The sequence below is a fragment of the Rana temporaria genome, chromosome 10, assembly GCF_905171775.1.
Source record: "Rana temporaria chromosome 10, aRanTem1.1, whole genome shotgun sequence".
In the NCBI taxonomy this organism is placed as follows: Eukaryota; Metazoa; Chordata; class Amphibia; order Anura; family Ranidae; genus Rana; species Rana temporaria.
Genome location: NC_053498.1, coordinates 58414794 through 58550343, shown reverse-complemented (window position 1 = coordinate 58550343; position 135550 = coordinate 58414794). Strand labels below are relative to the sequence as shown.

Below are 135550 nucleotides of genomic sequence, written 5' to 3'. Positions count from 1 at the left end.
TGCAGTTGGCTATAGCCCAGCCACGGCCTTTTGATCCCCTGGACTAGGATACTCCGAGATTGCCAGCCAAATAGCAGCCTTGGTATGGAAAGTGATGTGTTTGCGGTTTAGGACGCAAACACAACCCGTCAGCAAAACAGCAGTGATAAACCAGTCCGATTCGCATGTAGCGGGAAAACAGAGAGGGACGCAATAGCGTGATACCGTAGGTATAACAAATTTATTTAAAACAGTAGTTTTTAGTACTGTTTTAAATAAATTTGTTATACCTACGGTATCACGCTATTGCGTCCCTCTCTGTTTTCCCGCTACATGCGAATCGGACTGGTTTATCACTGCTGTTTTGCTGACGGGTTGTGTTTGCGTCCTAAACCGCAAACACTCATCACTTTCCATACCAAGGCTGCCATTTGGCTGGCAATCTCGGAGTTTCCTAGTCCAGAGGATCAAAAGGCCGTGGCTGGGCTATAGCCAACTGCACAAAAGGCTTGCCATCTGGTAAGCTGATATATGTTTCTGGTGGTGGGATAACACAGATTGTATGCATGTCACCAGGTGCATTGAAAATCTGACAAGCTAATGTTCCTACATGCAAATCGGCCTCTGATCATTTTACTGATACTATTTGCTGGATGATTGGTTGAAATCCATTACCACTCTCATTATCTATGGACTGTCCAATGTTACATAGTTATTTGTTTTGATATTGGGCGCGGCTTTTTTATATTGTTATATTTTTGATGTTGCTACAAGCCTGGAAGGGGGAAGGGAGTCTCCTTCTTTCTCAGCATGGACTTGGGACTGGGCATGGGGGAGTTAACAAAAACATTGTATACTGAAAATGGTTCCCTCTCCTTCTTCCTTGCCATCTTTGTCCATTTTCTTTTATGCTCGAGCGTGCACCATCAGACAAGACCACTAGTTTGCACAATTACAATGACGTGCTGCTATCCATCCTCCACAGAATGGGGGTGCTCAGCCCTTTACTAGTTCCTCTTCTTCTTTTATGCTCAAGCGTGCACCAGACGGGACCACTAATTCCCAGCTTAAAGCCTCTGACTTTGGTGGCTCAGCCGATACATTCAGCTGGCTGATGTTGCTTCAAGGCTGGATTCATGACCTTTTCTCAGCCCGGACTTGGGACCGGCCATGGTGGAGTTACTCTATTAATAAAATTTTTTTTTTTTCTTCTAGCATAACATGAGGCATAGTAGCGCGAGCTACAGTATGCCTGTCTTTATTTTTTTAGTCCGGTACTCACTGTGTAATCGTAGAGACAAGATTCCGACCCCCCTCGGGGAATGGGCGTTCCTATGGAGAGGCAGCATGATTGACGGCCGGCTCTGGCACGTCACGCTTCTCCGTAAATACCCGAAATAGGACTTGGCGCTTCACGGCGCCTGCGCATAGTCTGTGCGCAGGCGCCGTATAGCGCCGTGAAGAGCCGAGACCTGTTCCGGCTGTCTTCGGGGAGCGTGACGTGCCAGAGCCAGCCGTCAATCACCTTCCCTCTCCATAGGAACGCCCATTCCCCGCAGGGAGTCGAAATCTTGTGTCTATGATTACACTGTGAGTACGGGGATAAAAAAATAAAGACAGGCATACTGTAGCTCGCGCTACTATGCCGAATTTTATGCTAAAAACATGTTAATAAGGGTGAACCACCGCTTTAAAGCCTCCGACTTTGGTGGCTCAGCTAACACTGGTTGATGCTGTGCACAATTATAATGACGTGCTGCTATCCATCCTCAGCAGAATGGGGGGTGCTCAGCACTTTAATAGATCCTGGCGAACATCTACTCCCCAAATAAGGAATCGGACAAATTTTAAGGAAAGATTTGAAAAAATTCCAGGTATTTAAAGAAGGTAAACTTATGATGGTAGGAAACTTAAACCTGAGTATAGACCCACGGATAGATACCACAGGGTGCCCCTCACGCTATACATATGAAAGACAGAAGAAGTTGGTAAAAAAAACTGCTATTAGAGTACCAGCTGGTGGACACATGGAGGGTTAGGCACCCAGTCCATGGGTCATTTTCAAGTATCCTTATAGAACATCAATTATTACCGGCCCTGAAAAGTGCAGAGATTAAAGCAATCACTCTTTCTGACTATGCCCCAGTAGTGGTTAAATTAGAAATGCCACAAGGTTTTACGGTGAGAAGGAATTGGAGATTAAATAATTCTCTTATTCAGGACGCAGTAATAATTAAGAAGATCAAGCAAGAGTTAGAGAACTTTCTTGCTTTTAACGATACACCAGAAATCTCCTGGTCAACTTTGTGGGAAACACATAAGGCTTACATAGGGGGGATACTGATAGGGGTTGGAGCAGGGAAGAAGAGAGAGAGAGAGAAGAGAAACTTAGTACTTTGTATACAGAACAAATGACAAGACCCCAAGGTATACCAGAGAGACAAGAATTAATAGCAAAAAGGGAGCAACTAGCAGAATTGCTAGAACAGGAGAAAAAGCTTGCTTTCCACACAGTTAACAAAGAGAGGTACCAATGGGGTAACAAATCCGGGAACTGGTTGGCCAGAGCAGTAAAAAAAAACAAAAAACCCTATCCTTTATTCCTAAAATTAAAAACGATGATGGGGAGATGGTGCATTCATCACCTGAAATGGCGAGTGTATTCCATGCATATTATAGTGCGTTATATAATGTGAACCAGAGAGGGGAAGATAGAGAGAAAAGAGACGCAGAAGTTTATGAGTACCTGCAGGGCCTAGACCTTCCCTCAGTGCCTAAGAAAGAGCTTGATCAACTTGAAGCTCCAATTACTCAGGAAGAAGTGGGAAGAGCAATAAAGAATATGGTCGGGGGAAAGAGCCCGGGCCCTGATGGGTTATTTTATATTATAAAAGATTCCAAAAGATCATGATCCCTAAGTTATGTGACTATCTGAATACTCTAGCACAGAGGTCTCCAAACTGCGGCCCGCGGGCCAGATGTGGCCCTTTGCTAGCCTTTATCCGGCCCTTGGGGCTTTATTCCTCCCACTGATATGAGGCACTATTCTTCCCACTGACATCATCAAGGGGGCACAATTTCTTTCACTGATACCAACGATGGGATACAATTACTTCTACTAATAGGGGCACTACTCCTTATCCTACTGACCGCAAACTCTGAGGCCATATTTATTCTCACCAATGTTGGGCCAGGGATATTTTCTACCCCGTTGGCCACAATCCGGCCCTCCTAAAGTATGAAGGACAATAAACTGGCCCTTTGTTTGAAAAGTTTGGAGACCCCTGCTCTAGCAGAAGGAGAGACCCTGCGGGAGGAATTATTATTAGTCCATATAACTTATTCCAAAAGAGATGAAAGACCCGACAGTTCCAGCGAGTTATAGGTCAATATCTTTTTTAAACACAGATATAAAGATTTTTTTTTTTAATAATTGCAGAGGGATTAAAACCACTGCTACACAATTGGGTACATAACAACCAGGTAGGGTTTTTGACAGGGAGAGAGGGAAGGGATAACTGCCTGAAGTCAATATCCCTGATCCATGAAGTAAAAGAGAAGGAGACCCCAGTCACAGAGTAGCTGCTTATGCGGATGATCTGATTTTCTATGTCTCTAACCCTAGGATAACAATCCCAATTACAACACCCCTTATTATCCACTGCACCCAAACCTTCCACCGTCAGTTCAAAGTAGCCCATCCTACTTATAGCAACCCACACTATCAACACCACACCAAGGTGACCTATTCTATCTCAACACTCCAAATCAGTCCATCATATCTAAGGCCAGTAAGATGGACAGGGGGAATGTGGGATGGACAGGAGGACTGTGGGATGGACAGGAGGACTGTGGGATGGACAGGAGGACCGTGGGATGGACAGGGGGACCACAGGATGGACAGGGGGGACTGAGGGATGGATGAGGGACCAAGGGATGGACAGGGGGACCGTAGGATGGACATGGGGGACAGAGGGATGTACAGTGATTGTAAAGAATCATTTATACTAGAAAACTGACAACTCTGGGCTGTTAGTGGCCGTGAGTTTGTTTACATGCTGGTATTGCAACAAAAATGTAATATTGTAATGGCCAGATAGTTTGCATTATAGATAGATTGCATTACATTTTTCAATATGTCAGTTGTGACAGAGAGAGGCTCTGTTACTGTAAGTATTTAGGAAAAGGTGACCCAGGAGTCTCATTGGGTGGTTAATGCGAAGCTCAGAATTACCATTTCTACAGATTCTGTGGTTCTGGATTGGAACATTCAATCATGGGTCCAGGTTTTGCTAGACACCTGCAGCCTGGCTCACTACACAGGTGTGCAGGGTGTGAAGTTGGGGGTTATTAGCTCTCGTGGTAGATGCGTTTTTGCGTAGTGAGTCGACACCAAACAGGCATGTATCATTAAGGGCCTGGTAGCCCACGTTTATTAAATGAGAAAACAAAACAAAGTCCACTCAGGAATCCCACGCAGTTGTTTAAACAATGATCAGAAATAACTGAAAAATACTAACCCACCTGGCTACTCTTCGACAGCACTGCTGCCATAGGTACTGGTCCCTTAAACCAGCAGCTCCTCCAGACCCCCAGTCTTGGGTGCACACGGCTTTGAAGCCCTTCAACGCCCACAAAGTCTGTCCGCACACAGCATCTGTCCCAACACAGAGACACCAGCAGCCACTGCTCCAACTCCACCTTCCTCTCACTTCTGCTCTCCCCAGCCCTTCATTATATAAGCTGTGTGAACCTGGGCACACAGCTTGCAGGCTGTCTTTAAAACCCGGACACAGGGTTGGAGATCCCGTCCCACCCATATCTCTGAAGGATCTCCAAGCCATAGAGCCCCATATAGAAATAGAAAAATCCAAGAAAACTGCCAGAGCAGTTTTCTCTGTTTTTAAATTTAAGCTCTGCACTCAGCCGATATGCAGACCCTGTGTCCACTTCAACACCATTTTTATTGAGACAGAGCCTCGCTCTGCCACAAGGGTCATTATATAATCACGTCTGAGCATTGCTCAGGGCTCCCATTTCAGAGACAACGTCCAGCTTGAAGACCGATCCCAGTGTGGGAGACGGAAGGTCTCACCCGGGGTCAGGGGGCCCCCAGCCAGAAGCCACAAGACAGGGTTCTCATCAAGGGGTCAGAGAAATTAGAATTAGGAAATCCGTAAGTAAAAAAGAATGAAAAACCAAAAATTTGAAAACCCGAAAATCTGAAATGATAACTTAACCATTAAATTATAGGTATTGGAATTTCCTTTCAAATTTGGCTGTTAGTGAACATAACGAATACGAATTTATCCAAAGTTATGAATTATTCAACATAAAAAATGCTGCATTTAAATGAATGGAACGTAACAATCTAATAATAATAAAAACTTTTTATTATTTGTTATTAATTTGATCCATTCCATTTGTTTAGATGTGGCATTCGTTATTTTGGATAATTCGTAACTTCAGATAAATTTTCATTTGTTACATTCACTAACAGACAAATTTGAAAGGGAATTCCACTACCTACAATTTAATAGTTAGTAATAGTTAAGTTAGTTAAGTTATTTCAGATTTTCGGGTTTTCAAATTTTTGGTTTTTCATTCTTTTTTACTTACGGATTCCCTAATTCTAATTTCTCTGACCCCTTGATGATCTTGTGGCTTCTGGCTGGGGCCCCCTGACCCCGGGTGAGACCTTCCGTCTCCCACACTGGGATCGGTCGTTAATCGGAAATTCCAAAATCTGAAAATTTGGATTTTTGAATTTCCGAAAAAAGAAAAAAAGAAAAATACACAAATGAAACTTAAACAAACACATTTTTCAGCAGTGCACAAGAGACAAAATAGCATATCCTTAGGAATGGAAATATTGGTCACCCCATGAATATAGTTGAGAACTTGGTCTCAAAAGATGGAAATAGCTGAACAGCTCCTGAAGCTATGGACCAGGTTTTGGCAAGGGCAAGAAGACAATTTTCAATGGAAAAAGGAATGAATGCCCAATGTAAAAGCCTGAATTTGGTCTCTCTACAGACCTCACTGAAACTTAGCCAGTGTACTCTAAGTTAGCTGTAAATCAGCTTGTCAGTCAAGGAATCATCCAAAAATTTGAAGGATTTCTAGATAGCTGTGGAACAGTAATTAATTAACATATTGTCCTGCTCGGAGACAGAGGAGCCTGTTTGTATAACTTGATACACTGCGGAAATCATGAAATCCTTTGGTCGAATAGCTCACAAGTTGAAGATAGTAAAACAGAGGGTGAGGAGGAAGATGAAACTCTTGTGTCAACCCTGAATAATAATTCAGCTTGCGAGTCTGTATGAAATAAGGATATTGCAGAGGTATGACCTTTTGGTGAAACATTGGGTTATCATGAATAGGAAGATATCACAATATATAATCACAAGGAATCTGTGAATGGAAAGACTACAAGTTGAATCTGCTACCTCGGGGGGACTCCCAGATTGTGCTGCCACAAATGCATTGACATCACCTCACTTGTAGTCCGTTATTTACTTCTTCCAGACCCATACAGAATGTCCGTACTGCCAAACAGTCCTGGGGCTAGGGGTAAATAATGCAGGAGATTGTGCATCACACACACGATGCACTGATCAAAGTTGCAATGCTCTGTAAGCTTCAATGCAAAAATGTAATAAATGCCATTTTTTTATTATTTTCATGCAAGTGCATTTGTTACATTTTTGCAAAAGCTGGACTATGCCTTTTGCACAGTTTATGCCACAGTAGGTGTGTCACTTTCTCATCACCCAATGAACTATTTTCCCAGGCTGACATCTGTGCTTCCATAACCACTTGCTGACGGCCGTACGACTTTGTACGGCCTCAGCGCGGCTCCCAATCTCTAACAGGCCGTCTTTTTACGGCCTCCCCTTTTCGCGTTCCCCGCGCGCGCTCCCGAGCGCGCAGCGGGGAACTGCTGTGCTGGCCGTGTCCCTTGGACACAGCCAGTCACAGATCGCCGTGAACGGCCAATCGGAGCGGCCGTTTCCTAGGCGATCTGTGCGGCCAATGAGAGATGATCTCATATGTTTACATATGAGATCATCTCTCATTCCCGGCTCTCGCAGACAGCGGTGCTGTCAGGGGAGAGAGGAGACGGATCTGTGTCTCTTGTACATAGAGACACAGATCGGTCACCCCCCCCAGTCACCCCCCCTCCCCAACAGTTAGAACACTAATTAGGGTACACATTTAACCCCTTCCTCACCCCCCTAGTGTTAACCCCTTCCCTGCCAGTCACATTTATACAGTAATTAGTGCATATTTATAGCACTGATTGCAGTATAAATGTGAATGGCGCCAAAAATGTGTCAAAAGTGTCCGATGTGTCCGCCATAACGTCGCAGTCCCAATAAAAATCGCAGATCGCCGCCATTTCTAGTAAAAAAAAAGCATTTATACAGTAATTAGTGCATATTTATAGCACTGATTGCAGTATAAATGTGAATGGCGCCAAAAATGTGTCAAAAGTGTCCGATGTGTCCGCCATAACGTCGCAGTCCCAATAAAAATCGCAGATCGCCGCCATTTCTAGTAAAAAAAAAAAAAAAAAAAAAAATAATAATATTAATTCTGTCCCTTATTTTGTAGGCGCTATAACTTTTGCGCAAACCAGTCGCTTATTGCGATTTTTTTTTTTTTTTTACTAAAAATATGTAGAATACGTATCGGCCTAGACTGAGGATAAAAAAAAAAACGTAAAAAAAAAAATTTAGCTATTTATTATAGCAACAAAGTAAAAATATTTTATTTTTTTTCAAAATTGTCGCTCTATTTTTGTTTATAGCGCAAAAAATAAAAACCGCAGAGGTGATCAAATACCACCAAAAGAAAGCTCTATTTGTGGGGGAAAAAGGACGTTAATTTTGTTTGGGAGCCACGTCGCACGACCGCGCAATTGTCAGTTAAAGCGACGCAGTGCCGAATCGCAAAAAGTCCTCTGGTCAGGAAGGGGTTTAAGTGCCCAGTAAGGAAGTGGATAAGAGTGCGCAATGGAGATGAGAATGCATGTGGTGACTGATGCGCAGATGAAAGCTTCCACTGTTCAGATGTAGGCTTGGCTACCATTATTCAAATTGAGGCTTGTTTACTATTATTCAGCTGAAGGCTTGGCTCTCATTAGTCAGATGGAGGCTTGGCTCTCATTAGTCAGATGGAGGCTTGGCTCTCATTAGTCAGATGGAGGCTTGGCTCTCATTAGTCAGATGGAGGCTTGGTTTCTACTTTCCAGATGGAGGTTTGGTTACCATTATTCAGATGGGGGCTTGGTTTGTACTCTTCAGACGGAGGTTTGGTTACCATTATTCAGATGGGGGCTTGGTTTGTACTCTCCAGATGGAGGTTTGGTTTCTGCTACTCAGATTTAGATTTAGCCACTGTGCAGGACCAGGCAGTAATGTGTATTAAATAAGAACTTCTTTCCTACCTATGTTTTTATTCCCTGGTAATTTATACTATATATACAAAATAATAAAACAAAAATACCAGTTACTCACCGGTAGCTGTTTTTCTATGAGTCTTACAGGACGGCACCTTGAGAGTAGACTGGCTTCACCTGACAGGAAACACAATCAAAAAGAGGTTTAAAAACCCCGCCCCTCCCCGTGCACCTCAGTTCGTGATAAAGTAACCACCATAAGAGCACGGGAACCAGTATATGAAAATACAAACCATACAAAGTCATCAGGGTGGGAAATAGGCCTGCCGTCCTGTAAGACTCATAGAAAAACAGCTACCGGTGAGTAACTGGTATTTTCTCGAGTCGTCTTCCAGGACGGCACCTTGAGAGATAAGCAAGTAACCCTCAGGCCTACCTTAGGGCGGGACCACTGCCTGCAGGACTCTTCTGCCAAACGTCAAGTCTTGGGGTGACAGGAGTTCCACTCGGTAGTGTTTTAGAAAGGTGTTCTGGCTTGACCACGTTGCTGATCTACAGATTTGTTCCACTGAAACTCCTGCTCTCTCTGCCCAGGAGGTTGCTATAGATCTCGTGGAATGTGCCTTCACTTTAGGTACTGTTTTGCCAGCCTTACTGTATGCTACTGAAATTGCCTGTCTTATCCATCTAGATATGGAGGCTCTAGATGCTTGGCAACCCTTTTTCTGTCCTGAAAAGTTGATTAGCAAGTGTGATGAGCGTCTGAACTCGCTCACCCTTTCTAAATAAATTAACAAACAGCGTCTTACATCCAAACAATGAAAGGTTCGTTCTCTTTCATTCTGTGGGTTTGCGCAAAAAGAAGGAAGTATAATTTCTTGTGACCTATGAAACTTCGTTGCCACCTTAGGTAGGTACAGGGGATCCTGACTTAGGATTACCCTGTCCTCGAATAAACGATAATAAGGCTCTTTGATTGAGAGCGCTTGCATGTCTCCTATTCTTTTGGCCGTGGTGATGGCCAAAAGAAAGGAGAATTTAAATACTAACAGCCTAACCGGAATGCTGTCTATCGGTTCAAACGGAGGTTTGGATAGCTGGTCTAACACCAGGGAGAGGTCCCAAGGGGGAACTCTGGATATCTGTATAGGAGACAACCTATCCCTGGCCGTCAGGAACCTCTTAATAAGAGGATCCAGAGCCAGCCTCTTGTCTAAAAAGTAGGACAAGGTGGCAACCTGTACTCTTAGGGTTCTCGTAGCTAGACCTAGATCTACCCCTTCCTGAAGGAACTCCAAGATAACTGATATTTCGGGTAGTGGAGCTTGTCTTGCCGCGCACCAGCGTGAAAACACTCCCCAGGTCTTGGCATAGATCTTCCTGGTAACTTCCTTACGACTCGCTAAGAGGGTATCTATTACCTTCTCTGAGCAACCCTTCCGCTGCAGGTTCCACCTCTCAAGTACCAGGCCGTCAGACTGAAAAAGCCTGGCTCTGGATGAAAGATCGGCCCTTGCCGCAGAAGGTCCACCCGGACCGGGAGAGGGAGGGGAGGAAGTACTGACCACTGTTCTAATATTGGAAACCAAGATCTTTTGGGCCACCAGGGAGCGATCAGGATCAGCTTCCCTTGTGAACGACTCAGTTTTTGCAATACCCTCGGGATCAGATTCAGGGGAGGGAAGGCATAGGCTAGGTAAAATGTCCAGGCCTGGGCCAACGCGTCCACACCCTCCGATCCCTGATCCCGGGAGAGGGAGAAGAACCTTTCTATCTTCTTGTTCCTCCTGTGAGCAAAGAGGTCCATTTCTGGGTTGCCGAAATGATGACATACCCAATCGAAGACCTCCTGACTTAGTTCCCACTCTCCCTGGAGAATGGGTTGGCGGCTTAGAAAGTCCGCTTCTAGGTTTAGGACTCCCCTGATGTGAACTGCTGACAGGGAGCGGACCCTCTGTTCTGCCCAGCCTAGAATTTCTAGGGACAACCTTAGGAGCGAACGGGACCTGGTGCCTCCCTGATGGTTCAGAAACGCCACCGTGGTCGCGTTGTCGGAGAGAATTTGTATTTCCTGGTTCAGGATTCTCTCCTCGAACGCTTCCAAGGCTCTTCCGACCGCTGATAATTCTCGGAAGTTGGAAGACGACTCCCTTTGGTGTCGATCCCAGGAACCCTGGGCCTGTAGGCCCGCCATGTGGGCTCCCCATCCCCAGGAGCTGGCATCCGTGGTTATCCTGAGGGGGTTTGACTGGTTCCACTGAAAGCCTCTTCCCAAGTTCCGAGGAATGAGCCACCACTCTAGAGTGTTCTTTACCGACTCTGGAATGGAGACCCTGGAGTCTAGGGATGTTTCCTTCCCGTCCCAGCAGGAGAGGAGGAAGGCCTTTAGTGGCCTGTAGTGGAGCTGGGCCCACGGAACTGCTGGGATGCATGAGGTCATAAGTCCCAACAATCTCATGATCTCCCTGAGTGAAATATCTGCTGTTCCCCTGACCACTGAGATGAGTCTCTGGACCTTGTCAACTGGTAGGAGAAGCTTTTTCTCTAAGGAATCTATTAAGAATCCCAGATAGATCTTTCTCTGTTCTGGGAGGAGAGAAGATTTTTCTCTGTTTATAATCCATCCTAAGGATTCCAGTGTAGTCAGGACGGTGGTCAGGTCCGTGAGAAGAAGTGCTCGACTGGGATTGAACAGCAGCAGATCGTCGAGGTAGGGAACAAGGGAGATGCCCTTCAGATGTCGAATGGCGACCACCTCTGCTAGCACCTTCGTGAAAACTCTTGGGCTGGAGGCAGGCCCAAAGGGAAGAGCGGTGAATTGCCAGTGTTGGATCCCCTGAGGGGAAACAATGGCGAATCTCAGGAATCTTTGATGGTCCTGGTAAATGGGGACATGGAGGTAGGCGTCCTTCAGGTCTATGGTTATCATAAATACCCCTTCTAAAAGAAGTCCTTTGAGACTATAAATGTTCTCCATGCGGAACCTCTTGTAGAGGAGATAAGTATTCAGGGGTTTTAAGTTGATAATTAGACGCAATTTTCCCGAGGGTTTTGGTACTACGAAGATGTGAGAGTACACCCCCTGACCCTGTTGGTCTACTGGAACTGGGACTATGACCCCCTGTTGTGCTAGGTCTGACACATTCCCTAGAAGGCTTGCCGCTTTGAGGGGATTTTGGGGTAAATGAGTGAGGAGGAAAATTGGTGGGGGAAGATGGCGGAATTCCAATCTGTAGCCTTCCTTCACTATCTGCAAAATATGAGGACTCCGTGTTATGCTTTCCCAAGCTGGAAGAAATCGGGAGAGCCTTCCCCCGACTCTCGAGTCACTTGGAGTCTTTCCCAGCGGGTTTAGGATCAGGGAAAAGGATTCCCCCTTTTGGTTTATCCTTTCCTGTGATCCACCTCCTATTAAAGGCCGCTCTTCGGTCTGAAGGTCGGTTTTTATTCTGGGGGCCTCGAAAAAATCTCCTCCTATTTTGTTTAGGTTTGGGAGGGAACCGTTTACCCTTTTCTGAGGCCCTAGTTAGAGCCTGGTCTAAACCTGTCCCAAAGAGGAGGGATCCCTCAAAGGGCAGGGCACAGAGACGGGATTTGGAGGCCAAATCCCCTTCCCATGTTTTGAGCCATAGTGCCCTTCTTGAGGCGTTAATAAGAGCGCCCGTTTTAGCAGAGGCTCGAGCGGACTCAATTGATGCGTCTGCTAGATAGGCGACAGCGCTACCTATGACTAAGGGAATCTCGGATATCCTTAAACTTTGAAGTCTGCGGGATATGTTCCAACATCCTGGATAGCCAGGTATCCGTATTCCTGGCAATGCAGGATGAGGCCAGGGCGGGCCCAAGGGCTGCCGCATTAGCCTCCCAGGCCCTGCGAAGGGAGGTCTCTGCCCGTCTGTCTAGTGAATCCTTTAAATTCCCAGCATCCTCAAAGGAAAGGTCAGACTGTCTAGACAGTTGAGCTAGGGAAGCGTCTAGTTGAGGGACTTTGAAAAATTTGTTTTCTAGTTCCTCCTTAAAGGGACAGCGCCTTTTCCAGGTTTTGTACCTTAGTAACTTCTTTTCAGGTTCAGCCCACTCTCTTAGAACTAAGTCCTGAAGAGATTGGTGAACTGGGATAACCTTTGGCTGGGGTTTAGCCAAACCCTGGTACATCTTATCCTGTGCTGACACTAGTTCGGCCGGCTGCTGAATCCCCTCAGAGGTATAGATAGCCGCCAGTAAACCACCCATGTCATCCGCTGAAAAAATGAATTTGCCTGATCTAGCATCTTCATCCTCCTCATCTGTCTGGCTATCAATGAGACCTTCTTCCTGAGCCTCTGAATCCTCAGAGTCTGACAGAAGAACGTCCCTAGCCCTCAACAATTTTGGAGCCGAGGTGGATAAGCTTTCCTGTGAGGAGGGTCCAGCTGCTAGGGGATCAGGTTCTTTGGTTTTTAAGACTTCCTTAAACTCCTTTAATGTGGAAAGCATCTCTGACTGAACCGTCAGGAATTCTTTCATTATTAGCGAAGTTTCCTTCCCTGTGAGCTTTTGAATGCACTTAGCACACAAAAGCTTGGAATAGTCTGTGGCTAGCTTAATGCTACAATTCCCACATCTTTTAGCTTTAGATGTATGTTTAGCAGAAACACTAGAAGCCTCCCCCTGGGCAGTAACCTCTTCCCCTGAAAGTAAAAGACAAGGCTTTAATACAAAAAGGAGTAGGGGAAGGGAAGGGGGGTGTGTGGGGAATAAGGACCCAGTCCAAGTGCCCCAATGAAGTTTTTTAGAGGTAGACTCACCCCTGGTGGATTCCTCTGCAGCAGCGGTTAGTGCCGGGCGGTCCTCACGCTCCATGGCACCGTCGAATCCGCCATTTTGGTGAAGACCGGAACTGGAAGTGCGTCATCACCATGCGCCGCCATCGACACAGCGTCGAAATGCTGGCTCCACCGAGAAACGAGCCTGGGAGAACAGCAGCCGAGTCCACAGCGCGGAGATGCGTCTTTACCCGGCCCAGCAGGTAGGAGGACGCTCGGGAGAGAGGGATTCCAGCCACCTAGGTGTTCTGAGGTAGCCACTATCCCAGATACACCTAGCAGGGGGGGGTTTCCAAACAAAGTTTTCCTTCAGCTCCCCCCCCCCCCTCAATACGGGGAGACCCTCTGGACAGGCAATAGCCTCACTGAGCTCAAGGCCTCCCAGGACCCATGGCTCACCTTCCAAGAGGGGGACCACCAGCCCCAGGCCTTAGGTCTTTTTAGAAAACAAAAAAACGTTTCGCTGGGGGAAACACAATCATGAACTGAGGTGCACGGGGAGGGGCGGGGTTTTTAAACCTCTTTTTGATTGTGTTTCCTGTCAGGTGAAGCCAGTCTACTCTCAAGGTGCCGTCCTGGAAGACGACTCGAGAAAAAATACTTACTAGTCCACAGAATCCAGCCTTGTCTTCCTTCTTTATTGTGTTCTCCTGTACTGGCATCTTGCGCAGGTGCAGACATGCATAGGGTCTCTACCAGGTCTATGGGACTAGCAGGGCCGCACGGTGGGTCTGCACACAGACAAGATTGTGTTAACCCCCACACAGACACACCACAGTGCTCTGCCAAGTCCCATAGATTGGCAGACCTTCCGCTTTCTGTCCTTGTGTGGGCTCTCCATGTGATTCCCCACGTGTAAAAAAATAATGTTTAAACCTTTTACTGACACCACCGTAAAACACTACAGAGGTGTTTTCGGGGGATTTTACACATACAGTATTCCGTTGGTTAGTGTCTGTAAATCTGAAAAGCGACTGTCAGATGGAAGTGATGCAGCTCCTGGATTACTTCCACAAAACCACAGTAACTATCGGTCCCCCCTTGTGAGCGCACCCCAGGAATGTTTCCAAGGCTGTGCATGCCCATCGGCATACCTGGGACTAGTGTGCCAGATGCTGCTGGGTAGAGACAAGGCTAGGGAAGAAACTAGTGGAATGCAATCTGCACTCAGCTAATTTCATTGGAGGGCAGGAGAGACAGAGGTCATTTAGACCCCCTTATGTCTCATTAACCACTTGCCGACCTCCCGCCGTTGTTATACATTGGCTGTTCAAAGTGGAATATCGTTGTTATGGCAGCAGCTAGCTGCCATAACCCTGGTATCCACTTCTTCAGCGGGTGCTCGGCTTACAGATAAAAGTGGTCTCAGTGGCGGATTCGCTGCAAGATCACTTTTATCGGTGGCGGGATAGGCCTCCCCCTCCCGCGGCTCTCCAGTACCCTCCGCTGTTCCCTGTGTGAAATGGAGCTGAGTGAGGGGAAGATGGCCCCCACCTGGCTCTATACCATTTTCGGGGGGCTGAAGCAACGTCAAAACGACACTTCTGCCCATAGCACTTGAAGGGACATTTAAAAAAAAAAAATACATTTCAAAACAACATTTTTTTTTTTTTTTAATTGTTATGCATTTTAGTGTAATGTGAGATCTGAGGTCTTTTTGACCACAGATCTCATATTTAAGAGGTCCTTTCATGCTTTTTTTCTATTACAAGGGATGTTTACATTGCTTGCAATAGGACTAAAAGTGACACAATTTTATTTATTTATTTTAAAAGCCCTGTCCCACTGAGCTCGCGTGCAGAACCAAACGCATACTTGAGTAGCGCCGTATATGTAAACAGTGTTCAAACCACACATGTGAGGTATCACCGCTATCATTAGAGCGAGAGCAATAATTCTAGCCCTAAACCACCTCTGTAACTCAAAACATTCAACCTGTAGAATTTTTTAATCCATCGCCCATGGAGATTTTTAAGGGTAAAAGTTTGTCGCCATTCAACGAGCAGGCGCAATTTTGAAGCGTGACATGTTGGTTATCAATTTACTGGGTGTAACATCATCTTTCACAATATAAAAATAAATAAAAAATTGGGCTAACATTACTGTTGTCTTATTATTTAACCACTTCAATACCGGCCCATTGTCATATGACGTCCACAAAGGACCTCTACCGATCCGGGTGGACGTCATATGACGTCCTGGGCTTTGCGGGTGGATATCTGAATGATGCCTGCAGCTAGAGGCATCATTCAGATATCCTTCTCTTCTGCCGGCGATTCTGTGCAACATAAGAACGATCAAAGAGGCGCCATCCCCCCTCCCGCTGCCATCCGGTGCTTCTCCGGGGTCTCCCGTGCCATCGGGGCCCGGAGAACGAATCGTCCGGCGCTGGCAGGAAGCATAGAGATGACTGGTGACCAGATGGTCACCAGTCATCTCTATGACCGTCGGAGGACCCGGGCGCGATGTGATGACATCACGCCCGGGTCCCCGTAAGTAAACAAAGCCGCAATTGCGGCAGCTAAGCAACAGTAATCATGAGATCGGTGAATTTTTTTCTTATTGACCCCGCATCTCTCCATAAAGAGTACCTGTCACACACATTCCTATTACAAGGGATGTTTACATTCCTTGTAATAGGAATAAAAGTGATAATAAGAAAGGGGGAGTGACCGGAAGATGATGGAGTAGAGACAGACACTCTCCACACGCCGCACCACGCTCCTCCACCCGACCACGAGTGAAGGAATCTCCTCTATTTTCCCCCGCTGAGACCCGCTGAGACCACCGAGATCACCGGATAGGAGTTACACACAGTGGGTACGGCACGGCACGGCAGAGACCCTATTCCGAGCGGTGCAAAAAGCCCTGACTCTGTGGCTACTACAGCGCGGCAGATTTAAGCAGGCGCTTGGATTATAAAGCAACCGGACTACGGTGGAAAGGACCCGGGTTATGAGGAGAGGTAAAGCGGCTACTAACCCACCTGGAGAGGAGCTGCGTAGGGCGCCATCGCGGGGTGAACGGTTGCTTAAACCAACGGGTGCACCAGAGCTCAGCAGGCTGACCCATCCATCCCAGCCGGTGATCCAGCGATATTTCCCCTTAACGTGGTCAGTATCAAGCAAACTCCGCGAGACCGGGTCACATGGTAGTGCGACGTCGGGGGAGATACCAGCTGCCACTCTCTCTGTATCCCCAAGTCCGTCGGAGTGTGTGGAGACACACGCGCTGCGTATAGGAGGTGGGGAGGTTGGAGAGAGCGGAGGACAGAAAGCTCTGATGGAGCAGAAGGAAAAGCAGAGGGTAAGAGATCTGCCCCAGACACAGCCCTTACAGCTTTTACAGGGAGATCATGAGACGGAACTGAGTGTCTTAAAAGCCATGCTGCTGGCTCTCCCTACAAAGGCAGATATGGAGGCGTTGGTTAAACGTATGGAGGAATCCCATCGTAAAGATCTGGAGGTCGTACGGGAAGAAGTTCAACAGATTACAGATAAGTTGGAAAAAGATGAACTGCTGTTGACTGATTTGGATGCACGGGTTACTGTAATAGAGCAGACATATAAGACAAAAATATCCCAGGTTGACTATATTCAGCTTAGGCTGGAAGAAATTGAGGACCGTGGTAGGCGCAGGAATTTAAGGTTTAGAGGGGTCCCAGAAACGGTGGAAAAAGAGAACCTACAGATAACGATAATAGAGATATGTAATCAGTTAGTGGGCTCACCGCCCCCCTCAGGATTTGAGTTCGAGAGGTTACATAGAGCACTGGGCCCCCGCTCAACGAACTTGGATAGACCGAGAGACATAATTGGGTGCTTCCACAGATACGCTCATAAAGAGTTGGTCAGTAGAGCAGCATGGGATGCAGGGGAGGTCAGGTTTGAAGGGATACAAATAAAAATCCTCCCAGATCTATCAAGGGCCACGCTACAAAGAAGAGCCATGTTGCGTCCGCTGCTGGATAAAATAAAGAGTGTGGGAGGGAGCTACAGATGGGGGTACCCAATCTCTGTTACAGTCAAACGGGGGACTGAGTCTTACCATGTGCAGCAATATGAGGACTTGCCCGGTGTGTTTAAGTTTATGGGAATAGAGCCAATTGAAGTCCCAGATTGGCTACAGCAGCTCTCAAAATTAAGAAAATAAAGCCGGGAAAAAGTAAGGAAGTAAGGAAGATCTTGGAGGGTGATCAAGGGGTGATTAAGGGGTCCCTGTCTCCCTACCCGGCTCCCCCCTCCCCTTGAAATTGTTTCTGGAAAGGAGTGGTTTTTCCTTTTTCCCCCACTACTGGCCAGGTCCCTCCACCTGAAATCACCTGAAATCACTAATAACACTATTGCACAACTGCACAAATGACACTAAATCACAAAAAAATACAAATATAGAAGAGAGAAGAGAGAAGAAGAGACAAATGTCTGGAAAAATTTAAACACGACTCACAAATTCGAAAGGAATTTTTTCCCTTTTTTTTTTTGCTGTGTTTTTTTTTTTTTTTTTTGTTATAGGGGAGGAGGGGTGGGGGGGGGAGGGAAAGTGGAAGGAGGAGGGGGGGGTATGGAATTTTGATATAATTGTTTTTTTTTTTCACAAGAGGCTCCAGTCCTATAGGACTTAAGGACTTACAAGACTCACAGGACTCATGGGGTATCATGGGGTATTATCTGCTTGATTTGAGAAATAATGGGCAGAATTATGATTAATAGAGATAAGGAGTGAGTAGAGGTATAGAGGCAGGTAGAAAGTGGCAGATATGCATACACTTTTTGTTCTTGTTTTTTCTTTCTTGCACAATATGGGGTATGTGGGAGAGGGTGGGGTGGAGGTGGCCGGGGGGGGGGATGGAGGGGCCACACCTTGAGCCTATGGGGCTGTTCAAGGTCAAGAAAGGGGGGGTAAGATAAACAACATACTTCCTCTTCTCCTTTGCTTCCCCCCTTTTTTTTTTTTCTTCTTTCCCCTTTTTTTGTAGGAGAGAGCAGAGTTATAAGCGCTTATCAGTTTAAAAGGGGTATTAGATATGAAGGAATATTAAATACTTAACAACTTGGGGAAATTAAATATAATGAATAGAATTAAGAATTAAAACTGGATAACAGGAGAGAAGGGGAAGGGGGAGGGAAGGGTAGGAAGGTGGATGGGCTGAGAGACAAGAAGGGGGTGGGAGGGGAAAGAGGGAGAGACAGAAGAAGAAAAAATTAAGGAGGGTCGGGGGAGGAGTGGAGGGGAATGGGGTGGAGCTACTCGATCGCTCAGTTAATCCCCCCAGAATAGGTATACACCCACGGTGAGTACTGGAGAGAGATACAGTCTTGGGTGTTTTTTTTTCCTTAGGGCTATAGGGGGAGGGGTGGAAATAAGGGAGGGGGAGAGGTGGAATTAAGGGAGGGGTTGTTGGGGTTTTTTTTTTTTTTTCCCTCTTCTTCCCCTTTTTTTCTCCCGAGATGGGGACAATAAAAGTAACCTCTCTGAATGCGAGAGGATTGAACATCCCTGAAAGACGTAAAATGATACTAAAGGACTTAAAGAATTGGGGCTCGGATGTAGCTTTTGTCCAGGAAACCCATTTCAGGGGCGGGAGCCTGCCATTCCTCCAGAACAGATTTTTCCCCTTTGTGTATCATTCGATGAACCAAGAGGCAAAAACCAAGGGAGTATCAATCTTGATTTCAAATCGAGTGAATTGGTCTCTACAAGATAAACGTCTGGACTCGAATGGCAGGTTCCTATTCCTGAAGGGGAGTATAGGAGGGGTTAAGGTGACGTTGGCTTCGCTGTACGCACCAAATAATAAACAAGACAGATTCGTGAAAGAAGTTCTCACAGAATTGATTGAATTTACAGAGGGTAAATTAATTGTGGGAGGTGATCTTAATATTACGCTAGATCCCAGAATGGATGCATCCACAGGGACCTCGTCGATACCAGGGAGGGTCAGAAGGGGGATAATAAAGAAACTACACGAGGTACAATTAGTGGATGTGTGGAGGATTCTACATGGAGATGAAAAAGACTACACTTTTTTCTCTAATCCACATCATGTATATACCCGTGTGGATATGTTTCTTGTTCCTCACTACCTGATTACCTCTGTAACGGAGACAATAATAGGGAACATAACGTGGTCAGATCATGCCCCGATTAGTTTATGTCTCTCCCTTTCTAACGAGGTATTTGCCCAGGATAGAACCTGGCGTTTGAACGAAAGTCTGCTGCAAAACTCAGAAGTCAGGGACGATGTCGCTAAGGAGATTGCAGCATACTTTCAGGTTAATGATATACCAGGGAGTAATATAGGTATGGTATGGGAGGCCCATAAGACAGTCATTCGGGGGATCCTGATAAAACATGGATCTTATCTGAAAAAAAAAAGGGAAAAACAGATCAGGGACAAATTAGAGGAAATTCAAAAATTAGAACTCCAACATAAAAAAAAAACAACTACCCGAGGTGGGGAGAAAGCTGGGACAATTAAGGAAGCAGATCTCAGAGATGATGCGGTTTAAAGCTAAGGCGACTATACAGAGGAAGGAAGGCCAACTATGAGCTGGGAGATAAATGCAGCAAATTACTCGCAGGGAAACTCAAGGAAAAGAACAGGTCGGTATATGTCCCATTGATTAAAGGGAAAGAAGGACAGCTTCTAAAAAAACCTAGAGAGATCGCCCAAGTATTTGGGGAATATTATGCGGCGCTATATAATTTACCAATAGAAGGCGATAAACAGGTAGAGATAGAGGAATACCTCTCTGGGGCAGGAATGCCTAGATTACCATCTTTAGTCCGAAAGAAGTTAGAGAGTCCAATAACTGTTGAAGAGGTCGGGGAAGTTCTAAAGAAGGTGAAGACAGGGAAATCTCCAGGTCCAGATGGATTTTCGGTAAGCTATTATAAGGAATTCTTAGGGTTATTAAACGGACAGATGGCTAAGTTTTTTAACGCATTGGGAAGCTCGGCGGTATTCCCCCCAGAGGCACTTTTGGCCCACATTACTGTTATTCCTAAAGAAGGGAAGGATCCGGCTGAATGTGGCAGCTATAGACCTATCTCATTGCTAAATGCAGACCTTAAACTCTTCTCCAAAATAATAGCTTCCCGGCTTCAACCATGTATATCAGAATTAGTAGATATGGACCAGGTGGGATTTATCCCAGGAAGGGAAGCTAAAGATAACTTGATTAAAATACTTAACCTGGTGCATTATGTTGGAGAAAAAAAATTCCCTGTGTGTTTTTAAATACCGACGCAGAAAAAGCGTTTGACAGGGTGAGTTGGCGTTTTTTGGAGGAAGTATTGAGACAGGTGGGGGTAGGTGAACAGATGATCAGATGGATAATGAGTATGTATATAGGCCCCCGAGCCTCAGTAAGGGTTAACGGAGTAATATCATCCCCGTTCAAAATTACAAACGGAACAAGACAGGGATGTCCGCTATCACCCTTGTTGTTTGCCCTTACACTAGAACCCCTATTGAACAGAATCAGATTAAACGGGGATATCCAGGGAATTCAGATGGGAGATCAGACTCATAAAATTGCAGCATATGCGGACGACCTGCTCTTTTCAGTGACTAACCCTCATGTATCACTCCCTAACCTTGTAAGAGAAATTGAGAAATATGGTAGGTTATCTAATCTGAAAGTAAATAACACAAAATCGGAAGCAATGAACGTGGCAATCCCTGAACCTATGGGGGATATAATAAAACAGAATTTTAGGTTCAAATGGGGGAAGGTACTAAAATACTTAGGCACATATATACCATCAGACATTAAAAATACTTATGTATTGAACTTTCCCCCATTGTACCTTGAAATAAGAAGATTGCTAGAAAAATGGAGACACGGAATGCACTCCTGGTTTGGGAGAGGAAGTAAAATCAAAATGTGTATTTTGCAAAAGGTATTGTATTTGTTCCAGGCACTGCCTATCTCCATACCAATAACCTATCTTCGACAGGTGAATTCTTTGTTTATGAAATTCATATGGGCAGGGAAAAAATCCAGAATTAAAATAGAACTGTTGAGAATGCCTAAAAGGGCTGGAGGGATGGCAGTCCCGGATATAATAAAATACTATAGAGCATCGCATTTAACTAGGTTGGTAGACTGGTGTAGACATGGGGAGTTTAAGCGCTGGGTAAGCATAGAGCAGTATGTGAGCCAGATTCCTCTGGCTAGAGCACCTTGGTGTTACGCGGTTCTCCCTAGATACCTTAAGAGACACCCTATAATAGGTCCCACATTGCAAATTTCAGCGAAAATCTGTGGAGATAAGAAATATACACCTAGTAAATCGCCACTACTACCTATAATAGGTAATCCTAATTTCATTCCAGGAATGGAAAAAAATACAAAAGAAAAGTTTAAAGGAAAGAACCTCTGTCAGGTCTCAGATTTCTTGAGGTCAAATGCATGGCCATCAATCGGGGAACTGACAGAGGAAGGAGGTAAATTTGAACTTGCATTGTGGCAGGCACTTCAGGTAAGTCATTTCCTAAGATCTTTGGGCCCGGTAACAGAATTCTGTAGGCAATTGACAACACTAGAGAGATGTTGTGATGAGGTGGAACCTCTACCGAGAGTACTATCGAAAATGTATGGGTTTCTGAACATGCCAGCTGAGGATTTTGTGATGCCAGGCATTCGGAAATGGGAAAAAGACCTGGGGAGAATTTTCACCCCAATACAGCATAAACAAATAATATACTTGGCAGTCAACTCGTCGGTATGTTCAAAAACGCAAGAAGCTAATTACAAACTCCTTGTACAATGGTATTACACCCCAGAAAGATTACACCAATTTGATAAAGAAGTAGACGAAAGGTGCTGGAGGTGTGGCAGAGAACAAGGAACTTTGTTACATATTTTTTGGTATTGCCAAAAAATAAGACATTATTGGGAGGAGGTGAGAAGAATCTCGCAAAAATTCTCGGAAGTATTGCTTCCGGACGATCCTGCTCTTTTCCTGTTACACAGCTCAGAAGTACCGGTGCAGAAGTATAGGAAGTCGGTAGTGTGCCACATGATCAATGCGGCACGGGCAGGAGTTACATTGAGGTGAAGGGATGTTTGCCCGCCATCTATTGCAGGCTGGCTTAAAAGGATTGAAGAGGTAGGTGCAATGGAAGATTTGGTGCGTACAGCGCAGAATAGGAGGATACAGTATGAAGAAATATGGTCCGGATGGAATGTATTTATGAGATCAGAAGAAGGAAAGGGGTTAATAGAGGGAAATTAAGACTCTTAGAGAGAAAGATTTAAGGTAAGGGTAGATGACTAGGAATTTAGAAGTGTAGGTCCAATATCTCGGGAGGGGAGAAGGGGAGAAGAGGGGGGGGTGGGATGGGTGGGGGGAATTTGTTGTTGTTTTTTTTTTTTTTGGAGAGGGGGGGGGGGGGGGGAGAATCAGATGGAAGGGTAATAGGAGTGAGGATGGCTTAGGGAAAATATAGTGACGGATTAAAATGTTAAAATGTATGGAATAAGTATTTATAGTTGTAAAATTTTCTGTTATCTGTGGAAAAATAAAAGATGAGTAAAAAAAAAAAAGTGATAATAAAAAAAAAAAAGTGATAATAAAAAAAAAAAAAAAAAAGTGTAAAAAAATAAATAAATATGTAAAAAAAAGAAAAGAAATAAAAAAATTTTTTTTAACGCCCCTGTCCCCAGTAGTTCGCGTGCAGAAGCGAACGCACACGCAAGTCCCGCCGACATATGTAAACGCCGTTTAAACCACATATGTGAGGTATCGCCGCGTGCGTTAGAGTGCCAGCAACAATTCTAGCACTAGATCTCCTCTGTAAATCTAAACGGGTAACCTGTAAAAAAATTCTAAGCGTTGCCTATGGAGATTTTTAAGTACCGAAGTTTGGTGCCATTCCATGAGTGTGCGCAATTTTAAAGCGTGACATGTTAGGTATCTATTTACTCGGTGTAACATCATCTTTCATATTTTACAAAAAAATTGGGCTAACTTTACTGTTTTGTTATTTTTTTAATTCATGAAACAATTTTTTTCCAAAAAAAAGGCGTTTGAAAAATTATTGCGCAAATACCGTGCAAGATAAAACGTTTCAATGACTGTCGTTTTATTCCCTAGGGTGTCTGCTAAAAAAACATATATAATGTTTGGGGGTTCTGCGTAATTTTCCAGCAAAAAAAAAAAAAATGATGATTTGTACATATAGGAGAGAAGTGCCAGAATAGGCCTGGTATGGAGGTGTGTATAAAAGCCCTGTATGGAAGTGGCTAATTCACTTTTTTTTTTTTTTCCAAAAAAGTGCACTGCATTTTATGGAAAGGGCCAGGAATTTTTTTCTGGTTTTTGATTTCATAAGCTTCAAATGGATCAAAAATGTGTATTGAAAAACGCAAAATGCACCTGGAATATGCAAACTACAACCTGCATAGCTGTGAATCAGGCCTAAAAATCCATCCCCACTCCCACATATGTATACATTTAAAACACAAGCGTCAGAGATGCCTACATGTGGAAAATGTTGATTGCGCTACACATTAGAAGGAATTGCACACACCAGAGTGAAATCAATAATTCTAGGCCCATTATTCACTGGTAACTCTAAACTGATGACCCGCGTCCTCCTCTGCCCCCCCCCCCACCTTGTCATCCTCCGGTCCCCCCGCGTTCTGCTCTGCCCTTCCATCCCTGTCATCCTATGGCCCCCTGCATCTGGCCCCCCGCATGTCCTAACCCCCCGTGTTCTCATCTGGTCCCCTGTGTTCTCCTCCGCCCCCATATCCTCCTGTCTCCCACCCCGTGTTCTCCTCCGGTCCCCCGTGTCCTTCTCCGTCCTCCTCCGGTCCCATGTGTTCTCCTCTGGTCCCCTGTGTTCTCCTCTGCCCTGTCCCCATCCTCCTCTGGTCCCATGTGTTCTCCTCTGCCCCACTTGTGTTCTCCTCCGCCCTCCCCTCCTCCTCCACCCTCGTATCCTCCTCTGGTCCCCTGTGATCTCCTCCGCCCTCCCCTCCTGTCCTCCTCCAGCCCTCTGTGTCCTCCTTCACCCTCGTATCCTCCTCTGGTCCCCTGTGTTCTCCTCCGCCCTCCCCTCCTGTCCTCCTCCGGCCCCCTCCACCCTTGTATCCTCTTCTGCCCCCCTGAATCCTCCTATGCCCTGCCCCCCCTCCAGCCCCCTGCACCCTCCTCTGGTCCCCTGTGTTCTCCTCCGCCCTCCCCTCCTGTCCTCCTCCACCCTTGTATCCTCCTCTGAACCCCTGCGTCCTCCCCCACCCCCTGCGTCCTCCTCCCACGCCCTTCCCCACCTGTCCTCCTCCACCCCCTGCGTCCAACTCTCACGCCCTTCCCCACCTGTCCTCCTCCACCCCCTGCGTCCAACTCCCACGCCCTTCGCCACCTGTCCTCCTCCACCCCCTGCGTCCTCCTCCCACGCCCTTCGCCACCTGTCCTCCTCCACCCCCCTGCGTCCTCCTCCGCCCCCCGTATCCTCCTCTGTTCTTCGCCCCCCCATGTTCTCCTCTGCCCCCTGTCCTTCTTTTATGACACTGTGCATTGCTCTACTGACACCATTCACTGGCCCCCAAAAAGCATTTTGAAAACGTGAAAAATACTAAAAAATCTAATTGTAAAACAAAATAAGAACAATAATAACTACTGACACCATGCTGCACATACTACCCATGGAAGCAATGTCTGCTATTCTCCAGCGCTGGGTGGACTGTGTACTTAGTGACCGGTAGGTACCGTGCGCGCCTGTCAGTGGGCGGTGATCACCGACGTCTCCGATAGTAAACAATGCCCGAGCACGTGACATTCCTGTAAACATTTCGTCACTTCGCCTCTGAAATGTACAAACAGAGTCTTCCCCCTCCCCTTCCGCCTGTATCCACCATCCACCCATCCAATAGCGTGCGGCTCCGCCTAGAATGTCTGCGGAGACCCCGCCCATCATTGCTGTGGTCTTCCAGCTGTACGGAGACAGTTGTGGGGACAGCGGGCAGGATAGCGGCGGAGGGGGAGGAGGATGAGGAGAGGGGAGAGGTAAGTGATCGGTAATAATCATCACACACATAGCGGGGTCATAGAGTCGGGGTCATAGAGTCGGGGGACTGAGTCAGGCTTTGTGTTGTTGTGTATGGAGGGAGGTCTACACACTCACCTGCTGGTATGATTCCTGTAGACACAGATTTCTGCTCATACATGTCCATGGTGATGATTATTCTTCTCCCCAGCCATGTCTCTGCGGGTTCTGGGTTCCCTGTATGAGGCTTTGTGCCCATTGATCGGGGGGGAGGGGGAGGAGGCTCATACACACAGCTTTGTATCAGTAACAGATTCTCTATGGATGTCATCAATGTATTGTCCTCAATGGAACACACACAGCTAATTATACTCCACCAGTATGAACTATGTGTAACCATTGTGCTGCAAACATTAGTAAATAAATAGGAAGCTATATCATATTTATGTGTTTTTTTGCATTTCTTCAGTTATTTCCTGTTTTCTGGCTAAAACCACATCCTGTGTCTTCAGGAGGGCCTTACACTGCTAAACACCCTCCTGCATGCCAGTGTTCCATCAGAATCAGCGACCCGTCAGATTAGGTAATGGAAGTGACATTCCATCCGCTGTGCATGCGTTCCTCTGCTACCAGGTTTGCTTATCTGACAGAACAGCTGCAGTGAGAAGAAGGTAGCGGACATCTTACTACACCCAGCTATGTCTTGAATTTCACATTAATTTTAGCAATGAAGTGAGCGGATAGAAATAAATCTAGAATGTTGACATCTGTGATGCTGTTTGGATGTTACATTTTGAAAGAAACTGGGTGCCAGCAGTAGGGAGGTGGCGGAGGCCATGTTGGTACACCCCGCACTGCTTAGCGTTAATCCTTTTAGCCTTTTACCCGCTTGCTGCCCAGCGCACGCAGATATATGTCTGCAGAATGGCACTGGCAGGCAGAAGGATGTGTATATATACGTCCCCTTTAGGAAGCGGTTGTTGTGAATCTCTGTGAGCCCGACCACGGGTCTCGCGGACTTGATTGCCGTGGCCATACCCGTGATTGTCTCACGGAGAGATAGAACGGGGAGATGTTAGTGTAAACACAACATCTCCCCGTTCTGCCTAGTGACACTGTCACTGATCGTGTTCCCTGTCATTGGGAACAACGATCGGTGGCGTGTCACAGCAAGTCACGTCCCCTGACGGTAAGAATTACTCCCTAGGTTACACTTAACCCCTACAGCGCCACCTAGTGGTTTACCCCTTCACTGCCAGTGTCATTATTACAGTAGTCAGTGCATTTTTATAGCACTGATCGCTGTAAAAATGACAATGGTCCCAAAAATGTCAAATGTGTCCACCATAATGTCTCAGTCACGATAAAAATCGCTGATCACCGCCATTACTAGTAAAACAATTATTATTAAAAATGCTATAAAACTATCCCCTATTTTGTAGACGCTATAACTTTTGCGCAAACCAATCAATGAACGCTTATTGCAAAAAAAAATTTACCAAAAATATGTAGAAGCATACGTATCGGCCTAAACTGAGGACATTTTTTTTTTTTGGTATATTTATTATTAGCAAAAAATAAAAAATATAGATTTTTTTTCAAAATTGTCGCTCTATTTTTGTTTATAGCGCAAAAAATAAAAACCACAGAGGTGATCAAATACCACCAAAAGAAAGCTCTATTTGTGGGGGAAAAAAAAGGACGTCCGTTTTGTTTGGGAGCCACGTCGCACGACCGCGCAATTGTCAGTTAAAGTGACGCATTGCCGAATCGCGAAAAGTGGCCCGATCATTGGGCAGCAAAATGGTCCGGGGCATAAGTGGTTAAAATTAAACATTCAAACAGCATCACAGATGTCAACATTGGTAAAATTACTATGACATTCAAGACGTAGCTGGGTGTACTAAGATGTAAAGATGAGGCCAGGCATGTTCGCAACTCCATGTGCCCGCGCCCGCCAGGAAGCTGATACTCCGCAGTGCTAATCACAGGCAGTGAGACATTTCATGATCCGTGGTGGCACAGATCAGGAAATGTCTCACTGTCTGTGATTGGCCCTTCAAAGTGTCAGCTTCCTGGCGGGCGCATTGATTTGCGAGCGCGACTCAGCTCATCCGTACTAAGTCCGCTGCCTTCTTCTCACTGTAGGTGTTTTGTCAGATGAGCAAACCTGGTAGCGGTGGACACTTCCGTTACCTAATCTGACGGAACATCTGATCTAAGAGCAGATGGATTCCAGGAAGTAAATGCTACACAAATCGTTTGCATACATACACACACTCAACATGGCTGAAGCTAGAAATGCTAGGGGGTCTTTTTCAAAGTGATTTCTCAGCACGGGACATGGATGGGGGGGAGATTTCTCTGAATAATAAATAGCATAAGTAGTGGTTTTAGATACAATTTATATCTGTACAGCGCAGATGTTCTCTAATGGAGTACAAGAGCCGCCTGTGACCTAGTCAGGTATAGGCTGTGTGCAGTAGTGTATTTAGGTTTTGTGATGCCCTAGGCCTGACTAAACTCCTGCACCCCCTAATTTAAATATGACCCACCCCTTCCTATCAAGACCACACTCCTTTCTGTTTAAGACCCGCCCTGAAATTTTCACTAGTTCTTAGGGCCTGGGGGTCCAGGACAGCCTCTGAGACTTTGGGCTCCTCCCTCTCCTGGACAGGAAACACACACACCCACTTCTTTAAAGGCGGTCCTCCAGGCCTCCCTCTTCAGTTTATTCAAGAACTACTGGAAGGCTCTGAAAGACATAATATATTAACACAACGTCAGTTCATACCTCAGATACCAGTTACATAAAACCGGGTGGGAAAAACCCCGGCTGTCCTGGAAGACTCCTAGAAACAGAGTTACCGGTAAGCCTAACTCCGGTTTTCTCAAATCGTCCTCCAGGACAGCCTCTGAGATGATAAGCAAGAAACTCACTTGTTAGGGTGGGGCAACCGCCTGGAGGACCTTCCGTCCAAACGCTTGATCTTTGTCCGACAGCAAATCTAACCGATAGTGTCTGGCAAACGTAGAGGAAGACGACCATGCCGCTGCTTTGCATATATCCTCCAGTGAAGCTCTGGCCTTCTCCGCCCAAGATACCGAGACTGCCCGGGTCGAGTGTGCTTTGACTGAAGGGGGTTGTTTACCCTCTGATTGATAAGCATCTGTGATCGCCATCATTAACCACCTAGCAATGGACGATTTAGAAGCCCCATAGCCTTTGCGAGCCCCCGCAAAATTAACAAAAAGAGACTCGGAGCGCCTAAAATTCTTAGTGGCCTCTAAATAACATAAAATACATCTTTTAACATCTAATAAACTTACTGATTCCCCCTCATCACCTTCTGAAGTGGAATGAAAAGTAGGTAAGATAATGTCTTGGGTCCTGTGAAACGTGGAAGACACTTTGGGTAAAAAGGAAGGATCCGTTTTAAGGATTACTTTATCATCCAAAACTAACAAAAAGGGCTCCTGAATTGATAGGGCCTGCAGATCACTGACCCTCCTGGCCGATGTGATTGCTACTAAGAAAATAGTTTTTAAACTTATGTATTTAAGTGACGATTTCTCCAGGGGCTCAAAAGGGACACCGGTAAGAGCTCTAAGGATAGGTCCCAAGAAGGGCAAGCTCTTACTTTCACTGGTTTGGATCTTGCTAAGGCCTTGAAATTTTTTTTTTTACGAACTGATTTTTCTGGAGTGGAACTTCAAGAAAAACACTCAAGGCCTGCCGTCTGCACCTTTAGAGTACTGGTAGAAAGACCTATATCGAAACCTGCTTGAAGGAAATCCAGAACTACCGGAATGCCGGGAAGATCAATCCCTCGTTCTGCCTGCCAGGAATTAAATTTCTTCCACACTTTGGTATAAATGGCCCTGGTTACAGGTTTGCGGCATTCTAAAAGCGTTTTGACTACCCTATCTGAGAACCCATGGGCTTTTAACAATTGTTCCTCAGATACCATGCCGTCAGTTTTAGATTCTCTATCTGTGGATGAAGAATAGGACCTAATAAAATTGGGTCTTCCCTGGCTGGAAGAGTCCAAGGAGGACCAACGGCCAGCCTCCTCAGGTTGGCAAACCACGGCCTCTTGGGCCAGAATGGCGTGACTATGATTAGGTCTGTAGTTTCGACAAGAAACCTCTGGAGGACTCTGGCTATCAGCCTTATCAGAGGAAAGGCATAAGCCAGTCTGAAGCGCCAGGGATTGGCGAAGGCATCTACCCCTATGGCTTTGTCCTGCGGGTGAATGGAAAAGAATCTCATCACTTTCTTGTTCTCTTCTGAAGCGAAGAGGTCCACTTCCGGCTCTCCCCAGTGGGACACTATCTCCCTGAATACCTCCCCATTGAGGGACCATTCGTCCTGGCTTACTGGCTGCCGACTTAGGAAGTCTGCTTGGACATTGTGGGAACCCTTCAGGTGAACCGCAGACAAGAAAGACAGGTTTATCTCTGCCCAGCTCATTATCCTGTCTGCTATAGCCTGAAGGGGAGGGCTCCTTGTGCCCCCCTGTTTGTTTATATGCGCGACAGTAGCCGCGTTGTCTGTCCTCACCTGGAGGTGTCGCCCCGTTATCAGGGGTCAGAAGGTTTCTATTGCCCTTAAGACTGCGAGAAGTTCCTTCTGATTTGAGGACCGATGGGCTTCCATCAGGGACCCTGGGCCAAGTTCCCTTCCAGGTGGGCTCCCCAATCTAGCGCACTGGCATCGGTTGTCACCACAACGGCTGTGGGAGGATCCCAGGACAACCCCTTTTCTAAATTGTGACGGTTCCACCACCACCACAAGGCTCTTTTGATTTTTGCTGAAACGTGCATGGGAAAGTCCAGACTCTCTTTCCTGCCGTCCCAATGTCTCGGCATCGAGTTCTGTATTAGGCGTTGATGATGCCTGGCCCAAGCCACTGCCGGAAAACAGGCCGACATCGGCCCCAAAACTCTCATCACGTCTCTGACTTGAGTGACCTGGTTGGTTTGCAGTAGAGCCACTGCCAGCTCTACCTTCTGAATCTTCTCCTCGGGAAGAAAAACCTTCATTTCCACCGAGGAGATTCTGTACCCCAGATACAGGACCTCCTGAGACGGAGTCAGCTGGGATTTGTCCCTGTTGACCAGCCAGCCCAGGGAACATAGGAGACACTGGGATTCCTCTAGGTCTTTTACCAATTGGGGACCGGAGGAGGCAATGAAAAGGAGATCGTCCAGGTAGGGTATCACCGTGATCGCCTTGACTCTTAAAGGTGCCAGGGCTTCCGCTAGAACCTTGGTAAAGATCCTCGGGGAGGAGGACAGGCCAAAGGGTAGTGCTCTGAACTGGTAATGTATCACCTACGAGCCTCTCTGTACCGCCAACCTCAAAATTTTTTGAAACTCCTGATGTACGGGGATGTGCAAATAAGCGTCCCTGAGGTCTATGGTTGCCAAGAAACAGCCTGGAAACAGGAAGTTCGTCACTGAAAATATTGACTCCATCCTGAATCGCTTGTACCTTACGAATTTGTTCAGGGAACGGAGATTCAGAATTAGCCTGAACTTCCCAGAAGGTTTCTTCACGACAAACACGTGAGAGTATACCCCCTGGCCTTCCTCCTGCCGGGGAACCCGAACCAAGACTCTCTGGTCTAAAAGATCCTCTAGCAACAGACCTAAAGCTTCCGCTTTTTCTCGGTCTTTTGGTAACTGGGTCAGCAGAAACATAGGGGGGGGAGTTGTATAGAACTCCAGCCTGTAACCGTTCCTGACAATATCCAGAATGAACAGGCTTGAAGTAGATGGTATCCACTGTGGAAGGAACTCCCCCAGTCTTCCTCCCACTGGGACGGAGGCGTCACTGGGGTTTGGGGGTGGATTGAGGAGGATTGAATAGGATGCCTCCTTTCCCGCGCCCCTTTTGGCCTGTCCAAGGCTTTTTGGGATGACATCCCTCTCCTTTGCACCCTGCTGTTTGAAGCCACAAAAAAAACGTTTATTCTTGTTTCTTTTCTTCCTCTCAGGAAAGGATTTCTGTCTATCCTGGGTTCTCTCTAGCGCCTCCTGAAGACCAGGCCCGAATAAGTGGTCACCTAAAAAAGGCAACCCACAAAGCTTAAGTTTAGAGCCAGAATCGCCTGGCCAAGTCTTGAGCCATACTGCCCATCTAGCAGCGTTAACCAATGACGCAGACCTGGCTGCTAGTCTGACCAACTCAGCTGAGGCATCCGCCAGAAAACCCACTGCCTTAAACAGCAAGGGAAATGAGTTCAGCAGTTGCTGCCTAGAAGTACCTGCAGAAATATGCGACTGTAATTGTGTAAGCCAGCCCTCAAGATTTCTGGCTACACAGGTAGCAGCAAGGGCTGGTTTTAATCCAATAGATGAGGCATCCCAGGCCCTTTTGAGCAACACATCTCCCCTCTTATCCATGGGATCCTTTAGTGAGCCCAAATCATCAAAGGCCAAATCTGTATTTTTAGACACCTTGGCCAATGGTGCATCCAATTTTGGAATCTTATTCCATGGATGGGAAGCGTCAGTTTCGAACAGGAACCTCCTCTTGAGGCTACCCGAGAAGAATGGTCTCCTTTCCGGATGTTCCCACTCCAGTAAAATCGACTCAATGAGTGATTTATGTATGGGAAATACCCTGGCCTTCTGAGCATTGGACCCTAAATACATCTGGTCATGCTTCGAAAGATTGACTTGCTCCTCACAAATTTCTAACGTGTCATAGATCGCTTTTAACAGATCTCCCACGTCATCTAGGGTCAATCTATATCTAGATCCCCTGGAGGAATCTTCCCCTTCCTCAGATCCGGAAGCAGAGTCCGCCTGGGACGAAGTCCACGATCTAGGAACCCCTTCTCTCTCTAGCTCCTCCTCTTGTGCTGATGGCCTATTTGTGGGGTCAGACAAGGAAGGAGTACTGGCTGCCCTGGGCAGAGGGGATGGGACCTGTACCCTATCCATCATTCCCTGAATGATGAAAAGGTGGACGCTAATTCGTCCTTAACAGAAGTCAGGATTTTGTGACACTCTGCCACTGAATCATCCACTGAATCATAATGGCTTCTTCCAGTTAGTACTCAATTTAGCCCCACACACGGCACACTTCTTCCTGGGAGTCTGTACGGGAGGCACTTTGACCTGAAAAGACAGTCCAGGCAGCCGTTAGAATGCCCCCTTGACCCGTGACACCTCTGTGCTGGAGTCAAAACTGAGTTGAGTGCCTACCCTCCACCGTAGGTTCCCCACCCCAGGAGGGTACAAGTGCTAAACACCCACAACCTCCCAGTGTAAGCGTGGTCCACCCTCACCACCTTACCTGAGAGGTACCGGAGCCTGCTGAGCATGAGTCCGTCGCATGACTTGCTTCCTACATGCTTCCGGGTAACACACGCCCTTGCCAAAGCTCTCTACCCTGCTCTGGGCCTGTAATCCACTGCTGCGCCGCGTTAAGGAGACCGGAACAGTATCTCCGCAGCGCCCTTTGATGACGTTGTTCCGCCGGAAATCCTCGTCACTTCCGTTCTTTGGAACGCATAACCCGCCCCTTTGGTGTCTCCGGAAGCTGTTGCGCGGATGATACAAACTGGTCGGTCAGCGTCCCCTGCCGCTGTCCAGCATGCCGATTAGAGGTAATGGGATACAGGGTTAGCGCCGGTCAAAGGTCCTGCTCCCTCTGAGCAAACGGGCAGCAATAGACCCGGCAACCGTGCTCTTCCCTATCAGGCCAGAGGGGTGCCCAGGCTGAGGAGAATCATTTGCCAGGTGCTCTTCTCAGGACAGTCCTGAGACCTGGAGCTCCCAAAGGTTCCTTGCGTGCTCCTTCCCATCCGGTAGGAAACACAAATAACTGAAGAGGGAGGCCTGGAGGACCGCCTTTAAAGAAGTTGGTGTATGTGTTTCCTGTCCCGGAGGGAGGAGCCCAAGGTCTCGGAGGCTGTCCTGGAAGACGATTTGAGAAAAGCGCATTATTCAAAAAATCGCCTCACACTAAGGTGTATAAGTGCATAAACATGCATAATAAATAATAGTGGTAAACAGTCCAATCCTTAAATGACACACAAGTCCATGTAAAAGTATTCTAAGGTGCTTGAGTGTGGATAAAAAAATCAATGAAAAATTCCACAGTGCTTTAGTGCACGCAATCGGTAGCAGCAATCCAAGGGTGATATATAGTACAGTTCATACAACAACACACAGCCCAGTGAGTGATCCAAAAGTCATGCCAAGGTGTAGTCACACAGGTGCTCCCCTATGGTAATGGACGCTCACCTTAGAGCGTGCGACCTTGCAACTTAGCTTGATCTGTGCACGCTTATGAACCACACCTGGGTTCTAATGGATAATCCTAGGTTCCTGGTTCCTTGGCAGGCAGCTCCAGATCATAGAATATATAAGGAAAAAAAAAAACCTGGATGGTGCAAGTAACGTTTTAACAATATTTATTTAAATATAAAGAGAGATCCCTTGCCGGGGTACTCACATACTGCAGGTGCGACAGTGCACTACTCTATAACAGGCTTGTAGCGAGATGTACAGATCGGGATATGGTAAACAGTCCTCTCAGCCTCACACAGACTCTCCTGTCCCCTCCCATATGCGTGACGATACAGGGGGTGTCGTATCTTCTTCAGGGGGAAATTTGATCTTGTGGTGCTTTTAAATCTCCATGTACAGGCCATCCATTGTTGGGCTGGGACTAATGGTGGATGGCTTTTCAATAGAAATGAATAGGGATTTTTGGTTCAGCCTAAAGACTTTGCGAAGAGACTGTGCCACTCCTTGTAGGCCCCACAGCAAAGATGTGTTAGGAGTGTGGATGCATAAGTGCAACAATATGTGTAAGGGAAATTGTGCTGTGCTAAAACTATTGAGCAAAAAAACTGAAGTGCTCGGAAGTAAAAGTTTAATACAATAATCCGGCTGGGAAAAAATTATATGAAATAATAAAAATGCCTGTAGGTACAAGACATCAACTTAAGTCAATTAAGCAAGTCCTCTTGAACTGTAACCATCCAATAATACAGTAAATCAACAGAGATTTACAGTTGGTGAGATCACGCCATTACCACCCACTTCTGTGGCCACATGTTTACCTTCTGCGTTGGACCTTGAAATCATAAAAGGTCAAAAGCACAGAGTCCCTTTAAACAGCTGGGATGGGCTCTAGTGAATGATAGAACTTTCTTTTAAGGATAGCCAGCACTAGGAAACACCCAGTAAATCAGCTCGGAAAGAAAAAAGTAAAGATAGCGCTCTCTGTTTGATTAAAATCAAGCAACAATTATTAAAAAAAAATTCACTCGCATAAGGAAATCAAAAAACTGCTCTTCTATGAAAAACGAGAGACCAGATACATTCCTCCCACCTCATCGCTTTGGCTGACGGATGCTGGCGATCAATTCATCAAAGCCAGGTGGGTGCTGCTAGAGCGTCCTCGCTCCTCTACAACACTGACAGATCTGGTATAATAGAAGTAGCCTAAATAACACCTGAAAACCGCCTCCCATTCATTTCAGTGTGTCTTTTCACACTGGGGTGGTGCACTTGTGGGACGTTAGTAAAAGTCCTGCTGGCAGCAACTTTGGGGCGGTTTGGAGCGCTGTATATGCCGCACCCAAAACACCCTGCCCATTGAAATGAATCGGCAGAGCTTCCAAAGCGCCTGAAAAGCGATTCGGAAGTGCCAGAACGCGGGCGCATTTAACCCCTTCGGCCGATAGCGGGGTTTAAATGTGCCTCTTGAACGCTGCTAAAACAAACAGCTATTTAGCACTAACGCGGCCATGGCGCAGTGTGAAAGGGATCTCTTGTTGGATGTTAACAGTGGAAGTGCAGCCACTTGGTTTGTACTTGTATAGGGTGGGGAGGATGGATCCCAGTAGGTGTGCACCCCCAGCCAATAAATGATCAATAACCGGGACTGGAGCACTAATAAATTGATATTTAATGTTCTGTTTTCATGTCTTCATAGGTAAACAGCTATCTGGTGGTGACTCAGGCATGCATTCTTTGATTACATAAGGTGTGGCATGAACTGCTGATGCTGGAAGGGCCACAGAACGGTAGGATCTCTGCACTCCTCGCTGGAGATGTTCACCCTGGGAATATGGCTGCTGTTATTGTGGTCTGCCGAGGGGGTGGATGAAGCGTCGGCCAAAGTAATCCAACAGACAACCGCTGAATTTAATAAGGAATATAATGACTCTGTGAACAGTGATGTACAAAGTATATATGCCTTCAACCATACAATGCTAAGAAACAAGGTAAGATATACTCTATAGATGTACCTTACGGTTAATATGACGCAAAGGATTGAAAATGATTGGATTATAAAATCGAACCGAATATATTGTGTTGTGCAGGTCTTTGTGAATAGTCAGTTCTCTTTGTCAGGAATGGGGCGATGAACTGAGTATTCTCCAAAACTTTCACCCTAAAATAAATTCAGTTATATGAAAGGTATATTTTTTGTTACCCTCATGCTGCTATTAATGGCTGAAACAATGCAATAAATTACAGCTAGAGAATGCATGGCAGAGAGGCATACCGTATTAAAACAGTAAAGAACAAAGCTAAAAGTCCATTCTAGCTCGGACAGATACTATTGTCTGTCTACAGGCTGCATGCATGGCATGCCAGTGTCTGGAATATAAACCAAAGGGGCTGGAGCTATTGTAGGTGTAGAGCAGGGATATGCAATTAGCGCACCTCCAGCTGTTGCAGAACTCCCATGAGGCTTAGCAAGACTCTGACAGCCAGAGGCATGATGGGACTTGTAGTTTTGCAACAGCTGAAGGTTCGCTAATTGCATATCCCTGGTGTAGGGCAATGTAGGATCAATTCTATCTCTCAGTTCTGTAAATGAAAGATACATTGAAAGGCAGTTCAGGTAAGTGAAAAATATCTTCTGTTTTACAAGGTGGATGTGGGTGTTTGATCTCCCTTTTCAGTCTAAAGCTGGTCACACATGTTACAATCTGACCATACAATCTGTACACTTGTGTAGTGTCTGAACTTACTATAATGGACATATTAGAAGGGTTCTAACCACCATCTGTTTTTTGGTATTGTTTTGCCCTCCGTGTCCCATTGGGGAGATTTCCCTTCACTTCCTGTCTCATAGCCATGACAGGAAGTTAAACGCAAATCCCTCCAAAGTGAGGGAATCCCTGATTGTCACTAATGCCCTGTACACACGATCGGTCCATCCGATGAAAACGGACTGATGGATTTTTTCATCAGTTATTCCGATGAAGCTGACTGATCAGTCGTGCCTACACACCATCGGTTAAAAAAAACGATTGTGTCAGAACGTGGTCACGTAAACCACGTACGACGGCACTATAAAGGGGAAGTTCAAATCCAATGGCGCCACCCTTGGGGCTGCTTTAGCTGATTTTGTGTTAGTAAAAAACGATTCGCGCTTTTCTGACTGTTACAGCGTGATGAATGTGCTATCTCCATAACGAACGCTAATTTTACCAGAACGAGCGCTCCTGCCACCTAATTTAGTCTGAGCATGCGTGGATTTTTAACCGATGGACGTGCCTACAGACGATCGTTTTTTTCCTATCGGTTCGTTAACCATCAGATAATTTTAAAACAAGTTCCTATTTTTTTAACCGATGGGGCCCACACAAGATCAGTGTCAATCCTGCCACGGCCGATCCACTTTCCAGTGTCAATCAATCAAAAGTTTACTAAATTGACTGAATGGAGGGTCTGCGGTTCACGATTCCTATTCAGTTCCATCATCAAATGATCCTATTAATACCTGTGTGGCCATTTATAGATTTGTACTTGGTATTGTTTTGTCAGTACAATACCCTGACTAAAGGGGAGGCCAAACGATCCCTTCACTATCACAGCCGCAACTCTAATCCTCACAATGATGACTTGTGGGTCTGTCTCTACTTTCTGGCCGGGGCAAAACAATTAATTTGAAAGTAAACAGAACACTGTGAAGCATTAAACACACATCACAAGAGGTAACTTTGTATTCCTTTTATTCATTAGTCTAAATCAGTGTTTTTCAACCTTTTTTCAACCAAGGCACCCTTTAAAATCTGTCAGAATCTCGAGGCACACCAAACCAAAAATTTGGAGAAAAAAAAATTATGCCACTTGCTATTTGCACAGTGGTTCAATTAATTAAAACAAAACACAATATAATACCCCAATTTGTGGGTATAGTGTGAAAGATGATGTTATGGCGGGTAAATAGATACCCAACATGTCATGCTTTAAAATTGCACACACTCGTGGAATGATGACAAACTTTGGTACTTCAAAATCTCCATAAGCAACACCTTAAAACACCTTGTCTTATTTATTAAACTTTTTTTTTTCACTGTCCCTTTTGGATTGTTTCTCAGGCAAGACGGTGGAAGAGGGGGGGACATCCCCTCCCGCCACTTCTGAAAGCGTTCCAGTGGCTCAAAAACCACTCTGAACGCTTTCATGAGAAAGCCAGCCACTGGTTGTAAAAAAACAATACCAAGGTTATGGCTGATATTTTCATTTTAGGGCACTTTCACATTGACTAATTCCATTGCAAGCATGGTGATTTTATTTATTTTTTATATAATATACATGGGCTATGTGGGTTATTATTGATAATGATAACTGTAAACTTCAATACTGCAGTTTGGCCGCAGCGCAGGATACCTGCGGTTTTCATGTGGTTTCTCACAAACTTCTATTATGTAGTACATTTTTGGTACATTTTCTGAAAGCACACCAAAAATAAGGGACATAATAGAAGTCAATAAAAAAACACACATAAAAATCGCAGGTACCCTTCGCTACATCTGAGCTGCGGCCAAACTGCAGGATTGAAGTATACAGTTATCATCATCAAAAATAACCCATATAGCCCATGTATATTATATTGCATTTAAAAAATTCACCATGCTTGCAATGAAAAGTGAGGCAATGAAAGTGCCAACAAGTGTTATATAGTTTATTTTTTATTTTTAGACACACCATGCCTGCAATAAAAACTAATCATGACAGGTGTAGGGAATGCCAAGGTGGCAGACACACTCCAGGTGGACATAACCTGCTATTTTGAGTTTACAGATGATTCTTTGTCTTGGCTGGCTCTATCAGATAAAACATGTACTGGATCTCTCTCTCTCCATCAGAGGAGTCTGACTGACAGGGTGACACGAGGAGAGCGGAGTGGGCAATGGAGGTGTCAGGAGGGAGACATGATATTAAAGGATCCCTCTCTTCCTCCTTCATGGCTCATCTACTACAAGTACTGTACCTGTGTCTCCTCACTGTTTTGTTTCCTACTCGTGGTGTTCTTCTTCTCCTCCCCTCAGGGAAACGTGCGCCAGCCAGCATCTATTCCCGAGGCTCACACGTCACAGATATCAGTGCGTGCGGCGTGCGCCCGACCCTCCCATAGCAACCGATGACGTAATCGGTTGGCAAGACGCGGTCATAAAGGTCCGCACAGCTTCCAAAGTGCCTGTGGCAGCGGGAAGTGAGCTTTACACAGTGGACCGGCACCACTGTAATAATAAATATTAACCAAGTGGCCATCAGATAGCTGCCTATATTGGGGGTAATTTTGCCGCGGCACACCTGGGGACTCTTCACGGCACACCAGTGTGCCGCGGCACACTGGTTGAAAAACACTGGTCTAAATGTCTGTGGCTGGGATTCAGCATCAGTTAGTCTCAGTTTACACTACGAACGGCATGTGAATCGCACAGGAACTGCACCTCGTGCGATTAAGTGCGGTGTGATTTGAGCCCAAAGTCATACATGCACCAATTTTTGAACCTCACTGCAACCGGTGCTGTGTGTTTGTGACCTGCGTTTGGGGTGTTGTTAAGATTTCACCGACACCCGCTGCAGATTGCAAGGGCAGTGTGATTTGAATGCAGTGTGGGATGCATGGATCGCAGGGTTTCCTGCACCGCATTAGTGTGAACCCAGGCTTAATGTACTCATGTATGTCAGTTTTCCGGGGCCCAGATGTGACCCTTTGTTTGCTTTTATCCGGTCCTTGGAGCAATATTTCATCCTCTAACACCAATGATGGGGCACAATTCTTCCCAGTGACACCAATGGTGGGGCATGATTTTTCCACAATTCCTCTCACTGACACTGAAAATGGGGCATCCTTTACTCCCATTGATACTGGGATATTTTCTATTTCCAATGGCCACAGTTTTATCCCCTGTAAAGTGTGAAGGCCGGTAAGCTAATCATTTGTTTATAAAGTTTGTAGAACCCTGATGTATGTTATGGTCATTGTAAGTTTGATTTATACTTCTGTATAATCATCTATAGTATACAATGAATCTAAAAAGATCTACATCCTTTGGTTGCATAAGTGTGCACACCCTCTTAGAACTGGGGATATAACTGTGTTCAAAATTAAGCAATCGCATTCAAACTCATGTTAACTATGAGCCAGTACACACCTTCCATCATTTTAATGAAAATAGTTTGGGACTTGGAGGCCACATACAGGTGAAACTCGAAAAATTTGAATATTGTGCAAAAGTTCATTTATTTCACTAACGCAACTTAAAAGGTGAAACTAATATATGAGATAGACTCATTACATGCAAAGCAAGATAATTTAAGCCGTGATTTGTCATAATTGTGATGATTATGGCTTACAGCTCATGAAAACCCCAAATCCACAATCTCAGAAAATTTGAATATTGTGAAAAGGTGCAATATTCTAGGCTCAAAGTGTCCCACTCTAATCAGCTAATTAAGCCATAATACCTGCAAAGGGTTCCTGGGCCTTTAAATGGTCTCTCAGTCTGGTTCAGTAGGAATCACAATCATGGGAAAGACTGCTGACCTGACAGTTGTGCAGAAAACCATCATTGACACTCTCCATAAGGAGGGAAAGCCCCAAAAGGTAATTGCAAAAGAAGTTGGATGTTCCCAAAGTGCTGTTTTAAAGCACATTAATAGAAAGTTATGTGGAAGGTTAAAGTGTGGAAGAAAAAGGTGCACAAGCAGCAGAGATGAGCGCAGCCTGGAGAGGATTGTCAGGAAAAGGCCATTTAAAAGTGTTGGGGACTTTCACAAGGAGTGGACTGAGGCTGGAGTCAGTGCATCAAGAGCCACCACACACAGACGGATCCTGGACATGGGCTTCAAATGTCGTATTCCTCTTGTCAAGCCACTCCTGAACAACAAACAACGTCAGAAGCGTCTTATCTGGGATAGAAAAACACACCTGGTCTGTTGCTCAGTGGTCCAAAGTCCTCTTTTATGATGGGAGTAAATTTTGCATCTCATTTGGAAACCAAGGACCCTGAGTATGGAGGAAGAATGGAGAGGCACACACTGCAAGATGCTGGGGAGCCATGTCATCTGCTGGTGTTGGTCCACTGTGCTTCTTTAAGTCCAGGGTCACCGCAGCCGTCTACCGGGAGATTTTGGAGCACTTCATGCTTCCTTCTGCAGACGAGCTCTATGGAGATGCTGACTTCATTTTCCAGCAGGACTTGGCACCTGCCCACACTGCCAAAAGCACCAAAACCTGGTTCAATGACCATGGGATTACTGTGCTTGATTGGCCAGCAAACTCGCCTGACCTGAACCCTATAGAGAATCTATAGGGCATTGCCAAGAGAAAGATGAGAGACATGAGACCGAACAATGCAGAAGAGCTGAAGGCCGCTATTGAAGCATCCTGGTCTTCCATAACACCTCAGCAGTGCCACAGGTTGATGGCTTCCATGCCACGCCGCATTGAGGCAGTAATTGCTGCAAAAGGGGCCCAAACCAAGTAATGAGTACATATGATTGCTTATACTTTTCAGAGGTCTGATATTGTTCTATGTACAATCCTTGTTTTATTGATTCCATGTGATATTCAAATTTTCTGAGATTGTGGATTTGAGGTTTTCATGAGCTGTGAGCCATAATCATCACAATTTGTGAGCCGTGATTTGTCATATCTTGCTTTGCATGTAATGAGTATCTCATATATTAGTTTCACCTTTTTAAGTTGGATTAGTGAAATAAATTTACTTTTGCACAATATTCACATTTTTCGAGTTTCACCTGTAGAAGTGTGCTTCCATCCCTGTTAATTTGCACATAGGAGACGATTTGGGACTTTGAGTGAGGTGTATAAACCATTGGTCGGTGCAGCAAACACAATCTTGGTATGAATACATATACAAGATAATGCACATGAAAAAACTATCTTTATTGGATAGTCTTTCAGTATTTATAACCATGTTGCGACATGATGTAACAGTTACTCAATAAAATTCCACAGCAAAAATACAGCAAACTTTTTCACAATAAAATCGAAACATACATTGGGTACATGATAAAACATTGGAGGGATTGCCTCACAATGTGCTCAACGGGTTTCGTGAAAACATCACTTCTTCAGGAGCAGGCGCAATCCAACTGTCTATAGGGAACACATATGTAGAATAGGCCTCGCTATACTTCAATAGTAATTAAGATTATCAGCCCAGAAACGATCAGCAACAGAAATTTTAATTGTGTATTTACTCAGGGAAATGGCTCCTATTCTTAGTGCCAGGTGCCGACAGCCAAGGCAAACCCCCATTAAAAGTCCACCATGGGGACTGAGGGGGCAATTCTCAGTACATGATCAGTTGCAGTGTATGGACCACAAGATGATTGTAGAAAGCCATAATACATTGTTATTGAAAGATTGGTCGTCCAATAGGGATTCTATTAAAGTAATAATGAATATATAAATCGTATGTATGAATATGCCACAACATTTTGTGGATTATCAATACATGAGTGGATAGTTCATTGGGGTTCTAAATGGGGATTGCTATAAATGTAATATGTATATATGGAACACACAAAATATGTGGATAGCCAATATAAAATAAGTATGTAACCCCCATATGTGGGTGGATTACAAAGTATGGGCAAATAAAAAGAAAAAAAGGTAAATGATTATAAGGGCTTGTTAAACCAAAATCAATTACCTTATTGTTAGTATAATGCTCATAGGGGAAAAAGTCACTAGAGTGAGTCCAAAAAGTTGAAAAATTGAAACTGTAGTCCTCTGCAACAGGGGGATAGATGTAATCGCCATCAGACATGTACTGGAGTGACCCCCAGCATCACGCGGGGCACTTAAGAGGGAATGCGTCATCAGCTGACCAGCCAAAGCAGATCAGACATTTGGCACCAAAGCAAGCTCCCCATAAGAGAAAACTCTGGTGGTAATCCACGTGTCGGCACACCAACATGGTGACGCTGCGGCTGTCGCTGTAGGCGTGGCCAGGTCCGCCCCCACCCCAACCAAGGGGGGGATGGGGAGGGGCAGCCGAGACGCATCTCAGTTCCCGGAGGTGGACTGACAACAGGCAGCCTGGCAATCCACACTGTGAACAAAGTGGAGCTGGCCGTGATAATGCAGCACTGGAGCTGTAGATGGATTATACAGGGTAAACACATGAGCATATGTTGCGGAACCCATTATATTATACAGCATCCTGGATGCCTATATTGTGAAGACATCCAGGATTGTGTCGCTGGTAATCGACCTTGGTAATATGCCTCCATCCCTATACGGTATACATCAGGGATATGCAATTAGCGGACCTCCAGCTGTTGCCAAACTACAAGTCCCATCATGCCTCTGCCTCTGGGATTCATGCTTGATGCTGTCAGAGTCTCGCTATGCCTCATGGGACTTGTAGTTTGGCAACAGCTGGAGGTCCGCTAATTGCATATACCTGGTATACATGAAAAGAGTTTTTGGGACTTTGAATGAGGCCACATAGAAGTGTGCCTCCATCCCTGTTAATTTATTTAAATTAACAGGGATAGAGCCACACTTCTATGTGGCCTCATTCAAAGTCCCAAACTCTCCCACAATCCTCTTGTGGTCCTCACACTGTAACTGATCATGTACTGAGATGGCCTCCTCAGTTCCTGTGCTGGACACCTAATGGGGGTTTGCCTTGGCTGTCGTCACCTAGCACTAAGAATAGGAGCGATTTCAGTGAGTAAATACACAATTAATTTCTGTTGCTCGTTTCTGGGATGATAATCTTAATTACTATTGAAGTATAGTGACACCTATTCCTATGTGTTCCCTATAGACAGTTGGATTGCGCCTGCTCCTGAGGAAGTGATGTTTTCACAAAACACGTTGTGCATATTGTGAGGCAATCCCTCTAATGTTTTATCATGTACCCAATGTATGTTTCGATTTTATTGTGAAAAAGTTTGCTGTATTTTGGTGTGGAATTTTATTGAGTAACTGTTACATCATGTTGCAACATGGTTATAAATTCCGACAGACTATCCATTAAAGATCGTTTTATCATTGTACATTATCTTGTTTTTGTATTCATACCAAGATTGTGTTTGCTGCACCGACCAATGGTTTATACACCTCACTCAAAGTCCCAAATCTTCTCCTATGTTCCATCATTTTAAAGTGTCTCTGATTAACCACAAATAAAGTTTAGCTGTTCTAGTAGGTCTTTCCTGAAATTTTTTTAGTCGAATCCTACAGCAAAAGCCATGGTCCGCAGAGAGCTTCCAAAGAATCAGACGAAACTCATTGTTAAAAGGTATCAGTCAGGAGAATGGTACAAAAGAATTTCCAAGGCATTAGATATATCATGGAACACAGTGAAGACAGTCCTCATCCAATGGAGAAAATATGGCACAAAAGTTACATTGCCAAGAACTGGACGTCCCTCCAACGTTTATGAAAAGATTAGAAGAAAACTGGTCAGGGAGGCTGTCAAGAGACCTACAGTAACATTAAAGTGGAGTTTCACCCAGAAATGTAATATCTGCTGATCGAATTCCCCCCCCCCCCTCCGGTTCCACATTTGGCACTTTTTTAGGGTGGAGGGGGGAGCAGATACCTGTCAAATCCAGGTATCTGCTCCCACTTCTGGGGAAAGATCTGACAAATACTGGCTGTTTGGTACACGTGACAACAATCTCCTGTATTCTTCATATATCTGGGCTATGGGGTAGAGTGACAAGGCGGTAGCCTTTTCTTGCAAAGAAAAAACATTTAAGCCCACTTAAACTTTGCTAAAGCACATCTGAAGTCTCTCAAAAGCATGTGGGAAAATGTGTTCTGGTCTGATGAAACCAAGATTGAACTTTTTGGCCATAATTCCAAAATATATATTTGGTGCAAAAACAACACTGCACATCACCAAAAGAACACCATACCCACTGTGAAGCATGGTGGTGGAAGTATAATGCTTTGGGGCTGTTATTCTTTAGCTGGAACAGGGGCCTTATTCAAGGTAGAGGGAATTTTATGAACCGTTCCAAATACCAGTCAAATATTTGCACAAACCCTTCAGGCTTCTGTTAGAAAGCTGAACACAAAGAGGAACTTCATCTTTCAGCATGACAACGACCCAAACCAACAAAGGAATGGCTTCACCAGAAGAAGATTAAAGTTTTGGAAGGGCCCAGCCAGAGCCCAGATCTCAGTCTGATTGAAAATCTGTGGGGTGATCTGAAGAGGGCTGTGCACAGGAGATGACTTCGCAATCTGACAGTTTTGGATTGTTTTTACAAAGAAAAGTGGGCAAAGATGTGCTATGCTGACCGACTTATTCCCGAAAAGACTGAGTGCTGTAATAAAATCAAAAGGTGCTTCAACAAAGTTTTCGTTTAAGTGTGTGCACACTTATGCAACATTATTATTATTATTATTATTATTATTATTATTATTATTATTTTTTTTTTTTTCACTTTCCTCCCATCTTCAAGATTTTAATTTGTTCAACTGAGTTGTACAGTTTTATATAAACCACAAAAAACTGTGCTTTGGTGAAAAATAAGCAAAGGCAGCAGTACTGGTGGAATAACACAAAAATAAATAACTAAGAAAAGAGTTTAGCTGCGCCAATAAATATGACCATATATCAACCTGTAGTCCAAAAAATGTACTGAAGGTTTGTCAACTAGGGGCTGATGATCCAAAAACACTACAAAGTGAACAAACCCCTAAAACATCCCATAAAAAGAACAGTGATAATAATAACAAAATCCACCTAGAAATAATAAAGTGAGGTAAAAAATGTTTTATATAATATGCGCTTCGTCACAGCAGACGTTGTCGATGGGAATAGAGCGACGTACTGACACCACTTAATATAGTCTCATTCTGAGGTGCAGGGATCGGGTCACACAACACCATATTGGATATGGGAAAAGATGCCAGTAGATACTAGGAGGAGCTACCCACAATAATTAATGGCTACAAATATTATTTTAAAACTAAAAAAGCAACTTACGACCAATACTAAGGGAATATATTACTATATTCCGCCTAAACCTTACAGGGCAGATAGACTGACACCGCCAGGACCTAAAGGGGAATAAAGCATAACACTAGGTACCCCAGATAAAAGTTTATAGATTTAATCTATATACTTTTATCTGGGGTACCTAGTGTTATGCTTTATTCCCCTTTAGGTCCTGGCGGTGTCAGTCTATCTGCCCTGTAAGGTTTAGGCGGAATATATTACTATATTCCCTTAGTATTGGTCGTAAGTTGCTTTTTTAGTTTTAAAATAATATTTGTAGCCATTAATTATTGTGGGTAGCTCCTCCGAGTATCTACTGGCATCTTTTCCCATATCCAATATGGCGTTGTGTGACCCGATCCCTGCATCTCAGAATGAGGCTTGGGCTATATTAAGTGGTGTGTCAGTACGTCGCTCTATTCCCATTGACAACATCTGCTGTGACGAAACGTGCCACGCTGTAACAGGGAGGACGGGCTTTGTACTTGCCGGCCGGCAAACTTTTTATACCGCTTCTAAACTAATAAATGTAAGTGTATTTATTTTTATCTACGGTATCACGCGATGGTCTGTGTTATTTCTTTCTCATCCTGAGCCATTGCGTATTTGTGAGCGGAAGGAATCCATTGGCTGCCTTAATCCGGGTGTAGTGAACAGATTAAAGGCCGCGGCTGGGTCACAGTCTGCTGCTTTGTACTCTTGCCTTTTGGTAAGCTTACATCTAATTACGGTGGTGGGCACCATTCAGCATTTGTGTGGCACCAGGTGTCATCCAAAGGATCGGGACCTCTTTCAGTTAAACTATCCGCAATTAACCCCTCAGAGACCCTTTTGTGGACTTATGCTGATATTTTTTGGCTGGGACTTTTGGTCAATTCACAGGGTTTAGTCACCAATTTAGGTTGTGCATTTCTTCTTATTATTTTTTGGCATCACAGTGTGTGTGTGTATGTATGTATGTATGTATGTATGTATATTATATATATATATATATATATATATATATATATATATATATATATATATATATAAAAAATTCTCGCTTTTATTATTTCTAGGTGGATTTTGTTATTATTAACACTGTTCTTTTTATGGGACGTTTTTAGGTGTTTGTTCACTTTGTCGTTTTTTTTTGGCTGATCAGCCCCTGGTTGACAAACCTTCATTATTTTTTGGACTACAGGTTGATATATGGTCATATTTATTGTACAGTTTATAGGTCACGTTAAAGTTCTGAAATTATTTATCTTAGTCTGCAAATTTATTATTTTGACATCACAGAAACCGGACATTGGGGGTGTGTAGACTTTTTATATCCACTGTACATACACTTGTTAGTGTATCTAAACCCAAAATAAAAATGCAATTTGATTCAGTTTACCAATCCTTAGATGTAGTGGCGACCATTAGTTTTCTTTCTTCTGCTTTTTACCCCTTTTATTTGCGCCTGCTAATCCTGAAAAATAACATCCTTCCTTTTCCCCACTGCACTGAGAAGCAGCATTTTCATCATAGACTACTCTGCTCATTTGGACTACAAACGCCTTCCCTTTTTTTAATCTCCCTTTTTATATAGGGAGAAGGGGTTGTATAGTTCGCAGAAGGTAGATGGGAAGGCTGATGATAATATTATTTGATATTTCAGTTCAGCTTGCAGGATGTGACAAAGGAAGGATCAGCAGGTATTTTCTGTACTTGTAGAAAATTATGTGGTCTGAAAAAGACAACAATTGCAGCCACCACATTGAAGGACCAGTAAGCTTGGTTATATTGCATTTCTGTTCTTGGGTTCAGATACAGTTTAATCAGGCCATATCTGTAGATGTGTTTTGTTTTTTGAATTATGATGGAATTAAACTTCCAGCAAAATGACCCTAGGGTTATAGTACGTTTTTATATCGGGTCATAAATCTACTTGTCCGCTTTGCCACTGCTTTAAGTTGTTTCTGGATAGTTCCTTGTTGGCTTTATTTGACTAACCTAATTGTGTTGTTATCTTTTTATTCTGATAGCTGTATGCACAGAAAGTGAAATTAAACATCCACTATTTATTTTAAATGGCCATCAGGAGCTTTGCCTGGAAAAACACCCAACAAGCAAAATCCCATTAATTTCAATGGCACCTGTTCACATCTGAGCGTTTTGTCACCTGAAGCAAAACGCCTGAAAAACGCCTTAAGCTCAAAAAAGAACATCAACAGCTTTTTTGGGGCAGATCACAGGCGTTTCTTCTGCTTATTACATTGGTGACCTGTACAAAATCGCAGTAAAAATTTGTGACTTTGAAATGCTCAGGTGTGAATGCAGCCTTAACCATAGTGTGCTAGTATGCACAGCATATTGGCACATTATTGAACACGTACCTGGCAACTGAATCCCCTATAGTACTGTGCTGTCAGCATTCCTGTCAGTCGTGGACGCTGCCATCTTCTTCTGTCATAAAAAGTGTGTGTGTGTGTGTGTGTGTATGTATATATGTGTGTGTGTGTGTGTGTGTGTGTGTGTGTGTGTGTGTATATAATATATAAATTATATTAGTCCCCACCTGTGCCCCTGTCACTTATACTGAACAGCTTGGTCTGCATTTGGAGAATTGTGTAAATTAAAGCATGGGAAAAAGAGGAAGAATTCATCTATCCCATAGGATCTTTAGAGGTCTTAAACTTATTTTTACAATATCCTTCACATTTGTGGTCCACCTAATGCCGTTTGCATACAGGACCATCTAGCTGCTGTGTGTGTCCCCCCAAGGGTAGATGCTAGGGTTGTACCGATACTAGTATTGGTATCGGCACCAATACCAAGCATTTGCCCGAGTACTTGTACTCGGGCAAATGCTCCCGATGTTTCACCCGATACCTGGACAGTCAGCGGTGATCGCTGTGTGGGGGAGTTACAAGCTTCTCCCCCTGTGGCTTTCAGCTGCTTTAGTGAAATATATACAGCGGTGATCGGTGCTTGTAACCCCCCCCCCACACACACGATCACCGCTGACTGTCCACGCATCCTCCAGTCCCCCTTGTGTCCCCCTTCATGCCCCCTCTATTCTGCTGTCCCCCTTCTTTCTTCCTCCGTGCCCCCCTCCGTTCTATTGCTGCCCCCCTCCATTCTATTGCTGCCCCCCTCCGTTCTATTGCTTCCCCCCTCCAGTTTGCCTCCGTTCTGCTGTCTCTCTCCATGTCCTCCTTTTCTGTAAGAACAGAGTCAGTGATCACTGACTGTCCATTCACATAACTGAAACTTTGTAACCTTCTGTGTTTACGATGTCTCCGTTTATGAATGGAGAGGAGCCGCTGTCTTCTCTCCATTCGTTTTCAGTGCAGCTGAGGCTGCAGAGAAAGGGACTGGGGAATCTCCATCCTCTGTCTTTTTCTCTGTCTCAAAGGGGAAATATCAGCCCCCCAACAGGGCTGATTAAAAAATTATAATAATAAAATAATAATAATAATAATAAAATAATTTAAATAAACACACACACTGTCCACCCCCCCCATAAAAAAGAAAGCATTGTAAAAAAAACTTGGGGGGGGGGGGGGGGGAAACGCTGTCACGTTGACATAAACAAAAAAAAGTATTGGTATCAGTGAGTAGTTGGGGGGGGGGGGGGGGAAGTATCAGTAATTGTACTGTCTTAAAGTGGTATCGGGACAACCCTAGTAGATGCAGCATCCAGCCCTACTGCCTGTAACCTGTCAGTCTATGGCTGGATGGAGCTGAGCTCCGTACTGAGTGGTGCCCACGTTTTGGGGCCTTGTGGGTTCTAGGACAAATGCATGTAATGCAGAAGGCCGTAAAATGGCTAGATGGCCATGTGTGCTCATTAAAGCTGATGTCCAGGTATTAAACTGCATGATAAGCAAATATTGCCTAAAAGCAGATCTGTGCAGTAATCCAATGTGAAAATTTACCATAGCCTCCTCCTAATAAAGACCGCTCACTGCTGCTTCCTCTCCTTGTGCAGGGTGACTGGTCTGGTCTCCACCCCCTCCTGTAGTTTTCTGCAGGTGTTCCATCAGATTAGGTGACTCGTCAGAATGTGTAATCAAAGTGACGTTCCGTCACTGCCATCTTGCTACACCCCGCACTCCTCCATACTAAAAATACACTGAGAAGAGGGAAAGCAGACATCTTGTTACACCCACCGGAGCTTTGAATTCTACACTTATTTTTAACAGTAAAGTGAGTTTTTATATAGTGAAATAAAGTACTTGGAACTCCTTATGAATGTTCAAATGTTGAATTTTAAAAGCAGTGAACTTCTGTCAGTTTAGTAAACCTATGAGATGAGCACGCTTGCCGCTGCTTTTAAAATTAAACATCGAACCAGTCAGGCGGAGTTCCAAGTACTTATTTCACTATATAAACTCCTTTTTGGTGTTAAAAATTCATGTAAAATGCAAAACTCCGGTGGGTGTAACAAGATGTCCGCTTTTCCCCTTCTCAGTGTATCCTTAGTATGGATAAGTGTGGGGTGTAGCAAGATGGTGGTGATGGAACGTCACTTCTGCTACCAATTCTGACGGGTCGCCTAATCTGACGAAACACAGGCAGCCTGTAGTGGGTGAAGTGGCTGGACCACTTCCACAACTCTGCTCTCTGCACAGTGATGATGTCACTGCTACTTCTACGTTAATATGTGGGTTTGCATTGGCATTTGGTGCACACAAGAGATTTTTCTCTGTTGTGGCTATTAAATATTTATAGAGAGTTTTGTTGCCTGGAGTTCAGTTTTTTTTATATTGCAACCAATTACCACTTCTTAGTGGTGGCTGTATTTGTTTTTATAGGTGTTTTTCTTTTATTTTCACCTGGTGATCTGGCCAGTAAGTCTGTTGTTGTTCAACAGAACACGCGGCCCTGCATATATAGCAGTTAAGAGGGTTGGGACAAACCATTTACCACTAACATGGGTGCTAACATTGATCAACTTTTATTTTATTTATGTAAAACCTTTATCCCAAAAGGTAAAAAAACTGTTTGCTGTAACTGATTCTAAAAGTGTTTTAGCTTGACTTTTCAGGCCTCGTACAAACGACCGGATCTGTCCGATGAAAACGGTCCGCGGACCGTTTTCATCGGACATGTCCGCTCGGAGATTTTGGTCTGATGGTTGTACACACCATCAAACCAAAATCTGCGCGGACAGAATACGCGGTGACGTGACGACGACGTGAAGGCGACGATGACGCGGCGAAGTGCGCGAACCACTTCGACGTCATGCGCGGGTTCTCGGGCCAGCGGACATGTCCGATCGGTCATACTGACCATCGGACATGTCCGGCGAACATGGTTCCAGCGGACAAGTTTCTTAGCATGCTAAGAAATTTTTGTCTGCCGGAAACCGGTCGGCTGGACAAATGTCCGCTGGAAAACGGTCCGGTCGGCCGTACAGACGACCGAACATGTCCGCGGAAACTGGTCCGCAGACCAGTTTCAGCGGACATGTTCGGTCGTGTGTACGAGGCCTAAGTCTTTTAGTACATCTAATAACCCCCCTTCCCCCAGACTGACCATACTGCTGTCCAAATGTGCTTGCTGTTTTTCTTTATCCGGAGTGGGGGGCACTCTAATACAGCAGATGTGGTACTGGCCAGATCACTAAGTGAAAATAGAGGGGAAAAAAAAGTTTAAAACGAATACCGCTTGGACCAGTGTTACAATATACCAGTCGCCTGATTCAGACTGATGGTTGTCATACCAGTTCTTGTATTTGTATAACAATGGAGAGGTTCACGGGTTTCCCCAGATAAAGGTGCGGGTTTGTTCTTCCTGTTTGTCCTGTCAGTCAGAACATAATGTATTTCAACATGTCCGTGAAGGTTTATTGTGAAATCTGGCGCCACAATGGAGTCTGTAACATCAGCCAATCATTGTGGCTTATTTATCTGATGTAAACAAAAAAGAAAGGGGATGTTTTCTCCATAAAGCAGACATCCGGTTAGAAGACTTGTGTGTGACAGATTCGGGGGAATATATTAATTTTGCTTTCTGGTATCTTATACTAAAAGCCCCACTCCAGCCAAACTGTTCATATCATTCTGGATAGAGTGGGGATGGAATGGAGCTCGGGGGCCTCGTGCAGCTCTTAGGCACTTATTGTGTGGCCCTTGGGGCCCCTGCAGACAGTAGTCTATATTTTTTTCAAACTGGCTTCTAGCTACTTTAATTTTGTGCTGTTCATCCCTTTTTCTATTGTTTTTTTTGTTTTTTTCCTTTTAATGTGTAAAGCCTTATGCACACGTGGCGGTTTGGCCCGTGTGCGTCAAATCCCAGCAATTTGCGCCTGTCAAAATTGACAACACCTTGAAATATGTGGCGGCTGGACACACATATAGAATGTCACATATCGGGTTTTCCCTAGAAAAGTAATAGAGGGGAAATCTTCCAATAGTTCTAGTGACCTGGCCTTCCCCCAAGGAATTCCCTTCATTTGCAGGCTTTTCCTCTCACTTCCTGTTTGGCTATGGGACAGGAAGTAAAGGGAATAGAACAAAAAAATCTGACTGGGGTTATAACCCTTCCTTGCTCTATAAAGTGTTGTCTATAGTTCTCCATTTGAAAGATATTTTTGTAGATTTTCTTTTACCTATTATTTATATAGTGCCTCGCATTGTCTTTATTCTTGCTTAGACTGAAGGGGTCAGAGTGTCTGTTAAAGTGCTGTCGGATCAGAAGGGAACACCATTGCTTTTTGGCGTCCGGCAGAAGGAGGCCGTTGTGTCTTTCCAAGTACCTCTTACCCTCAGGGGACTGTAAGTAAAGATTTTTATTTCCTTTAAATAAACGCACACATTTGAAATGATTTAGGGCCCGTTCACACTGAGGCGCAGTGACGTCGGCAGTAAAGCGCTGCTAGTTTTAGCATCGCTTTATCGTCGTTTTTAGAGGAGCTTTTCGGCCCCGCTGGCGGCTGAATAAAGGGTTAAAAATGCCGCTACCACGGTGCTTTACTGGAGCTTTGGCGGGGCTGCCCATTGATTTCAATGGGAAGGGGCACTTAAGTAGCCGTGTACAACACTGCACCTAAAGCGCCTCAAAGATGCTGCTTGCGGGACTTTTTTTCCCAGTCCTGTAAGCACACGGCTCCAGTGTGAAAGCACTCGGGTTTTCACACTGGAGTGACAGGAGAGGCACTTTGCAGGCGCTATTTTTAGCGCTATAGCACCTGTAAAGTGCCTCAGTGTGAAAGTAGCCTTAAAGGGGTTGTAAAGGTTTGTTTTTTATCTTCTAAATTGGTTCCTTTAAGCTAGTGCATTGTTGGTTCACCTACCTTTTTTTCCTTTTGATTTCCCTTCTAAATGTTTTTTTTCTTTGTTTTCTTTGTCTGAATTTCTCACTTCCTGTTCCTCCTCAGTAAGCAGTTCTGGCTGACTAAACACCGCTCGGATGATGGTGTGAAGTTTACTGAGGAGAAACAGGAAGTGAGAAATTCAGACAAAGAAAAAAAACATTTAGAAGGGAAATGGAAGGAAAAGGTAAGTGAACCAACAATGCACTAGCTTAAAGGAATATATTTAGAAAATAAAAAACAAACCTTTACAACCCCTTTAAGGTACCTCCAAATCTAAAAGGCTAAACTAAATTGTAAATTGTAAATCTGTAATATTTTTCGATCCCCCTGTTTTCAATACAATCATGCCTGATCTTGCCAACAAGTCCACGTGCAGGTCCTTTCCTAGGGTGACAACGATTTCTCAGTTCTACTGCAGAGTTGTCACCCTTTTATTGCTCACTCCTGAGCTGCACTATCTTTTGCAGTAATGTGCCACTCCAGAAAATGTGAACCTTCAGCCACCCATGTAGTGTGCGCACACCTGAAGGAATCTCAAATAATAGCCTAGAGCAGGGGTAGGCCACCCAGGCACTCCAGCTGTGGTGGAACCACAAATCCCATCATGCCTCTGCCTTTAGGAGTCATGCCTGTGATTGTCATGGCCTAGAGGATGTGGACAAAGTTAGGTGAATATTGTATATTTTGCACAAAAAGGTGTTTTTAGATTTAGGTTTTTGGCAGTATAGCTCTTCCCGCTTTCCAGATGTGTAAAAGCTGCAAGTCTGAAGGTTGCCTTTGTGTTTGCTTAGAGATTGCAAATGCCTAAAGTATAAAATCTGTTCTGATCAGCCATAATCTTCTAAATTTTTGAATAAGGTCGGCATATCTTCATTTTCTGTCTGTCCCTTTTCCATGAATTTCTCATGCTTTATTAACCTATACATTCGTCTGTAAACACACCTATATATACAGATTGCTATGTATTTTCTCAGATTTCAGCGTAATTACCAATACCGAGATGTTGGCCGCACATTGTGCCAACCACCAACCAGGGCAGAGTCAGAGACGGAGTCCTTCTATGTGGATGTTTCCACCCTCTCGGAGAAAAACACCACGTACCTTCTACGTGTCACTCATGTGGAGAATTTTGTACTGCGGTGAGAAGCAATATATTGTGTTTCTGTATGTGTGTATAATGATATGTCTCTGCCAGAGTGAAATTCATGGGATCTTTGTTTTTGTAGGACAAAAGAACGGTTCAGTTTTAATGCAACTCCTGCTCAGCCTCAGGTATAATGTGTAAAAGGTGGCAAGTATATGTTGTGTGTCTGTTCTAGACAAGAGTTATGTGTTTGCAGTTGCTGTTCTGTTTGTTTTAATATTGAACTTTTAATGGTCGTCTTTACACAGTGTAGAAGGTACATAGTCTAAAAGGCAAATATTTGTCAGCTACACGATTAATGTTTCCCACACTTTGCTCTATTTTATTAAAGGCGATGACGATCGTCATCATAAATTTGCAGAAAAATGGAGATTACCCATTGAGGAATATAAACACACTGGTTCAGGTTTTACCCAGGAGCTATGTTCATACATGGAAAGTGTATTAAAGTGTATGTAAAACCAGTTTTTTATTATTGGATAAAGTGGAAGGGGGCTAGGATCTCTATCTGGTCTTTTATTACTCTGAGATTCACTCAGATATTTGTCCCAGTATAGAAATTGATCAGAAATCCAAAATGTTTGCGTTGTCTTTTTATTAAACTCTTAAGTATCTTCCTGATTAGAAGTTAAAATAACCGATCTGTAGTTACTTGGTAAAGACTTTGATCTTTGACTTTTTTTAAGGCACCACATTGGCCTTATACCAATCTATTGGAAAAATCTCATCAGAGAGAAGATGCAATCCAAAGTGCCACTTAACCACTTAAGGACCGCCTCCTGCACATTTACGTCGGCAGAATGGCACGGCTGGGCACATGCACGTACAGGTACGTGCTGTGCTATTGTCCAGTCGCGGGCCCGCAACCCGGTCCGAAGCTCTGGGACCTGCGAACCCGATTGCCGCTGGAGTTCCGCGATCGATCCCCGGAGCTGAAGAACGGGGAGAGCCGTGTGTAAACACGGCTTCCCCGTTGTTAACTGTGGCGGCGTCATCGGTCAATGACTCCTGGGAGCAATGACAAAAGCTCCCAGGAGACAGTGCGGGTAAGGGAAATGACGCAATACCCGCAGACTACCCACAGTTAACATAGACGGGAAGGAGCGTGACAGATGAAGATAGGACAGGTACTGTCACAAAAAAATAAATAAAATAAAATTCAGTTTCTTCCTTCATTCGAGGCTGCAATGTAATTAAGCTCAAGTGTTAAAATAGGGTGGAGCTCCGCTTTAAATGAGCCACAGGGCTCTAGCAATGAAGAAGTACATCAGGGGCACCCAACCTTTTGAAGAGCGAGGGCCACTTAAGCAACTTGGTAACAGGTCGCGGACCACAATGAGCGGAGGTGAGAGGTGAATGGAGGGTCCAATTGGGTCAGACTGATCATGTTAAAGGGGCCTAATGGCTCGTACACACATCGTACGAAAAATGACGTCCGAGGAAGAATCGTACGATAATCGGATCGTTGGTACAGGGTTTCCGTGAGCCAATCATGACCGTTCATCCGATTTATTATTTTATGGGACATGCAAAAAAAAAATCTTCGTACGATACCAGATCGTACAATTTCCGTTTAGTCAGTGCAGTTGTCGTCTGAAAATGCAACTCAAATACATTAGAACACATGACATCACTTCCGATTTTTTATTTATTTTTTGTTTTTCTGTCGTACGAGAATTTTTGTGACTTTAGTAACCTATTTAGTTTCTGCTTGCGAATAGTAAACGAAAAAAGTCGGACGATCTGTCGTCCGATTTTCGGATCATGTGTACGTGGCATAAGTCTACTTTTTACACTGATGGTCTGCAGTCTTACCCACACCATGGGTGTAGCACAGTGCACATGTGGCTTTCCTGTGGGTTAGCTGTACTTTGAGATAGAATTCTATTATATTCTGCAGGTGTGATGCACGTTCTGAAAGCTCACCACACTCACAGGTTTAACCAGAAGTCTATGGGTCAGTGCAGGTAAGCCGCAGGTGCACTGCACTACACCTGCGGATCAGTTTGAAAGCAGCCCAGTAACCACTGCAGAACAGATATGTCCATATATACACTGTGATTTTAGTAATAAACCTGCTGTCCCATGCAGGTATCACTCATCACTCCGCCTATGACAGGAGCGGCGCTATACAGGAAGCATTGGCTTATGCGGCTCTGCTCCACAGCCGCTTGCTTTCTCTACCGCTGGCTTCTTTCACACAATCTGGGCTTGCCAGTCCACCATCCAAGACCAGGAGGCCACATCGGAGGGCCCCTGGTTGGGCACCCCTGGAGTACATAGTCATAAATGAAAAAAAATTATATAAAAAATTATATAAAGTTTATTGATGAACAACAATTCATATCAAAAACACTCAAAGAAAAATAAATTAATAAACCTTCCACCATTATAAAATAAAGACAACGTTGTCTATGAATTAAAAACATCAAAACACCACTCAGACAGCATACACATACATGCTAGAAAATTAATTTTGAGATAATCCAACAGAATTTAAATGAAAATCGCATTCAAACTGTGATGCTGGTAATGTTTAAATCAAACAGGGGGAAAATGAAGAGAGTTCTCTGATGGCTGATGAAAGCGGTGTATCCAGATGAATCAATCTGATCAGAGCACCTCACAAGCAGAATGACACCCCTTGTAGATCAAACAAAGAATCTGTTACAGCCGCTGTACGGCAAAGCATGTGAAAGCATGGAGCCAATGGCTGGCACAGGTGTATGACAGAAACTTGATCTCCAGTAATGAGCACTGAAGCTAATGAAAAAAGGCAAATGAGAAACAAAAGCAGTCATGCATATTTATCTATTCCTTGTGGGAGAAAGAAAAGTCTCCAAACATTTCAGGTAACTTGCAAGGTGGCCCCAGCTTCTCAAAGTGTTAAGCCTTGTAAACAGGCGATTAAGCAAATGCTTTGCCGGGTTGGTTGGCTTCAGTGCTAGATGTGTAACTCAGCCCTGGAGTAGGGGTTTAGGTAATTCAGTAATGAAGAGATCTTCTTTCCAAACTGTGTGGATAATTGCTTTCCTTAATCATAGCATAACTTCATGCCAAACCCAGGGGCAGCAAATGATGGCGAAGCTGCAGCGATTCAATGTCTCACTTATGAACTGCGTGCACTAAACCGCTGAACTGTCCAAGCTACAGTGGAGGCAGGCAGGAGCGTGGAGTGGTGTCAGGCGTGTGAGGACATGTGTCTACATGTTTCGCTAGGGATTCTAGCTTCATCAGGACAGGCGCTCTTTGTAGCGCAAAAAGCCTGAAAAGCACCCCAGTGTGAATGAATAGAAACATTTAAGAGGAGTTAATTAGTCCAAGAACACCTGAAGATTTAACTCCTTGTTTAACCCTTTAGGCATCAGTGAATTTAACCTATATATCCAGAATTGCTTTTAAGAAGCACTTTGTCAGTCACCTCTTCTGGCACTTATCTTTAAATGCATAAATCCCCTTAACTAGTAACCCATCGGGTTTTGACTGGCGATACAAAAGAAAATGTTGTGCCAAGGTGCTTTCAGGTTCCTTATTGGCCTGCTATTAATCCAGTGGTACTGAGCCAGGTAATAAAGAGTCTCTCAAAATTTGAAACAATGGTTCAGATATTGCGGAGCTTAGCTCTGTGAGAACCCAGTTTTCGCAGATGACAACAAGCTATGCAGTGGACAAGCCAATCTCAAGGCACTGTTTAATTGGGCAACTATGTGGCAGATGAGGTTTAATGCTGAAAGCTGTAAGGTTATGCACTTAGGGGGCTAATAATATGCATGCATCATTCATACCAAGAGGAGGAGTACAACTGGGAGAATCAATGAGTGGACAAGGATCTGGGTGTTCTGGTAGATCATAAGCTTACTAACAGCATGTAATGCCAAGCTGCGGTTTCCAAAAACGAGCCCTTTTTTGTATTTAACCACTTGCCAACAAGCCACCAATATTATACTGCGGCAGGTGCGCCCGCACACCTCTGAGACAGCTGACACCTTTCCCAGTGTTTCTTCCGGTTTCGCAGGCTCAGCCACTGTGAGTGGAGCTGCTATGACATAGCACATGCGCATGCGTGCAGGAGCTGCTGTTTAAGGCACGGGCTCTGAAGATCCGGCATGGTAAGCCGGACCTTCAGAGTGCATGTGCCGATGATGTCAAGTTTAGGAGATATTTACAGTACCTACAGGTAAGCCTTATTATAGGCTTACCTTTTTAGGTACAAGTCAAAAAAAAACGAGAGAGATCATTTTGCCCCTGTACGAATCATTAGTAAGACCTTATCTGGAATATGCAGTTCAGTTTTGGGCATTCGTTCACAAAAAGGTTATCAGGGAATTTGAAAAAGTACAGAGAAGGATAACCAAACTGATAAGAGGCATAGAGGAGCTCAGCTATGAGGAAAGATTAGAGGATCTGAATTTATTCTCTCTTGAAAAGAGGTGATTAAGGGGGGATATGATCATAATGTACAAATATATAAGGGGTCCATATAGTGAACTTGGTGTTGAGTTATTGAGTTAATCACAGAGGAGGGGGGGGGCGGCTCTTTACATCTAGAAAAAAAGAGATTTAATCTCTAAATATGGAAAGGCTTCTTCACAGTAATGCCGTGTACACACGGTCAGAATTTCCGACAACAAATGTTCCATGTGAGCTTGTTGTCGGAAAATCCAACCGTGTGTAGGCTCCATCGGACATTTTGCTGTTGCAATTTCCAACAACCAATGTTTGAGAACTGGTTCTCAATTTTTACAACAGCAAAAGTTCTTGTTGGAAATTCCGATCGTCTGTAGCCAATTCCAACGCAGAAAAAGCCTACGCATGCTCGGAATCAATTCGACGCATGCAACTTAACAAAAAAAAAATATATACCCATTTCAATTATTTATTTTTACCAGTGAAACCAATATAACATCTCAACATTCACAAATATACATTTCTGACATTCAAAAACAAAACAAAAACAAATCAGTGACCAATATAGCCACCTTTCTTTGCAAGGACACTCAAAAGCCTGCCATCCATGGATTCTGTCAGTGTTTTGATCTGTTCACCATCAACATTGCGTGCAGCAGCAACCACAGCCTCCCAGACACTGTTCAGAGAGGTGTACTGTTTTCCCTCCTTGTAAATCTCACATTTGATGATGGACCACAGGTTCTCAATGGGGTTCAGATCAGGTGAACAAGGAGGCCATGTCATTAGTTTTTCTTCTTTTATACCCTTTCTTGCCAGCCACGCTGTGGAGTACTTGGACGCGTGTGATGGAGCATTGTCCTGCATGAAAATCATGTTTTTCTTGAAGGATGCAGACTTCTTCCTGTACCACTGCTTAAAGGAGGTGACTTCCAGAAACTGTCAGTAGGACTGGGAGTTGAGCTTGACTCCATCCTCAACCCGAAAAGGCCCCACAAGCTCATCTTTGATGATACCAGCCCACCTTGCTGGCGTCTGAGTCGGACTGGAGCTCTCTGCCCTTTACCAATCCAGCCACGGGCCCATCCATCTGGCCCATCAAGACTCACTCTCATTTCAGCAGTCCATAAAACCTTAGAAAAATCATTGAGATATTTCTTGGCACAGTCTTGACGTTTCAGCTTGTGTGTCTTGTTCAGTGGTCGTCGTCTTTCAGCCTTTCTTACCTTGGCCATGTCTCTGAGTATTGCACAACTTGTGCTTTTGGGCACTCCAGTGATGTTGCAGCTCTGAAATATGGCCAAACTGGTGGCAAGTGGCATCTTGGCAGCTGCACGCTTGACTTTTCTCAGTTCATGGGCAGTTATTTTGCGCCTTGGTTTTTCCACAAGCTTCTTGCGACCCTGTTGACTATTTTGAATGAAACGCTTGATTGTTCGATGATCACGCTTCAGAAGCTTTGCAATTTTTAGAGTGCTGCATCCCTCTGCAAGATATCTCACTATTTTTGACTTTTCTGAGCCTGTCAAGTCCTTCTTTTGACCCATTTTGCCAAAGGAAAGGAAGTTGACTAATAATTATGCACACCTGATATAGGGTGTTGATGTCATTAGACCACACACCTTCTCATTACAGAGATGCACATCACCTAATATGCTTAATTGGTAGTAGGCTTTCGAGCCTATACAGCTTGGAGTAAGACAACATGCATAAAGAGGATGATGTGGTCAAAATACTCATTTGCCTAATAATTCTGCACTCCCTGTATACCTCTGTTCCAAATTGTTATTCCATCTAGCTTTCTCATCCATAGTGACTGCTGCAAAATGAAACTGCCACAAACATTTAATTTTCTTTGGATAGAATAAGGAAGATCTACAATTTTTATACTTTTTTTTTTTTTTTTTTTTTTTTACTCCCTATGGGACCAAGTGCATATAGCATTTGGTCTTGTTTGAATCCGTCCCTTCATTTCTAAGCAGCATGATCAGGCAGGTTTTCCGCCCCCGTTTGATAACACTGCTCCAAAGGAAAGGGACATGTGATTGGCAGCTCTGGTGTCCGGCAGCAGTGGTTGCCTTTCACAAAAATAGATCACTCAGCTGACAGTGCTGTGTGTCTATCAGGGATGCTTTTACACATACACCGCTCGGCCCATGAATGACACAGCACTGCAGGCCTGTGTGAGCTTTCAGTTTTATGAATGAGTGATCAACCTTGTCGGGCTGTGCTATACACAGGTACAAGCAGCCATGATAGACACACAGAGAGCCAGACATCTGAGTGATCTTTCACTTCTATTGAGTGAGCAGCGCTGCTTGTTCTTTCATTGTTTTCATTTTGTTTTTCTTTCAGAATAGTAAAAAAAATAATCAGAGTTGCAGCTCTGTATAATGTAACTGCAGGCTTGTACACACAGGGGCAAATACTTTACAATGAGCCAAACTCTGAATGATCTTTTACTATTCTGAATGAACAAGCAGCATGGATTGACTCAGTTTAGAGGGGTGCGGTACTCTGTGCTGACTGTGCCTCCCACACAAGACGCCCATAATTAGGGCTTTAAATGGGGATGGAGCAGCCAACAGATGTTTTTAGGGGACACAGATCAGAACAGGACCAAGTGCTGTATGCAGGTGTTCCCCTGAGGAGTTAAATACATAAAAAAAATATATAGTTCTCCTTTCAGGTCACCATACATGTTACAATCTATGCAATCTCCCAACTATAAAATTGCTACAGTAAGTCCTCCATATTACATAATTGTGATCCCATAAATAAGTTGTACAAACATTGTACAGTTGGTTAACGTGTATGGTGACTGTTAGGCATGCAAAAACCTGACAGAAGTTCTTTCTCCTTCTGTGGTGGTCACATGGGAGATGAGGGATAGTTGAAAACCAGATAAATTAATGGACTGTTTCTTAGCAGCACAGACATTGGTTGAAATCAGAATAAGAGTTTGCAGTACTCTGTCCAAATATTCCAAGAAATGGGATAGCTTGGGAGAGAAATCCAGAGAGTACTGTGAATGCGGTTAAGATTCTGACCTGTTTAGCTGCCCAAACTGTAGAGCAATTTGTCCTCCATGTTCACAGCAGGAACACTACAGAAGTCTTCCCCAAGTCATTATGTCAGTAGGTCATATTACCCTGCTCCCCCTCCACGCAGTTACTCAGTAGCTTTCCAGCATTCCAATCTCTAATGTAAAAACATAGCAGATACTGTTGGAGGGGAGCTGGGCTGCTAAGAGAATGACTTGAGGGACTTTAGTGCTCCTGTTGTTGTGAATTTTGAGGATAAATTGCGCCATAGTGCCTGCAGTTACGGAGGTAAGTGGGAGGTTGTTTTTAATTTGCTCCTTGTAAAATATATATGTAAATATTTGAATGCCCATAGCCTGGCAACAGTTGAAATTTAATTTGACAATATATTTCATATAGCAGTTCCATACCTGGTATGTTTATATACACAGCTAGCTGCTAGCATCACAATGCTGTGATCATGTGATGCAACTTGGATGCTACTTGGATGTGGTTAGCATGTTCTATGGGGCCAGTATAATGCTAGAATTGCATCAAAGTAGCACGGGAGCTTTTTCTAAAATTGAGCTGCACTACATTGATGTAAACGGGCACCATTTAAAACCATGTGATTTTCCTTTTGTGCCACCATTAAATTAAGTTAGATTGGTTTGCTATGCCTGCATATCAAAGTTTTTGGCACTAAGCTGCCATGTATTCAAATATAGACACCTTGGTGCTGTAATGAAACCTATATTCCCTTAGAACAAAAATGTAGAAATGTTAAGTGCCCAATGCTATAGTCCATGTACCCAGTGGCGTAATTATCAGGTGGGGGGGGGGGGGGTCAGCGGGGTTGCTATTCACACGGCTCTGAACGGAGAACGTGTCACACATGGAACGGTAGCACAGACACCGGCATTGACTTTATATTTCCCCCTCCATTCGTCCTCTCTCAGGATGACAGAGGACACAGCTGACCGACCCCTCCCCTCTCTTGTGTGTGCTCCGCGGGCAGTCAAGTGTAAAGCCAACAAGCTCACATTTCCCGCTGAGCACACACAGGAGAGGGGAGGGGGGAGAAGGGCAGAGCAGTCAGATCATCTGTGTCCTCTGTCATCCCGTGTGATAGAGGACGGACAGAGAGGAAAATAGAATGTCAATGCCGGTGTCTCTGTGCTACTGTTCCATAAGACATACTCTCCGATCAGAGCCGTGTGAATAGCAGCCCCGCTGAGCCCCCCGACAGCGACTGAGCATTCCGTCACTGCAAGTCGGCACTGATCGTCGTCACTGATGGGAGGCACTTGTGGTCACTGATGGGAGGCACTTGTGGTCACTGATGGGAGGCACTAATGAGCACAGCTAGGCCACATTGATGAGAACTGATAGGAGGCACTAATTTGCGCTGATAGGCTGCACTAATAGGTGGCATTGATGGGCAATGATAGGTGGCACTGATGGTCACTGAGGAACACTGATAGGCAGAACTCGGGCAGTAAAGGTGGCATTATTGAGCACTGATGGGTAACACTTTTGTAGGCGGCATTCATGAGCACTGATAGGCAGCATTGATGGGCACTAATAGGTGGCATTGATGAGCATTGATAGATGGCACTGATGATTGGGTCACTGATTATCAGTGTAAACAATTTACTGTCGTTCTTGACAGTAAATGGCAGTCTTTTCCGAACATAGACTCTGCGTGGGAGGAAAGGGCTGCAGATAACCAGCAATGTGTTTACATGTGATCAGCTGATCACGTGGTAAAGGGCCACTGTGATTGCACTGGATGCATGTCCCAGGGGTCATGCGGGAAGCACGGTTTTGGGAGGATGTCCATGGACACCCTCCCAAAATTGTTAGCCCGGGGGCTTGGATGGTAGGGGGGCCCATCTTGGTTTCTTGCACCAGGGCCCTGAAGGTTCTATTTTATACCTCTGCATGTGCCCATCAAGATTTACTAGGAGACAATCCTCTTCAATAACAACTCCAGGAGATCTTTCTTCACATACAGCGGGTAAAAGAAGTATTGAACACGTCACCATTTTTAACGGTACTATTGACATGAAATTTTCACCACATGTCGGCGCGCGCCCCCTAGCGGCCGCGATGCACAGGATGTCATATGACGTCCACTCTGAAGGACGGATAGTTCCTGCCGACGTCATAATATTATGGCTCGGTAGGGAACAGGTTAAAGACTGCTTGTGAGGAAGAATGGGCCAAAATCACACCTGAGCAATGCATGCGACTAGTTTCTCCATACAGAGGCGTCTTGAAGCTGTCATTACCAACAAAGAATTTTGAACAAAGTATTAAATACATTTCAGTTATCCCATTCAATACTTTTTCCCTGTGTCATGCCATTTTATTACACATAGCTTAATTTCTGAACTTATTTGTTTTGGTTTCGTTGTATGTATGGATAGCACCTTTAGAAACATATTTACTTAGAAAAATGGTGACATGTTCAATACTTATTTCACTCGCTGTATACTGTAATTCTGCTATACTACAGTCAGACCTTTTAAAATAAGCACTTGAAAATGCCTGTATGTATGCTTCACACTTTGTAGATTTCCCTGGGTATTCCAAAGACCTGGATACTCAAATATGAAAATAAAGACCTCAAAAACTGAAATTGTACTTGGCCCTGCCTTCAACTGCCCCTTACTGTTGGTCAATCACTATAGTTGACATCCTTCCAAGCCATTAATGAGGTGTGATAGATGGGCTTCAGTTCCTGAAGTTTCTCTTTGTGTTCGAGAGCTCTGTGGGGCTCATATGGTGTTCGGCAAGGTATGTGATCATACATGTAGGTATCTTCTTCCTACAGTTTAATGATGGAATGTGTAAGGCCTCGTACACACGACCGGACATGTCTGCTGAAACTGGTCCGCGGACCAGTTTCCGCGGACATGTTCGGTCGTCTGTACGGCCGACCGGACAATTTTCCGGCGGATCGGACAGGTTTCCAGCGGAAAAATGTTTCTTAGAATGCTAAGAAACATGTCCGCTGGAAGCCTGTCCGTTGGACATGTTCGGTCGTCTGTACGACTCACCGGACATGTCCGCTCGGCCGAAAGCCCTCGCATGCGTTGAAGTGATTCGACGCATGCGTGGAAGCATTGACCTTCCAGGGTCGCGCACGTCGTCGTGGCCACGTCACCGCGTTCGCTGTCCGCGGGAAATTTGGTCTGATGGTGTGTACAGCCATCAGACCAAAATCCGCCAGCGGACATATCCGATGAAAACGGTCCGTTGTGTGTACGAGGCCCAAGAGGAACCCTACCGTTTGTAAACCATACAGTGTTTTGCCTTTGCAGATCCCCTGGTGCCTCTATAAAATATTATACTTTTGAGCCAGCATGGTAAACCTTGGGTTACTTCTTTTTAAAGAAGTAACCCAAACTCTGATGAGAGAAGCCTATTGGTTGTCATTGACTCTTCTTGGACAGCCCAGTCTGACATTTTATTACAACAAATTGTGCCTTAAAACAAGCAGTTTTGTTGTGCAGTCTCTTTAGCTAAGCCACGGGGCTGTCGGAATCCTGTGGTATGTGTTGCATGTTAAGTAGCAAATAAAATCGACCCAAAACGGATCTAGTTTACTTTTAAACCTCCAGATTAAAAACAATAGTAGTATTACTTTTGCTTATTTTAAGAATCAATACTATTGATTTATTTAAAGCTTTAATTTATGTCAATGCAGGTGCCTGGCCTTGATGATTCCAAGTCTGTAGCATCTCTCACCACAGTCAGCCTAACTTGTAAATAAAGGTGATTAATCTTTGAATAGCAGTGTATTGAGGTTTATGATTAACTTTCTGCAATATAGAAACATGTAAGTATATAGATAGCCTATGTTTTCCAGCTCAGTGGCATATAGCATATTGAGGCTCTTGAACTAGAACAAATGTGTTTGGTCCCCTTCAAAATAAACATTGAACACCGTATACATTATGAGAGCTTTCAGTTTTTCATGTTTTCATGTAAAAAGTCTTATTTTATTTTTTTTTGCTGTTCCTCACCCCTTTACTTTGGCTTCTTTGCAGTATTTTAAATACGTGTTTCCTGCGGATGTGGACTCTGTGATTGTAAAGGTTTCTTCTCCGACTGCCTTCCCCTGTTCTGTCATCTCAGTTCAAGATATTCTGGTGGGTACAAACGACAACAAGCGGTTTGGTTGAGAGCATATTAGATAATTATTTAAAAAGAAAGGTGTCCTTGGATCAATATGACCCAGAACAATTTGTCCTAAGAGAAATATGTAGGGCTGCAATTGTTAACCACTTTTTGAAAAATGCTAGATGCCTGACTGCCACGCTAATCCTATGAGTCATTAGGGCTGAACAAGTATACAGCTTAGCAGTTCTGACTTTAATTGCTTTAAAACTTGTCCCAGAAAAGGTCAATCAGAAAGTATAGAATCCATAGGTTTTCTGTCACTCGGACAGCTGCAGTCTATGTATTTCTGTTGCCATTGGCCTCTTGTAAAGAGAACTTGTCACAACTGAGTTAATACAGTATGCTATATGTTAAATAATAGAGCAAACTTTATATTTAAACTCCTATTTAGGTTTATCTGTTAGCTTTAGCTTATTGACAGTCAAAGTCATTTTTAGATTTTCCACACTTTTCAAATTCTTAGAAGAACTGAGCCTTGTAGGTGATTATATGCCTCTATAATCTGCCTCTTTCCTGATACAGATTTCCCCCTCTGAGGACAGAAGTTTTTCTATACTTTTGCTCGAAGGCCTGATATGGCTATAGAGAGGTCCTAACTTACATTGTGATAACGGTAAACCTTTTGCTGTTGGACCACATTTTTTAGTGCCACACTGCCTTTATTTTTGAAGGCCAAGTATGCACCTTATGCCTCGTACACGCGATTGGTTTTCCCAACGGGAAAACTGCCATGTTTGCTTTTGGTTGGGAAAACCGGCCGTGTGTATGCTCCATAGCAGTTTTCCCGACAGGAAAACTGCGAGCAAAGAAATTAGAACTTGTTCTCTTTTTTTCCCGCCGCGATTCTCTGCGTTTTTATGCTCGGCAGTTTTCCTTTGGGAAACAATGCAGTGAAGCATACACATGGCCGGTTTTCCCGACCAAAGCTGTCATGGCAGTTTTCCTGTCGGGAAAACCGGCCATGTGTACACGGGAAAAGCAACCAAGCAGGTTCTCGGTTTTCCGGACTTTTGACCACCAGGAAAACCGATCTTGTGTACGAGGCATTATACACCGCCTCTCTATACTTTTTTAAAGTCATATAATAGGCATTTATTTTTTCCTGAAATAAAGAATGCTTGCTCTTTGCAGCGATTTTTAAAGAAATTTTACAGAGTGGTCCCTTTTTCTTTTCTTTAGTGTTTTCTTGTTGGCTCTCTCTGCATCTTCTTCCTGTGCATGCTCCCAAGCCAGGCTATGTGTGTCCATATACACACACAGCTGCTCAGCCACACCCTCTGTTCCTTTCTTCACAGGGTTTGACTGACAGCAGCAGGAGCCTTTTGATTTCTGCTGCTGCCAGTGAAGCCTGTGAATTCAGGAGGACTTTGTCAGCTGTCCCTCCTCTCCCCCGAAGCTCTTGCAGGGAGCCGATCACGTAACTTGCCTAGAGCACCACAGAAAATAAGTATATGCATCTTCCTTCTACAGGGTAGTTAGGATAGGTGTTAGGCAGGCAAGACATGATTAATTTTTATTTTTCAGTTTAACCAGCAGGTTGAATAAAAAAAAATCTTCCATCCACTCATTCGATGTGCTGGGCTGTTGTATGCTGATCAGTGTTGCCTGCTATTGCCAGTGGCACTGATCTTTTGGAGGGGAAAAGAAACAGGCTGGTTGTACACAAGTCGATCAATAGATCCAATTGTGCACAACCAGCTGGCTCATACTGAACTAGACGAATTTCGATCCATGTATCGTTGGCTTTAGAATGGGGGTGAGAGCACATTTTAGATTTAATAGTTATAGCATGAAATTCGAATTTAATGATTCTGTAGTCCAAGATAACATCTGCTTTCAATGGTATCAGACCAAAGGTGAGCAAATAAGAGAAGTTAATTATTTGAGTTTGCATACACTTTGACTAATGTGCGCTTAAGCAGTACAGGAGTTAGGAGACATTAGCGTTAGAGTGTGCAGTTACTGGCGGTAGTTGCTGGTGACTTTTTAGCACATTGGGGGAAGTGGTGGTAAAGGAGTTGCACTAGGACTAGGTTCACACCAAACCATACAAATGAATAGGCTGCAGTGCCTGCGTATCCGCAAAAGAAAGTTGCATGCATCTTTCCCTGAGGTTCCCGGCAAAAGCGATGTGGGTTGAAATGCGTCGGGCAGCCCCACACATCTCCTAAGAGCAACACATTTTCGTTGCGGGAATCACTGCGATTCTCACAGCTACGCACATGGGCCTGAGCCTAGCTTAAGGCACTGGAGAGTGACAAACACAAAGAAGAGTTGTCACATTTAGTGTTTTTGTTTTTATAAGGGGTTTCTTTTAGGCCCCATTCACACCAATGCGTTTTTTCCCAAAACATATTTTCTGGTCAACACCCGAGAGAGATCATGGCTCCTCCCAGAACAGGAAATTCCTCATCCAAAGCATTAATAGGAGGCCTCCATGCAGTTTCCTTAAGTTTCTTTTTTGTTTTTTTTGTGATTCCTCCAGCTGGAGAAACACCTCTGGTGAGAGCCATAATCTCTCGGGGCTCACCCTTCTTTTTTTTTTTTTCTTCATCTGCAGGAGATGTGATTTTCCCACTTGCTCCCACTCCCCCTTCCGTGCTCTGGGAGAGCCTGTACTGCCTGTGAAGGGCTGCCCAGTTTTCTTTGCAGATGGGCGCTGTGTGGAGGCCCCCCCCCGCATGTTGGGACAGCAGCGGTGTAGGGTTGATCAGTCGCCATTGTTCTGGTGGCCAGGGAGGGAGAGCCCTCGGCTATGTCCTGTGTAGCGCACAGGAAGAGGCGGCACTTTCGGGTCGGGTGCGTGACGCAATTTCCTGGCCGCAAAGCACAGGGGGAGAGGGCAGGGTCACCTAGTGCCTTTTTAAGCTTCTGGTTCAGCGTGGTGGCGTTTTTTGATTCCAGGAACTGGCTTTTCTTCAGCCACTCAACCACAGTGCACTCTGCAATGGAGGAAAGTGCCGTGAATATGGGGGCAACCAAAGCACCAGCAAGACTAAGGTAAGGCACTGTGGGCCAGATTCACGTAGAATCGCGGCGGCGTAACGTATCCTAGATACGCTACACCGCCGCAATTTTTCATCGCAAGTGCCTGATTCACCAAGCACTTGCGATGAAAACTACGCAGGCGGCCTCCGGCACAAGGAGGGCCAATTTAAGTGGGCGTGTGCCATTTAAATTAGGCGCGCTCCCACGCCGGACCTACTGCGCATGCTCCGTTTCTTAACTCCCGCCGTGCTTTGCGCGCCGTGACGTAATTTTTTTGAACGGCGACGCACGTAGCGTACTTCCGTATTCCCGGACGGCTTACGCAAACGACGTTAAATTTTGAATTTCGACGCGGGAACGACGGCCATACTTTAGACAGCAATACACTTGCTGACTAAAGTTAGGGCACCAAAAAAAAAGTGTAACTTTGCGACGGGAAACTAGACTAGCGACGTAGCGAACGCGAAAAACCGTCGTGGATCCGCCGTAACTCCTAATTTGCATACCTGACGCTGGTTTACGACGCAAACTCCCCCCAGCGGCGGCCGCGGTACTGCATCCTAAGATCCGACAGTGTAAAACAATTACACATGTTGGATCTTAGGGATATCTATGCGTACCTGATTCTATGAATCAGTCGCATAGATAGAAACAGAGATACGACGGCGTATCAGGAGAAACGCCGTCGCATCTCATTTGTGAATCTGGCCCTGTGTTCCTTTCTTACTGTGGTCGTTTCTCCTATAGGTTATCACCCCCCTTCCTCCACCTGGGCAGGAGTTCTACCCAGTGAATGTGGCAGTGCAGCAGCTAGAGGGTTGGCACCTTCTGCCTAGTGGTAGAGGACTCCACAAGGGTTGGTTGTGGTGGTGGGGCTTGCTTGGGCACAGGGAAGTAAGAGGTCCTTTCCTAGTGCACCTGGTTGTTTTTTATATTTGTGCCTGCTGAGCAGCAGCATTCCAGCGTGGTTTTCTATTATTTTTTTCTCTTCTATTTGTCAAGGCTAAGAGCTCTGTTCAGCCAGTAAAGAGAAGGTGTTCTGTTTGCAAAAAAAGCAAATCCTAGACAAAGCCTCTTTCTGCAGATTGTATCTCGGATTTAGTCAAGGAGGCGTCTCCATCCATTTGTGGCGATCTGTTACAACCATTAAGGATGAGCTCCGGGCCACCTTTTTTGGCTTTCAGGTCAAACCTGAGAGAAGAGCCAGGACCTTCAGGGGAACCCAGGGCTCCTCAGCCGTTATTGGAGTCTCAGGGGGCTCCTCAGATACAGATGGGAGGTCCAGCCTCCCACGATACTTCTCAAGAACCGGTTTCCCCTGCTCAAGAGAGGACAAATTCTGAGGAAGAGGAAAATGAGGCTGATGCCGCCTCCAAGTACAAGATGTCCCTGGAAGAGGTAGGGGGACGCCTGAAAGTAATCTACGCTACCTTGGGGATAGAGGAGGAGGAGAATGAGGAGCTCTCTCTGCACAACCGCATGTATGCAAGTCTAGGAGACTCCAAAGGCCGCACTTTTCCGGTCCATTCAATAATCACAGACATGATTATAAAAGAATGGCTGGAGCCAGAGAGGAAACCATTATTTTCTCGGGCCTACAAAAGAAAGATTCCCATTTGGGGAAAATCCTGACTCCATCTGGAACAAGGTCCCAAAACTTGGTTCCTCTTTCTCGCAGGTTTCAAAGTCAACCAACATCGCTTTTGAAGATATGGGCACACTAAAGGAACCATGGATAAGAGGATGGGCCTACTCCTTAAAAGAGCCTGGCAATTGGTTATGATCAGTCTGAAGCCAGGAAATGGCAACAACATGCGTTGCTAGTAATTTTGAGCACTGGATTAACCAGATGAAATCCCATATTACTGCGTATTCCTTTACAACCTTATCTGCAGCAGTGTCATACATTTCGGATGCTTCAGCAGAGTCAATGCGTATGTCAGCTAAGTCTGCAGTGTTGACAAACTCTGCTAGAAGGGCCTTCTGGCTAAAAACCTGGCCTGGAGATGCAGCATCAATAAAACAGGCTGTGTAGCATCCCCTTTGCAGGGGATTTGCTGTTATGGTTCAGAACTAGAATCCATTCTTGACCGCACAGCCAATAAGAAGAAATGGTTTCCGTTCAAGAAAAAGAAGGTACAGACACATAAGCGTTTTATTTAATTTTTTTCAGGCTCAGAAAGGCAGCAGGAAGAAAAAACGCAAGGTAAAAGGAAGCCATGGGCTTTCTAAAAGCCCAAAGGTAGGAGTGGAGTGTTCTTCAATCCTCCTGCGACTTTCGGAAAGTTGCAGTGACTCCTTCCTGCCAGTCGGAGGAAGACTCAAGGAGTTTATTCTACAGTGGAGAGGCATTACACCAAACCAGTTCATTTTACACATCCAGGTGTATGTGATCGAATTCACGGAAGAACCTCCAAGAAGATTTTGGGGACAAATGCTCCAAGGGATCTGGCCAAGGCTCTCGCCATGAAGTCCCTAATTCAGGAACTGAGATCACAGAGAGTCATTGTTCCGGTCCCTACAACGGAGTTCTTCCAGGGTTTATACTCGCATGTATTCCTCGTTCAGAAACCCTCAGGAAAAGTTCAATCTCATCCTAAATCTCAAGGTACTAAATCGCTCGGTAGAGTACAGAAGATTTCGGATGAATTCCATCTTCTCAGTCAAAAACCTCCTGAACCAAGGGTTTTACATGGCATCAATAGACTTACAGGATGCCTGCCTTCACATACCAATCGCCACCAGGTCCCAAAAATATCTGAGGTTGGCATTGAAGGTAGGGAAGAAGGTGTTACACCTGCAGTTCAAAGCACTCCAATTTGGCCTGTCATCGGCCCCAAGAGTTTTTACGAAGGTAATGGCCGAAGCATTGGCACCTTTTGCATCTAGAAGAAATCTCAGTGATTCCTTATCTGGACAATCTGCTGTTTTTCGCTCAAACCAGAGAAATGCTTAGCAGAACTTGGTCAGAGCTCTTGCTTACCTAGAGTCCATAGGATGAATCTTAAACCTCAAGTAGTCTAATCTGGTTCCCTCGCAGGAGGTGTTATTCTTGGGGTATCGTATTAACTCAGTGGAGCAAAAGATCTTTCTTCCATAAGAAAAGAAGAAAAAGCTGGTGAAAGTAGTGTTATTGTCGCAGTCCAGTCAGCTTGTGTCCGTCAGGAAGATTGTGTCGGCATTGGGAACCCTGACCTCTTCCATACCTGAAATTCAATGGGTAAGACTTCACTTCAGACCCCTGCGAAGTTTATTTTTAAAAGTCTGGGATCACAAGCAAGATTTGCTGGACTCGCTAGTGACGTTTCCCACCCTGGTGAAAAGGAGAACCAGATAAGATTTTTAGCAGGTCTGTTATGGTCCTTCCTGGTCCAAGTAAGGTTAACAACGGATGGGGGGCTCACATGAGCGGTCGATGGGCTCAGGGCTCATGGTTCGAACCGTATTGGCACCTTCCGTTGAGACAGGACCTGCTGATACAAGGTCCTCTAGCTAAAACTCACAGCTTGGCTTCTGAAGAGCAGCTTTTGAGGAAGAAGGGATTTTCGGATAGGAGGGTAGCAACCAACCTATCTAACAGAGTGTTACCAGAGCAATTTATTCCAAAGTCTGGAAAGTTTTCAACTTCTGCTGCGGCAGGTCCATAAAGGATATTTCTTCACTTCTGGAATTCTACTTTAGATAATATTTGCAGTTGGTGTTTTTATTTTAAAAAGTTTACCAGTAATGGCTTTTTTCTTATTTTCTTTTTTTTTAAAATGTTGTTTTTTTATTTACCATGCACATAATCATTGGCAAAAGTAGAGCAGCAGAACAGTATATTTCTTGCTGTAACACTAGCCAGCCAGCTATGCAGTGCAACAGCGAATGCATACAACTCAGCATAAAGTTCCAGGTCCAGATTTGAATTAGAATTATACAAAATTAATACTATGATTTCTATCATTTTTTGAACATGTATGACAACAACCTGTAGACCTATCAAAAACTTTTGCAAAAAAAATGCATAATTTATTTCTTCTGAATACCATCCCTAATCCAGTTTTGCAGTTCTGATGCTGAGCCTTTGACCACCGAATACACCATAATCCGAGTAAAAGCTAATATGGCCCTAATTCTGCGGCTGCAAAATTATCCGGCCCAACACTGTACCCTGCTTGTCGCCTTGTACTCCATCCTCTCCCAGGGTGGCCTGTTACTTTATCCACCTATACCATATTTTGATACATTTTTGGGAACATCCCATTGTTAACAGCTTTTTTATTTGTAAACGTTGTTGGCTTTTTTTTCTTGCAGTGCCCAGTATATGACCTCGATAATAATGTGGCTTTCACTGGCATGTATCAGACGATGACCAAAAAAGCTGCCATCACAGTGCAGGTGACTGAGCTTTGTATTTTAAGTCCATACTGTCTTCTCCATTTATACAAATTTGAATGTCAGTGTTTTTTCTTATTTAAACAATATCTAATTTAATCCTTTATCTGTTTTTCTATATGCTTAAAGCGGAGGTCCACTGTAAAAAAAAACTAAATTACATTAACATTCTCCTTAAAATATGTAAAAAAAAAAAAAAAGTTGTACTTACCAGAAAAGCCTGTTGCTAGGCAGTCTTCCTAATCTTAAGCTTCCTTCTCCGTGGAGCTCCTAGTTTTCTTCCTCCCTCGCGTTGCCTTTTGGGAAATGGGGTGGCTGTATTCTGGGACGTGTGTGTGTGTGTCACAGAAGACAGCCGACAATTCACAAAGTGCAGCGCAGTAGGAAATGGGCAGTGAAGCCGCAAGGCTCCACTGCCTGTTTCCCTAAGTTAGGATGGTGGTGCCGGCACCCGATGCGATGGACAGATCTGCCTTGATGGGGCTGACATCGCGGGCTCCATGGACAGGTAAGTGTCCTTATTAAAAGTCAGTAGCAACAGTGTTTGTAGCTGCTGACTTTAAAAAAATAAAAATAAATCGCAGCTGGAACACCGCTTTAAATGGTAACTCCACCTTCGTGTGGAGAAAAATTAGCAAATAAAAAAATATAGCGTGTACAATTGCGATACAAGTCATACTGTAATTGAATGTTATTACAAATTACCTTTCCAATCTGCTATCATTTTCTATAAATGCAATGCAATATGGCTACCTGGAGTTGTTCTGTAAACACAATGTGTACTGACCACCCCCCAGATACATAATTGCCTGCTTGTGTGATTGGCTCACCAATTTTCCCAAAAGTCTGTCTAAGATGCAAGTTAGATTTCAGGCATCCCCTGCAACAAGTTTCATTTTTGGTGAAATATTTCCAATAGGAAATCACTTCTAAAGGGATGCAGGCCCAGCAGCTTTCTCCATTAGTGCCCTGCAGCTGCCACAGCTGACTGATAATTATGAAACCACTCCTATTAGACCTACTGAGTACAGAGGCACAGACAAACACACAGGGATTTCTTAAAATGGAGCTCCACCTTGAAAAAAAAAGAAAATTCTAAAATGCTGCAAAAAAATAAATAAAAAATACATACCAGAAGTGCCCATTGCTAGGCCAATCGTCCTGATCTGCCACTTCCTGATCCACGGTCCATCTTCTTTCTTCTTCTCCTCGCGCTGCCTCCTGGGGAATGGGGGAGCGGTGTCATCTGGGACCTTGTGTGTGTCCCAGGAGACATTGCCCATTCACGTAGCGCCGTGTGGCTCACGCATGCATAGTAGGGAATTAGGCGGTATAGCCGCAACACTTTAGTTCCTGATTCCCTCACCGAGGATGGCAGCGGGGCAGCCGAGACCCAAGCGATTGCTCGGCTTCGGGCTGCCGTCATCGCTGGCACCCTGGACAGGTAAGTGTCCTTATTAAAAGTCAACAGCTACAGTGTTAGTAGCTGCTGACTTTTAATTATTATTTTTTTTTTTAACCGGACCTCCGTTTTTAAGAATAACAAAAGGTAGGAATCTGCAACAAAGGTTGTTAGGATCATTGCAATGTACATACATCACCCGGGGGGGGGGGGGGGGGGGGGTTCAACGAAAGTATAGTTGCGCTTTAAGGTATAGTTATCTAAAACTTCTGTTGAAAATTATTATTATTTTATTATTTAAACAGTTAGATTTTTACTAATCTTCCCTATCAATGGAACATAACATCTTATATGCAGATTTTTACTAATCTTCCCTATCAATGGAACATAACCTCTTATATGCTGATGTTAATCATCATTATAATTGACATGACATCACTTTAATGTAAATGATCAATGTATGTGATATGGCTATACTGGATGTTTGTGTTGCTGTCCCTGGTGTGTGTATGTGCTGTGATACATTTTATCAGTATGCTGTAGGCTGCCGCTTTGTTTTTCCCATTTTAAAAGCTCAAGCCTTAATGTTCTCTCATCGCCTTTCAGAAAAAGGATTTTAACCAAGGGGGTTTCTATGTTGTCGTTGTGGTAAAAACAGAGGATGAAGCCTGTGGTGGAGGCCTGCCTTATTATCCCTTAAATCCAGGTATCTCTCTCTCTCTCTCTCGCTCTGTCTCTGTCTCTCTGTCTCAAGCACAATTTTTTTTCTTTTTAATCCTAATTTTCTGAAAAACGGCCAAATAGTCATTTGTTTTCATCCATCCAGTCTTGAGAATTAAACCGCTCTGCAGTACAGCACAGGCAGCTCTACATATATTGTAGAGCTGCCTGTGCCTAGGTATATAGTGGTGGCCTTTCTCTGCTTCTAGCCTGCTGACTGGATGCTTCTCCTATCAACACGCTTTGTGTCAGAAGATTTGCATGCAGTGCACCCCATTTGTCCCAGTACTGCCTCTCCCTCTTGCAGTCTGAGTACCACTGTATAGAGGTTTGCAGGTGGCTTTTAGCAAGTAAAATTGTGGGTACTTTTACTAGCTGCATTTAAAACGTGCATTGATTTGTGTCTTTTATATCTACCTGGAGTTCAGCTTTAATACTTTTTTTACTTTGCTCCATATACTGAAGTCCTGAGTAATGTTGTTTGTTTTTTACACATTTTAAATCATTCCCCTCTAGAGCATACACACAAAATCTGCATTTTTGGCTATATAATTACTTAAAAACCAAGAACAGTTTATATTTTCTGAAAGCAGAGGCCTTAAAAAAATAAATATATATGTATGTTTTTTTTTTTATTATTTGGCACAATATTTGTGCAACATTTTATCAAATTGGTTGCTCCATAGAACAGTGGGGAGCAGGCTGAAAAAAAAATACAAGCTCATGGCTGCTACGGTTTTAAACCCACGTCCACAGAGACAAAATGGTTAAAGCTAATCTTAATGTTTCACTTAATTTTAAATGGTTCATTTGGACCTAGCTGGTCCAATTTACTTCACTAACATCAGCTGAGTGTGCTGTATAAAATTTGTATAGCCTCTTCTACATACAGTATACAGCGCTGTGTTACTGCAGCATGTTGGGAATGTCCTGTCTCGCTCCTGGGCCAAAATCATGTTGGCTGCTCAGCTATTCACAGGGAGCTTTGTATTCTCTGAATGAATACAAGGCCTCCTCTGGCTGAGGCGGAGTTTGTGACCTCATCAGCCCATCTCAGTCAATCATTGGAAGCTTAGTTTTCACTCATAGAATACAAAGCTCCATGTGAAAGGATGAGCACCGCTCAGCTTGATTTTGCTCCGAAGCCAGGATGGGAAGTTCCCGTCCCTCTGTTAGAACATGGCACTCTATACTGTATGACTCTACATTACGGAAAATTGTTTCCATACTTACCGTAATTCCTTTCCTGGATTCTCATCATGTCAGCCTACTAATAGGTCATCCCTGCCCCACAACCCCACAGGACAACCCCTTTAAAAGTAAAAATACATAGGCTTCCCACATGAAGTTGCAGTTTCCTACATCTGCAATCGGGGTGGAACAAAGAGCTTACCACTATTTCAGATTGATGCAGAAAGATTTTGGTGGGCAGAACAGAATCTACTTTCTCTGACAGCATCCTATCTCCCAGGGGTGGAGAATTCTCTAGCAGATGGTCAGAGTGGTCACTTTCTAGAACGCAATGAGTGGTCCTTGATCAGGAGATATCTTCAGGAGATTTTTTTCAATGTGGGGGACCAGGACATAAATCTGATGGCCACAGCATCCAACAGACGACTTCTGGGGTTCTTTTAACAATACTACACTTCACAGGCAATGGGTCAGCATGCATTGTCACACCATTGGAAATTTCAGCTAGTCTATGTCTCAGGCGATTTGAGGATATGAGGACTCTAGCCTCCTGATTTGCCCTGGGCTTTCTGCCACAAAGTCAGCTGCCAACTTCAACTCCACCAATGGCGACAGGTCTGCTCTTTGACCAGCTGATGAACTGCTAGAGACTACCCAAGCTCTCATGGCACTGGTTACCGAGGTCAAGACGGCTGCCGGTCTACACACGGTGCCAGCCCCCAGATAGGTCTGCATCAATTCCATATTTAGCCTTCTATCCATAACATCCCTAAAGGCTGTGGAGTCATCCAGGGGTAAGGTAATATAACAAGTAGTCTAATGCGGCATCAATCCTGGGTACATTATCCTATGCATCTGACTCTTCCAGGCGAAAAGGATAAAGCTTAAAGCGGAGGTTCACCCTAAAAACGTGTATATACCATTCCATCCAGCATACTGCCGACATGTACAGTATGTTGTTTTTTTTCCGCTGTACATACCGCCGTATAGCTTTTTCCCCCCGGCTTCCGGGTAGTGGATCCCGCGGGAGTAGGCGTTCCTATTCAGAGACTAAGGCTGCGTACACACGACCGGTCAAAACCAATGAGAATGGACTGAGGCAAAATGAGGCACAGCGATGAATTCAAAAATATACCTTTTCCTCCATCCGGGTCATCTTCTCCATCCGGGTCATCCCGCCCCCCTACAAGCATAAGCAAAGTCCACCAGCACTCTTTTAAACACCTTCAAAGCCTCAAAATGTCTTCCACCCTCATACCTGGATCCACTTTCTCTTTGTGCTTCGGTCTCTGGCGTGGGCACACTTCTCGTACCTATAAGGAGCACAAGATGAGATTAGACTGTCTGCTATAATGGCCTAAGCATTCCCAGACCTGCCCTCAACTTATAGAAAAAAAAATAGGTCTGTCCCCCTCAGCAAAACCGCCATTCCTATCTGACTCTGGCTGTGTCTTTAAGGCCCAGAAAGACAGGACTAGCAACCTGAGGATCAGACAGAGAAAGGGATATCGGACACTCATACAGCTACATCTGCCACTATTGCAGCTCAGGGCATAGGAGGAAGCAAAGCCAGGGAATACACCTAGGAACCAACTAGGATGACCACGTGTCCCGGATTGCCAGGGACAGTCCCACATTTTGCAGGTCTGTCCTGGGCACATTCATTCCAGGACAATACAGTGTCCCGGAATGAAACTGACACAGCCACCCCCCCCCCCCCGGGCCAATCTGATTCCCCCATAAAAGGCCTTCACATCACCGCTTTACTCACGGACAGTACTTGTCCTGGCCGGGAATGCCTGGAGGAGCACAATCCCACCCCCTGCTTGTGATTGGAGAAATCATAAATCCCGCCTCTTGTGTCCAATCACTGTGCTGTGATTTGTTGCAGCACAAACTGTTTTTTCTGAAGAAAGTGTGTCCCTGGATGGTAGTTTGGAAATGTGGTCACTCTAGAACCAACACAAGGTAACTACTAGCCGACCAGCCACCGTCATTATACGGGGGCAGGTCGGCCCTCCTGGGCGAGAGCCCGTAGCTATACGTCCGCTTTTCGAGCTCGCCTCCGAATCCCGTGCGAGAGCGGGGAGTGTTTCCCCTAGTGAGGCCCCCCCCCCCCCCCCCACAGTAAGATAACACACAGGGACATACTTAACCCCTTCCCCGCCCCCTAGTGTTAACCCCTTCACTGCCAGTGGCATTTTTATAGTAATCCAATGCATTTTTATAGCACTGATCGCTATAAAAATGCCAATGGTCCCAAAAATGTGTCAAGTGTCCGAAGTGTCCGCCATAATGTCGCAGTACCGAAAAAAAATCGCTGATCGCCGCCATTACTAGTAAAAAAAAATATATTAATAAAAATGCCATAAAAATACCCCCTATTTTGTAAATGCTATAACTTTTGCGCAAACCAATCAATAAACGCTTATTGCGATTTTTTTTTTTTTTTACGAAAAATATGTAGAAGAATACGTATCGGCCTAAACTGAGGGGAAAATTTTTTTTTTATTTATTACAGCAAAAAGTAAAAAATATTAATTTTTTTTCAAAATTGTCGCTCTATTTTTGTTTATAGCGCAAAAAATAAAAACCGCAGAGGTGATCAAATACCACCAAAAGAAAGCTCTATTTGTGGGAAAAAAAGGACGCCAATTTTGTTTGGGATTACCTTGCTTCTGTCCACCTCCCCATAGAAAAACCCAGTAGTTCTGCATATAGAACACGATTCTCCTCCCTCCTATATTGCAGTGCCTGTTTTTTTGTCTAGCAGGTTATAAGGCCTGGGCTCTGTCACATGGTAGGGAGGGGTTTGCCCAATTACCGTATGTGTCAGAATCAACTTTCAGAAAAAGGCAAAATTGCATATATGATTGTGGGGTTATTTTGGGGGTCGGTGCAGCCAATGGTAGCTGGCAGGCAGTGTGTTAATTACCAGATGTCCCTGCTACACGGAGGGGAGGTGGGATTGTTTTTTTTATGGCAGATGCACTTCAAGTCTTTTTTTGTTTGTTTTTCAGATACCCCTATAGAGCATGGAGACCGTCAAAAGACGCTGGAAGTCTTGGTCAGCCCTGCCATTAGCAGTATGTAGATTGGACAGCATGGGGGATTTTTTTTTTATGTGTACATTTCATCATGCTAATATTGTGTCTTTTCTCTCTCAGGGACTACTTATGTTGGTGGGATGATGTTCTGTTTAGGTGTTTTCTTGTCTTTCTACATATTTGCACTACTCATATATTGCTTGGAGCAATGGAGGTAAGCTTCGAATGACAGAAAGAAATGGCAGACAAATGTTTTCTCAATAATATATCTCCCAATGGCAAAGTAAAAGCTGATATTAACAGTATGCCATCTGTGAAATTCTTTCCTTGTTGCCTCATGGTATGGCAAGAATTTTTAGAGTAAACTGCACGCGATTTGTCGGAGCTAGTCAGCTCAGCAGTAAGTTCTAGTATGTCTAGGACACAGAATCTTAGAAAGCACAAGTTGATTTTTGGGTACCAGACATAAAGCCATGAATATTGTGAACATTTGGGAGTAATTCTGTATATCGGTTAAAAGATTTGACTTTCATTTGGACAAGTGAATATTTAAACATAGGACAAATAATTTTGCGTTGGCACTTCGGTTGAGCATTATGCCCTTTCTTTTCAGTGATAGAATTCCTGTAATGTTGTTTTTAAAATGCAGATGCAACCACCTAAAAGCTTCAGTAAGCATCCGCATAGTCAAAAACTGTGAAGGGCTTGTTACGATATAAAAACCTTACATGTGAACTAACACTTGATCCTTACCCCCCCCCCCCCCTTCACAGTACTGGAGTTCAGCTTTCACTTTAACAAAAAAAATGTGAAGGTGAACTAACCCTAGACACCCTCCCCACCCCCGCTGTATTTGCCTCTGGCGATCCTGAGCTGGCAGGGCTCCCACAGCCGATTCAGCGGTCTGGGGTTTTGCAATCCCCACTGTTCTCCCTTTTCTCTGTCAGTACTTCCAGGATGGTCCAGATGGATTCTGATTGGATGGCGCTGTCCATTTAGAATCCATCTGATCTGTCTTGAAAGCACTAATGGAGAAGAAGGGGAAAAGCGGTCATTTGCAATTCCCCAGAGGTAAGTACAGCGGGGTCCAGAGCTTAGGGAGGGGGTGTCTGCTTTTCACCCTTTTTTTTTTGTTTCCTGTAAAGGTCAACTAACCCATTGATGAATGTTTTCAATCTGCTTTGAAAAATATTCAATAAGTTAAAGGTGAACTCCAGCCTTTCCTTCAGTCTTGCAAATTTATACAGGTTTGCCAGCCGTATTGCAATTGCTTACTCTCACTTCACTACATTAAAATCTGCAGCAAGTCAGATAGAGCTCATCTCATTCCTGGCTGGAGGACATTGTCTAAATTGTTCCTCTAGACTTACTGGCCTCTCCCTTTTCATTTATTGGATTTCATTTCTTTTAGGCTGGATTTACACCTATGCGAATTGGATGCGGAGAATTCGCATGGCAGGAGATTGTGACTGGTTCTCCATTGAGCCCGTTTACATATCTCCGTTGCAGCTGCAGAGCGGCTTGCATTGGGGCCCTGTGCATCCTTGGCTCCATTTCAGGGCTGAATTCAGGTACAAATTCGGCCATAATTGGTCCCTGAAACAGAGAATAGGGACTCGCTGGACCCCTGCTGTGAGCCACATCCTTCGAAGGTGTTAACCTAGCCTCAATCATTGAGGCTTAGCATGTGTAGATGTTACCTAGGGTGGTCTTCATGCAAATGCAGGCTGTCTAGCAATGTCAACTACTCCAGGATAGGGTGACATCCACCCATCAAGGAATTTTGATACCTGCCTAACTCTTCCCGAGAGCCAGCCCACTGCTTGCATCATGGCTGTGGAGTACTGAGGTAGGGTGCTGTGATGTTTTCAGTAGATATGTACAACACCCTTCCAGCCCCTTCCACCAGCTATGATCTGCCTGCAATGTGTAGAGAAGCACAGAGTTGCAGTGGAAAAATAATTAGGTCTAAAATATGATATGTAGTGAAAACAGTAGTATGTTGAGAACGGGGGAATAGACGGAACCAGGGAAGGCAAAATACAGATAAGATAAGATTTGTTCATCAAAACATGATTGCAGAGCAATATCTGTTTTACTTTTCTCCAAAACATAGTTTAGTGGATGGCTAGTCACAGGGCGTTTTCTCCCAAGCAATAGGTGTGGAAACTCAACCATGACTCCCCAAAACCTTTATACACACACCCTCCAAATCACATCAAATAGTGGGTGTGATCAGATTTCACAAACAGTAGCAGGGTCTTAAAGGGGCATTAAATACCAGGATTGCATTACACACAGTGCAGAGCTGTCACTTGTAAACACAGAACCCGGCCTTCTGTGTTTACAAGTGATTGTGGCGAGCAGGCACCAAAATATCTGAGCCAGAGGTGGTGGAACTGAGTTCTGCCAAGTTCCACCTGAAAAAAAGCCCTGGCTGGTCATAAGTGGAATATGTGCAGACATTTGCAAAAGCTCTTAGCGACCATTGCTATGTAATGTATTGGCATACAGCATCATAGGCCACATGCTGGTTTATATATTTCAGCAAAATACACCTTTTGGGTTACTTGGATGCATTCTGTATCGTCGATCACAAGGAGATCACAAGACTCATTTATAAATGTATACATGTTTTAGCAACTAAATAGATGTTGCATTTTATTTTGATTGACTGCTTTGAGAAACATTACCAGCTGTGTTAATGAAGTTTTCATTCTGAAGTGCAATATCCTATGGCAACCTAACTTTTCTTCAGAATAAGGGCATTCTTATCAGATAAAGCTGCAATGTTTACTCTGTTCTAGATTTATAAATGAGCTTCTAGTATCTACTGTATGTGGCTAACTAATAAAGAAACAAGGTACTTGCCAACCTAATCAATTGTCAGATAATACTCGTCCTGAATTCTAAGGCATAGTACCCCGATTTAAAAAAAAAAATGTGATATAACTCACCTCCTACCTAATGGCTTTTGATATACAGTATATATTCAGAATACAGAGAAACTGTGTTGCAATAATAATAATCCCAAAGGGAAGTTATTGAATTTCTCACGATCTGTTTTTGTATCTAGAAGAAACAAGAAAGAAGCCGGCTTGCTGCATTCTGTGGGTGCTCTGAATGATGAAACAGGTAATTATGCTCAGGGGAAGAAGCAGTTATAATTTGGGCAAAAATAGAAGAACATTTAAAGATATACCATAATAGGGGCAATCCGCCTGAAACAGTTTTTTTAGTTTTTGGTAGATGCTGGAGCGTTAAATTGGAGCTGCGGCTGTACTGCGAAGGTTAGCTGTTAGTTTATGCCTAGGGGACAGTGAAAAGCAGTTTTCCTTACCTGATCTGCTCCTGCAAACCCCTCCACACTGCTAGACTGTCCTGTCCCCCCCCCCCCTTAAAGCGGTATTAAACCCAATAGTAGACTTGCAGCTTATCAGCTCTTACATGTGGTTGCTGTGTTTTTAAATGTCTTTTTTTTTTTGGCTTTCTTTCCTTTTATTTTCATCTCCTGATCCAGCCGGTAAGTTTTTTTTTTTTTTTCTTTTACAAAAGAACAAGCTCTCTTGCAGATTGTATCAGTTTAGGGCGTTGGGACAAACTACTTAACATTGACAAGGATGCCTATAATGATCATCTTTTATTTATTCATGTTAAACCTTCATCGGAAAAGGAAAAACTGCTGGAGCTGCTTATAAAGTCTTCACTGGACTTTGGCTTCAATTTGTTGGTGTGTCTGCTAGTATAGATAACATCCCCCCCCCCCCCCCCACACTGACAATTCTGCTGTCTGCTGTGCTCCTGTGCTCATTCATCCAGAGGTGCAGTATTCTATTACAGGAGGTGTCTTACTGGCCAAATCACTGGGTTAAAAAAAAAAAAAATGCAGCAACCACATCTATTAATTGGTAAGCTGTGATATTTTTGGTTTAGGGTTTAATACTGCTTTAATTGGTGAACATTTTTTCCATAAAATAAATGCTATAAGTAGGATACTGGGTTGCGGGATGTGCACATACATATGTAGGCAGGGAATACACCAGATGGGATCAATGCGGTCACTGGTGACTTCTCTCCAGCATGGAGATTTCCTGGAATCAGTGGATATGAAGGGTTCTAACCTGCACTTTCCAATCTTTCCACCCCACCAAAGGTTTCTGCCATTTGCGTTGGAGGATCACCACATGTTGTGACCCTCCCATTCAGCCTGTCCATAGCCCCCAGAGTGTTCACCAAGGTCCTGGCTCCAGTTCTGTGGCATCTGCGTACCCAGCGTATCCCTGTTTTAGGGTAACTGGATGACTGACTTCCGAGGGAGCAATCTGCTTCTACTGGGGCATCTGTAGTGCAATAGACCCATTTTATGTTACAGTCTCTATAAATTGTCTCTGTTGTGTTATAACCCTGTGAAGTGGGATTTTTGTATGGACCCTAAAATGCATTGGATGTCAACTTTTGATAGACCCTTTTATTATGGAAAATCAAAATTCATATCTGGACCCATGTCTTGGTGCTTTCATGTTTCCTTTTCATACTAGCTGGCTGTCCCAGAAACCACAATGGGGTTACATCAGGCAATAGAGCGCTGCCACACTATAACAATCGTTCAATACAGTCGGATCTACCATTAAACCCAGTGCTCCACCACACTTCCAGTTTTTCATTTATACATTGCAATACTGCACTAATGCCCCCCATTCCCTTTGTGTGTAATCTGGTGATTCTAGAATGCACTGCGGGGACGCTGCTTTTAACATACAGAAATACTGGGGTTAACAAAAAATGGCAGGACTAAGGATTTACTTAGTCTAAATAAAACCTGCACTTGAATTTGGTCTATGATTGGCCATGAAGAAAGCTCAGTGATCTCCACTTGCTCCCAGGGTACCATGCTGAGAGGCCAGACTCTTTCTCTCTCTCTCACCTCCTGCATAATGGCAGTTGCTCAGCAATGGAACCTGGAAGCAAGTAGAGATGAAAGAAGTATCCGTGTCAAGCTTCCAGGGCCATTGGCCAGGTATGGGGTGTATATACACCAGGGCTCGACAAATCCTTGTCGCTAGGTCGCCATGGCGACTAGAAATAGCCTCTTGGCGACATGGCTTGGAAGGTGGGCAAAAAAACCATCTGGTGGTGGCCGTTGGTATTACAAGTTAAGCATTACAAGTTAAATAGCAATTCTAATGTAATTTTTCATTATTTTCACTGCCATCTTCTTCCCTCTAATTAGAACCCCCAAACATTATATATACATATTTTTTATCCTAACACCCTAGAGAATAAAATGGCGATCGTTGCAATACTTTCTGTCACGCCGTATTTGCGCAGCGGTCTTACAAGCGCACTTTTTTGGGGAAAAATTACACTTTTTTTTAATTAAAATAAGACAACAGTAAAGTTATCCCCATTTTTTTTAATATTATGAAAGATAATGTTACGCCGAGTAAATTCATACCCAACATGTCACGCTTCAAAATTGCGTCCGCTCGTGGAATGCCGACAAACTTATACCCTTTAAAATCTTCATAGGCGACGTTTAAAAAAAATCTACGGGTTGCATATTTTGAGTTACAGAGGAGGTCTAGGCCTAGAACTATTGCTCTCGCTCTACCAATCGCGGCGATACCTCACATGTGTGGTTTGAACACCTTTTACATATGCGGGCGCTGCTCACGTATGTGTTCTCTTCTGCGCGCAAGCTCGTCGGGACGGGGTGCGTTTTCTGGCTCCTAACTTTTTTAGCTGGCTCCTAGATTCCAAGCAAATTTGTCAAACCCTGATATACATAGTTACATTGGTACAAGCTGATCTAATGTAACTCTGTAAAAATATACCATGCCCAGAATTCTTCCTTAGAGTAGTGCCCAAGCTTTTTTGACTCTACTTCTCAAATAGGTCAAAGGAATGTACTTATTACCACATTCCTGTGACCCAGATTCAGTCGACAATGGGCTAAGTTCGTTGTTGGCTGACAGAACTTTCCTGGTTCAGACTCTAGAGCAGGGGTGTCAAACTGGCGGCCCTCCAGCTGTTGCAAAACTACAAGTCCCATGAGGCATTGCAAGGCTAACAGTTACAAGCATGACTCCCACAGGCAGAGGCATGATGGGACTTGTAGTTTCGGAACATCTGGAGGGCCGCCAGGTTGATACCCCTGCTCTAGAGGAATCCCGAGCTGCTGGCTCAGTTTCTCAGCAGCCACTCAGAGCCTGAGCCAACTGCTCCTGTCCCCTCCACAGCTCGGGGCTCCAGAGAGTGCTGGACTGACAGCACTGACTGATAGTCACTGCTCTCTGCTCAGTGAAGGCTGAGCAATCCGGCATCTTGGGCTCACAGCGGGGGACCACTGCTGCATCTACCTAGGTGGGTATGATTGTTTATTTTGAAATCCCACACTGAGTGAAATTTCTGACTTTAAAACTTTTTTGCAGTGTTACTGGATAGGATTAGTTACTGACTTGTTGAACTAAACTGGCCTTTAGGTAACTGTTTTGAAAATCAGAAATGTAAATGACGTGTAGCTTGCATGCAGCAATTTTTCACTTGTTTGACTCGCTTAGTAAAGTCTCTTTTTCTTCCTATATATTTATTGTGATTTAACCAGTCGTTATTCCTTTATTTTTCTGCTTTTCGATGTTCACCATTTGCAGCCTCACTGCTCGGTAAGATTTGTGGGGAGAACTAATATTGAAGGGGAGCACTGAATGCCCTCAAGTATGACTGAGAAACCCTTGGGTCTATAAACCCTGCATTAGTGTGGCTTATTTTTTATCACATAACCATTCACTAACAAGATTTTATTCTCACGTGGAATTTTTTTATTTACAAATCCTTAAAGTGACCTTGTACTGACATCTTCATCCATTTCTAGTAATTCGACACGATTATTCAATCATTTTAATGTGTATCCCAAGCAAGTCTTTTTGTCTTTTTTTCTAGTCTTGGATAGAGTGGCGAAAGAGTAAAGCTCCTATTTGGCTTTTACTGCTGTCCAGGACCTCTGTTATGGAGATTTCTCTGTAATTTCCTGTTCTGACAATGGTTTCACTGACAGGAAGTGAGGAAAAATCTGCAACAGGGATGCAAAAAGATTTATATTTCTGACAGGGATTCTAGCCTTCCCCTCTTCTACTAAAGAAAAGAATTTTGTCTTGTGTGACTGTTGAGTTCCCACTCAGGGTACATGGACATGGACACTGCATTTCCCTCCACGTCCTGTGTGCAGCCATACCAAGGACATTATTTGCTCTACACCCGCTGTATGTGTGTGTGTGTACTTGCGTAATTCGTTCATGCGTACAGATTGTCTGCTTTTAGAGTTTTATGCCTGTACACATGCATGGGTTTACCCAAGTACTTGCCTAAACCTGCATACAACTATTTACAGTCATTCTAGTCTATGGGGTGGCTGTACACCTGCAAAGAAAAACCCCTCAATTTGAAACTGTATGGCCATAGATGGCTGTGTGCCGTACCCTGACCTCCTGTCTGGTAAAACATTGACAGGAAGTCGAGGGAAGTCTCTATAGCAGAGACCCAAATAGCAGTAAAAACCTGACAAAACCTGATAATTTTTTTTTATAAAAATCTGCTAAAATGGAAAAGTTTTACTAATTTCCCCCCCTGCGACACAGAAAGCCCAGGACATTTGTACACCATGTGCACAGAATTATTTGTCTTTGTGGAAAAATAATGATGAAGATTTCAGTCAGGTCGATGTGGTGATGTACTGCTTGTAATGATTTCATGAAGGAGGTTGTGAACTGTGTGTATCGGAATCATTTTTTATCAGCTTTTATTCTCTTGTAAGAAACTGAGCTTTATTACCAAACTTCACAAATGCTAAATATTTGAATGGTAAATGATTTCCCTCCAATAGTCTAGTACCTACATAAAATGTGAACCCTGGATGTTCAGTCATGGTGGGTGCTTTTTAACAAATTATATTCGGTGTCATGAGCTCTAACAAAACTGTAGTGTTAATCACAGACCACAACCTTTATGAGTTCGTTATACATTGTGCTGGTATGTAGTGTTTTTTATACCTCAGGAAGTGTTTACATCTTCTTGCTTTCATTGCATTGTCTGTGCTTTCAGGAAAATCGGCTATAGCACAAAAATATGATGGCTGCGGTTATGGCTCACTGAGTAAGTGTTTACCAGATATATTAATGATGAATTCTTTGGATTCTTTACATGCTGAGTAGTCAATAACAATAACTGCTGTAACAAAATCACAAATGATTCATTGTGTATATGTATTTAGATAGATGAGATTTATTGCCATTGTAGAAAACAAATTCACAATGAAATTACATTTCTACTCCACACATTATTCATACATCACAATTGTCAACCATGCATTTACCACACAAGATTTAATTGTACCAAAAAAGTAAAAAAGTGTCCACCATATTGAAAACTAGACAAGACAATAAAATAAGACTATGTGACCTCTTTGATTTAACCACTTGGCGTCCACGCTATAGCCAAATGACTGCTACAGAGTCGCTGGGAGGCCGTCAATAGACGTCTTCCCCTTTGCACGCTTTGACCACCGAGTCACTGAGACTCGGGTGATCACAGATCCAAGTAAGAGGCTGATCCCAGCCCCTTACCACGTGATCAGCTGTCAGCCAATGACAGCTGATCACGTGATGTAAACAAAACCCTGGTAATCGTTGTTTTTTTTCTCCTCGCGCTGACGGCATGTGATAAAAAAAAGCTGATCGCCGTCTCTTGTGCAACGGACATTTGGTCTCGAAGAGGCACATCTGCCTCATCTGTGCCCACCATTACCGACTGCCAGTGCCACCTGTCAGTGCCCACCAGTGCAAAAAAGTGCCACCTATCAATGTCCACCAGTGGTGCCAATCAGTGCCACCTAGCAGTGCTGCCTATCTGCGTCACCTATCGGTGCCCATCATTGCCACCAGTCCCACCAGTGCCATCTATCAGTGCCCATCAGTGCTGCCTCATCAGCGTACATCAATGAAGGACAAAAATTACCTGTTTGCTAAATTTTATAACAAAAAGGTTTTGTATTTTTTTTTTATTCCGTCTTTTTATTTATTTTTTAACAAAAAATAAAAACCGCAGAGGTGATCAAATACCACCAAAAGAAAGCTCTATTTGTGGGGAAAAAATGATAAAAATTTCATTTGGGTACAGTGTTGTATAAAACAAATGCAGCGCTAGTGAAAATAAAAGATCTCTAATCTCACGTAAGGGAGATGGAATGTACACATAAATATCCCTAAAGGAGACCGGTGAACGGTGAAATGTCACACTAAAAAGGCACCAGTGAGGTGCTAATGGCACATATGTCGGTCATAAATTGCAAATGACCATATGTGATTAAAACTTGGTGAACAAGTGATAAGCAGTGGGAAAATAAAACAAATAGGCACATATGTTAATCATAAAATAACCATAAACAAGAAGACTTGAAGGACAAGTCAAGAGCAATTGGAAAATAAAACAAATGACCATCAGTGTCATAAGTTCACAAAATGGTCAAATGATGAATCTCCTGAATGAAGTAAATAAAGTCTCTGTTTAGACAGCTAGGATGACTGTGTTGCACAAGATGCATAACCCATGGAACTTTCACTGGTGTATGTCCAACGTCTAGGAAGGGGGTAAGAAATAAATTACCATGAGTAGTGGACACACACGTCAGCGACAGTGTGTCATTCAGGCATATACAAACTCTCCTGTGTTCCACCTTTAAGGGATGATCTCTTAGAGGGAACGGTGGATGTCCCTGCGAGTACCGTCTTGGTAAAACAACGCCACTTGCAGATGTAAAATGCAGGCTCATGGTAACCTTGATCTCGGCAAGCCAGGGTATGTAGCATCCAAAATTCAGACGAAAATCATGGAAAAAAAACAAAAGAAGCTTCCACATATGGTAAACGAATCCGGAGTAAAAGGGTATAAAAACATTTATTGATATAAAATCAAAGTAAAAAATAGATACAGGCAGCTTGTAAGATGCATGTTAAGCAAATGCAAAAACAAAGCGTGGTGAAAAAGGCTGGACAGGCTTGTATGACCGCGCAATTGTCATTCAAAGAGTGAGGGCGCTGAAAACTGGTTTGGGCAGGAGGGGGGTTTAAGTGCCCAGTAAGCAAGTGGTTAATTCCTGCATTAATAGCCTTTATAGCCCTGGGAAAGAAGCTCTCTTTAAATCGCCCTAAAACGTCTCCCAGATGGCAATAATTCAAAGAAATTAAAACCAGGATAAGTCTGGTTTCTCACTATTTTTCCTGCTCTACAAAGGCAACGAGTCTCATATAATTCTTCTAGAGAAACAAGTTCACACCCTACAATTTTCTGCGCTATTCAAACCACTCTCTTTAGAGCATTTTTATCTGCCTGCGTACAACGAGGATACCAAACTAGAATACAACACCTTAATGTCCTTTCAATGGCAGAACGATAGAAGGTCTCTAGTACCTTCCTTCCCAAGCTAGGGCTGGGGAAAAAATAAAGACATTTTTCCCATTGGACTGGTGCTTTCGCGGACTAGGCCAAAGCCGCGGCCTCGCCTAAAAAATCCTGCTCGCCGTGATCCTGGGAAAAGGCCGCGAGGCTAGACGCCGCTTGCGGCCTTTTACCAGGATCGCGGCGAGCTGCGGGCAGGATGTTTTAGGCGAGGCCGCTGCTTCGGCCTAGTCCACGGCCCTTTCCCAGGATCGTGGCGGACTAGGCCAAAGCCGCGACCTTGACTAAAAACTTAGGACCGGCGCGGTGTCCTTCAGGAAAAAAAACTTGATTCGAATCGTGAATCGATTTTTTTTTTATTTTTTATTTTTTTTAATTGCAGATTTTTTTGGGAGCCAAAATCGCCCAGCTCTATCCCAAGCCATTCTTCCTAAGGAGTCGCAAAAAATATAAACGTTGTTGCGGTTTCTTAATAATCGCTTTGACGTTGATTGTCCATGATACATTTTCAGAAAAGCACGTGCCCAAAAACCTTAAAGGTAGAGACCCGTACCACGCATACGCCCTTAATAAAAAGAGGTGCTGGTTCGGGCCTTTTACTTCTGAAATCTACAATCGATTCCTTTTGCTTTCCCTGTGTTTAGGATCAGATTGTTTGCTGTACACAATTTCACTATCTTATCAACCTCTCTCCTATATTTCTCCTCATTTCCACTGATGCAACCGATTACGGTAGTGTTATCTGCAAACCTAACTATACTATTGGTCTCATAATAGGGGGTACAGTCATTTTGTGTACAGCACATAGAGAAAGGGACCTAACGCACAACCCTGCGGTGCTCCAGTACTTCTTTCTCGCTTGGAAGAAACAAACTTATCCAATCTGACCACCTGTGAGCGATGGACTAAAAACAAATAATGGGCGGCAGATCCAATTTTTGCATATTTTCAACCAACCGATCTGGAATGATGGTATTGAAGACAGAGCTGTAATTTTTATAAACAACATCCTTATGTAGTTTCCCGAATGCTCCACATGACTAAGTGCCCCATGCAGCGCTAAAGCTATTGCATCTTCTGTGCTTCTATTTGCCCTATATGCAAAAATTTAATTCTTCAACCAGAGAAGCACTAGACTTCCCTTCCATTTTTGTAGTTCCTCTTTGTTTTGTCAGGTACTGACTCCAGCCCTCCCTCGCAATCTTTTCCATTAATATAGTCCTCCGTTTTCTTTTTATAGGCTAATTTGGCTTCTTTTATGCCTCTTTTTTTAGATTAGCTCTCACAATACTATACATTGCTTTTATGTCCGGCCCTGAATGCTCTATTCCGTTCTCTAAGACTCTTTATTTCCTTTAGTCATCCAGGGTTTTTGATTTAAAAGGACCCAAAGGCATTTATCCTCAGTAACATTGTCCACACAAATTTTTATATAGTCCAGAACTGTTTCTGTATACAGATCTAAATCCTTATTTTTTTTTTATTATATAATATATATTGCGCTGAATATTAACTAAGATAATGTGAAAACCAAATTATGCGTGATACAATATGTACACAGATCCACAAACAAAAAGAAAAAACAATTAGTCCAATTGTATGGATACACCAGTGTTTCTTCCGTGAACAACACCCTGTGTAATGATTGAGAGATGTGGGATCTAATCACACTATGTGGACATCTGTTTCATATGTGCAGCGCTTCCTCCACACTGATACAGCTCATAGAAAAACAAGAGAAAAGATCTTCATAGCGCAAATAGCATGAACAAATATGGGTAACAAATTCCTGACTAGGTCTCGCTCACGAATCCACCGAGTTTAAACAGCATTTAAGGACAACCAAGCACCAATCCTTCAAATTAAGCCGCTCAGCGTCTCTGATGCACTCTCCTCATTCGAATCTCAGATCCGTCCCGCTCGTAACTCCTCCCCCACGCGTTACGTCACATAGGAAGCGCTGCACATATGAAACAGATGTCCACATAGTGTGATTAGATCCCACATCTCTCAATCATTACACAGGGTGTTGTTCACGGAAGAAACACTGGTGTATCCATACAATTGGACTAATTGTTTTTTCTTTTTGTTTGTGGATCTGTGTACATATTGTATCACGCATAATTTGGTTTTCACATTATCTTAGTTAATATTCAGCGCAATATATATTATATAATTTTTACACCATTTTTGTTTGACATACATCACTTTATTGCTGCGTTTATTATTTGGTTATTTTGTTAATGACATTTTTTTAAATTTGTTTTAAATATTTAATTAGCGCTGTAGTACCATTTTCACAGATCTAAATCCTGTTGCTCAAATATCTCCCAATTTGTTCTTTCTAAACAATCCCGTAACCATGAGAGAGAGCCATCTGGCCAAATTCTGCTTATTGTCCACTATGGAACAATTTTCTGTCTTATAGGAATGCTAGAATAAGGAATAAAATTTGGTCTGACTGACCCAGATGGGATAGTGGAATGTCTCTGTAGGCCTGCTTAATATTGGAATACACCATATCCAAAGTATTTTCACCTCCTAGTAGCACATTTTACAAACTGATGTAGTGTTGGCTGGTCAGTCCTCAAATTTGCTTTATTGAACTCACCTGCAACTACCAAAACCCCATCAGGATGTGCACATTGATACTTTCCTATGAGATTTGACAAAATATCCAGAGCCACTGCAGTATCTGCATTTGGCGGTATATGTGTGTGTGTGTATGTATATAATATATATATATATATATATATATATATATATATATATATATATATATATATATATATATATATATATATATATATATATAGCAATAATGATCACAACTATAAATTCTCTGGTTAAATAAAAAGGTCTACACGTCACCAGCATAAATTCCAAATCTGGCGAACAATAAGTGTCCTCAAAGTTTACTATCAGAACACCACTCATTTAAAACATACAAAGGCCACCTTTGCTCTTCCCCGGTTTTTTGTTTCTAACCTGGCAATTTAAGCTGTTTAAAGCTGAGCAAAAGAAAAAAAATACTCTGCTAGGGTTTAGATCTACTTTAATTACCAATTTAAAGCGGAGTTCCACCCAAAAGTGGAACTTCTGCTCATCGGATCCCCCCCCCTTCCGGTGCCACAATTGGCACCTTTTGGGGGGGAAGGGGGACAGGATACCTGACGGGTATCCTTTTCCACTTCCCGGAGTCCAGGCCGCGGCCCGTGACCTCACCGCAGGGCTTCCTCCCCCGACCCCGGCACCTAGGAGAGAGGAGTGGGCCTTGCGCATGCGCAGTAGGGTTGCCGGTGTGAAGCCAAAGGGCTACGCTGCTGGATACCCTTATCAGCAATGTCGGTGGTAGCATCCGACAGCTGATGGAAACCTCAGCTGCGGGTACCGACATCACTGGACTCCAGGACAGGTAAGTGTCTATTTACTAAAAGCCAGCAGCTGCAGTATGTGTAGCTGCTGGTTTTTAAAATAAAGCAGCCTACCCCCTGCCCTCGGCTGCACATTGGGATCCTTGCCTGCTGTTGAGAAGCAATGATCTTGTTGCAGAGCTCCAACACCCCCTACTGAATCAGACCTATAGCTCTGCAATCGGCAAAGTCCATGTTTCATGCTGATTAAAAAGACTAACTCAGCTGGGGGCATCTTGGATGGTGGATGGAGGAATCCCTACTGCAGGGACACTGTATTGTGACAGCAGTGCATTCTATTTGCAGAACACACTGATCACTTGCTGCAGCCATTGATCGCTGGAAATTTTGAGTTTTCAGCAGGAGAGACCACATACTGATCAAAATTTGGCTGGTCTGTACTAGATCCGCTGAATTTCGATTATTGCATGGCCAGCTTAAAGCAAAACTAAACCCTCCTATTTTTTTTTTCAGCCAAGGAAGCTGCCATCTTAGCCTCTGTTTGATCTGAAACTGCCATGGTGATGCACATGTGATCAGTTATGACACCAGCTATTTGATGGTTTGACAGTTGGGTTGAAGGCAGAAGCAAATGTGACACTTGGCAGCATGCTGGGAATGTAACTGGTTTTTAAACTGTTAAATCGTTAATACTTGGCACACAATTAGTTTTGTTGCACCTGGAATGTACTATGTATATACATAGGACCTGGAATGTACAATATATATATTATAGGCTCAGCAGTCGCATGCAAAGCAAACAGAATATTGGCATGCATTAAAAAGGGGATTAACTCCAGAGATAAAACGATAATTCTCCCACTCTACAAGACTGGCCGTACCTAGAGTATCCCGTCCAGTTCTGGGAAACAGTCCTCAGGAAGGATGTGCTGGAACTGGAGAGTCCAGAGAAGGGCAACAAAGCTAATAAAGGGTCTGGAGGATCTTCGTTATGAGGAAAGATTACATGCACTCAACTTATTCTCTCTGGAGAAGAGATGCTTGAGAGAGGATATGATTTCAATGTAAAAATACCGTACGGGTGACCTCACAATAGGGATAAAACTTTTCCGCAAACGGAAATTTAAAAAGATACGCGGGCATTCGCAAAAATTAGAAGAAAAGAGGTTTAACCCTAAACTTCATAGAGGGTTCTTTACTGTTATTCTGTGTACACACGATAATTTTTCGGCATGAAAATAAGTCGTTATTCAGCATGTCCAAAAAACAACGTTTTTCCAACTTCATCATTAAAAACGACGTTGCCCACACACCATCGTTTTTAAAAAATGATGAAAAAAGCGCGGTGACGTACAACACGTACGACGGCACTCTAAAGGGGAAGTTCTATTCGCCTTTGGGCTGCTTTAGCTGATTCCATGTTAGTAAAAGACGATTTGCGCTTTTCTGTCTGTTACAGCGTGATGAATGTGCTTACTTCATTATGAACGTTAGTTTTGCCTGAACGAGCGCTCCCATCTCATAACTTGCTTCTGAGCCTGTGCGGGTTTAAAACGTTGTTTTAGCCCACACACAATCATTTTTTACAACCCGAAAAACTAAATTTTTTAAAACGACGTTAAAAAATGCAGCATGTTCGAAAAAAAAAAATTGTCGTTTTTCAGAAGCCGAAAAATGATGTGAAGCCCACATAGGATCATTTTAAATGACTTTTTTAAAAACGTCGTTTTTTTTCATGCCGAAAAATGATCGCGTGTACGCAGCATTAGAGCGGCAAGGATGTGGGATTCCCTTCCATAGGCAGTGGTTTCAGCGGGAGACATTGATAGTTTCAAAAAACTTTTAGGCACCTGAGTGACCACAACATACAGGGATTTACAATTTAGTACTGACCTATAATCACTCACATAGGTTGGACTTGGCGGATGTGTTTTTTTTTTTTTTTTTTTTTTTTCAACCTCGCCTACTATGTAACGATGTAATATCTAATTTATACAAAGTTCAGTTGTTCCTTAAAAAACCCACGTGACATTGAAATCCTGTAACTGGAGGCAACTCGCATACAACAGTATTGTTAAAGAGCCAAATCACTGGCTCCTATAGCATTGTTTCCTTATGGCTGACATGCTGCAGAATTTCACTCCTCATCGAGGGAGCAGCGGCAGAGTGAGGAAATGGTGCTTTTTGGAGCAGCTGAGCCCTCTCTGATTCTTTCACTGGCCTTAAAGGGGTTGTAAAGGTAAAAAAAAAAAATCCCTAAATAGCTTCCTTTACCTTAGTGCAGTCCTCCTTCACTTACCTCATCCTTCGATTTTGCTTTTAAATGTCCTTTTTTCTTCTGAGAAATCCTCACTTCCTGTTCGAAGGATGAGGTAAGTGAAGGAGGACTGCACCAAGGTAAAGGAAGCCATTTAGGGAAAACATTTTTTATCTTTACAACCCCTTTAAGTGCAGTTAGGCTTTTTTGCACACGGTATTGATGTTTGAGCTTCTGCTTTTTGTTTTGAACGTAAATTCAGTTGTTTGTTTTGCTAGTATATGCACGTTGGCACATTTGTGCGCACAATACCTTCCTAGGGGAAATAAATTCATAGATTATGCTCATATGCGCAGATTTGCATGCACCGGCACAAAATACTGAAGAATACACAGCTCTTGTTTACTCGCCTGTGTGTACAGGCATATTGTAAACAATGGGCTGCATTGTAGATCAGTAAAAAAATGGTGTACTGACCTTTTTCAGGCTGCAGTGTACAAGAGGCATTACACAGATTTACAAATACGAGGACTGAAGAAAGCTGGATCTTGTGCATAGAAGCCAATAACCTTTTTCCCATATTGAGAAAATGTTCAAATGGGTTCTTAGGAACAACAACTGCAGTATTCCCAAATAAAATAACAGTAAATGATGTCCAAACTTTTATACTGTTGTTCTGTATAAACATACTCTTTTCTTCTGCAGCAGATAACAGCTTAGTGGGCAGTCCAGATGATTGTACAGACAGTCCGGTATCTTCAGCAGAGGCTTCATACAGTTATACAGGTAATGAAAACGCACAGTAACTTATGGTAGTTTTGTCAAGATTAATAAAGTATCGTGGAATTGGCTGTAAAGAAACTGATAACATTGCGAAAGACTGCATGTCGTTGGGAGGTAAGAGTAAGAAAAATGGTACTACATAGGCAATACTTATGTCATCTTTATCGCTCCCAAGATCAGTTTAATTTATTTAGCAAGAAACCTTTTATTTGCCAAAAAGTATCTCTGCTGCTCATACTAAATGACAGACAAGTGGATCTGATTGGATACTTTGGGGATCACGGAATATTTTGTGTATATATATATATATATATAGGAATAAGTTGCGCTGATAAAGTGAAAAAATTGAAATTCAATGTGAATAAGTCCAAACAATAAAGGTCCTCCAAAGTCCTCAAACTTGTAGGATAAATAACGTGAAAATAATTATAAGTGCAAAATGAAGCCAAACGTGATCAACGCCGAGAGGGTATACAAGATGTATGCTTACCAAAAGGCAAGCAATAAAGAGCTTGCGGCTGAACCCCAGCCAGGGCCTTTAACCGGAGCTGTGGTCCAAATCAGAGGTTGGAATCCTTCCAGTAGGTGGAGTGGCATAGAAATTCCAAAAAAAAAGAGAGATACCTGTGAAGAGACAGAGAAGAATTCTTCAGACAAGTGCAGAGCCAGAAGTGCTTCCACTTATAGAAAAGCCCCACTTGAAGAAAGAGCCCCAGACGCAATGAGCCCCCAGACGCTATGAGCAGGGGGCTCATTGCGTCTGGGGCTCTTTCTTCAAGTGGGGCTTTTCTATAAGTGGAAGCACTTCTGGCTCTGCACTTGTCTGAAGAATTCTTCTCTGTCTCTTCACAGGTATCTCTCTTTTTTTTTTTTTTGGAATTTCTATGCCACTCCACCTACTGGAAGGATTCCAACCTCTGATTTGGACCACAGCTCCGGTTAAAGGCCCTGGCTGGGGTTCAGCCGCAAGCTCTTTATTGCTTGCCTTTTGGTAAGCATACATCTTGTATACCCTCTCGGCGTTGATCACGTTTGGCTTCATTTTGCACTTATAATTATTTTCACGTTATTTATCCTACAAGTTTGAGGACTTTGGAGGACCTTTATTGTTTGGACTTATTCACATTGAATTTCAATTTTAAATGTTTTCACTTTATCAGCGCAACTTATTCCTCTATTGCTTTGTATTTTGTGTGTATATCACATATTTGTTGCAGCTCATTTTTGTGTTTATTGTTGGATATATTTAGGTTTTTAGCGCAGTAATTATTTTTTGTTCATATATATATACACACACACAGAAGTGAGTACACCCCTCACAATTTTGTAACCATTTTATTTAGGGATGCACCGATTATCGGTGGCCGATACATATCGGCCGAAAATAGCGTTTCTGGGTCCCTGCCGAAATAAACTTAAAATGCCGATAATAAAGCTGGGTGAATGGGTGATACCATTTTTTACTAGGAGGGGGGGAGGCAATGTTCATATCAATATATGTAGACCCACATGCTGGCCGCCAGACGTGCACATAGCGCGAGCAGCGGCAGTGGCACTGTATTAACTGTGTGCCGACTGCTGCTCGCGCTCCATCTTGTCCTCCTAGCAAGACCTATCACCTGTTGTTTGGACTCCCCCTATTGGGGAGTCTCTTGGTTTAGTCCAGCGGCGCGAGCCGCGTGACATCACGGCCGGAGGCGAGGGAGGACTCGGAGCATCACCAGCCTGAGACTGAGTCACATCACACTGCCTGCCTAGGAGGAACCTCCACTTAAAAAGTAAGCAGTACTAACTTAAGTTGTGTACAAAACCTGTTAGGACTAGGAGCAATCTGTTAAATGGCTAGTTCGTCCCATGTTTTGGGGGAGGGGGGGACGGAGGCACAGGCACATGGTTAACTAACTGAGGTGAGCGACTATGTAAAAAAAAAATCTGCCATTTTTTCACAGTGAGGCTGCAATTGATATTTGTTTTGGTAGTCAGATAAGGCAAGCATTGCTCAATAACACACAAACTTTTTTTTTAAAAAAAAAACGATTGTGTGTTATTGAGCCATGCTTGCCTTATCTGACTACCAAAAAAAACATTAATTGCAGCCTCACTGTGCCAACACACGCCGCCACTGTGCCCATCACATGCAGCCACTGTGCCAACACACGCCGCCACTGTGCCCATCAAACGCAGCCACTGTGCCATCAAACGCAGCCACTGTGCCATCAAACGCAGCCACTGTGCCCATCAAACGCAGCCACTGTGCCCATCACATGCAGCCACTGTGCCCATCACATGCAGCCACTGTGCCCATCACATGCAGCCACTGTGCCAACAAACGCAGCCACTGTGCCCATCAAACGCAGCCACTGTGCCATCACATGCAGCCACTGTGCCATCACATGCAGCCACTGTGCCATCACATGCAGCCACTGTGCCAACACACGTCGCCACTGTGCCCATCAAACGCAGCCACTGTAACCATCAATTATTATTGCCACATCGATTGCCGCCAAAAAAATTTAATAGGGGGAAAACAAAGAAAATTCATTTTCGGTTTCGGACTGAATTTTTTTTTTATTTCGGTTTTGTTTCGGTTCTGAAATTTCCATTTCGGTGCATCCCTAATTTTATTATATCTTTTCATGTGACAACATTGAATAATTAACACTTTGCTACAATGTAAAGTAGTGAGTGTACAGCTTGTATAACAGTGTAAATTTCCTGTCCCCTCAAAATAACTCAACACACAGCCATTAATGTCTAAACCACTGGCAACAAAAGTGATTACACCCCTAAGTGAAAATGTCCAAATTGGGCCCAATTAGCCATTTTCCCTTTCCGGTGTCATGTGACTCGTTAGTGTTACAGGGTCTCAGGTGTGAATGGGGAGCAGGTGTGTTAAATTTGGTGTTATCTCTCTCTCTCTCTCTCTCTCTCTCTCTCTCTCTCTCTCTCTCTCTCTCTCTCTCTCTCTCTCTCTCTCTCTCTCTCTCTCTCTCTCTCTCTCTCTCTCTCTCTCTCTCTCTCTCTCTCTCTCTCTCTCTCTCTCTCTCTCTCTCTCTCTCTCTCTCTCTCTCTCTCTCTCTCTCTCTCTCTCTCTCTCTCTCTCTCTCTCTCTCTCTCTCTCTCTCTCTCTCTCTCTCTCTCTCTCTCTCTCTCTCTCTCTCTCATACTGGTCACTGGAAGTTTAACATGGCACCTCATGGCAAAGAACTCTGAGGATCTGAAAAAAAGAATTGTTCCTCTACATAAAGATGGCCCTAGGCTATAAGAAGATTGCCAAGATCCTGATACTGAGCTGCAGCACAGTGGCCAAGACCATACAGCGGTTTAACAGTACAGTTTCCACTCAGAACAGGCCATGGTCAACCAAAGAAGCTGAGTGAACATGCTCAGCGTCATATCCAGAGGTTGTCTTTGGGGAAATATATGGCCTGATCTGGCCAATCTGATGAACGAAAAAACAAACCTAGTGCTCATAGGCACAGCATAACCCCTCACGATTTTTAGAACAGACCATGTGAGTATTTAAAAGGTATTGTTTATTAAAGACATTTGATAAGCTATACAATTGAAAAGTAAAATCGATTGCAGTACAAAAATACAGGCATAAATGTAGGTGCCCTCTGGTATGAAGGGCTATTGCACATAGCTGTTGGAGATGACGCCTGACATGTTTCAGACCCCTAGATCCTTCTTCATAGGCTGAATGTCATCTAAAGCATACATACTCTATAAAGTGAACATAATTAAACATTAGTACAATATTACAATTTTCACATTGATGAACCTATTGCATGGAATTGAACATCCATGCAAGTACAAAAGTAAGCATGGGAGGCTTGTACTCACTTGCGTGAGCCGTGAGTGGTCACTCCTATCAGTATAAGGTCGGCCAAAAAAAGTACAAGATACCTTGGACTATTGGCTTCCTGTCTGTTGGAATACAAAAAGATAGGATTGTGGTAGTAGATATGTAGCTCAAAAAGCTGAGTGCTATAATAAAATGATCAAATCAACCTACAATGTAAGGGAGTGATCACAAGTCTGTTGGTCCTGTCAGCAAGACACCAGCGGTGTGATTGCTGGTGATGTTCAATTCCATGCAATAGGTTTATCAATACGAAAATTGTAATATTATACTAATGTTTAAATATGTTCACTTTATAGAGTATGTATGCTTTAGATGACATTCAGCCTATGAAGGACCTAGGGTTCTGAAACATGTCAGGCGTCGTCTCCAACAGCTACGTGCATAAGCCCTTCATACCAGAGGGCACCTACATTTATGCCTGTATTTTTGTACTGCAATTGATTTTACTTTTCTATTGTATAGATTATCAAATGCCTTTAATAAACAATACCTTTTAAATACTCACCTGGTCTGTTCTAAAAAAAAATCCTGAGGGGTTATGCTGTGCCTATGAGCACTGGGTTTGTTTTTTCTTTGGGGAAATAGGCATATAAGTGCTGCCAGCTTTGCTGCAGAGGTTGAAGGTGTGGGGGGGTCAGCCTGTCAGTGCTCTGACCATAAGCCGCACATTGCATCAAATTGGTCTGCATAGCTGTTGTCCCAGAACGAAGACTTCTAAAGATGATGCACAAGAAAGCCCGCAAACAGTTTGAAGACGAGCAGACTAAGGACATGGATTACTGGGGCCATGTCCTGTGGTCTGATAAGACCAAAATAAACGTATTTGGTTCAGATGGTGTAAAGTGTGTGTCGCGTCAACCAGATGAGGAGTACGAAGACAAGTGTGTTTTGCCTACAGTCAAGCATGGTGGTTGGAGTGTCATGGTCTGGGGCTACATGAGCGCTACCGGCACTGGGGAGCTACAGCTCATTGAGGGAACCATGAATGCCAACATGGAATGTGACATACTGAAGCAGAGCAGGATCCCCTCCCTTCAGAGACTGGGCCGCATTCCAACATAACCCCAAACACACCTCCAAGAAGGCCACTGTCTTGCTAAAGAAGCTGAGGGTAAAGGTAATGGACTGGCCAAGCATGTCTCCAGACCTAAACGCTATTGAGTATCTGTGGGGCATCCTCAAACAGAAGGTGGAGGAGCACAAGGTCTCTAACATCCACCAGCTCCGTGATGTTGTCAAAGAGGAGTAGAAGAGGACTCCAGTGGCAACCTTTGTTCACCATTCCATGCCCAAGAGGGTTAAGGCAGTGCTGGAAAATAATGGTGGCCACACAAAATATTGACACTTTGGGCCCAATTTGGAAATTTTTCACTTAAAGGTGCACTCACTTTTGTTAGCGGTTTAGACATTAATGACTGTGTGTTGCGTTATTTTGAGGGGACAGGAAATTTACACCGTTGTACAAGCTGGACACTCACTACTTTACATTGTAGCAGAGTGTAATTTCTTCAGTGTTGTCACATGAAAAGATCCAAATACCGGTATATAATAATAATATATAAATAAAATATTTTCAAAAATCTGAAGCGTGTACTCACGTTTGTGAGATACAAACATATATATTCCCTATCGCACTGTGTGTGTGTGTGTGTGTGTGTGTGTGTGTATTTTAATGACCTGCTGCTCTCAGATTTACGCACGTTACAAAGTAATGGTTTAATTCATTTTACTGGGGAATTTAAATATAGATCTGAATGATTTACAAAGTGCGATTAAATTGGTAAAGCGTCTTTTCCTTTAATTTCATATATGAATGCAGGTATTGCCAGAATATAGTGACATTACAGTATATTAATGCACACAATCATTTTTTTTTTTTTCTATGGTTATTTATTCTTTACAGAAAAATCTCTTGAAAATCTTGTGTCTCGTCCAAGGTTGGAGTCTCTGAGCTCTGTAGAAGAGGATGATTATGACACACTGACTGACATAGAATCTGATAAGAACGTTATCAGGACAAAGGTGAACTAAACAGTACTTGGATTGTAAGCTCTAAGGAGCAGGGCGCTCAGATTCCTCCTCTATTGTAACTGTATTGTCTGCCCTCATGTTGTAATGCGCTGCGCTAACTGTTGGCGCTATATAAATTCTGTATTGTAATTATTACTTTGGCCCGAGGGTCCACTTAATAATGGCATAAGAAGTTAAAGCATATCTGAACGCAAGATAAAAAAAAATATTTTAGCTTACCAGTCCTTGGATGTGGTGGCTGCATTCGTTTGCATTTTTCAGGCTTATTTCCTTGAAAGTGAAGTAAAGGGTGTTTTTTATTTATTTTATTTATTTTTTAGAATCATACTTGCCTCAGTGGATGCAACATCTGTCCCCTGGCACCTCTGCACTGAGAACCGAGCAATCGAACACCGCTGATCGTTTGGGTTTTCAGAGCAGAGAGCTGCAGACTGTCAGTCACATCTCTCTGCTCTGCTTCCTTCTCGCTCATTGGAGCGCTGAGCTGTGGAGGGGGCAGGGGAGGTCAGCTCAGCCTCTCAGCGGCTTGCTGAGAAGCTAAGCCCTGTGTCAGTTCAGGCACCTGGCAGATCCAGACTCCATGGTTGTGATGACGTGGTGCCTGGACTGACACCAGTGACATCAGCAGAGAGCGGACTTCAGCCTGCTCTCTGCTGAAAACGGGTCACAGAAGTGCAAAACTAAATGCACTAATGTAATCCATAGGAGAAGTACAGCCAAAGGAGCTTTGGCTATACTTCTCCTTTTTCATTTTCACCTGGTGATCCAGCAAAAAACACACTTTGTCCTAGGGTGACAAATCTAAAGCCGTGTACACACGGTCGTTTTTTGTGATGAAATAAAACAACGTTTATCATGAAACAAAACGACGTTGCCTACACACCATCGTTTTTTCAAAATGCTCTAGCAAAGCGCGGTTACATTCAGCACGTACGACGGCACTGTTCCATTCAAGCTTGCGTCATAACTTTCTTCTGAGCATGCGCGGGTTTAAAAACGTCGTTTTACCCACACACTATCATTTTAAATTACACAAAAAACAACAAAAAATGAAAGCATGTTCGAATTTTTTTTTTGTCGTTTTTCAGAAGACATAAAACGAAGTTTTCCCCACAGACAGTCATTTTAAATGACGTTTTTAAAAATGGTGTTTTTTTTCATCACAAAAAACAACCGTGTGTACGCGGCATTACTCGCTGCACTTTATCTATGGAGGAGCAGCATTGTTATCCTTGGACAGAACTACAGAGCACCTTCCTCTCCGCCATAATATCGGGAAGATGTTCTGTAGTTCATGGAGGTAGCAAGTGCCGGATTAAAGCGGTTTTTAAACTTACAGGCAGGGTTTTTATGGCAGAAGAGACCCTTCTCTTCTGCCATAAATGCTTTCTTCTTCCTGTCAACGGCTCAGTGTACATTACCGTACATGTGCAGCTCAGAGTACATTACTGCACCCGTTGTGTGCCATGGCGATGTGACTACTGTGAAGGGGTGAAGATGTAAGGGGTCCCGGTACTGACAGTGCAGTGCTGGAGAGCTCTCTTTGACAAGTAAGTCTGACATAATGTGTGCAGACTAAACCCCTGTTTTTTTTGCTTACTGTTAGAAAGGTCCAATCGGCTGGTTGCTAAGTTGAGCTTGGAAATTTTTCTGGTTTTTGTTTGATATGCTTTGCCCTTCCAGTGCTCCTGGCTGTATAGACCAGTTATAGGTGGGGCACTGGCCATTTGTTTGAAGTCTGACATCATTTACTAGGATGCAGTGCATACTAGCACAATATAACAAAGCTTTAGGGGCCCAAATAAAAACAAAAATTACGTTTACTACTGCTTTACTAACACTAGTACATAAGTCAGCACAGGCGTTTTGGCAGGACCAACAGTTTTAGTTTTTTTGCACTTTTTTCAAAGGGATATTACAGTGTTTTCATTTGTATGTTTAACAGAACAAAAGTGAATACATAGAAGTTTGTTAAGATACTATACAATACTGTCATCCTACAGTATGCATTATTACTTTAAAGTGTATGTAAACTTTATTACATCATTTATATTTGTTATTTTATTTAAAAGTGTAAAAATTCTAAATGTGCTAAACGTATGATGATTGTATTTTTTATTTTATTTCTTTTAGAAGTTTCTTTGTGTTTCTGACCTTGCAAGAAAAGATAAACGCGTGATGCGGAAAAAGTACCAAATATATTTCTGGTGAGAAATACCAATATTTCTGTAACATATTATAAGCTAAGCCTTGCCTTCATCTGCATTTTTTTTTCCTGTGCAGTGCATCCATGGGCTTCTCCGAGAGTCTGATTAAGTTCCTATTCCAGTTACTATATGATTCACAAGACTCCCAAAGTAAACAAAACTTCCCTTACTTTCCCTTATTGAGCAAAATCCTCCGTCATTTGTGACTCGCCTACGCCTCCCTCCCAGACACTGCATCCTCAGTGGGAGGCCGGTGTCCTTCTCTCCAGGACGGTGCCTTCCGCTGTGCATCTCCCCTCTCCTCCTAGGCACTAGGCATCCAATAGGATCACCTGACGTTTTGGCCAATCAGGAAACGGGTCTCACAACCCATTTCCTGATTGGCGGGGAAGAGATTTGGTGCGAAATAGGGAATATTCATTTGCTATTGTCACACAACTGGGTGGGATCGGGGGAATTGCGCCCTGAGTCCACCCCTTTTCTTTTTAAGCCTATTAGAGCCTCTGACTCTAATCGCGTGTTTAAACCCCCCCCCCCATAGTCCGATGCCCTGTATGTAAATCAAGGGGATGGATGCATGGATGGGGGGGGGGGGGGTGACGCCCGTGTGCCCCTAATGAACGGGCCGCCACTGGTGGGAGGGTTTCGGCAACAGAAGCAGTGTTTATTAATTGAGGAAATTGTGGGCCGGCAAAGGTGTGGCCAGGTGCTGATTGACAAGCTACAGGCTTGTGAATCAACAGTGACAATGTTGATATCCAAGCCTCCATTTTTTTTTTCTTAATCCCACTGTAGTCTACATGAGAGTGGCAACTCCGCTCTAAAGTCAGTAGCAGTGAAGCACACTGCCACCCCATCAAGTAAACTGTGTTAAGTGGAGTTCACTGGCAGGATAAACAGATATATTAGTTGAACTTTTCAGGAAGACAAAGAAAAAAACTATGCAGACACATTTATTAAGTTCTCTCTCTTATGTTTCACAAAGATTTCATGAGGAATATAAGCCAATGGCACTCCCCAAAAGGAGAAAACCTTATGAGTAATGAGATTTTTGTATGGTGGACCTATATGTAAACTCTGCACTGTAATACAGCCTTTGCTGACTCAGAACACGTACCTTTGGATGCTACTGTTGGGACCTCCTGGGTATGTGGGAACATGTGACACTCCCTCCTGCTTCCCATGATGCAGTGCATGATACAAGTGTTGATTGGTATTTAACTTTCTCAGAATAGTAAAAGTTGCCAAGGAGTTTCTGGGGGCTTTGGCAGTGGATCACGGCAGTTGCAGCCACAATCCTGTTATTGTTTTTGAAAAGCCAGTGATCCAGGCTGCAGAGCCCCCCCTGAAAATTTGCTTTACAAAGTGGATTTACAAATATTGTGCAATGTAAAAATTGCAATAGCCACCATGTTATTCCCCAGGGCCTCTGCTTTTAGAAAATGTTTGTGTGTTCTAAATGCTGATTTTTAACATATATGTGAACCCCAGAGTCTTTTGCTTTATAAAGGACAGGTTGACTATGACAATACCAGGGTGTGCTGATGAAGATTGTGGTTTGCCTGTATTCTTGCATACACTTACCTTTCTGGCAGCCTGTTTCTTGAAAAGACACCGCTTTGCTGCTCACAGCTCTCTACAAGTTTTTGACTGGTCGGATTAGTCAAATACCTGCTGCACCAATCGCTCACTGTGGTCCTTCCTGTCGTGCACTGTAGTGTCTAATAGCCGGTGGATAAATAAATACAGAGCATTTGGCGGGGGGAGCAGGAATTTGCACACCTGGATGTTCAGCATCTGGGTGAGCAGAGAAGTGGTGGCTTTTTATGAGCCGCTGGAAAGGTAAACATACTGTATGTAGCCTTCATTTAGCATGTATGTAGTACATACCCTGTGCTGACAGGGGTATACAATAAAGTGTCTTAAACCGACCCGAGGCACTATGTATATCAATTTCTCTCCCTGTATTGTTTTCTATGACTTTAGTTTGTTTTCCTGCTTTCTCAACCTTTTTTTTTTTCTCCGTATAGGAATATCTCCACAATAGCGGTGTTTTACGCCCTACCTGTCATACAGCTTGTTATAACGTACCAAACGGTGAGAGCATTGAAAAAATGCACTTTGATTTTGTCAGAAAATACATAAATTGTTGCATTCATTAAGACTGGGTTGCATTATTTTTGCAGGTGGTGAATGTAACTGGGAATCAAGACATTTGCTATTATAATTTCAGGTGTGCTCATCCCCTTGGATCTCTTAGGTATGTATCACTGGAAGCTGTATCTGACCTTGTATCTGCCCATTCCTAAAATTACTCCTTTGTGACCTGCTTGACGAAGATTAGGCCGTCTGAAATATTTCTGGTTCCTTTCAGAAGCTCCATTTATCCACATTTGTGAATGTGTAAATTTGTGTAGGTTTACAGCAATGTCAGATTTTGGATTGTTTAAAGAGGCTCAGTCACTTTGGAAAAAAATTAAGTCAGCAGCTACAAATACTGCACCTGCTGACTTTTAATAAAGAGACGCTTACAAGTCCAGGGATCTGGTGCTGTCTCCACCCGAGCCGGTTCTTCGCTGTTCTTCAGGCCCCTGGCACCGCTATGTTGACAGGGGGAAGATGACTGTGACTCCCTGTGGCTTCACAGCTAGCCCCCCACTGCACATATACGAGCCACACCATGCTCTCTAGTTTTGTAACTTCCTGGGACCTGTGTGTCCCAGGTGATTGCAGGCAGGGAAGGAGGAAGGCGAACATCTGCTGGGATCATCCAGGCTATTCCAGCAATAATGGGAGAAGTGGGTACCCCCCCCCCCCCCTAAAATAATGTTTTCATTATTGCCAGAGGAAGAAAAGTGAAACTTCAAATTTTCAGTGAACTGTGTTCAGGGCCAAATAAAGAAAATATATATATATATATATATATATATATATATATATATATATATATATATATATATATATATATATATATATATATATATATATATACATACATACATACATACATACATACATACATACATACCCACACACACACACTGATGTGTATGTATGAAGATGCATCCATTGTATTTTTATTTTTTTTAAGCCCTGCCATATAATACCAAAACAAATCTAGACCACGTATACCCTTGTCTACGTGCAGTTACAGGTGGGTAATGCCCAGGCCCAGATGATTGGGCCCATACAGGTGACTGCTTCCTGGCAGGCTCACACATGTGGGTCAGATGCCAGTCCAAACACACCCCAGCTCATCATGGATTATGCAATTTTTTAATAGGACTGTGTCATGTTTTTATTTATAATTTTTATGATTTTATACCCTAAGAACAGCAAAAATACTGTGTGGTAATATTTGATATGTATATTTTTGAGACAGTTAAGTTAGTTCCTCACTTTCTGAGCTTTCTAATTTTTTCTTTCATGCTGTGAGCAATTGTATTTGCTCTGTGTGGAAGCAGTGGTCTCTCTGTGCAGAGATCCAGTACACCCCATGCTGACGATAGCTCTGCAATGGATAAAGCTCATACCCCCTGTTGATTTTAGGGAGATCTGAGAGTGTGTCTCTTCCCCATCAAAAGATGTGTAGTTTTGATCAGCCTTTTGAATCACACTTCTGCACATGACAGCACAGCCATGACGGTGGCCTCACTTCCACTGCAGTTGAGAAATCGATCAAGGCCACACTTCTCCAAATCTGAGATCTTCTCTACTGAACTTTGCAATAAGCAAGTATAAAGACCTGTCTGGGCGCCTAAACTGTATTTGAAATGACATTTTGCTTTAAATGCATACTGTACATCATTGTACCAAGTGGTGTTTTCTAATATCTATCCAGAATTCAGCATTGTTCTCTTAATTGGCATGAGTTTGAACCTCCCTGGCGGTATGATTACGGAATTACGTACCAAAAGCGGTACAATTATTTGCAAGGAAATTTGGCGTTTTATACTGTAGGCCTGTGATTTTTAGGAATAACTCACTTAAATCTGACCAAACAAGAATCTAATAGGCATCCCGGGTATGACATTTTTTTTTTAAAACAAAATTATAAATTATAATATAATAAATAATTATAACAAATAATAATATAATTCTAATAAAAATTATTCAATAATGTAATCAACTCAAAATCACTGAAATTTTCTCAGTTGCAAAATTGTCGCTGTCATTATTTTTTTTTTTTTTTATGATGAATTTCCCTACAAATGGCTATCGCACAATTCTGCAAGTGATTATAATTTATTATCGCTGTTTTTTAGCTGATCTAAAACCATTTTTGACATAAAGGGACACTTTTGGTTGCTATGGACAATCTACAGTTTGCAGGCAGAAAGAACAGTTTTTATTATGTAAAATGACATGTAGGACACTGGGCAGACCACTAGGGACAAGGGGGGTGTGTTTTTTTTACATACAGTACTGTAATCTATAAGATTACAGTATACTGTATGTATAGTGTTTGTTTACCTTTTTGAATTTGGCGCCGATCTCCGCTCCCGTGCGTCGTAACGTCGCAGGGAACGGAGATCGGCGGCACAGGAGGACGCTGTGTGAATCGAGCGAGGTCCCGCTCGCTCACACAGTGCGGTGACATCGCTGGATCCAGGACAAGGTAAGCCAGCGCACGCTGCAGGCTCTGCATATCTACCCCGAGCGTAACTCGGGGATACCGATTATAGCAGAAAAAATCAACCCCGAGGCACGCTCGGGGATACCGCCAGGGGGCTTAAAAGATGGGCAATTTCATGCAGATACCAAATGTACAAATAACTTTATTGCTTTACCATCAATTCAAAATCAGTGAAGGTTTTGTTCGGTAGTTCATGCCAGAATGTTTTTGCTTATGCTGATTGTTATTCTTTTATTTTTAGTGCGTTTAACAACATCTTAAGCAACCTAGGGTACATCATGCTGGGGTTGCTTTTCCTAATCATTGTGCTGCAGAGGGAGTTAAGTTATAACCGCAACCGCATGTACACCAGGGGACATCTGGAGGTAAGTTGTTTATTGTAACAAATGAAATGAAGTACATAGTTTTGACATGTTCCGTTTTTTAAGCATTTAAAGTGTAACGTCAGCCAAAATGTATTTTTCTCTAGTTTTAGGGCTCTTTTACACAGGTGGAACCGCCTGCTCAGCAGGGAATTTGCCAGCTGATCCCCCTGAGCAGGCGCATAACAGGTTCATGAAACGGGGATGGGGGGGGGGGGTTGTTGCCACTCTAAGTGTAGTATTAAAATGGAAAAATTGATTGCACATGATTAAAAACACTTACAAGATATAAGTGGAAGTCATGCTCGTCATAAATGGGCAGTCCTGGCAGTTCTGATGCGTCCCACAGGCTACACACGACCTGGATTTCTGAAGAGTCTGGTTGTTGTCATGCTGAATGGCTGTGCTTCAGAGGAACCAGGAAGTGGTCAGCTCCACGCTGACCAGCTTGAACCATGGAAGCGGAAATGACATCACCAGCACTTAGTGGTGACACCCCCTCCTCCCCCGTTGCTTTTACCTGCTTTACAGAGTTGGTGGACACACTCTGAGGATGGCTGCTTCTTTTTAAACCACCCATTTTTCCTTGGTTCAACTTTTTCACCTTTTTGACTGTTCAACCAAATGTACATTATCTTAATTTAAGGGCATTACATCCTAGAGTGCCAGATACCCAATTTACCTCTTGCATGACAGGTTCATGTCCGCTCCACTGATGCAGAGTAGACATGGGCACAGCCTGCTTTTGTCTATGGGCAGTCGGATATAAACGGACCCCCCTGTCCGCTTTGACTGTCCTTCGGATCCTCCAGACAGATGGTGAACAGATCCCCCATCCGTCTGTGTTTTATCAGATCGGATGTTGGTGGGTGTAAACGGACATTTGTCCATTTACATCCACTGCTCCATAGAAGACCATGGATGGGTCACGTCTGAAAAACTGACAGATGGACCCGATCGGTGAAAGGGGTTTTAGACTGAAAATTACTTTTATACGGTATGTTGCTGGCTGTACCCAGACAATTTCTTCTCTTTCTGCCACAAGGAAAGTGAGAGGATACATTCCCAAAACAAGATGATATCCCTCCTTTGACAGTTGTTACCGGGGTAGTTGTTCACTTTTTACTGTTTTTCTGCATTTATGTCCCAAGTAACCCATCGCGACCATGTTTTAGGTTTGCCCTGAGGTATGCTCTTGTCTGATTAGGGGAACATTCAGAGGTTATACTTCTGGATAGGAATCATTAGTTTGAAGTGTTCGTTATCGGTATGTCAACAATTGTTGTGTATGTGGTTTCATAACAAAATGAACCTTTATTATATATGCAGAAATGCTGAATATTTCTAATTGTTCTCAAAGTTGTACTTTTAAAGCGGAGCAGAGCTTCCACCTCAGGGGAAGCTCTGCTTGTTTGCCTCCTGAGTTTGCTGTGACAAACTCGGCTGGAAGTTCTGCCCACCTCCTCCTTTCCCCCGCCACTGGGCCATTCACAAAGTGCAGCGCGCATTCGCAGTAGGGAACCGGTTGTGCAGCTACAAGGCTTCACTGCTGGTTTCCCTTGGCTGACATATTGGCGGCGGCACCCCAAGAGACGATTGGAAAATCAGCTTGGGTGAGGACACCGCTGGATTTGTGGACAGGTAAGTTTCCTAATATTAAAAATCAGCAGCTACAGTATTTGTAGCTGCTGACTTTAATTTTTTTCTGAAGGAGCCTGAAGCTCTGCTTTAAAGGACCAGATCTAGTAATTTCACCTGAACTTTATCTATTTCTATAGTGCGTTCTCATTGTGTATTTTTTTTTTTTTGTGCACAGGAATGTGGGATTCCCAAACACTTTGGTCTTTTCTATGCCATGGGCACTGCTCTGATGATGGAAGGACTGCTCAGTGCATGCTATCATGTGTGCCCCAACTATACCAACTTCCAGTTCGGTTTGTCTTTACTCATTCATCTCCTATATGCAGGCCTTTTTTGTCTTCCCACCAAGACCTTTCAGGTCGTTTTGTTGCCTAATTCTTACAATTTTTCTTTCTTTTGTAGATACTTCCTTCATGTATATGATTGCTGGTCTCTGCATGTTGAAGTTGTATCAGAAAAGGCATCCTGATATTAATGCCAGTGCATATAGTGCATATGCTTGCCTAGCCATTGTCATTTTCTTCTCCGTCCTTGGTGTGGTATGTACATGGAATGGTCTCATTTTCCTAAAACAATGTTTTAAAACGTTAAAAGATAACATTTTCTAACTTAAACTAATCGCAATCATGTTTTTATTTGTTTTAAATGGACTCTGTTGTCATTTTAATGATAGTCCCTTGTGTTTTCTGGTATAACCTAGTCTAGAACTTTAGGTGTTTGCGCAGTATGCCCTTGTTCTTATGCTCAGTGGTTGGGTTTACCGGCAAATATCAGCTGGCATTTTGTTTGCTATTGCAGGATCAGATCATTCTGCTGCTATGTAAACTGATACTAGCAGAACAGCACACAAAGGGCCAGATCCACGTAGATCGGCGCTTCTCTACGCCGGGCGCAGTGTATCTAAGATACACTACACCGCCGTAACTTTTTTATTTTTTTCAAATCCACAAAGAATGCGCGCCGAAAGTTACGGCGGCGTAGTGTATCTTTGGCGGCGTAATATCAAATATCAAATATCTGTGATGGGGGCTTGTTTTATGTAAATACGTTGTGACCCGACGTAAACAACGTTTTTTTTTTAACTGCGCATGCGCCGACCGTGGGGGTATCCCAGTGCGCATGCTCGAAATTAAACCGGAACCAGCCAATGCTTACGACGGTGACGTCATTCTACGCAAATTCCTATTCGCAAACGACTTACGGAAACGTCGTAAAAAAATCAAAATTGTACGCGGGAACGACGGCCATATTTAACATTGAGTACGCCTCAGAATAGCAGCTTTAACTATACGCCGGAAAAAGCCAAACGCAAACGGCGTAAAAAAAAAACGCCGTTCGTTCATCGCCGTAAGTAGCTAATTTGCATACTCATCGCGGAATTCGACGGAAACGCCACCTAGCGGCCACCGAAAAATTGCAGCTTGGATCCGACGGCGTACTAAGACGTACGCCTGTCGGATCGAGCCGAGATGCCGTTGTATCTTGTTTTGAGGATACAAAACAAAGATACGGCCCGGGAAATTTAAAATTACGCCGGCGTATCAATAGATAATGCTTTTGTGGATCTGCCCCAAGATGTACAATGTAGTAATATTATTTTTCTACCCTGTAAAGACTCTGGCTCATAGGGGTAACTTCTTATGTCAGTTAAAGGAACAAAACTGTGTTTCTAATTAACCCCCTTGGTGAATGCAAATATTTGAATTACCGGTACTTTCTTGATTTTGCTAAATTTTTTGTGTTTCATCTTTTAGATTCCATAGAAAATGAAGTGTGTGTGTGTGTGTGTGTGTGTGTGTATATATATATAATATTCCACCTTTTGCACATTACATGTAACAAATGGAGACTCCCTAAATTGCTATTTATATTTGCCTCTGCCCCAGGGACAAAATTTGAAGGGCACCCCAAAATGTTAAAGTTGTCACCAAACTGGACTATAGGGGATGTCTTCTTCAAGTGGGAGAATCTATTCAGGACACAGTTGTCAGAGTTATGGATTTGGCTTCGTGAGGGGGGGGGGGGGGGGGTTAAATTTCTGCTTTAAAGCTGAACTAAAAAAAAAAAAATACAAAAAAAAGACCCTTATAATGGGATTCCCCCACAATAAGTGTTTAATGTTCATTTTGTCTAGGGAGCACACAAAAGCAACTATACTTACCTTATTCCTCCCAGCTTCAATCTGAAGCCACGTCTTTTTGCCACTCTGTTGGCCACAGATACTCCAGCACCATCCCTTACAATGCAGGACCTGCAACCCTCAGGGCCTGCCCACAAACCAGAGCATTGATGAGAGGCGAACAAAGGAAAAGGGTAATTATAGTTGCTTTCTCTGCTCTCCCTAGACCAGTGGTTCTCAACCTGGCGGTCAAATGATGATTTGCCAGGGGTCACCAGGGGTCCTGGGCTGTTCCTGAAGCCTGCACCTCTTTTGCAGCCACCCAGCAGGGCAGTCCCTGGAGCCCACGGCCGCCCACTCTGCCTCTTTGCCGTTGCCCATTCAGTTCATAACATGGCTGGGGGGCAGAGACTAGCGGTCAGCTGACTGGTGAGGAATGTGAAGTGGGAGGGGCTGAGGGAGACCCCATCTCCTGATTTCGGTAGAGGTGTCACTGCTACGAGACACCACAAAGTCAGAGACATAGTGAGGGGGTGGGGGGGAGAAGAAATTAGGATAGAGATATAAAAGGGAAAGAAAGGAGAACAAAGAGTGGTACATACTAAAATGTACCATAATGTTTACTATTAGGGGTCCCCACAACTTGAAAAATGTTATCAAGGGGTCACGGCATTTGGAGGGTTGAGAACCACTGCCCTAGAGAGATAATCAACGTTTAACCCTTGCACTGTTGGAGGGGGGCCACACTGCAAGGGTTTTTTCTTATTTTTTCCCTGTTTTTTGTGATTTCCCACAACTTCAAATAAAATATTGCTGTTTGAATATCATGTTTATTACACAGTCTTTTGGAATGAATGGACTTTACGGAATAAAAACCACATACATGTTAGAAATTCATTTGTTAGAGGAAACATTTCCATCCTGTTTCTTTAAATTTTCTCCTCAATGCAGTTGAAAATGACCCACTAATGATTTGGAAAAAACAAACACATTTTCTTAAGCCTCGTACACACAATCAGATTATTGGACGGCAATTGTGTGATGACAGGCTGTTGTCGGAAAATCAGACCGTTTGTACGCTCCATCGGACAATTGTTGTTGGATTTTCCACAGACATATGTGGGATAGCATGCTTTAAAATTATCTGCCAACAATTGTGTGTTGGATTTTCCAAGTGTGTGCACACAAGTCCGTTGCACAATACTCCAAAGTACAAACACGCATGCTTGAAAGCACTGCTCACCATAACACAACATTAGCAGAAGTTGTCCAAAGGGTGGCGCTAATAAGCTGAAAAAAACCCACGTAGTTTTGGGTTTGTTTGCAAGACAGGTTCCTGGCCAACACCCTTCAGACAAAAGTCCTACACTTTGTCTGATGGAAATCCGATCGTGTATACCAGGCTTTAGAGCATTCTTTTCCTAAGAGTTTTCATTCTAAATTCTACCAATCTGTGGCCAGCTTAACCTAGCGGCACCTTTTTTGTACACAAATTCTGCATATTTTGTAAACCTCAGCTTATACAGAGATACCCTTTTTTTGCCTTCCAGTTAAATGTATCTAAATGCAATTACTGCCAAGTGATCTCTTGTAAGGGTCTAAGTTTTTGTTGTCTCCTTTTTTTTTTTTTGTATAGGTATTTGGGAAAGGAAATACCATTTTCTGGATTGTATTTTCTGTGATCCATATAGTGTTTACTCTGGTTCTGAGCACCCAGCTGTATTATGTGGGTCGCTGGAGACTAGGTAATTATTAGACTACATGACCGATGAAAGTAAGCAGATTTACATCACCCTGTGACTTTAACTCTCCTTTCTAATCAATTCTATGTTCAGATTCTGGAATTATTCGCAGGATCCTTCAGGTTCTCTACACAGATTGTGTCAGACAATGTAGCCCCCCAATGTATGTGGTAAGTGCTTCAATGTTTCTAGGATTGGGTATGCATTTCCATTGTGCGGGTTTTATTTCTATGCTTGTCAGTCATGTTGGGGTTAACTAAGGCGCCATGTACACGGGACGCTGCTAAACGTACGTTCAGAGGCAGTTGGACGCTTTTTTCAACTGCTCCTGAACTCATTTAATGTTATCCTATGGGACCATGTACACAGTCTCGTTTATTACCGTTTAGGCAGTTGCGTTTAACAGCGTTTCTTTGAAAGCCAGAAAATGGGTTCAGATGCAGAAGATTTCCACGTTTCGGACGCCAAACGCAGTTAAACGCGGTAACCTGCGTTGAGCAGCGTCTCATTTATAGGTGGTTTTGGCCATGAAAAAAACTATTTTTTTATTGAAAAGCTTCTAAATGTAAACGCGGCAAAAGGGATGTTTTAAACGTGGGTTATCTGTCAAATTTAGGAGCAGTTGTAAAAGCGTCCTGTGTACATGGAGCCTTTTTAGTAAGAGTAATTCTAGTGGAGCCCTATAGCTCCCTACTGGGGTGATGGTTATTATTTTGCCCTGTAGTAACACAGGGGTTGATTTACCAAGACTGAGTGTAAAATCTGGTGCCGCTGTGCAAAGAAACCAACCAGCGTCCATTTTTTTTTGGTCAAAGCTTAAAGGGTCACTAAAGGAATTTTTTATTTTTTTTTGCTGAAATGACTGTTTACAGGGTATAAGACATAATAGTTAACTGATTCCTTTTTAAAAATAGATAAAAACCAATCATATAATGTACCTGCAGTTTAGTTTCGTTTTTGCTGTTGTTTCCTGGTTCTCTGATGTACAGAGTCAGAGAGCCAATAGAGGGCAGTGAAGGTTTTGCAAAACGAAACTGGATTGGTGCTGAGGAGTTTTAGAAACACAGTAATCACACCTCCTTGATTAGTCACCACAGTGAGAAATCTCCCAGTACTGTGGTTATCAGGAAACAGACAGCCAGGAAGTGTCCAGAACAGAGAGGAATTACAGCAACATCAAAGCAAAAACGAGCAATGAGGACATGAAACCAGGACTGCAGTAAGGTAAAGGAAGCTATTTAGCTAAAAAAAAAATCCTTTAGTGACCCTTTGATTAAACAGGCTGCAATTAAAAGCTGATTGGCTACCATGCGCGGCTGCACCAGATTTTGCTTTCTCCAGTTTTAGTAAATCAGCCCCACTGAGTCATGTTCTAATTGTTTTCGGTGGGCACATCTACATAGTTTGACCTTTTTAAAGAGACCCTGTCACCGGGCCCCAATTTTTTTATGAAAACTTTGCAGCACTTGCACCTTACGGCAAACACCTGAATGCGACAAGGTGCTTGGTATGGTCTTTGTCAGCCAGAAAGCCCTCTGTGTGCCTCCTTTGGAACTAGTTTCTCTTTCTCACAAGGAGCTCAACTTCTATAATTTCAAAAAGAAGACCCACCCACCATTCCTCTCCTTTTAGAAGTGGGCTAGAAGTGAATTGTGCTTCATCAGTACAGGGCAGAATATAATTGAACACATCAACAATAAATTAAAGTACATTTTCCTTTACATCATCTTGTTTGACTTACATTAACTGATAACTTTGAAGTCGTGCTAAGCAGTTTTTTTTATCTAAATGAGTAATCTGCATTAAGGTAAAAAAAACTCCCCACTACCTAATCCACCCACCCCCCATCATTAAACACTTACCTGACTAAGTCATTGAGCCATTGCTGTCTGGGCTGCAACACCACTCTCCTCTTTTCCTGGTCTCACCAGAGCAGCAGGAATCTATCTCACATGAGTAGGAAGCAGGGGCGTGGCTAACACGCTGTGTGTGTCTATGGACGCAGACAAAATGCGTGCCTGCATTTGTTCCCCCATGTGTGCCCCCTTGGCACCTAGCTTGTTGAGGAGGCACCCGCAGGAAGGAGGAACAGACATTTACAGCGAGGAACTTGAAGAGCAGGTAAGGTAATTTTAATAAAAAAAAAACCTTTATAATCACTTGAAGGATATGAACCTAATGACTGGTGATAAAATGATCACAAATAACCATAGCAGCCATGAGATACATTCTACACAGCTTCAATGCAGAAAACAATATTTAATGTCTCCTGTACATGCTTCCCATCTCCACTTCTGTCCCTCAGAGTAATTAAGATCTACTTTTCCCACTTCTTTCAGGACCGCATGGTGCTACTTGTCATGGGAAACATCATAAACTGGTCTTTGTAAGTAAACACAATAGTAAATATTTAGCATGGTTTAGAAGTAGAATTACAATTGTTTGATCAGCCTTCACTTCCACTAGATTTTTTTATTTTTATTTTTTTATGGTTCCTCATGCTGGTTGCCGTGCAATTCATGTGGTAAACGTAACTTGCATAAACATTTTCTTTTTTACATTCTTAAATGTAAAATAATATATATACAATTTTACACTAGGCCAATGACCAGTACATTTTCTTTGGCAAATGTACAGCTTCACTTTGTAAAGAATACCCAATCGGATGCAAGGAAAATAAAAAAAACAGCATTTTTGCTTGCACATAATTGGATGATGGAAATCAGCAGAGCTTTATCACATTTATGAAGCTCTGGGGAAAATGAGTGCAACTGCATGTGCAAAAGTGCACAGTCTATCATGCTCACCCCCTCCCTTGGACAACAGGAGAGTCAGGACGCTCTCTACGTCGCAGATAAAGAAAGGAGTTGTGTGTTAGTGGGCGTCCTGACTCTCCTGTTGTCCAAGGGCGGGGGTGAGCACAACACTCCACACCAGGGAGAAAGCCTTGCATTACTGTATGGAGTTACCGAAAAAGAACAGGAAGTGAGGATTTTTTAGACAAAATAAAGTCATTTAAAAGCAAAATGGAAGGATGAGGTAAGTGAATGAGGACTGCACTAAGGTAAAGGAAGCTATTCAGGATTTTTTTTTTTTTTTACCTTTACAACCCCTTGCCGACCAGCCACCGCAGTTTTACGGCGGCAGGTCGGCTCTGCTGGGCAAGATTACGTAGATCTACGTCATCTCGCCGAGCAGCCAATAGGGGCGCATGCGCAGACGGAGGCACACGCGCCCCCCTGCTCGCCCCTGACGCCGGCGGGCGTGATCACCCGCGATCGCTCGTTTCAGAGTGAGAACCGGGAGCTGTGTGTGTAAACACACAGCTCCCGGTCCTGTCAGGGGGAGAAATGCCTGATTGTGTCTATACATTGTATGAACAGCGATCAGTCATTTCCCCAAGTCAGTCCACCCCCCTACAGTTAGAACACCCACATGGAACATACTTAACCCCTTCCTCTCCCCCTAGTGTTAACCCCTTCCCTGCCAGTGGCATTTTTATAGTAATCAATGCATTTTTATAGCACTGATCGATATAAAAATGCCAATGGTCCCAAAAATGTGTTAAAAGTGTCCGAAGTGTCCGCCATAATGTTGCAGTACCAATAAAAATCACTGATCGCCACCATTACTAGTAAAAAAAAAAAATATTAATAAAAATGCCATAAAAACTATGCCCTATTTTGTAAACGCTATAACTTTTTTGTGCAGACCAATCAATAAACGCTTATTGCGATTTTTATTTTTTTTAACGAAAAATATGTAGAAGAATACGTATCGGCCTAAACTGAGGAAAAAAAATGTTTTTTTATATATATTTTTGGGGGATATTTATTATAGCAAAAAGTAAAAAATATTATTTTTTTTCAAAATTGTCGCTCTATTTTTGTTTATAGTGCAAAAAATAAAAACCGCAGAGGTGATCAAATACCACCAAAAGAAAGCTCTATTTGTGGGATAAAAAGGACGCCAATTTTGTTTGGGAGCCACGTCGCACGACCGCGCAATTGTCAGTTAAAGCGACGCAGTGCCGAATCGCAAAAAGTGGCCTGGTCTTTGACCAGCAATATGGTCTGGGGCTGAAGTGGTTAAACATTTTCTTATTTTACATCATCATGGGTATTGTGGGTCTTTGTAGCACTTTACTCTCTGTCTGTGCTTATTTCTGGTAATATATGTGTTTGCTTTGTCTGCAGGGCTGCATATGGCCTTATTGAACGTCCTAATGATTTTGCCTCATATCTTCTCGCCATTGGAATTTGTAACTTGTTACTATATTTTGCCTTCTACATTATTATGAAGGTAAGAAATGGAATGCTCATATGGTTTGTATGATGGTGTGTGTGCACTCTTCTCCTTGAGCTAATAACTTTACATTTATGTACATAATATATTTTGGAAAGTTACCTACTTGGGATCATAGGGGGTAATCCACAAAAGGGATACGCTGGCGTATCTACTGATACGCCGTCGTATCCCTGTTTCTATCTTTGGAACTGATCCACAGAATCAGTTTCCAAGAGATAGACAGAAGATCCGACATGTGTAATTGAATTACACTGTCGGATCTTAAGGATGCAATTCTAGGCCGGCAGCTAGGTGGCGAGGCCATTGCGGCCGGCCTAGAATATGCAAATGAACACTTACGGCGATCCACGAACGCTCCGACGGGCCTGTCGCTCTAATGCTACATCGTTTACGTCGAGTTACGCCGTGTAAAAATAGGGCTGAGTCCTATTTGACTAAGCCCTATTAAGTATGGCCGTCGTTCCCACGTCGAAAATTCAAACTCTACGTCGTTTGCGTAAGACGTCCGTGAATGGCGCTGGACGCCATTTACGTTACCGTCTAAGCAAATGACGTCGGAGCGACGTCAGTTAGCGCAATGCACGTCGGGTAAGTTACCCGACGGAGCATGCGCAGTACGTCCGGCGCGGGAGCGCGCCTAATTTAAATGGGACTCGCCCCATTAGATTCGGCACGCCTTGCGTGTTGTGGATCGATACCTAACTTAGGAAATTTGCGGCAGTGTAACTTAAATCACTTAAGTTACGTTGCGCTGCGGGGCTGTGGATTTGGCCCGAAGTGTAGAAAATCATAGAATATGCATAGTTCCCTTCTATGGAGCTGTCTGTCAACTTTATATTACAACTTTGATTTCAATAAGAAATCCTCTGTAGCTGACTACCAGTCTATATCCCATCTACTTGCCTGCATAAGACAAATTAATCAAGCCTATGAATCTATGAAAGATATGTGGTTTGCAGCAATATTAACAGGCTTTGCACTGCAGACACTAAAGAGTGTAAAAAAAAAATTAAAAGATCTAACAATGTAAATTCCATCTTTGTTTTCAGAACTCTAACTTATATTTGGACTCAGGCGATACAGCAATAAGTTTAGCATCTTAAAGGATTATAAAGGACTAATGACCTCATCTACTAGGCAGAGGCACCTTTCTGGACAGAAGTAGCCAGCATTAGAAAATAGTTGTTTGCAGGATCTCAGAACAGTAATGAAAAAGTCTATAATAAACTGGGTTGAACTGGGTGGACTTGTATCTTTTTTTAACCAGACTAATGGCCTGTACACAAACGATCCGAATATTGGACGAAAACGGTCATCCGAGGAAGAATTAGTACGATTTTCGGATCGTGTGTACACTACTTTAGAGAGCCGATCACGACAGATCATCCAATATTATACGATCAGACATGCACGAAAATTTTCCTTGTACGATACCAGATCATACGATTTTCGTTTAGTCAGTACAGTTGTCTTCCGAAAATACAATACAAATACATTACAACACATGACATCACTTCCGATTTTAATTTTTTTTCTGTCGTACGAGAATTTTCGTGACTTTATTACCCTATTCAATTTCTACTTGCGACTATTAAGCAAAAAAAGTCGTACGATATTCGGATCGTGTGTACGGGCCATAACTGTGTAACAATAACGATTGATCACTGCCTACATGTGTCCTTTTTTATTTTAGTAGGAGATTACTGCAATCTATGTATAATAATTTTTTTTTTCCTAAACTTTATTAGCTACGCAGTGGGGAGCGTATTCTTCCTGCCCCGCTGCTTTGTATCCTGTGTACATCTGTGGTTTGGGGATTCGCTCTGTTCTTTTTCTTCCAGGGGCTCAGCACTTGGCAGGTAAGCATAGAATAGATCAGGCACTCAAGCTGGTAAAAAAAAAAAACGTATAAGAAAGAGGTGAGAAAAACAAAGGATGCTCCAGTCTGGAATTAACAAATGGGGGAAGATGTATTAAAATCATCAACCCATAGGGCTGCGTTTTTTTTTGTTTTTTTTTGTAGGAGAAAAACAACGGTTTTCTCTGTGCCAATTCTCACTTCCGTACTGCAGGGCAGAGTTTTGCGGAAAACTGAAACATGTCTGCATTTTTCTGACCTGCTTCACATCCGTTTTGTGTGAACCTGCCTTTCTATGAGCTGCCATGTATAGAAATGAACACCATGTCATTTTGTAAAAATGCAAGGCTGCGGTGTCTACCCACACAGAAAAACTGAACAACTTTGCGCATAGTGTGAATCTTCCCTGATACACAGAGCGTATTTTACAGCTCTTAAACTTTTATTTATATAAACTGCACTAGAAATACATTTTTCAATCCTCTCCCCTCCCCCAACAGTTTGACTATGTAATGTACTTAATTAAAAGTGTCCAGATCCCTTCACTGTGTGGTACATTCATCAATGCACACTCTGTGGCTGAATTCTTCCCGACTCTTCAATGCTGTATTGGCAAAAGCATGCACCAGTCTTCAATGGAAAGTCCATTTATTAGCCTTGATATGTTAAATGTAAAGCAATATAAGCCGTTAGTTTCTAAATATATATTCTGTCTATTGTGATTTTTGAAAATGCACAGCTGATCCAGAGATGTAATATAGGCAGCTGAATTTACAGTATGTTACATTTTTTGCTGTTTAAAAGTTGAGCTTGGCCACTCTATGGAGCTGATGATTGAGAAGTATTTCTTTCCTACAATTGTTACCTCCATCCAGGTGCCATAAGGGTGCATTCACACATGCAAGTGCACCCCACTTGCGATTATACATGAGAACGATTAGCTGCAAGAAGCAGCCCCATTGAAAGCAATGGAAGACTGTCGGCCCCTGCATCTAATTACACCGACTTGCATGTAATCCCTTATGCAGCAGTCGCATGTGAGTGATTGGCCCTGGATGCAGACAGTCTGCATGCAGAGCTGATCTCTTGTATATGATCACAGCATAAGAGATTAAATGTGCGTGGGCATGATTAGATGCAGGAGTCGGCAGCCTCCCATTGCTTTCTCCCAGCGAATCCCCCTCCCCGCTGTTTGTTTTGCATATAATCGCAGGCAGGGTGCATTTGCAAGTGTAAATGCACCCTAATGGGGCATTTTCTTAATTAATTTTGACCTGTGGAATAAATAATGTACACTATCAATGTCCACAGCAGTACTCCACACTGGAACTCGAGCATATTTAATCCACTATTCTGTTGTCTCTTTGGTATATTATATTTAGGGAAAAGTTAAAAACACTGTGTCCTGTTGGGGAGATTTACCTTGAATTCCTGACCAACGGGACACAACAGGAAGTGAGAAAATCTCCCCAGTTGCTTAGACAGTTGCTTACCAGAAATCATGTTCTGATTGTAAGATTTCCCATATACACCTATTTGGAGATGGCTGTAAAATTTTCGATTTCCTTTAACTTCCAGCAACAATTGTCAAAATGACAAACAGGATGAGTTTCTCAGGACGAAAAAAACAGAAATAAACACCTGACAGTTGCTTTAACTCTGTCACGTGCTATTCAAAACTTAAAGGATAAGTTCATCTTAAAAATCCTTATGAAGGTTCTGGCCAGGAGACTAGCAGGCGTTATCCCTTCTCTGGTGAACATAGACCAGACGGGGTTCATGCCGGGTAAGTCTACCGACACCAATCTTAGAAGACTGTTCACGCACATGCAGATTCCAAATCTTGCCTCTCCCACTAGGATAGTGGTGTCCATAGACATTGAGAAGGCTTTCGACTCCATTGACTGGCAATACATGCAGGCAGTCTTGGAGGAAATGGGTTTTGGCCCAACTTTTTGACAGTGGATCTTGATGCTCTACAGTAACCCCAGAACGGCGGTCCGCATAGGACCTCACACTTCTCAATTTTTCCACATAGGTAGGGGTACTCGGCAGGGCTGTCCTCTGTCGCCCTTTTTATTTGCGCTTATGATGGAGCCTATTGCAGTTGCATTGAGAGCGGCTGGGGAGGTGAAGGCGATCAGGGTGGGGTCCATAGATGAGTGTCTGGCACTATATGCAGATGACATGTTGTTATTTTTGCAAGATCCCAAGGAATCACTAGAGGCAGCGCTGTCCATTTTAAATACTTTTTTGCAGTTTTCCGGGTTGAGAGTGAATTGGACCAAATCGTCCATCTTGCCGCTGGACGCCGGGGCCAGGGACGTCACGGACCCGCCTTGCCGTTGCAGTGGGTTGAGCAGCTTACGTATCTCTGGGTCAAGATTACGGCGAGGGTGGGGGACTATATGCCCCTGAATCTGGCACCGCTCCTGCTTTTCTTCAAACAAAAGATACAGGCCTGGCAGAAACTTCCATTATCACTTATAGGTTGGATTAATTTGCTTAAAATGAAAATTCTCCCAGTCATATTGTACTTTTTAAGGAATGCTCCCATCTGGATCCCCAAATCCTTTTTTAAGAAGCTTGATGGGCTCACGAGCACTTTCTTGTGGGCTCCCAAGCAGCCCAGGATAGGATTGAAGATCTTACAGGAACCCTGGGGACAGGGGGGGCTGGCTTTGCCAGACTGGAGAAAATATTATTTGGCTGGACAATTGGTTTTCGTTCATCGGTGGTTGACGTCGGACGAGGGGGATTCGGCTACGGTGTTGGAAGCGGCGCATTTGGGTTCGTACGAAACTCTGCGGCTGGCCATTCATAGGGGAGTCAAGATGGACCTTCCACTTACTGTTTCTATGAGGGCCTCGATTAAGGCATGGGAGGCAGCGGTTGCTCTAGCAAACCCCAGTTATAGGGGTTTGTCTCCATCCACCCCACTGTGGATGAATCCTAAACTGTCGCACTTCTACTCTTTTGAAGACCCTATGGGCTGGGCGACAAGGGGTATCAAGACACTTAAAGATGTCACGATGGATAGAGAGTTGCTAACTTTTTACCAACTTAAAGCTAGACACGATCTGCCAAACAATCAGTTTTTTCGCTATATTCAATTGCGGCATGCGTTTAAATCTCAATTTAAATTTAATGTCCATAGAGTCAGTTCCATCGAGTTTGGAGGATTTACTCTCCACAGAAGATCTTCCCAAGACTCTTTCGGTTTCATATAAAAAGCTGTTCGCCGCCAGTCCAGGGGCGGTTGCCAGGTGCAGAGACAGGTGGGTGGCTGAGGTACCTGATATTCAGGGGGAGGACTGGGATGAAATGTGGACACATCCGTTCCAACATCTGGTGGCAGCCAGAGACAGGTTAATCCATTTTAAGTTTCTGCATAGGACCTACTATATGCCAGCCAGGCTGGCGACTATATACCCATCGTGCCTGCTGAATGCTGGAGATGCACTTTTGCTCCTGCAGCGGCGGAACACGTGTTTTGGAGTTGCCCTCGGATCAAGCAGTTTTGGTCGGATGTCACCTCTTGTATTTCAACAGTTTTGTTGACTCCTATCCTGATGAGGACTAAAATATGTTTACTGGGATTAGTGGAGGATGTGGTGCCATCCAGGGCTCATCGGACACTGCTCAACATCCTTTTGTTCTATGGACGGAAGGCCATTCTGTTAAAATGGCGCAAGCCGGAGGCACCTGATTTACGCTTTTGGAAGGGCCTGGTTAATTCAATTATGCCATATTATAAGGCGACATACCTTTCCAGGGGTTGGGGAAAAAAATTTGACAGGGTATGGCAGGCTTGGTATAACTCTGACCTGACTGTTGGATAAGGCCTGATGGCGGATGGGGCTCCTCATAACTTCCAACACTTCAGATAATGGGTAGGGTCGGGTGATGTGGGGTGACGTGTTTGAATCCTGGGGAGGAGTGGGAGGCGGGGCATCTGGCGATTTTTCCGGTGGTTTCATGGGAGGGAGAGTGGGAGCTGAGCAAAAGGGTGGGAGGGGGGAGGGTTAGGTTGTTTTCTTTTAATTACGGGTTGTGTAATTAGGCCATGTTGGCCTCTCACCGGCCCAGTGTTTTGCTGGGTCGACTGCCTTTTTCTTTTTTTTTGTTTTGTTGTGTATATTGTCAAAATCAATAAAAAGTATTTTACAAAAAAAAGGATAAGTTCATCTTTGCAAAAATAATAATAAATGCTCATCTTTTTGTAGGTAAATAAAATGTGCACTTATTTTTTTTTTTTACTATGAGCCTGCAGAGCATTGCACCCACGAGCAGCAGATTGCAGGTGCTATGCAAGGCTCTTGCAGACAGTCTGTGTAAGCTGTCTGCTCGTACCTCGTACATGCAGGCAGTTACAAACTGACAGGAACACTGAATGAACTACCTAAAGCACTCAACAGCACCCTGATTGTTCATTGAGAACTGCAAACTGACAGCCACACAGACTGTTGGTACTTGTAGTTTTCACAATCGCAGAACTCTGTGAATGAATGACGTGGTCAGACAGGTGCAAAACGTTTTTAAAAATCGTAACTGTGAGCGGGGGAATAAGATCCCCTGCTCGTTGTCAAAACAAGGGGTCGGGGGGAGAGTGCAGAGGCAGCTACATCTGTAACATGTTACACCCTGAATATGGGTGTAATGTAACATGTTACAAAAGGTAAAGGTATCCTTTAAAAAGCTTGACCTTAATGATGTGTCTTGCTTTCAATCGTGCCCCAATCTTTGTTTTTCTTCCAGTGTAACCTGCAGCAAACGAGAAAAAAAATGTGTAAAATAGTTTTGTAGATTGCTCATTTTAAATGTTATAGAAATTGGAAAACAGTGTGGCCTGGCAGTGGGGAAATTCTGGAGTGTGTTACTAGAGGGATCACCAGCAGAAGAAAAGGGTCCAGATTCTTCTTTTTTTAGATTTTATATTAGACTTTATTTAGAATACTGTGTCCAGTTCTGGATACCTCACTTACACAAAGAGATATTGATGATATAGAAGAAGGCCAAAGACAAGCAACAAAAATGGTGAAAAGTCTGGGGGATAAAATATATTAGAAGAGAATTCAGGAACTTAATATGTACAGTCTGGAGGGAAGACATTATTGAAACGTGAAATACTTAAAGGGTGTCCATAAGGTTCAGGACAGCAGTATTTTCAATAGGAAGCTAAGATTAAGAACTCAAGGACATGATCTTAAACTAGCAGGAGGAAACATCTAAACTAATCTTAAAGTATTATTTTGCAGCAAAAGCAACTGGTACTTGGAATAGACCTCCAGCAGAGGTAGTGATTCAGTTAACAGTATGTGAATGTAAGCTAACTTGGGGCAAGGATAACTCTTTACTCAGACTATTATGATAAATAACATTTATTAGCACAGTGGTTGGTGGCTAAGTGGTGCCGCCTAGCAGCACTAAGGTCGCCAGTTCGAATCTCAGCCACGAAACTACCTGCCAGGAGTTTGAATGTTCTCTCTGTGCCTGCGTGGGTTTCTTTTGGATACTCCGATTCCCTCCCACGCTACAAAGACATGCTGGTAAGTTAGTTGGCTCCTGTCAAAATTGTCCTAGTATGTGTGTGAATGTGAGTTGGGGAGCTTAGATTGTAAGGGACTGATGTGAATTCATAACACTGTATATATGTAAAGTGCTGCGTAAATTGAGGGTGGCATAAAAGTAGCTATAATAGGCAAAAGGTGAAGACTTGATAGACCACTTGGTCTTTTTTCTGCCATCAACCATCTTTGTTTCATGTGCCAAGTGGTAGTCTACAAATCTCTGCTTTTAAATATATTCTCTGCCGGGCTGAGTTTTTATTAACTGTTTATTCTGTGTTCAGAAAACCCCAGCTGAATCTCGTGAGCACAACAGAGAGTGCATACTGCTTGGATTCTTCGATGACCATGACATCTGGCATTTCCTCTCCTCTATTGCTATGTTCGGTTCCTTCCTTGTGAGTTTTATTATCTTGCATAATAGTCAACTGCAATTAGTAGCTAGCCTAGTAAACATATTTATATCTGAACAAGGTCAAGCCAGGCAACATAGAGGGAACTATAGGAGTTGTGGGGGGGAGGGTTTAAATGCAAAGAAGGGGTTTTGATAGTTATGGGTTAACCCAGTGTTTCTCAATTCCAGTCAAGGCGCACCAACGCGTCGCGTAGTAATTACCACAGATGTTTCATCCAAGGGAAATCCTGAAAACATGACCTGTTGGTGTACCTTGAGGACTTGAATTGAGAAACACTGGGTTAACCTAAAGGAGGTAATTGGATGAACATATTAGCTGCATGGGGGAAAAATAAGGTTTGGGAATGTTAATTTTAGAGCAGTGGGTACAAGAATGAAGCCCATATCTTGCCCTAGGTCCCAGGTGTGTTTAGCTATACTGCTGGCTTTTAAATTTAGACAACAGGTGTACAGATAAGGGACGTCAGGATAAAGTCAGAGCTCCTAATCTGCATACATGTTTTTTAGCGTTGGGTACTGGTATTTGCAGGACAGTTCATATATACATATAAAATAATATATTCAAGTATGTTTTCCAAACTAAAAAAAGTATCTTGTATTGCTCTCCGTTTTTTTTTTGGTGCTGTGATCCAACTTCCCATTTAGAGGAACATTCTTTCTCAATAGTCCCACTGTATGTAGGAACATAGTCACCTTTTTTTGCTCAATCCTAAAATGAACTTTGGGATTTGTAGAGGTATGAATGTGCAAATGGTCAACTCCCCAGGGCAAATCTCATCAAAACGCCAGAAGGCGCAAAACTCAACCAAAGTGTGTACAAATGTGTCTGGAAATAAGGGACATTTTAAGTGTAACGCAATCCTATAAGTTCATTATCCCAAATTCCATATCCCTCCATGAATATAAAGGATGAACACAGTTGCCATCAGCAGATTCTTTCCAGATGGCAGGGTTGGGGTGACTCCCATTTGCAAATTCAAATGTATGTAAAAGACCAAGAAAGAGAAACAGCACCTCCGCCTAAGTGTAGTACTTTGTTAGCTCTCATAAAAACAAAGATAAGATGCACACAGTGTGGCAGCTTTTTCCCAGTCAAAGCACTTCCTTGTGTAGATGGCCTCTAGCCAAGAAAAAGAAGGGCTGCTGTGACCTACCTGGAAATTGTTAGGACAGAAACCGGGCACCAGACGTTAGAGATTGCGTGGCCAATCTTTGTTTTGATGAGCGCTAATAAACTACTGTGCTTAGTTGGTAGTTCGGTTTCTCTTGCCTTGTTTTTTTACATACTGTACATATTCAATTTGTAGTGTACATGGAGAAGTGCACATGACCGCAATGAGTGTTCGCTGCTTGTTCCATGCAAATGGAAGCGAAAAGAAAAAAGGTTTGAGAACTCACAGCGGATGTTACAGGAGGCAGAAAAATACTGCAATTTCATAAAAATGTAAATATTGGGCCATTAGGATATCGTTTAGTGTCCCCGTCCTCATGCATCTCTGTATCTACAAGCATTGTGGCGAAATTTAAGCTCACAATACAATCTTCTTACTTTCTTTTTATATGGAGAGCAAAATCTTTGTGCTTCTAAGACCGCACATATATAATGCTTTTTTTATGTTCAATCAGTGGGTTGAACAAAAGAAATGGCCTAGATTCCACATCAAATGTGTGGATGATGGAATTGCTCCCTCTGTGGTATTGTATTTTGACAGCAGGGAGCCTTCAGTGTTGCCGGCTATAGCTGGCAGCCAGCTGATCATTTAGGAAAAACCAGACAGGCTGGATGATTGACTTGTGTACAATCAGCCTTGCCCATACATGGATTTCAAAAACTAAAATCACTGTGCCAAAGATTAATACCAATTAATACAAACCTAAATAGTGATACCCCTGCAGCTAAACAAAACAACCCTGTGATGTAAACGCAGATATGAATAAAAAAAAATAAAAAAATGTTAAGCGCTAGGTATCAATTGTTCAGTGTCCAAAAATATATCAACTTAACCTAAAAGTTGTGAGATGTAATTCTACATCATTTATATAAATTTTCCATGGATTACATGGAAATTTGCTAGTCCATACTGAACCGGCCGAATTTCAATCCATGTATGGCTATCTTAAGCTGTTGGAAACCTAGAGTCTTTGTTGGGATCTTTTTGAGGGTTTTTGAGAAAGAATAACTTCACATTAAAAATACCCAGGGAAGTCCAGCATGGCTTTTATTTAAAGCCTATGTACTACTTGATGGGCCCTTTTGGCACAGGTGCAATGTCCAGCCCCGCTATCTGCAAAGGCTTCTTGCATTCCAGGCATACATTCCTGAACCCATACAGTGTTAAAAACAAGTGCCACTCAGTACATTGTTCAGCCCTGTCCAGCCACAGCATATTTCAGCTGAATTCTGCACCTGTACCTCCCTGAGTGCATTGAAATGCTGGGATTGGACTCACAGGCTAAACACTCAGTGCAGGGGGCTAAAATATAAGTACTGTATTTATTGGCGTATAACACTCACTTTTTTACCCTGAAAATAGAGGGTAAACTGTGCCTGCGTGTTATACGCAGGGGGCTGTGGAAAGGTTTTTTTCCGGAAACGTCCCTCTTAACTGCTTGCCGACCGCCCACCGTCGTTATACGTCGTCACTTTGAAGATGGATATCTCGGTAACGGCAGCAGCTGCTGCCACAACCAAGATATTCATCTCTTCGGTGGGTGGTCCTGTCAGCGATAACGGTGGTCTCCGCGGCGTATTCGCCGCGAGATCGCCATTATCGGTGGTGGGAGAGGGCCCCCCTCCCACCGCTCTCCCGCGCCCTTCGCCGCTTACCGTAGCCGTCGGTAGCGGCGGAGGAGATCGGGACCATTCGGCAGCTGTGTGGGGTTGCGAGTGAAGGAAAAATCTCCTTCACCCGTCCCCATAGCTCTGCTGGGCGGAAGTGACGTCAAAACGTCGGTCCCGCCCAGCGTCTTAAAGCAACATTTTTTTTTTTTTGTCATTTGAAAAAATGACAGTTTCAAATTTTTTATTTATTTTTTTGCATTTAAGTCTAATTATGAGATCTGAGGTCTTTTTGACCCCAGATCTCATATTTAAGAGGACCTGTCATTCTTTTTTCTATTACAAGGGATGTTTACATTCCTTGTAATAGGAATAAAAGTGATAATTTATTTATTTTTTTTATTTCAGTGTTAAAAATTGTAAAATAAATACGAAAACCCCCAAAAAATGTTTTTAAAGCGCCCCGTCGAGCTCGCGCGTAGAAGCGAACGTATACGCGAGTAGCGCCCGCATTTGAAAACGGTGTTCAAACCACACAAGTGAGGTATCGCCGCGATCGTTAGCGCGAGAGCAATAATTTTAGCCTTAGGCCTACTCTGTAACTCAAAAAATGCAACCTGTAGAATTTTTTAAACGTCGCCTATCGAGATTTTTAAGGGTAAAAGTTTGACGCCATGCCACGAGCGGGCGCAATTTTTAAGCGTGACATGTTGGGTATCATTTTACTCGGCGTAACATTATCTTTCACAATATATAAAAAAAATTGGGCCAAATTTATTGTTTTCTTATTTTTTAATTTAAAAAAGTGTATTTTTTCCAAAAAAAGTGCGCTTGTAAGACCGCTGCGCAAATACGGTGTGACAAAAAGTATTGCAATGACTGCCATTTTATTCTCTAGGGTGTTAGAAAAAAAATATATAATGTTTGGGGGTTTTAAGTAATTTTCTAGCAAAAAAAAATGTTTTAGTCTCGTAAACACCGACTCTGAAAAACAGGCCCGGAGCTAAAGTGGTTAAAGTTGGGGTGCGTGTTATACGCCTGTGTGTGTGTGTTATACGCCGGTAAATAGTTTAATGCCCGTTGTCTGGGCACAGCTGCACTTTAATGTCATATACATAACTATAACCCCACATTTTTAGTTACAGTATTTAGTATGAAAATTGTTTTTTTGCAATAATAGTATTTGTCTGTAATAAACTGTTTTATAAATATTTATTTTGACAACTACAATGTCTGTTCGCAGGTTCTGCTGTATCTGGATGATGATCTGGATGAAGTGGAAAGAGACAAAATTTATGTGTTCTGAGATGTGCGCAGAAAGACTTTCAAGAGTAGTCATGAAGAACACTGGGTTTCAGCAGTCGCCTCCATGTAGTAACGCACAGGGTGTCACAGACCAGGAGAAGACTTTTTTAAAGGAAGGCTTTTGGCTGAAGGAGAAATGCAACTCTGAGTGTAGATGTGCCACTAGCTTGTGCTGCTTTTATTTATGAGAGGACTTCCAGGCCATTCCTGTCGGCACTGTATGGCCCCCACATTGGCCACAAGGTGCCATTTCAGCTCTCCTGTTGCCAAATTGAGTTTACCGTGGGCCTAGCTTCCTTGATTTGATGTGTTGTTTGCTGCATTGATACTAGTCTGAATAATGCTAAAGCAGATGGTGAGCTAGCAGTCAATTTAAATAAAGTGCAAACCAATAGAATGAAAGTGGAAGCAAAACGGCACCGCGCTGCAATCATGACTGCCTAATTATCAAGCCTGCCTTAAAGTGGCTTTCTACTTGGATCTAAGTATTGAAAGTAACTGCAGTTTATAGATGATCGTAGTGCCTGCTCCTATCATTCTAGACCCCAGTTGACCCAACACTCCACATCTGACTTCTTCAAAGTCAGTATTTGTATATTGCTAACCATGCCCCCAAGAAATTGGCTGAACAGGCACAAGGCACTGCATTGTGGGAGATGGGGGTTATGTTCTAGTAGTGCCCCATACCTGAAAGTATCTGGTATTTTGAGATGCTGGATTAGTAGGTTGGGAGGATTTTGCACACTAGAAAGGAATCCGCAAGCAGGTTTTGATGCTACCCACAAGCAGCTACACTGATGCCTTCATTACTTACTTCTAAGTAGAGAGTTGCACCAGTCAGTTTCCTTAGATTTGATTTGTGGGATCAGCAATCCTGAACCATAGCTATATGGTGGCTGGTCTGCCTAAACAATACATTTATGTTCAGTCAGGTAGATCATTACAGTACAAAGTTATTGGCTAATTGCCCTTCCATAACTGACCAAATCTATGGTGTGGGGCCAGCTTTAGCTGGAAGGCATGCCTCTCCAAATGGGCACACAACCAGCCAAATCACTTGTGAACTCCTATGCACAGTTGAAATTTTAAGGTTTAGTAAGATCTTTTGTATATTCATATATTTGTATATGTATACACATACAAAGGTATATAGTACAGATATGTCGGATATAAAAGAGAGCTCCGTCCACAACCTATATTTCAGTTGTTCAGTAAGTGATGCCAGTTGGCTGGTGTGCTGACATTCAGCGGGGCACTGCTCCCTCCTTGTGTCTTTCATGCCTCTCCTCCTTGACCTGCTCAATTAATGTTGTTCAGGGGAAGGGCAACAAGGATGCTACCGCCTGTATAAAACAGGTACAGCTTGGTGTCAAAGGATAGCACTACTGGATTGAATTGTGGCATATTGATTGCATTGTGTATAATACCACCTATTGAACTCAAATTTAAATTAAAAAAATACATTTTTTTAACATTTGTTTACAATGTCTGAACTCGTATGTGGTTTTTTTTTTTTTTACCCTCCTGCAAAAAAGAAGCACTTGCATTGCACTGCCCTAGGACAAGTTCTAGATAGAAGTATAAACAAGAGGATCTCTTCTTCTTAATATGGAGGGAGGAACTTGCACCGTGTAATGTATATTATGGATACCATCACAGACGTGGATGTTGGTTACATTGTGCAGACAAGCTTAAATTACATTGTCATCCTGGGAAATGTCAAATAATGAAAGGCCAGCTAGCTCTGAACTGAAACAGCACAGCACTTGCTGCTAACATTTACCTCAGGAATATGTTCTGATATTTCTTGTGTGCGTGAGGTAAAAATGCTGATAAAGACTTTGTATGAAGGACATTAAAAAACACACCAAAAATATTTAAATATTTTCAGTTCATTCTCTGATAACCCACAACTGTTTTCTTGGTCCTAATTTGGTTCTTTAACCAGCCGACACAAGTCACCCCTTTCATTATTTCCAGGCTGTTTTATATTGTCCAATGTTGTGATGCCTCGGTCATCCAGCACTATATAAATTTTAGTTTTATATAATTTTTTTTGGGACAGAGCTTTTTTTATTTTTATTTGATAACCACAGGTTTTTTTTGTTTTGTTTTTTATTATTATTATTATATAGAGAGAAAAAAAAAAAAAGATTCCCTTACTTTCTGTTTTAATCCATAGCAAATAAAAATGCCAGGATAGTAGGAAAAAGCATAAAATGAGACACCTCACAGTGACCTGATTTTTGTTATTTATTTTTTTGTTCAATGAAGAAACATGCCAGTATTGAAGGAGGTAAAACATGACACTTGGTAATGGGGCACTATGGGCCAGATTCACAAATGAGATACGACGGCGTTTCTCCTGATACGCCGTCGTATCTCTGTTTCTATCTATGCGACTGATTCATAGAATCAGTTACGCATAGATATCCATAAGATCCGACAGGTGTAATTGTTTTACACTGTCGGATCTTAGGATGCAGTACCGCGGCCGCCGCTGGGGGAGTTCGTGTCGTAAACCAGCGTCGGGTATGCAAATTAGAAGTTACGGTGGATCCACGACGGTTTTTCGCGTTCGCTACGTCACCGCTAGTCTAGTTTCCCATCGCAAAGTTAGTAGTTTTTTTTGGTGCCCTAACTTTAGTCAGCAAGTGTATTGCTGTCTAAAGTATGGCCGTCGCTCCCGCGTCGAAATTCAAAATTTAACGTCGTTTGCGTAAGCCGTCCGGGAATACGGAAGTACGCTACGCGCGTCGCGGTTAAAAAAATGACGTCACCGCGCAAAGCACGGCGGGAGTTAGGAAACGGAGCATGCGCAGTAGGTCCGGCGCGGGAGCGCGCCTAATTTAAATGGCACACGCCCATTTGAATTGGCCCGCCTTGCGCCGGAGGCCGCGGGCGTAGATTTCATCGCAAGTGCTTGGTGAATCAGGCACTTGCGATGAAAAATTGCGGCGGTGTAACGTATCTACGATATGTTACGCCGCGATTCTACGTGAATCTGGCCCTATGTACTTTACATTTGCAAATCATACATAGGGGAAGTGGTAGAGATTACATACACTTAGAGGGGTAAATGTACAGATGTTCAGGATAAGGTGGGTGAGAGGTTAATATACAGGTCAGATCAGAGACAGGGTTGAGCTGACATATACACAAGTGGGGTGAATGACAGTAGGGGGATTTTAATAATGTTGGCACATTACTGTACTGGCAATGGCTGGTGGTCAGGATGCTTTCTTTCCTCTCACATGCTGGTTGGTGTGTTAGTGCTTCCTGATCACTGACCAGTACACATGGCCACTAGTTGCAACCTGTGCTTACATTTTATGATGCCATGATTGGTCACGTGGTACAGAGCCACTCCCATTCAGCTTTTTTCTGTGTCCAATAACGGCACATGCACAGGAGCTCAGTTCCCACTGATGTACCAGAATGTCCAATGGAACAATAGAGGAGTGGACCGACTATAATATATATATATATATATATATATACTGGTCCTGATGAGGTTAATCGCCCCATCCTGTTGCCTATTGCTCATTAAAAGCAACACCGTGATGAACTTGTCTATCACTTTCTATCGCTCTGCTTTCTCTTCCCATCATGATTCTTGTCAGCACTATAACCCATTGGCTCCGGCCTCCGGCTTCCACGCTCTAGTCCTCCTGTACAAGAGCATGCAAGAAGCTGATACCAGGTCAGTTATTTACATTTCTTGCATTTTTAGAATACATGTAATGTATTAATGATTTACAGAACTACACTATTATGTCTCTATTACATCTGCCTAGAGTTCAGCTTTAAATGATCATTCTTGGTCAGACTGGGCTCTGTTGATCTGATGTTCCTTTAGCAATTGATAAAACTGGTTAAAAAAAAAAAAAAAAAAGTCTTGTACATTCCTTCCGATTTTTTCTTGGCGGATTCATACACAAACAATTGCTGTATTTTTAGTCTAAACCCGTTTCTTCGACACGTTTCCACTTTTAAGTCTAATGCCTCGTACACACGATCGGTTTTCCCGACGGGAAAACTGCCATGTTTGCTTTTGGTCGGGAAAAACGGCCGTGTGTATGCTCCATAGCAGTTTTCCCACCAGGAAAACTGTGAGCAAAAAAATGAGAACTTGTTCTCTTTTTTTTTTTTTCCCGCTGCGATTATCTGCGTTTTTTTTTGCTCTGCAGTTTTCCAATGGGAAACACTGCAGTGGACATACACACGGCCGGTTTTTCCGACCAAAGCTGTCATGGCAGTTTTCCTGTCGGGGAAAACCGACCGTGTGTACACGGGGAAAGCAACCGAGCAGGTTCTCGGTTTTCTTCTTGGTTTTCCCATCTGACTTTTGACCACCGGGGAAACCGATCGTGTGTACGAAGCATAAGGCTGGATTCAAACTTCATACACTTGTGCTGCAGCACGATTATCAAAAGCGTTTGTGATGATTTGTATTGTCATTCCTATCCAAACTGATTGCAATTCTTGTTGAGGGATAAACAAAATATGACATGAGAACATGACCCTTTTTTGGCCAGTGTATGTCAACATGCAGCAAATATGTGAACGAGCATCAATAAAAACAATGACAAATGAT

General features: G+C 43.4%; 1 protein-coding gene across 6 annotated transcripts; it reads left to right on the top strand.

Annotated features, from left to right (window-relative positions):
* Positions 1-25114: 25114 nt before the first annotated feature.
* On the top strand, positions 25115-132438 carry SIDT2 (SID1 transmembrane family member 2). 6 transcript variants are annotated; one of them, XM_040327659.1, is made up of 28 exons: positions 25115-25212; positions 35157-35448; positions 52102-52223; positions 53737-53901; positions 53989-54034; positions 65395-65496; positions 72812-72895; positions 74901-75000; positions 79226-79291; positions 79373-79466; positions 82332-82387; positions 85903-85914; positions 87350-87400; positions 96038-96118; positions 101887-102005; positions 104148-104221; positions 106252-106318; positions 106408-106481; positions 109099-109222; positions 111036-111153; positions 111263-111399; positions 114616-114724; positions 114815-114891; positions 117061-117107; positions 118918-119023; positions 120778-120888; positions 126739-126852; positions 130892-132438. In XM_040327659.1, exons 2-28 carry the CDS (start codon positions 35275-35277, stop codon positions 130952-130954), a joined length of 2493 nt encoding a protein of 830 aa, XP_040183593.1. In that variant the 5' UTR covers positions 25115-25212; positions 35157-35274; the 3' UTR covers positions 130955-132438. The 6 variants fall into 6 exon arrangements, with proteins under 6 accessions (XP_040183593.1, XP_040183591.1, XP_040183595.1 ...); XM_040327657.1 differs by having other exon boundaries at positions 82329-82387; XM_040327658.1 differs by lacking the exon at positions 25115-25212 and adding an exon at positions 25662-25775 and having other exon boundaries at positions 82329-82387.
* The last annotated feature ends 3112 nt before the right edge of the window (positions 132439-135550 follow it).

Coding starts and splice junctions, on each gene's coding strand:
- SIDT2 (XM_040327657.1), top strand. CDS start 35,275: ATGTTCACCCTGGGAATATGGCTGCTGTTATTGTGGTCTGCCGAGGGG. Junction 35,449..52,101: donor ATACAATGCTAAGAAACAAG/GTAAGATATACT, acceptor ATTCTTGCTTAG/ACTGAAGGGGTCAGAGTGTC. Junction 114,892..117,060: donor GTAGCCCCCCAATGTATGTG/GTAAGTGCTTCA, acceptor CACTTCTTTCAG/GACCGCATGGTGCTACTTGT.